At 33.0% G+C, this 143393-nt stretch overlaps 17 protein-coding genes, 2 long non-coding RNA genes and 1 pseudogene across 25 annotated transcripts in view; 11 read left to right on the top strand and 9 right to left on the bottom strand.

The window, feature by feature from the left end:
* Positions 1–3628: 3628 nt before the first annotated feature.
* On the top strand, positions 3629–4654 carry LOC122604942. Its single transcript, XM_043777799.1, has 2 exons — positions 3629–3691; positions 3983–4654. The coding sequence occupies exons 1-2, from the start codon at positions 3629–3631 to the stop codon at positions 4652–4654; spliced, it is 735 nt and encodes a 244-aa protein (XP_043633734.1).
* Positions 4655–8677: 4023 nt separating this feature from the next.
* LOC122605715 (WRKY DNA-binding transcription factor 70-like) lies at positions 8678–10619 on the top strand. The gene is made up of 3 exons (XM_043778674.1): positions 8678–9064; positions 9286–9387; positions 9650–10619. Exons 1-3 carry the CDS (start codon positions 8757–8759, stop codon positions 10131–10133), a joined length of 894 nt encoding a protein of 297 aa, XP_043634609.1. The 5' UTR covers positions 8678–8756; the 3' UTR covers positions 10134–10619.
* Positions 10620–27557: 16938 nt separating this feature from the next.
* LOC122606186 (WRKY transcription factor 55) lies at positions 27558–30194 on the bottom strand. Its single transcript, XM_043779148.1, has 3 exons — positions 29676–30194; positions 28733–28864; positions 27558–28109 (listed from the first exon to the last, which is right to left on the bottom strand). Exons 1-3 carry the CDS (start codon positions 30053–30055, stop codon positions 27617–27619), a joined length of 1005 nt encoding a protein of 334 aa, XP_043635083.1. The 5' UTR covers positions 30056–30194; the 3' UTR covers positions 27558–27616.
* A 5081-nt stretch (positions 30195–35275) lies between these two features.
* Positions 35276–44957, top strand: LOC122602875 (probable inactive serine/threonine-protein kinase scy1). The gene is made up of 21 exons (XM_043775483.1): positions 35276–35559; positions 35886–35984; positions 36969–37120; positions 38737–38809; positions 39861–39983; positions 40334–40442; positions 40898–40977; positions 41164–41245; positions 41397–41536; positions 41620–41730; positions 41833–41949; positions 42059–42148; positions 42296–42349; positions 42527–42601; positions 42770–42845; positions 42948–43047; positions 43294–43363; positions 43550–43623; positions 43912–44021; positions 44135–44395; positions 44488–44957. Exons 1-21 carry the CDS (start codon positions 35434–35436, stop codon positions 44769–44771), a joined length of 2406 nt encoding a protein of 801 aa, XP_043631418.1. The 5' UTR covers positions 35276–35433; the 3' UTR covers positions 44772–44957.
* Positions 44958–45450: 493 nt separating this feature from the next.
* Positions 45451–47616, top strand: LOC122602878. The gene is made up of 2 exons (XR_006324414.1): positions 45451–45786; positions 47174–47616. It is a non-coding gene; the product is annotated as an uncharacterized LOC122602878 (long non-coding RNA).
* Positions 47617–48718: 1102 nt separating this feature from the next.
* On the bottom strand, positions 48719–50263 carry LOC122602877 (two-component response regulator ARR17). Of its 2 annotated transcripts, XM_043775484.1 has the most exons (5): positions 50136–50263; positions 49967–50016; positions 49801–49878; positions 49279–49349; positions 48719–49013 (listed from the first exon to the last, which is right to left on the bottom strand). In XM_043775484.1, exons 1-5 carry the CDS (start codon positions 50242–50244, stop codon positions 48926–48928), a joined length of 396 nt encoding a protein of 131 aa, XP_043631419.1. In that variant the 5' UTR covers positions 50245–50263; the 3' UTR covers positions 48719–48925. The 2 variants fall into 2 exon arrangements, with proteins under 2 accessions (XP_043631419.1, XP_043631420.1); XM_043775485.1 differs by lacking the exon at positions 49279–49349.
* A 4117-nt stretch (positions 50264–54380) lies between these two features.
* Positions 54381–60307, bottom strand: LOC122603514 (probable methionine--tRNA ligase). 2 transcript variants are annotated; one of them, XM_043776239.1, is made up of 12 exons: positions 60103–60307; positions 59533–59616; positions 59182–59352; positions 58832–58897; positions 57999–58064; positions 57735–57839; positions 57040–57197; positions 56553–56643; positions 56369–56437; positions 55791–55882; positions 55090–55153; positions 54381–54610 (listed from the first exon to the last, which is right to left on the bottom strand). In XM_043776239.1, exons 1-12 carry the CDS (start codon positions 60184–60186, stop codon positions 54506–54508), a joined length of 1155 nt encoding a protein of 384 aa, XP_043632174.1. In that variant the 5' UTR covers positions 60187–60307; the 3' UTR covers positions 54381–54505. The 2 variants fall into 2 exon arrangements, with proteins under 2 accessions (XP_043632174.1, XP_043632173.1); XM_043776238.1 differs by having other exon boundaries at positions 57735–57857; positions 60103–60305.
* A 10997-nt stretch (positions 60308–71304) lies between these two features.
* LOC122603202 (probable LRR receptor-like serine/threonine-protein kinase IRK) lies at positions 71305–74949 on the top strand. The gene is made up of 2 exons (XM_043775845.1): positions 71305–73070; positions 73158–74949. Exons 1-2 carry the CDS (start codon positions 71602–71604, stop codon positions 74611–74613), a joined length of 2925 nt encoding a protein of 974 aa, XP_043631780.1. The 5' UTR covers positions 71305–71601; the 3' UTR covers positions 74614–74949.
* A 3482-nt stretch (positions 74950–78431) lies between these two features.
* Positions 78432–82470, bottom strand: LOC122603905. 4 transcript variants are annotated; one of them, XM_043776757.1, is made up of 4 exons: positions 82341–82470; positions 81408–81467; positions 79777–79928; positions 78432–79020 (listed from the first exon to the last, which is right to left on the bottom strand). In XM_043776757.1, exons 1-4 carry the CDS (start codon positions 82396–82398, stop codon positions 78568–78570), a joined length of 723 nt encoding a protein of 240 aa, XP_043632692.1. In that variant the 5' UTR covers positions 82399–82470; the 3' UTR covers positions 78432–78567. The 4 variants fall into 4 exon arrangements, with proteins under 4 accessions (XP_043632692.1, XP_043632689.1, XP_043632690.1 ...); XM_043776754.1 differs by lacking the exon at positions 82341–82470 and adding an exon at positions 82005–82286 and having other exon boundaries at positions 81408–81522; XM_043776755.1 differs by lacking the exon at positions 82341–82470 and adding an exon at positions 82011–82286 and having other exon boundaries at positions 81408–81522.
* A 1309-nt stretch (positions 82471–83779) lies between these two features.
* On the top strand, positions 83780–88108 carry LOC122606113 (U-box domain-containing protein 62-like). The gene is made up of 8 exons (XM_043779079.1): positions 83780–84257; positions 84346–84616; positions 85750–85831; positions 86344–86401; positions 86916–87001; positions 87102–87197; positions 87296–87366; positions 87686–88108. The coding sequence occupies exons 1-8, from the start codon at positions 83843–83845 to the stop codon at positions 87783–87785; spliced, it is 1179 nt and encodes a 392-aa protein (XP_043635014.1). The 5' UTR covers positions 83780–83842; the 3' UTR covers positions 87786–88108.
* Positions 88109–88174: 66 nt separating this feature from the next.
* On the bottom strand, positions 88175–89308 carry LOC122606112. Its single transcript, XM_043779077.1, has one exon. It carries the CDS (start codon positions 89092–89094, stop codon positions 88429–88431), a length of 666 nt encoding a protein of 221 aa, XP_043635012.1. The 5' UTR covers positions 89095–89308; the 3' UTR covers positions 88175–88428.
* Positions 89309–90036: 728 nt separating this feature from the next.
* On the top strand, positions 90037–92573 carry LOC122603072 (transcription factor RF2b). Its single transcript, XM_043775683.1, has 4 exons — positions 90037–90598; positions 91468–91600; positions 91762–91846; positions 91978–92573. The coding sequence occupies exons 1-4, from the start codon at positions 90120–90122 to the stop codon at positions 92349–92351; spliced, it is 1071 nt and encodes a 356-aa protein (XP_043631618.1). The 5' UTR covers positions 90037–90119; the 3' UTR covers positions 92352–92573.
* Positions 92574–99478: 6905 nt separating this feature from the next.
* LOC122603073 (expansin-A8-like) lies at positions 99479–100810 on the top strand. Its single transcript, XM_043775684.1, has 3 exons — positions 99479–99637; positions 99741–100053; positions 100159–100810. The coding sequence occupies exons 1-3, from the start codon at positions 99514–99516 to the stop codon at positions 100460–100462; spliced, it is 741 nt and encodes a 246-aa protein (XP_043631619.1). The 5' UTR covers positions 99479–99513; the 3' UTR covers positions 100463–100810.
* A 2966-nt stretch (positions 100811–103776) lies between these two features.
* Positions 103777–105024, top strand: LOC122605913. 2 transcript variants are annotated; one of them, XR_006324744.1, is made up of 5 exons: positions 103777–103858; positions 103949–104157; positions 104235–104430; positions 104517–104590; positions 104677–105024. It is a non-coding gene; the product is annotated as an uncharacterized LOC122605913 (long non-coding RNA). The 2 variants fall into 2 exon arrangements; XR_006324743.1 differs by having other exon boundaries at positions 103777–104157.
* Positions 105025–109006: 3982 nt separating this feature from the next.
* On the bottom strand, positions 109007–112498 carry LOC122603933 (reticulon-like protein B16). The gene is made up of 6 exons (XM_043776790.1): positions 112329–112498; positions 112074–112215; positions 111663–111843; positions 111410–111551; positions 110558–110627; positions 109007–109354 (listed from the first exon to the last, which is right to left on the bottom strand). Exons 2-6 carry the CDS (start codon positions 112198–112200, stop codon positions 109188–109190), a joined length of 687 nt encoding a protein of 228 aa, XP_043632725.1. The 5' UTR covers positions 112201–112215; positions 112329–112498; the 3' UTR covers positions 109007–109187.
* An 11363-nt stretch (positions 112499–123861) lies between these two features.
* LOC122605180 (superoxide dismutase [Mn], mitochondrial-like) lies at positions 123862–129146 on the top strand. Its single transcript, XM_043778077.1, has 6 exons — positions 123862–124251; positions 127114–127160; positions 127235–127360; positions 127481–127537; positions 128626–128703; positions 128845–129146. The coding sequence occupies exons 1-6, from the start codon at positions 123972–123974 to the stop codon at positions 128935–128937; spliced, it is 681 nt and encodes a 226-aa protein (XP_043634012.1). The 5' UTR covers positions 123862–123971; the 3' UTR covers positions 128938–129146.
* A 621-nt stretch (positions 129147–129767) lies between these two features.
* LOC122605375 (tRNA (guanine(26)-N(2))-dimethyltransferase) lies at positions 129768–132158 on the bottom strand. Its single transcript, XM_043778311.1, has 6 exons — positions 131515–132158; positions 131201–131401; positions 130988–131084; positions 130657–130857; positions 130509–130571; positions 129768–130242 (listed from the first exon to the last, which is right to left on the bottom strand). Exons 1-6 carry the CDS (start codon positions 132108–132110, stop codon positions 130138–130140), a joined length of 1263 nt encoding a protein of 420 aa, XP_043634246.1. The 5' UTR covers positions 132111–132158; the 3' UTR covers positions 129768–130137.
* Positions 132159–132343: 185 nt separating this feature from the next.
* LOC122605686 (beta-fructofuranosidase, soluble isoenzyme I-like) lies at positions 132344–135938 on the bottom strand. The gene is made up of 7 exons (XM_043778640.1): positions 135449–135938; positions 135321–135329; positions 133574–134430; positions 133332–133490; positions 132979–133214; positions 132807–132894; positions 132344–132668 (listed from the first exon to the last, which is right to left on the bottom strand). Exons 1-7 carry the CDS (start codon positions 135789–135791, stop codon positions 132477–132479), a joined length of 1884 nt encoding a protein of 627 aa, XP_043634575.1. The 5' UTR covers positions 135792–135938; the 3' UTR covers positions 132344–132476.
* A 5043-nt stretch (positions 135939–140981) lies between these two features.
* On the top strand, positions 140982–141773 carry LOC122604941 (annotated as a pseudogene).
* A 474-nt stretch (positions 141774–142247) lies between these two features.
* LOC122605841 (beta-fructofuranosidase, soluble isoenzyme I-like) overlaps positions 142248–143393 on the bottom strand; it is a 3790-nt gene continuing 2644 nt past the window's right edge. The window contains exons 4-6 of the mRNA XM_043778797.1: positions 143141–143305; positions 142820–143055; positions 142248–142726 (exon numbers count right to left, since the gene is read on the bottom strand). Coding sequence (XP_043634732.1) covers positions 142432–142726; positions 142820–143055; positions 143141–143305 — 696 coding nt within the window. The 3' untranslated portion in view covers positions 142248–142431. The remainder of the gene's footprint in view (positions 142727–142819; positions 143056–143140; positions 143306–143393) is intronic.

Below are 143393 nucleotides of genomic sequence, written 5' to 3'. Positions count from 1 at the left end.
CACAGTCTCCCGTTCCAGTGCTGAGGCCGAATACCGTGGCGTTGCAAACGCGGTGGCTAAAACATCTTGGCTACGCAACCTACTTCTCGAGTTAAAAGTTTCCGTTACAAAGGCCACCATTGTCTACTGTGACAACATTTCAGCCATCTACCTATCTGAGAACCCCGTTCAACATCAACGCTCCAAACATGTCGAATTAGACATCCATTTTGTTCGAGAACGGGTTAGATTGGGTCAAGTTCGCGTCCTACATGTGCCTTCGTCATTCCAGTATGCGGATATATTCACAAAGGGACTGCCTCGACAGTTGTTTCAACAATTCCGATCCAGTTTGAACGTCCGTATAAACTCCCGTTCAAACTGAGGGGGTATATTAGAGACCGTATATATAATGTCGTGTCCACATTCAATGAATGACAGCATAGGACTTGGTTTAGATTGGTCCATGATTATAGAATAGTTAGCTCCATGACTATAGGAAAGTTAGCCTATTTGATTCTCTATATAACTGATATATCAGGCACCATAATGCACAACGAAAAACAACAATGAATATCATGGTTATTAGCAAAGATATCCTTGATTAACAATATACTTCGATGCTATAAACATATCCTTGTTTAAAGATATATATACCCATAAAAATAAAAATGCTTTGGAAATAACATTATTATCGATGGACTTTATCATCAACATTGAAAGTTCAAATTTATCTTTTGACGGGTCTGAATGTCTGAAAAGGTGTTATTTACTTATTTTGAGTATATATGTTAGTTGAATGAGATTTAAATAATTAATTTCTTATGTCCTTTCACGTTTGTCCTTGTAAGTTTCAGTTGTGTATATGATCGTGTAAAGTATGAACCGTTGATGTTCGAATAATAGAAGTGACGATATACGTATTGCTACCCATGAAATCAAAATCATTCTTCCACTTTGTATTATAATATTTTTGTTTCTCCTAGCTAGTAACACACCGATCTTAATCTAAACTATACTTACTAGGATAAATGTGTGAGCAATATGTTGTTAGTAAATAAACATGTAGATTTAACCCTTGATTTCTTGTTGGTTTAGAAACAATTTTAGCCGCACATAATCATAGATCTAAACACCCGACCAACGCCCACTATTATTTGTGTCTATCGCGAAAGCGATGTATAGTATAGAATTATATCAGAATCATTACGTACCGCGGTCTTGAAATAGTAAAGGTATAGACATAAAATTGACGTATGATGACTGGTCAAAACGATAAAGAAGATGTATAGTCAGAGATTCATTTCCAACTTCCAAATGTGTAGTCAAAAGAAAATTTAATATGTTCAAAGTGGGAACAAGTAGTAACAAATGTGATGAGAACAGAAAACGACATTTGTCATTACTTGAGATTTCATCATATATAATTAACTTTAGTTATATGGATTATTATATAGTACTCGTATGAAATACGGGCAAGTGTTATGGTGTAGTAGATGTACGTATGTATTAATTACCACTTACAAATTTGTTTTTGAATCCTCGACCATTTGAAGAGGTAATTTCAATCAATTTGCTGCGGACAATTTTTGGTATCCTAGTATCCTACATTAAAATACTATGTCGTAGTGGGATAGCATGACTCTGGTGTTTCAATTTTTGGTATCCTAGTATCCTACATTAAAATACATATGCGCACAGCTGTGAAATACTCCACTAGTGTTTCAATTCTTTAGAAAAAAGATTTATTTTTGCATAAAGTTTGTATCAAGAATTATTGTAGCTCTAATAATTAAAAAAGAAAGACACATATATCTTAGACAGTTTTTACTTTTTACTTCGAACCAGGTGCTCAATCTTATACGAGTAATTGACGTACATATATCATTTTAATTTCTCAGTTGTCTACACATGCCTGTAAGATAACATTAAACTCAATTGTAAAGGCAGTGCAGTTACCACTGAAATATATATATCATGGTGAATGGCTCGAGTATATGTAGAAAGTTTATTTATCATATATATACTCGATCGTATAAAATTCAAAACAACCTTTTACCACGTTTATATATATGGCTTACGGAGTTATGGCTATGGACGCATATATATACATTTTCCGACTCAAGAAAGAATTTTAAAGTCTCCAAGCGTAAGACTATCTCTAATGGGGATGTTTTTGGGCGCCCTTAGGTGCCCTTGGATATCCTTTGCGGTTGAAGCTTGTCCAAAACTAAAGATTTTTGATGCATGTCCTTACCCAAAGGCATGCCCTTAAGTGCCCTTATTTATATTTTTTTTGTTTTTAGTGAAGTTAAAAGATATGTAAGGATGTTTGTATGGTTGGAGATAAAATTATAGGATTTTAAGGATTTATAAGAATATGTAAGGATTTGTAAAGATATGATGTGGCAGTTCAAGGACACCTAAGGACGTCCTTAACATTGGAGATAGCCTAATAAAGAATTTTAAAGATCATGGGAGCTAGCTAGCTAGTTAATTAATTATTTAAATATTCAATGACATGTATACAGAATTTTTTGTATTCGAAATGATGCGGTACGTACGTAGAATTTAAGGATCTAGAACACACACAAAAATTGTTCTAGAAACATGAAATAACTTCAAAAACTCCACTCCATATTGTCATTATTATCTTTGATTGATTGTGATCATGAATTCATGATAAGGTTACAGACTTTTAAGTGAAAAAACATACATTACCAAATTATATATTCAGTAGTCAAAGATAGGTTTTAGAAATAGTTAGTGGTATTAGGAAATCTATGGTCTATGGAGACAAGGAGATATATATTTGTAGTTGACTGATCGAGGATGGTTCAGATTGTTCAAACAAATCACGCTATATATATATATGAGTGTTTTATTATGGTGACAGTTAGACTTACACTTTTGACCCAGTAGTGTTGTTGTTTTGTGTGAATGAAATAATATATTGATCTGAAAACCAAATGATATATCATTATTTCATACGCGAATCCTTATTTGCATCTAATAAACTAGTTAATTAAAGTTGTTTAAAACGTATTAATTTGTCACATATATTTTCTTCAGTAAGCAGCAGACAATCTTTATCACCAATAATCTGAGTACTGTACATATGTTTTGGTCGTATCATATAATTAACGATCATTTGATTTTACTTTAGTTATAGGTAGTATATACTTTCAATGTATTCCTTTATTTATTTTTCAACGGCAGAGATATATACTATATGAAAAACCTGCTAACAAAACACTAGAGGTCAAAATACAAAAGTATAAATCTAGTATACAACAATTACTACCTTAGGCCAGTGCTTATAGGGCTGTCCCCCGGCGTCGGACGCGCGGCGGCCGACGGACGCTATAAGCACCGGCGCGTCCGTCCCTGCGTCCCAGACGTTTCTCCCATTTGTAGACGTGCGGCTTGGTGTTCTTGTGGGTCCCGATTCCTTGGAGCCGTTGCCAAATAAAAAAAAACATTTTTATATTCAAAAATTTGAATGTAATGGCTAGTGTGATGTTTATTTAATTTTATTTTTTTTCAACCTCCTATTTATATCCTATTTACACTACCATTTCAAAACACAACAATCTAAACATACACATTCTTACACACTTTCAAAGCATTTCAATTAATACTACTAAAAATGTCTGGTTCATCATCATCATCATCATCCTCTAGTGACGATTGCGGATCAAGCGATTACGAAGTAATCAATAATGTTGTTACACAAATGAATGTTGTTTTCAATCCCCAAGCCATAGGTGCGTGTCTTAACGTTATCTTTGACGAAGAATAAAACCAAAGCCAAGAAGAAGAAAGTTCTTCAAGACCCAAGTTGACTAGAAGGGTGATCAGGCGAGATCACGTGGCTGCCGCCAAGCTTTTATACGATCATTACTTTGCGCCAGAACCAATCTACCCACCTGACATGTTTCTGCGCATAGTGTGAGACATAAACTCCTTTGATAGCATTGAACTGCTACCGAAACACTTTCAGTTCTTCCACAAAGCCCCGACAAATGCAAGTGGTCGTCCCGGTTTCAACATTTTCCAGAAATGTACTTCTGCCATACGCCAGTTAGCGTATAGCTTTAAGGCTGATGCTTTAGATGAGTACTTGCAAATGGCTCAAGATACGGGCTACCAATGTTTAAACGCTTTCTGCAAGTGTGTTATACAACTCTATCGTGACGAGTATTTGAGAAAGCCAACAGAAGCAGATATCGAGCGGTTGACGGCTAAACATGCTGAGGTTCATGGGTTTCCAGGTATGCTTGGTAGCATAGATTGCATGCATTGGGGTTGGAGGAACTATCCAGTGGCGTGGCAAGAGCAGTACAACCGAAGTGACAAGGGACATCCAACAATCATGCTTGAAGCGGTTGCTTCATATGATTTGTGGATCTGGCATGCCTACTTTCGCCCTGCTGGTTCGAACAACGACATCAACGTCCTCAACAAATCGGATTTTTTCGACGATTTGCTTGAAGACAGGGTTCCTAAAGTAGAGTTTTCGGTTAATGGGGAGCAATTTCAAAAGGGGTACTACCTAGCGGATGGTATTTATCCAGAATGGGCTACTCTTGTTAAGTCATTCAAGTGCCCTCTAGAGGCAAAAACCACCAAGTTCAAAAGATACCAAGAAGCTGCAAGAAAGGATGTCGAGTGAGCATTTGGGGTTCTTCAAGGTCGTTGGCAAATTATTGAACAATATGCGCGGTCATACAGTACGAACAAGATAAAACGGATCATGTTATGTTGTGTGATTCTCCACAACATGATCGTTGAAGATAACGGGAGCGCAATAACAGAGTTTGAAGAGGAGTTGATAGCTAATACTAGACTCCCAACCCGTACGTGGACTGAAAGGTGTTCGACGCAGCTTCGTATGTACAGGGAGCTGCGTGATAGAAGGGCTCACCATAAACTCCGCAATGCTCTGATTGAACATGTTTGGAACCTCCCGGAACACGGCCGTCAACGTTGATGTCTAGTTTTTAATTTCCTAATAATGTCGTATTTCATAATTTATTTACTTTCGTATGTTGTTTTTTAGTTTTAATGTTTATTTTTATATTAAATGTATTGTGTTTGTTTTATTAATAAAATGTGTTTTATTAATTTTGTGAAAAATGAAAAAGGAGTAATAAGTTAATAAATGAATTGTGGAAGAAGTGGAGAAAAAGTAGGTATTATAAGGGGGGTGTTCTTGGAGAAAGAAAACTGATGAATAGTGAAAGAAGTGGGTAAAAAGTAGGAAATAAGTAGTGGCTGTAAAGAGAGGCCTTATAGACTATTGTGAATTACAATCAGACTAACATAACCACAAGCTTAAAAAACAAGTAAATGATTGTTGATCCAAACGTCTCATCCAAACTAGTCTTCTTGCGTCTATAACGGAACCAAAAGTAGGAGAGGCTATGTATGATTTCAACTAGCACGTTGTTCCTTTTCTTAGATGGATTAAATGCAACATCATTCCTAAACTTCCAAAGCTCCCACCAAATGGTAAATATGATTGTAATAACTATATCCTTAATAACATTAGTTTTATTCATGTCGTTGTTCACAAACTGAAGGATCAAAGTAAAACGGAATATCCATATTAAGTCATTTACAAATGGTTTTCCAAACTGTTTTAGCAATATGGCAATCCGATATAATATGAAACAAAGCAACAAGGACAAATCAAAGAATTGTGATGAACACCCCCTAAACCAAAGATTAAATCTAGTAGGAAGTCGGTTTTTAACAACTCTCCAAACATGTATATTAACTTTCCTTGGTACGACTTTGTTCCAACTAGTACCAAATGATGAGACGGGAATGAGGATTGATTAATGATTAATGATCTTCATCCCTTAACGGAAAATTCACTCATACCTTTGAAGTACCATTTTCATTGATCTTGAACAGTTGTAATAGTCACTTGTTTAATATGATTAGTAAGATTATAAAGCTGAGATTCTTTGATACCCCCTCTAATATTACGACGCTGTCACCATTGGGCTAGCTATTTTCCTTTACTGTTCACAAGATTTAGTTTTGTAAAATTATAAAACCTTATTATTTATAATTGCATCAACAACACATCTACGTACAATTCAGATAGGTTTTTTTTTCTTTAATAAAAATGTATCTTTTAATAAATTTTTTACATACTGTTAAGTTGATCATATTGCGTTTTATTCCATTTGATTTTATATCGCATTTTCTTCCATTTGATATCATTTTATTTTATTTTTTTAACAGCAGTGGTGATTGAACTAAGCGGCATTGTCTCTTTATCGTCTGGTAAAGGTCGACCACATCACTAACACAGTCACTCTGAGGACATGACTGGCGGTGGAAGTCTCACTACATTTCTGTAGCTAAAAGCTAGACAAAACCTCAATGCACCACCCCATTGGTAACGACTTCTCAATTTGTCTTTTAAAGGTTTTGACCCGTGACCAACAATTGACTGAAAGACATAAGGGCATTAAATGTCCAATTGGGTTAAATTTCAAGGACTGACTTAACTTTAGTTATAGGCGGCATATATAAAATCATTATGTATTAATTTTATTATTACTCGATCTATTGATGTTTTATTCAAAATTGCAAAATCACCGAGCGACCCATTTAATTAATCGAATATATACCTACGATGGTTTTAGGTAAAATAAAACAAGTATTAAAGTAAAATAAATAAAACAATAGGTTTTCCTTCATCGAAGATCACCGTGCATCATGAAAATCATCGTGCAGTGAATCTTCGTGCATCAATTTAACCATGATCTAAGGATCAAGATCTTGTCTTATTTATTTTACTTTAATACTTGTTTTACAATACCCAACCCATACTTACCATTATTATATCGTCAACTCGCCGACGACCACAACTATACAATAGAGTTCATTTTAATTTTATAGATTTATTATAAAGCCTCCTTTTTTCATTCCATTGACAACACAAATTAACCACTGTTGTTGCTTTAAAATAATAATTACTCATTTTTTTTAGTAGATGTTTATACTTAGTAATGTATGCAAATAAAAGAAATATTCTCAAAGTATGCAACGCGCATGTTATTCAACAAACTATAAAGCAACATGAATTTCCTTTCAACTACCTTGGTCCAGAAGTCGGGGCAAATATGAATTTAGTTAAACGCTGGAAGCTGATCATTGATACCTTCTCTCGTCTATCTTGTTGGAGGATCACAAGTTTATTCTATGAAGGCAGCTAGTCATTTATTTTCATTATCACCAGATTGTTTATAAACAATAAAGTTGTTACAAAAATCCTTTCGCTTATTGACCATAACGTACATAATGCTTATAAAACAGACTATATAAAGTAACAATACATATACACATATTGTTGTATGTGAATAAAAAGTGTTACTCTAGTAATTATATCATCTCCGACTTTCAAATTTCAATGATACCTTGAAAGTAGTAATAAGGTACCAAATCTAGCTCGAGTACTTCCCCGTTTAAATTGAAAAATATAAAAAAATTTAGCTTAAGTTTATAAACAATCTTTGTTACTTCATTAACTTCAAATTTAAGGAATTCGATTAGTCGATTATGTCCCTAGCTACCTACGTAAGCCGTGATGCAAAACAGACAAAATTGAAAAAACAAAGTGAAGAAATAATAATGAAAAGAAAAACATTAATGTAATGAAAAAACCTTACATTTTGATAAAGCATGAATAAAGTAAAACTGTAAAAGGATTAATACATACAAAATTTTTACCATTTAGTGTATAATATGATTATAGACGCTTACAAGTAATAATTTGTGTGTTTATAAAAGAATATTTGTGTTTCATTGGTTTTAAATATTGATGTTTTAATTAAGAGTTTAAGACTATTCTTGCATTTTGGTGACCCATCGATATGATCTTAAACCTTGGTGAATCTGATCACATTCTTACATTTGTATGAGTGATATTTGATTATATTATAAGGAATTAACTTGATAATGTAGGATCCAAAAGTGTAGCCATCACCATTTTTGTGGGGTGGTAGAGACCTTGTCTCTTGTATAAAAGATCAAGATTCAATCTTTGGTAATGGGGTTAGTTTAGGATTATTTGGGTTTTAGTTGTAATTTTTGTTATTAAAAATAAAAAATGTGATAAGTGTAAATTTAGGAACCGTAGCAACATCCCCTGCCTACGTAAGCCGTGATGCAAAGAAAGACAAAATTGGAAAAGAAACTAGTGAAAAGAAAAATAAACGTAAATGCAAATTAAGTGATCGAATCCCATTCATTATCCATCTATCTAGGCAAATCTAATATATAATCTAAATGACGAAAAAGCCTTACATGTTGGTCATAGTTTCCACAAAATTTACAAAGAGAACCTTTTTCTAGTTTTCTTCCGTTCAAATCTAGAACACGGGCCGGACCGTAAGGAAAAAATCCGTACAACCCATACCACTTTACTTGGGCTTAACATTATTGGTGACACATAAGCAAAACATGACGCTGGGCTACCCTAAGATTATGTCGTCATAAACGTTTTTTGAATTATATATATTTCTTTCACATGGCAACTTCCGGGAAGTTATTTACAGGTTTCCTAACACCTCAACTATATTTTTATTTAAATTTTATTTTAAATCTAAGTTGCCCACACTTCCTATTCATTATCATATCTATCTAAATCCACCTATATATATATACTATCACTTCAAGTTCACTTTACCTATATTCATAAAAATAGATATAGATATACCATATATCTAACAACACATATCATTGGTATAATAATAATGTTATCTGAAATGGAAAAAAACAAGAAAATATTGACTGAAACCCTAATGAAAGGAAGAGATTCTGCTAAGAAACTCCAAAGTTTACGTCGTCGGAGACTGAACTTTGACGGGTCGGTTTCTGTTGAAGATCTTTTGGTGGAAATATTGGCATCTTTTACTTGTGGTCTTTCTATGTTGAATTCTTGTGATTCCGATGATACTTTTGGGGTTCCGGCAGATTCTTCCGTTGACCAGATGCCGGAAGTTTACTCCGGGAAGAAACCGGCACAGGCTACTAAGGAACGAAGAGGATGTTACAAAAGAAGGTATATATGTGTACGTACATGTTTTAATTATTAAGTAATGTGTGCATAATATATTTAATCTGATACAATGGCTTGATCAATTTAACCACTTGGAAAATATATATTACTATGTATATGTATATTTGAGGTTTGATATGTATAATAATTTAAGTACACTTGTTGTAATATATGGTATAATATATGTTAACATATATTTGTTATTGTTTGATTATAATTTGCAGAAGGACAATTGATTCAAGGACTGAAATTAGTAGTACATTTCATGATGATTATGCATGGAGGAAATATGGTCAAAAGGAGATCCTCAACTCTAAATTCCCAAGGTCCTACTCGATTACTAATATTTTTTTTTCACTTTTGTTTCAATGTTATTTAATCATTAATTAGAAATAAATCATAAGAAAACAAAACTAAAAGAATCTGGTTAAACTAAAGCAAAGATCTAAATGCAATTAATAATACAATAATCTAGCTAAAAACTTAGCAAGATTCTAGATAAGGAATTGTTTTAATATACGATTTAGATTTTAAACCATTCATGATTCATCTACTAATATTGTTGTCATTCTTCTTTGGTTCTTGCAGATGCTACTACAGGTGCACCCACAAACATGTTCACGGGTGTAAAGCACTCAAACAGGTGCAACAACTAGAAGATGAATCAAACAAATTTCACATCACATATTTTGGCAATCACACTTGTCCTAGTCCAAATAACTTTTCACACCATGGACTTGTCCTTAATTTTGATAAAGATTCTAAAAACCATCCTTATTTCTCAAACAGTCCCTCCACTATTACGAATATCCAAACTCACCCCTTCGTAAAACAAGAAGTTGACTCCAAGACCCAAAGTACTGATGCGTCTGACAATATTTCATCAGCCAATAACGACGACCATACATCCCCAGCTTTGGTGTGGAATGATGGATTTATGGGTTCATCTCTCATGGGGTTTGAGTATAACCATGAAGATTCTTGTAGCTCTCATAGCTATCTAAACTTGGACTTTCTTGATGGTGATCAACTACTAGATGATGTTCACTTTAATGAAGCGTTTCCCCAATGACATCGATCTTGTATGACTGTATTTTACAATGTACAATGGTCCTCCGCTTGACTATTATGGTTTAGGGAACAAATTGGTCATTATGAATACACCAACTTCCTTATTTGTGATATCGTCACACGGCTAGACAGAGGCATACAAAGACCTTCTATTCTGCCACGCACATTGATGTTTTGATGCCCATGCTTGCGTAATTTTAGCTTATTATCAGTGTTTTTGCTCATGTCTTTTGAGTCATAAATACTATACCCTTTAGAAGTCGTTGTAGTGAAAAATAGTTCTTGTAATTAGATACATATTGTAATCTTATAATTAGGAGTTATTACTACCGTTATGTTTTATATTGTCAAGTGCGTTTTAGGTAAAGTAACCTCAAGAATAAGTCTCACTACTCGGTAGAGGTGTGTATATAGCGTGAGATGCACAAAGTATAATGTAATCTACTATGGTTTTGATTTTGATACGAAAAGTTTCCATTTTAATGTAGTTTAGGGTGTATAATTAGAATGTTAGCAATGTGCAATTAATTATACGTTTGCCTATTTTTATATGTCTCATGACACCATTTCACATCATGTTCCGTATAAAGTATAAGAATAAATATAAATTATCGGAATGTGAATTCATAAAGTAAGATTGGGACCATTTAACATCATGCCAATAGACAAATGTGTAAGTGGAAAAAGCATAGAAAGTATGAGTTTGACTCATTAATTTGCAAACAATTGAGACCTCTTGATGTATATATGGATAAAATAAAAGGTTATCACATGATCCACTATGGTGAATCAATTTAATCACCTTAGCCAGGTCTTTAAATAAACGGGATCATGATTCTCAAAAAAAAAAAAAAAATTCAAAAAAAAAAATCGTGGAAGATAAAGGTGTTAGTAGTGAAATATAATGATGTCATATGTTTTTATAGATCTGGAAGATGAATTGAAGGTTTAAATGTGGTTTTAATATTTTGTGTTTGTGTGTCATACGCAAAAATAGTACAATGTTAAAATGGCTTTGGTATAATGATTTGTAGGATATTAGGATGGATATATCTATACTTACTTAGAAAATTAAATAGTTTTTTTTTTTTGTTTTTAGAAATGTAACACCATGCAACATTACGTAAATACCCTTTTTTATTCTTTTAAATTACTCTATTCTTCATTCATTAATTTAATTATCTCTATTAATATATTTAAAATATCCTTAATTAAATAACTACAATAATCATTATATCAATTATATATACTTCAATATCCTGCATTACCCGCCTTCATCACCGCCTGTCGCCGCCGTCACCACTACATTATTACCGTCGCTTGCGGCGGGTAACATGCTAATATAGGATAAATAATATGGTTTTGGTGATTTCTACAATAAATAAATATAAAATAATATTATATATATCAGATTTATTTTATTTTGTTTAACGATAATATAACTCTTTATTACCCATCTACGTACAATTGTATAAAAAAATCATTAAAAAAATCTTTATCTCTTCTCTACTACTTATAAAAATTATAACACTCTATCTCGTAACACTTTTCAATACTTTCTCTCATAAAAATGTCCCTATGCGAAATGACTATACTACACTTAATGAATTAATTTTTCTATTTTATTCATTTATTTAAATATCTCCACTTAAAATATCTATAATACACTTATTAAAATAATTTGCAAAATAAACTCATCAACTCCTTAAATAACTACACTCCTCCTTTTACATTAATTAAATTTACAATAATAACCACACCGCTATCACCCGTCACACCGCCACCACTACCAACCGCCGCCGCCAACACCACATCACCGTTGCTATCACCATCACCGCTTTGCACTCGTAAAATGCTAGTCTTCATTTTAAAAATGTATTGTTCACACTGAAATCACAAGAACAGAGGGTCTCAAGTTACTTAAATTCAATTTAATAGCAGGTGGATGTATAATACTACAACATTTATTATACTTGGATATGAAAATTATTGAGAAGTTGAGAATAGTCAAGGGTCGATTAAAAAGGATTTCATGAAATACTGTTTTTTTTTTTTTTCTAGTTTATTCTACTTATTATATTATGGTTGCTCCACTTCAAGCAATTATATATGCAATAGATTTATAAGAGTTACCCAGTAACGTTGACTTTAAAATAGAATCATGTATAATTATAGAGTGATATTTGTATCAAAACTTTTGATTAATTTATCATAAACATGTTTTATTGACTTGTACAGTGTGCTTTAATATATCAAATTTTATGGTACGAATATCAATTCTCTATAATTATTGTATGGAACTTTATTTTATGTTATAATATACAAAACATCATTTTTCAAAAATTGTATCCATTGTTTTTTCGTAACACACCAGTACGACTGTAGGATTCATGAATTATTTTCTAAATATTATCCAAATATTACAAAAATTAAAGCTCATATATATGATAAATTATGTATTTAGATTTCCTTTTAACTTTAGATTAAATCCAATGGTCAAGATTTAAATATCATATTTTAATCTTGACCATTGGATTTAATCCAATGGCCAAAATTGATCGAAGGTAAAGTTGGATCAAGTTTAGGAAATCCTAATCCATAAATTATATAGTATAAAGTTTTGTGTCGTTAGGGGCAAGGGTGTAGTGCCGAAAGATTGGCAAATTGACTAAATTGGCAAACTATCGACGAATCACAAGCCGCTACGTGTCGTTGCCAAAAACTAGCCAAAAGTGGTGGTGTAGTGCCAAAAGACTTGCCAATTTAACCAATTTTATAACATGACAAAGGTAACCAGAATAATAATCAAACTTGGCGGAAAACTAAAAAAGTGACCTTTTTTTTAAATAAAACTTGGGCTCAGAATTTGGGGGTCGGGAATTTCAGAAGTCGAAGACGCCATGGCTGTTAACCCGAAGGTTTACCCCACCAAGATATTCCCCTGATCATCCGAGTCCCATTTTTACGAACATTTGTATCATCATCGCCCATTTAACCGGCAACCTAAAAAACTGTTCAACGATATCAACATCGGCTAAAAACTATTTTTTTCGGCTACCTATTGCTTCAATGGAACAAAATCCGGCAACGCTACCAAGGAAAAATCCGGCAACGCTACGGCTAACACTACCAAGCTAATCACAAACAAGCAATTAACGACAATGTAAAAAGATAAATATACAACAGCAGTAACCGGAAAACCTAAGAAAAGGGTTGCTGGAAAACAAACCGCCGTAAAAAGGAGTAGCAGCAGCAGCAACAGTAAACGAAAAACCCAAAGAAAGGGCTCGACGGAAAACCACCAGCCACCGTAGCAGAAGGCAGCAGCAACTGCAGTCTCACCGGAAAACCCAAGAAAGGGCTCGCCGGAAAACCACCAGCCACATGCAGCAGCAGCAATTCAACTGAAAACCCAACAAAGGGCTTCGTCGGAAAACCGAATCAACCAACAAGCAATAGTGCATCGATTAAACCGGAAACCCCAGAAAAAGGGTCGCCAAAAAACCAAACCAACCAAGTAGTCTGTAGCCAACTACACCTTTGCACAAGCCAAAATAAGTTTTGGCCGGAATTAAAGTGAACGTTTTTGGCCGGAAACGACCGAAAACCCTAAAAAGGGGTTTCGGATCTCACCGGAAAGGGTGATATATCACGTTAGGAGCATCGGCAAGTTTTATCGGCACGTATTCTGGCAATAGAAACCAAAAAAAACGTAAATCAAGTCTCACAATCGAAAACCCCCAAATTGATTTTTTATGTTTCCGGTGAGTGGCACAAGAAAAAAAAAACGGTCACAAAGTACACGCTCTCAACGTTCACTACCATCGGCCAAAACATACCGATATATATAGCCAAAACTTGTCGATTGTGCTTGCCGAAGCTAGCCGATACACGTGCTATAGAGTAGCCGATTAGTCGATTTTTGCCGATGGATTTTACCAATAAACAAGCCGATCGACTACACCTTTGCCCCTTATATAGCTATCAAGAGCTTTGCAAAATATGAATGAATATTAATTACGTTAAGTTTGGTAAATATACTCATCCAAAAAAGACCATGCATTCATTGCGAATTGAAGTGCTGGCCAGCCCCACAACTTTTTGGACAACATTCTTGTTTCTTTCTTGGGGAGGACAAGAAACTTTTGAAAGGCGTACGAATCTATTTATTTACATCATTGGTATAGTTATTCATTATATATAGATTTTTCTTACCAAAACGTGTAATTATTTCATTTAACATCAGGATATATACCCATATATATTTTACCCCTAATATTATTTATATATTTATATATATATATACGAAGAAAATATGAGGTTGTTAGACACCGAAGTTGAGTAAAATCCCTTCACTTCATGGGGCCACATAAGTTGGATACACAACAGCTCAATACTCACTTTTCTCATATATATCATATGTATGTACAATTAAGGCCTTTCTTAATCGAACCAGACCATAAACTAGTGCAGTGACCGGAGAACCGTCCAGATAGTTTGATCGACAATACGCACATATTATTTCCAAGTTTGAACTTTATTCGAAGTATAAGGAATAATTAATCCGGCCTCCGGCCTCCCCGAGCAATTTTTCGATTCTATACTTAAAAAATCATTAAAGTTATGCACACGTTGTTGAAAGTGTATGGAGTATGGACACGTCGTAAAAACGGATAAGTTTTTGGTAGAATATTAAACTGGTTAGTCCCGTCAGGTTCTAAAAACATATGTCAGATAGACAGAAGTTGTAGCCTATGAAGTTGTAGGTTCATATCGTGTATACCAGGTAATTAAGAATAAAACCAAAAGAAGAATAATGACATTCTTTCTTTTCAAGTTTCATTCAACCAATTAATGTTCTTTTTTCTGAAATGAATATGAATTAACTAGCCTTGTACTCGCGCGATGCAGCGGGACATTGGAAAAAACGTTGGTTAAGTAGCGGTACCGTGTTATTACGTGAATGTATGATTCAACTAAAGTGTTTCTTAGTCCGGCTGAAAGTGCAAACCGTCGTCGTTGTTTTAGAGCGAACGTTTTTTTTATGTTAATTGATTATTAAATTCAGTAACGTATGTGTGTTATTTTGGTATACTATGTGAGCACTTCAGGGAAGGAAAGGACACGCGTAAGATTTTTTTTTAAGTGTAGTTTTGGAATTTTAGGGATGAAGTGTTTGATGGTAGTATAAATTAAAAGGGTAAATTAGAGATTTTAAAGGTAGAGTGTTAAATTTTTAGGGGGTAGTTTGTTTATATAAATAGTATAGATATACTCGTATAACTTAATGTTCTTACATGAATTACACATTTACACCTCGTATAATCGTTTGTCATTTTCGTTAAACAACGAGAAAATATAATTTTAATTATATCGTTGCAAAAAACACGTCTCCGTTTTTATTGATAACTATTTATATAATTTGGTTATAAGTTGGCCGGATCGACACAAAGCCGGATTCGAGGGTGTCCAATATGTGCAAACGAGTAGGGCGTAGTTTTAATTTTAAGGGCCTAAAAATTCAACTATATTAATTGCTCATATTGAATATACGTATTATAGTTTTATGGGATGATACGTATCAATATGAAAATGTATTTTGATTTTCTAGAAAACGAGTGAATAAGTAAGTTATATCGATAACTTTTTAAACTTGATTTTGCAATGTTATCAAACTTCCGTTATTATGTTTGCCATATGTTATTATTACGAGCTTAATAGATAAATGAAACAAAAAATTCCAAAATACCTTTCACATAGTATAAAATTTTTTTGATTAAAGATCCTTATATTCAATATAATACAGCGTAAGACATCTAAAATCCATGAGACCGCTCTGAGATCGAGAATGTAACAATAGGCTGGGATATTAGTGCTTGGATTTACATATGTAATAATTTTGAAAGAGGCGGGTTTTCGTGAACTAAATTTCATATTTGGTTCATCTATATTGTTGTTGGGTTCAGGGTTGTTATTCACCGCCTAACATGAAGGTACGTAAGATAAATTTTTAGCTGGTAGACTCTCATTCTCTTTTTTTTCTAAGGCGGAATCGCATAAGTATTGAAGGAAAAGAAAAACTAATAAGTGATAAGTTACGAGTCAAAATTTATGAAATATACTAACATCATAAAATGGAGGCACGGTAAATAATGTTGCATTTGTTTACACTTTTAGTTGGCGTGAATAAATTAAAAATTTTGTCACACTCTTATGTGTGTAAAAATATGTAGAACTAAAGGTGTGTAGAAATTTATTCATACTAAAAAGTGTGTAGAATTAAAAGTTCACATTTTTTTTCATAATTATTTTGTAACACCCTATTTTTTCACACTAGAAAGTTAGTGTGAACTTTTAATTCTTCTACACACTTTTTAGTGTGAATAAATTTCTACACACTTTTAGTTTTACATATTTTTACACACATAAAAACGTGACAAAATTTTTAATTTATTTGCACCAACTAAAAGCATCGACAAATACAACATTATTTGTAGTGAAACTTATGTACATTTACAACTAGATCTATACCCGGTCGTTGACCGGGTTCGAAACAATAAAATATATTGATAAGCATACAAAACACGATCAACTTTATCTCATAAAAAAACTTAAACAAATAATCTAAAATTAAAATCGTCATTGGTATAGGATGACATTGTAAAATCTACAAATAGATTTAAATTTAATTGTCCTAACAGATCCTCCTTAGTGAGTTACTCGAATTTAATGATTTTGATATATATTAAAATTGTCAATACTCGATCTTACCCGAATTTTGACTTGAAACCAACTCGCAAAATTGGGTTAGGATTGTGAAATCTCGATCTGGTAACCCGCCAACTTGATTTTTTTAGGTTGGGGCAAGGTTGACTTTTGGGGTTAATAATTCAACTTGCCAACCCAAAAATATTTAAATTTAAATAATGTTTTTTTAAAGGTCGACCTACTAACTCATTTTATCCCACAACCCATTTGACTTGGAATCAACCTGTCAACCTACCAACACACATGACCCGGGATCAAACTGCCAACCCATTTAACCTGCCTACCTACCTTTATTAACCCATGTGACATGAAATCAACCTACCAACCCACCTGAAATCAACATATTAATCGGATCGCTTAGGTAGATCCTTACTCAGGTCCGAGTTGAAGTTACTGTCTTAAAACTTTTATTAGCTTAAGTTGGGGTCATAAAGCTTCAATCCGTCAACCGTATGCAAATCAACCCAATTAATAGGCCTACTACAAAGTATATGATTTGTCTTAGTTTTAAACCGCTAAGTATAGCCATTATACCATAGTAAGTCTCTACCTTATAGCTTTAATATTTATATTATGTATATATATATATATATAATTATTCAACTTAACCATTTATCTTTTAAACATTCTACCAGTAAATAACAATCAAAATTCAAAATGGATGATTGACAAAGTTGATCACCATTACCTCGTTACCGCATATAGTACCGAACTAATATGTTTGTTTTGGTATAAACATGACATAAAATGGAAAGAAAAAGAAAAAAAGAAAAAAAAACTTGTATAGAAAGTTTTAAAATGTAAACTCAAATAATTGTTATTTCTTATGACTTTGAACTTAGATTCAAGAAAGTAACACTTTTATCATATTTACTTGACATATGAACTCCTAATTAAACGGTAGGACGCATGAGTGATAAACGTTCAACCCGCATAGTAGCCGGACTCAGCAGACAGGTATTTATTCTTTTCAGATTTTCGGCAGACAGGTATGATTTTCTAAACATTTCTCATTTTCTCGTCTTGCACTCCTTTGTGGCCGGAGGTCCCTATGAAAGCAGTCTCTATACCTTTGTGTAGAGGTAAGACTGTCTATAGCTTACCTCCCCCATACCCCGCGCAGGGATTAGGTCCTGTTGTTGTTGTTGTTGTATGAACTCCTAGTTAAACTTCTATATTATAATTTATCATAATGGGATTCAAACAATTTTATTTACTTGACATGTGATCTCCTAATTAAATGATATTGTTTTTTGTTAAAAATTCTGTAAGCCGAACTTCTTATATATTTGTTTAATTCATCTTTTAAATATTGTTTAGTTTATAAATGTGTTACTTCATAATACGTGAGCTGACAATTAATATTAGAAGCATTCTCAAATTGATATCCATTACAATATTTAAAATACATAAAAGTTACCATGATTAAAGAATGTATAGTAAATACATAAAAGAGTTACTATATTTAAAATATTTATGTTTGACTTTTAATTTAAAAGGTTGAGATTAATTTGAATTTTAATTTGAGTGGTCAAGATCACATGTTAAACTTATTTTTTTCTCTTAGCTATGGTAGCCATATATATATATATATAATTTATCATAAATATTACCTTTCCCATAAACCGGCCCCCAATGTAAAATGCATACCGTACGTAATGTATATGACCTCAATTGTGATAATAATCAGCTAAAAATTCAAATTCAGATTTACCTAACTACTTAATTAGTACTGTAAATAACAACACGGCTATATGTGGCGATCAAAGATGGTTATAATAACTTCACAATTTAAACTCTATATTTTTAATACTATTTTTAAGTAATTGAATTTTAATTTGTAGTTTAATTTTATACTTATTAATATTACGAAAACTGTTCAGCGACCCTAAAATAGAAATCTTGCCTCCGCCATTAAACAACATCATTTACATATTACATACTTATAAAAAGAAAATGATGAATCCTCCTAACTAAATAGCCTAAAAATCTTCCTAATATTTTAAGAAATTGACATGTGATATCCACTAATTCTCTTTCCTAGCTCTTTGATTTTTTCATATGTCATTATCCAATAGTTAAGAAAATTTTTAGCCTATTTAGTGAGAATGATTAATCACAAAAACATAACTAGACAATATTCGACTCGATCGACAATTTATAAGTAATACAAAATCATCTAACCCCCACAAGTTGAGGGCAACTGACAAACCTATGCAATGGACCAAGTTGCATTATGTAAATGGAAGTAATTGACAGTAATGTGCTGCAAGTAATCAACTTGGTTCACAAGTGGGGCCAGCAGTTTTTTATTTGTTGATAGCGTTCACACTATTATTGCATGTACAGGGGATGAACTTTCATTAATTCAGTTTAAACGTATTACAATGATAAAATTTGAAATTTTGTTTTTATAAAAAGTGTGTAAATATGTGTCAGAGCTTTTTCAAAAGAAAAGTTTACTCTCTAATGATAAAAATGTTTTTGAAAACTTAAAGTAAAAATAAAATACATAGTTATAATAAAAAAATAGGTTTAAGATCAAACCTATAGCTTGATATATATAAAGTTTTTTATCATCTCTATCCTCTTAAAAAACTATATTATATTAAACTTCAAGTTTTTAAAAGTTTTTTTATCATTGGAGAGGAAAACTTTTTTATAAAAAGCTCTTACACATTTTACATATTATTTTGATAAAAAAGCTTTTCAAATTGAACCATTATGGATTCCCTTACAGGATGAGGTCGAACTTGAGCATATAATATATGATAAAAAAAGATTATTTTTTAAACTATTTTTATAAACAATTATGATGTGTCATGTCTATAAATTTTTTCAAAATGTTTCTATTCTATTTATGATGTCATATTTAGTTAATAATATTTTTAAAGATAAATAGCTCATTAAATATCTTCAAAATGTTTTATTTTATTATGATGTCTACAAATTTATTCTTTTATTAGAAACAAAGTAAATTCTTTTTAATATAATATCATGAAAAGTCTTTTTATGTTTTGTTAATGCAATAGGCACTACAAACAATACTGCATTTGTTCACACTTTTAATAAGTGTGAACAAATTAAAAATTCTGACTTTTTTTGTGTGTAAAAATATATAGAAATAAAAGTGTGTATAAATTTTTTCTTACAAAAAAGTGTGTAGAACTAAAAGTTCACACTTTTTAGTATGAATTTTGATAATTATTTTGTAACACATCATTTGTTCATGCTTTTGTAGTGAGGTACTAATCTTTATAAATTATTGTGTTAATCAATTTAATATTTCTATGCCGAGTTATAATATATCAATAACAAAAATTATATGCACTTTTTAAGATTTTTTTTCTTTTAAATTTTAGTTAAAATGCTCGGGTTGAACCCGGGTTAATTAGCTAGTGTGAGTAAAAATTTAAATGAAAATTAAGACTATTTTAGGATTTTATAAAAAGAAAGTTTAAAAAAGAAAGATATATAGTTTGTTTTAAAAATAAAGTAATAAATATATATATGTAAATACGTGAATGTATGTAAAATCTCATTTTGACCATAATGCCAAGTCAATTTCGGGCCACCAAACCCTGCAACTGATGAAAAGGCCCTACTATAACAACTCAAAACAATCACACTCTTGCAACACTATAATCATATATCAAGATGTAATTAAAAGTTTGGGAAGTTATAACAAATTTATCTTCCAGTTCAAAAATCCTTAAATTTGATGATTGCATAAACCCTAATTTTGAAATTAGTACAAACTAGGTTCAGGGAACCCTTAACTTGAAGAATAACAATTAAGATAGAAAAGTTACAAATTTCTTCTCCTCCTTCCTTGAATGGCTAACACTTACAATTTCTCTAAAAAAATAATCCTTCAAATTAGTGTTATTATTATTATTATTGCTTAAGGAATTCTTGGATTTGAATAGTTATGGAGATGTACTTGGAAGGAATTTGAATTGGAAATAAGTTAGAGAAAAGAAGATTTCAATGAAGAAAAGAGGGTGAGCCATAAACAAGAAAATGGCTAACACTTCCTCTAAGTGCCGTATCCTTTTTCACTTTTGGATGAGTATTATATCCGTTATCTGTTAAAGTTTCAATTAAATTAGCCTCATAATTAAAAATTCAATACTAGAAAATCGTTTTAATGTCAAAACTATAAAAAAAGGTTAATTTATTTATCTTAAAAATCTTAGAGTGTTACAATTTAGATAGTTATGAGTTAAGAATTTGGTTTGCAGAATGATTTGGGTAAGATTAATTTGTTGGGTAGTACTTCCTCCACCTTATATGCTAAACAAGATAGGTCCAATTCGTCCAAACTCCAAACTCTAAGAAACAGAACCACCCACGTGCTAGAAAACGAAATAAAGGTCATCATGCATGATACTTTTAGATCAATATACAATCACACACTCTTCACTAATTCAATTCCTATGCACATTACAGCGAACCTTCTACTGAATCTAGATGACTAGACCAACTAAAATTGCCTACTAAGCGAGTAATTAAAAAGTTAATAAAAATAGGATGATTAAAACTATGCATAATATATATTATGATTTGATCAACCAACTTTCATGTTGAAGTATCAGTTTTGATTGTTATGAATTTTATTAACTATATATCTAAAAAAAAAAATAGGGTAATTGGATGAAAACTTCATGATTTCATGTATCATTGGTATCTAATAATCCCCCAGTCAGGCTAGTGTCCATGTGATTTTCAACCACTTAATAATCCCCTGATTATTTCAAGTTTGCCTTTAACAAGACTTGAACCCAAAACCTCCCATGCGAAGTGGCGGTTGGTGGCCACTAAGCTATTACCCAATTGTTTATTAACTATATATCTATATCTATATATACGAGCATGGTACCCGCGCAATGCGGCGGCGGTGGTGGAAAAGATGGTCTAGTGGTATCGGTGATGGTACTATTGGTGGTAGTGGTAGTGTCAAGTGGTGTAGGTGGAAATTTTTAGAAGATAAGGGCTTAAAGTATTAAGTATTAAAATAAGGGTTTATGGTGTAAATTAATTCATTAAGGGCAAAATTGGTAATTTATAAAACTCTTTCCATAGTGGGTTTTTATTAAAGGGTAATTTAGTAATTTCGTATGTGACATATGAGTAACTATTTCTATTTTGAGGGGGGTGCATAATCTTTATATAGGAGTACGAGCATGGTACCCGCGCAATGCGGCGACGGTGGTGTAGAAGACGGTCTAGTGGTGGCGGTGATGGTACTGTTAGTTGTGGGGGCGGTGTCAAGTGGTGTAGGTTGATGTAATTGTGATAGTGAAAAGTTTTAGAAGATAAGGGTTTAAAGTGTTAAGTATTAAAATAAGGGTTTATGGTGTAAATTAATTAATTAAGGGCAAAGTTGGTAATTTATAAAGCACTTTCTATAGTGGGTTTTTATTAAGGGGCAATTTGGTAAATTCCCCTGTGACATTTGAGTAACTATTTCTAAAAATGGAAGGGGTGATAATCTTTATATTGGAGTATAGATAGATATTTACTTCCCCAAAATGTCTCTCATATCTATTCTATATTTATTTAAAATAACTATAATACCCTTTTTTTCTTTTCAAATCTCAATCATTCATTTCTTTTCTTTTTCCTGCATAAATCATTTTATTTCTCCAATTCATTCAAAAATTTTTATCTCAAAAACCGTACATCGATAAATTATAAAAGTTATATATGGGTGTTCTTAAAATTTCATGCTCTTTTTTTAGAGAGGTCATTCGATATACTTTTGATGAATTTTTAAATCTGATGGCGGAACCCGTCATGTACGTAGATTACCCAATTACCGCCACCGCCACCGCCATTACATCACCACCCGCCATCACCTCCATCACCGTCGCAACGCGCGAATATCTTTCTCTCGTATCAATAAATGGATTGACATTTGGATAAATTGAGACTTAAAAATTTCAGGTTCAAATCATAGTGTTAATTTGTTAATTGTGTGTAATGATAATTTGATGAGTATAAAATTCTACTTAAAAAAAATTGATTATATGGTATCTGTGTGTAATGATGGAGAATAATGCTTTTCGTTGAAATCTGGGAGTACTATGTTTCCGACACTCTACCATGGTGATTGATAAATATCATAACATGTTACTCGGTATATTTTTAGCAGGCTGGAAAGACAATTTATTAGATGTCGTTTATTTATAATATATTTTTCTTTTATATAATACCAGTGTATACGAAAGAATTTGTAACTTTGTAAGTATAGTAGCTAGGACAGATCATAGTACGAGTAGTTTGAAATGTTTTCCACAAGAATTTGTAAACATGCATGATATAATTAGGTAAATTAAAGGTTTTTTAGCAACCGTATATCTAGGTTTGGAAGAAGATTACTCTTATAAATCTTCATTGCGGCTCGGCTATCGGTTGACAGCAGGCCGATAGATATAAGCCGATGGATCCATCCTTTGGCTAAACGTCATCAACCACCATTAATTGATGTGTTCTATATACGTAGTAATTAAACACACATAAGTGTACATATTCTTTTTGTTCATCTCCTTTTGATTGATCGAATCTGTCTAAATTTTTGAGTAAGACAAAAAAGAAATCGCCAATAGGCCACCCAAGGAGGATGACAACACGAGGTGACGAAGTCACGATGTATGTGACATATGTAGTTATCGATTATTGTTTTTTCTTTCTTTCTTTGTTTATATAAGTTAGATGTAGATTAAAAAGTATTTTTCAACAGAAGTGTTCTAAAGAGAGGTAGTCGAATTTTGATAATAATGAAAATTTTCTCCTTTCCGACGACTTCCTTTTGGTTGAACTTATTTGCTTTATTACATGGTAATTACATATAGTAACATTACTGGCTATCTATCGATCTATCAATAAACTAAAACTGGATTGAATACCATCTTAAAACGACAAGTGTTTCATATAATAATTTTGATTTTTATTCAGGATTTTTGATTTTTAATTTTCCTTTAACTTTTAATTATGTGATAATTTTATATCTAATTTAATTATGATATTATATTATTTAAAAATATGTTTATATTTATCTACCAATATACTAAAATAGAATTTAAAAGTTCTTAAAACGACACATGACATAATTTATCATCGACACATGTCTTTTTCATCTATTAATTAATTAATTTTTTTATTTTCAAATATGTGATAATAAACTTCACCTAATATAATCATAATATAATAATATTTATGTTTAGATAAAAAGACCTAATCATAATATGTTTATAATTATTATTAGCTATATTATTTAATATTATTTATATTTAAATGGAATTAAAAATTCTAAACAAATATTCAATTTAGATTCTTTGCTAATATAATTGTTTATCTCTATATAATAATGAAATGAAATGATAGTATAGTTCACTTTCTTTATACAAAAAAACCTTTTTAAGGTAGATATTGCACATACATATCGTAAATCCGTGCATCGTACGAGTATTAGTTCTAATAATATAATATAATTAAAAGAGGGGTTGGGGGTACACTTGGCATCCCTAATCCCTCTCCTTGAGTCTAATTCTTCATTCTTATTAATCATTTATTTATCTATATTTTTTAAAAAAAATTTAGGCCAACCTATATTCTATTAAAAAATAAAAAAACAAATCTTTTTATTCTTAAAACTTTCCAAAAGATTATTATATATATACAAACTAATAAATAAAGCCTCACGAATTCTCAACAATAACAAAAAAAAAAAGCTTGACTACTTCACGAATCTCAATAAAAAAAATCAACTCACTCAACAAACATAAAGGGTTCTTTTATATATATTTGGTTTATGTTTAATCATTATTATTTAACATTAAATTATTATGTTATTATTATTATTTATCTCTTTTAATTTAGTATATAACCTAAGAAAAAGGGGTAAGAATTTGTATTTGGTTATAACTTCAGGATATCGAAAGATCCAACTGTTTTTCTTCACCTCTTCATCATCTGACATCTTTCTTTTTTTTTTTTCTTTTTTCAAACTGCAAATTTTTTATTTAATTAATTATTACAAATTAATAAACAAAAATAACGAATTTTCCAATAAAATAGAAGTTGAAAAAAAAGGGTTACCTGAAATCGATATTGATATGAAGTTAATATTCATATGTTTCGTTCTTCAATTTGTACTTTATCTATTTGATTTTTATTTAGTTTTTATTTAACATATTTCAAAAAATTTTAAAAACCCTGATTTATATATTTTGAAACTAGCCGTCCATTGGACAGACATGAATACTAGTTACAGATATACATATACTATACTATAAAGCAAAAAGTTCTTGTCTAAATTTAAGTTTCAACGTTTACTTCCCCAAAATGTCTCCCTTTATAATATATATTTACCTAAAATATCTATATTACCTTTTCTCTATCCTCAAATCTCAACCAATCATTTTTTTCTCTCTCCTTCATAAATCAAATATCCTCCAATTCATTCAAAATCTTTTATCTCAAAAACCGTACATCGATAAATCATAAATCTTATATGGGTGTTCTTAAAATTTCATGCTTTTTCGTTAGATATGTCATTCGATGTACTTTCGACGAATTTTTAAATCTAAGGGCGGAGCCCGTACGGCTAAGGCTGGCTATCACACTCTATGACCTATCACCCCACCATCGCACTGCCGCAACGCGCGGATACTTACTCTCGTATGGATATAATAGGCAACAAAAGTATGTTCAACAGTTGATAAATCAGCCAAATTAACAACTTCAGATTAAATTACATAGAACAATAATTCCAACAGCACGACCAATTAATTAAGGGAGCTGCTATAGGTACCCATGGTATTAGCTAAACCCCCTCATTTTTATTTCTCTCTCATCATTTTAACATTTTTATTTATTTTTTCAAGAATATTACTTACCAAAAATATCTAATTAAATCAATAAAGTTTTATATTTATCCTTTGAAAAATTTTAATTATCTATAATATATATTCCTTAATATAAATATTATTTTTAATTTGTCTTCTTTTGTTTATTTACACAATACGAACTCTTTCTAATTCATATTAACTCTTTCTAATCAAAACAATAATGATTTATATTTATCCTTTTAAAAAATTTAATTATCTATAATATATTCTTCAATACAAAATTATTTTTAAATTATTTTTACCGTCACTCAAAGTCTCAAACCTTTGTTCTTTCTTAATTCATACTAGCTGTCACAAAAAAAGTTAAACATTGAATTCCAGTTTCTCTTTCTGTTGAGAGTTAAACCAACAAAAAAGGTCAAAATTATTAAACAAATAACACTTTGACAATTATACCAACAAGAAAAAAAGATCATGAAATCGTAAGAGAAAAAAAGTGTTTAAATAAAAAATGAAAGATTTGGTTGAAATGATGTTGTCAAATGTAAATCCAATGGCTAATAAATAAAAGAGTTTGGACGACACCTTATGAATTTGGTTAATGATATCGTTGTTTTATCCGTTGCCAGCTACAAGAGGTTGTAAGATGTAGTGGTGGTGTGTAGATCATGGATGAAAAAATTAAGTGGAGAGCTATATATGAAAAAAACGAAGAGAGAGCGTAAGATAGAAAAATAAATATTATATTATTAGTGGGATAAATAACTAATTAATGACATGAGTATTAACTAAATATAGCAGGGGGTGTATTAAGCAATTTTTTGAGGTATCTATAGACAGACCCTTAATTAACCTGATCGATCGAGCTTCTAACTAACCTACCTTGCTCAAACTTGAGGCTACCGCCTTTACAAACTTAATTTGTGCCAATAATAATGTTAACATATAAAAAGAATCGATTTTCATATATGGATCTCTCCTTTAATTTCTAGTTTGAAGTTATTATACGCATCGACATCAGTCAAATGCATCTTGGACCTCCAAACAAAAATAGAGTCCTGCTTCATACGTTATGTTCACATGCATATGACCTCTTGCTACCTAGTTACCAACTTGACTCACAACTAGGAGAAATTGTCAAGCTCATTCAGTGCACCCTCAATTAATGAATCATGAAATGATTATGATGAATTTAAGATGACGCGACAAAACGGCATCAATTTATTTCATTTGGTCATGTAATTAATAAGATTGATAATTGTCAAGTTGTTAGCTCATTTTAATGTAAATATTATCACTCGCATAGTCACATGAGAGATGAGATTTGGGCTGTTCCCATTTCGAATTAACATGACAAGTTACGGGCCCTTTGGAGTCAAAAGGCAGTGGCCCAACACTTTGAGTTTTGGACTTTTGGGGGGAAAAATCCTGATACGATATAAAATGAAAACCCAATTTTCCTTTTAAACAAAAGTCCGTGATTGCAATTTATACACTTCCATGTTTAATTAGTTCATTATCACCCATGCATCAACCCAGCAACCTATGGTTTCATATTTTTTTTTTATTTATTTAAATTAATGTCACAATTACAATTAAAAAGAAAAAAAAAAGTAGCGTACAAACAACCTAGTCGTACAACAAATATGAATTAATTGCAAAAAGGGTACAATGCAAAACCAAAAAATTATTTATGTTACATATTTCAAAATCATCAAAGAAATTAAAACCTATATTTTGAGCCATTAATTACAACCTCACCAGAGATTGATAATTAAGCTATTGAATTGTTAGATGTAGCCAACCTATGATTACGAAAAAGAATTGCTTTCTTATTATTGAATATATATATGTATATATATTAATTTGTTTTTTCCTTTTTTTCTTCATTAGGAGAAAAAATTAGTTCCATGCTATTGTTGCTGCTACTACCTGAATTAAACATGGTATCAACCAAATCCGTCATTCCTGGATAATCAACGTATCTAGCAGGAGACGATGGGCCTTCGCCACTTCCAATATCAGTTTGGTTCTTATAAGTTTGCACGGTATGGTGCGTAGTGATGCTATAAAGGTCCCCGACTGATGATTGCTTTAGATCAATCGATAACCATTGAGGGAGTGAATGTGAATCCGTTGAGGGCAATTGAGAAGGTGGAGTTTGGGTGGTCATAGCCTCTGGTGGTGGTGGTGGCGGCGGCGGCGGCGGCATTGAGGGTGCAGTGGAGGACATTATACATGTATGGTCACCGCGATACGTTACTTCAAAAGTGAATGGGTCATTGTCTACCCTTTGAACTTGTTTTTTCGCTGGACAATTATATAACTTTTGATGGGTGCATCTGTAATACCCCCTGAAATACAAAGGACCAAAATTGTAAAGATTAAATGAATAAGCGATAATATATAAATGTTACATCTAGATTAATGCCAAGTCTACGCTCACTGCATGAAATATTTGAAATCTTGAATATTCAAAGTGATAATAAACATATGTCGTGGCAAGAAGACTATCTTATATATATATGTACAGAAACTTTGAATTCAAACGATTAAAAATGTCACTTTTAATCAGTTGCAATCATAGGGCCATTAGACTTTCAATACGAGTATATACCAAGAAACTTTCAATTATGCCATGTAAATTATATACAATCCCAATTTGGAAAGTATTACAATGTAATATATTAAGCTTAATATAATAAGGGTTTAACGTACATAAATTAGTTAGTTGTATAATTAACATAAAATTCGGATAGTGAACCTTACAAACTTTTTCTACAAATTAAAATCCTAATAATAATAATTACTCGTATATATTCAAACAAAAACTTGATGGATATATATAGACCTATAGCAATTAATTAGTTACTATAGCCACGTAATTATATATATATATATATATATATATATATATATATATATATATATATATATATATATATTATATATTATTATATTATTATATATTATATACCTTGGAAATCTTGAACCGAGAATTTCTTTTTGACCGTATTTTCTCCAAGTATACCCATCTTCTGGTGGAACTTCGGTGTTGCCCATTCTGGGAGCAGGTATTCTAAACGTTCGTCTATCGACTTCATTTTTCCTGAACATAAAAATGGACTTGATTAGACCTTCCGGTTGCATGTTTCTTGATATGCGATCGACTTCTATCACTTAGAGTATTTTTAATTAGACCTAGCTCGTGCATGCATTTTACGTAAATAATAATAAATTTCGAACTTCATTTATTACACAAGATAAATTTCGAACCTTGTTACACAAGGCATACATAGCTATATATAGTCATTTAAGGTTTTTTCTTATATATCACAACACACTCGATATCATGAACATTAATTGCCGGTCTAATAGTCCGAAATAAAAGGTATGTGTGCGTCCCGGGTTTAAATTCATGCATTGTGTCTACTCACTAATTAACATTTGCTAAATACACAAAATTATGAACATTAATCCCCAAGAATCGAACCAAATTTTGTAGGAAACGGATACGCTAACAAAACAAATTAATGTTGCCAAAATTTTTTTTTTGAACGGCCGGCATTCTATTCTACTCCTAAATTACACATATTTTGGAAACCAGGACTCTCGAAATCCCCGTATTAATCCACCTTATAAATGTGAGAAGTGGAACTCGAACCCAAGTGGAGTTGCCCAATTTTAGTTTATGTTATATGTGAACCAAAAGATTTAAAAATGAACGTATATTCTTGCATGGAACTTAGCACACCATATATATGAAAATAACATAATGTAAAGTGTGAAGCAGTTAATTTGAAAATTCAGTAAAATCACAAACAAGTGCACATGAAAATCAGCATGTTATTGAATTTAACTTATTCGGCAAAACTATAGCAAAGTATATATAAGGGAATGCTCACGTAAAAAATGCATACCTTCTTCGTGTTCGTTGCAATGTAGAAGGAACAACATCCGTCGACGCCACAGCCTCCACATTTCCACCACCCATTTCTTGGCTCTCCAACCCGCCATGTTGTTGATGGTGAGATATCACCATGTCCATCGCTTGCGAACTCCTCATCCACTCGGGCACTAATCCACCTGCAGCTGCTACCTCCATTGTTGGTTGTGGCTCGTGATGGCCATACTCGTGGACCGCCATACTCAACTGCTCCCTTACATTACCGAAAACTCTACTAATCTCGTCACATGAATTAATAAGAACATGGGGTTGGTTCGCAATGTTGGGTAGGGTTTGTTCAAGGTCTTTCACTATTTTGCATCCATGAAATATCAAAGAAACAATCTCCTCCATTGATCGATATGATATGTTGTTTCTCGGGATCTTTTTATTCGGACGTACGTGATCAGAAACTTGATGGCCGGTGGCTCGGGTAATAACTACTAAAGTTTGGAGGGTGAATAACAAATATGGTGTTGGAACGATCGATGAAGGTTTGTATTCATATATGAATAGGAAAATAACCCCTTAATTAATTAATATAAATAATACTATATGGATTAGAAATGGGTAAAAGGGGTTAAGAAAAGAAAGAAAAAGTTCAAAGTATATGTAATGTGTCTGGAATACGGTGGAATTATAAGAAGTTTTGTGTTGACCTGGTCATGGTCTCATAAAATTGCATCTTTTTGGATTCGATCGGGTCTACAAGACGACTTGGTGTATGCGAATGAGAGGTCTTTAGACCGGGATATGGGTGCAAGAATTTTCTAACCTTTGAAACACATGACTTGAAAAAACTGTTGTTGTTTCACAATACAAATTATTTTTTTAATTAATGAAGAAAATCAAAATCAAAATCATTACTACTGTGCATCATTATTAATTAATGGTGCCTTTCCTAGAAATAGCTAGACGTACGGGTTTAATAACTTGAATTACTACTTAACTACTAATTTACCTTTTTCTTTTATTTGTTGAGTTATATATAAGATGATGAGATTATATATATAAATGTACGTACTATTTTATAACATGATGCATATTTATACGATATACACATGCATGATTAATTAACAACGATGGTTAAAAAAAATAAAAGAATAGTAACTTTTTGTGTACAATATAAAATGTTGACTCAATTCAACTAGAGAATAAATCTTTTCGATTATATTATATCAGAATTTATTACTAGCTATATATTTCAAGTTTATCTGTAAAACTGATGACATTATTTAATTTATTTCAACAAATTAGGGGTTGATCAATACAATGAAAAGAAAATTTCAGGTAAAAGCTAGCAATACTTTAAAGTTTTTAAAATTGGTCAACACATAATTTAATAAAATGTTAAAACAGATTCGTTGTATATATTGCTACCAATATGTTATTTTAATGTATTGATTTGTAATATAAACTTATATCAAACAATTCAAATTATTTATACATTAACCATCGTTGTTAATGAATTGAATAATCATAAAATATTGTAGATCATTTATTCATATTTTTCCGCATGCATGCATCGTACAAAATTACCAAAATCTAGTTAAAGTCATAGTTAAGGCGTCTCGAATTGTTAATTGTTTCTTGCACATTTATTCGTGCTTGATATTTTTTCTTCCAAGTAAAATTGATTATTAATATTGATAATAATAAACTAATTAAACTATACTAAATACGAGTAATTTAAAACTCAAGATCGGAATATACAAAGCAAGTAGTAGTAGCATGCATGGAACATTCTATTTCATCTGACAAGGGTCAAGGGTGGGATTCTCTTGATGATTCAATATGTCAAATATTGGAAATTTTGGTTCTGTTGAAAACCCCATTATCCATTGGATAATTATCATTTGAATAATCGATGTCTAGTTTCAATAAACTGCATGTATTTCCAAGAAACTCTAATGTAACCTTTATTAATGATGAGGAAAACCAGTTTTAGCAAACAATCGGGTTATAATACTTTTCTGTTGATGTTAAAACTATTTTAATGTGTTTCTGCATAAATTTACAACTAAATGATTATGTACTTAAGTTTTATCAGAGACTAGTATATATGTACTTAAGATTATGTACATATTAACAATATGTAACATGACAGTATATAAAAAAAATAAGTATACTTACTTAAAAGTAAGTATACTTACTTACTTTTTTTTTATATATTGTTACATATTGTTAAAGTTGTTAATATGTAACAGTATATATGTATATCAATTTATCATAGATCAATTTATTATAAAACTATTACATGTTTAATTTAGAGTTTAAACATGACCTTTAATGATATTTCAGTTTATCAATTGGGATGTCAACAATGATCTAATTCGAGCCAAATATTAGGAATTTTAAGCTGATCTCGTTCAATGATTATTCGGCTCGAGCTCGAATCGATATTTAGTCTTTTTCAAGCTTGAGTTACATACTCTTTTATGTTTTCAATTAGCGTTTTTACTTTGTTTCGTTTAAAATTTTTAATTCAATAAACTCGTCCGATTATTTGAGGACTCGAATAATTTACATTTATTTATAATCATTAATAAACTAATCTTATAGTTACAAAATACGTTAATGTTAGATTGTTAGAGTATACGAGTATAAATATAAAGCATAGTCAAACTACTCGTCATGCTTTGTGTATTGGCTGTCGTTTTTATTTGTTACTTTAAATTATTAGCCTACATTAATTAAAAACAACATATTAATTATGAGTATATTTTAAAAAGAGTAATTTTTGTCGTGTCTACTATAGAACTTAACTAGTGTTCAGGCTCGTCCAATTGATGGATAGTCTCAAAATATATTAATCAAAACTAAAAAATTAGAATTCAATTAAGTATAATAAATCCCTATGACCAATATCACAATTTAATCAATACGAAAACTAAAGAAAGAAACATATGAAAGTTAATTCCATATAAATATTGATTTCAGTTTACTTTTTTTTTTAAAAACTTTAGTTAAATAAAAAACTTGATGTTTGTTATATATAAACTTATTACAAACACAAACAACATTTTTAGACCAAACAATTTAGAGTTAAGCTCAACAAAAAGAGAAACAAAAATTGTACAATATATAATTTGAAAAATACATACCAATTCATCAACAAAGACCATCTTGAACATTTTGATTTTCTTTAGGTTGTTCTACTCCGAAACAGTCCATACATGCACAACACGAAGTCGTACATGATGATTAACATGTGTTAGCTTAATATCTTCAAGACGAACTAATGTGGGCTAAAACAATAATGAGTCTATTATGTACAACAAACTAAACTAAAAGAAATATAATAATAATAATAATAGTTTAACTTTATAATATATTGGATTTCATAAAAGTGATAATCTTTAAAAATTAAAAACATATTACCTAATATAGGATGAGGTTGTAATAAAGCATAAACAATTAAACATAATATATATATATATATATATATATATATATATATATATATTATAAATATAAGTTTTTTTTCTCAGTAATCATAATCATCAAGCAAGAATACAATTTTGCGTACATAACGTATACATCAATATCTATCTTAAAAGTATTATTTGATATTTTATCAAAATATATATGCCCTATAAAGGTGGGCCTTTAGATTTAACAATTAAAAAATATTTAAACAATAGATTTTAATGAGGAGAGAATTTTAGGTTAAAAAACGAGGATTAGGGATGTCAAGTGTGTCCACAATCCCCTCTTTTAATTTTATTATAGATATCATAAATGACGTGTGGATTAGTCAAGGGTATCTACTAAATCCATTATGTGGGCTCCGGATGTGAGTTTTTCCCAAGGTTTTAGGTTTGAGTCTTGAGTTTCTCATCTCAAGGTATTTTCATGAGGAGGGGTTAGAGGTCCAGCGATTTACTGATTAAAATTATCTCCAACACGTCTGAATCAAAACTAACTTTAAAAAAAAAACGTGGGAGCAAAATAAAACTTTTATACATGAGATGCCGCCGAATCCTAAAATTCATTTTTAATCTAATATTTATTGGATGTTGATATCAATATTAACAATATTAATATTAATATTAACAATATTTCTTTTTTTTCCCCCTATTTTGAACAGCAAAATTAATATTAACAATATTAATATTAACCATTAATGACACTTGCACATTATCACATAACACGTTTTTCATACAACAAAGTTTAACATGCAAAATATATATTTATGTTAAACCTTCCATTTCAAAATATATAGACAAAAGAAAACGTATAACAATAACAAGAATAACGTAGAAAAATAATAAAAAATCTTGATTACTCCGAATATTTTCAAAATTTGGGGAATTTTTATGGGTGTCTCTTTATTACAATCTTGTAAAATGTTTAATGTGTTTAAAAGATAAACATAAAAATGTATCTATTAAAAATGATTAACACACGGGAACAATATCAATGATAAAGATTGAGGAAAAAATATGTGTTAACATTTATTAGTTCTATTTTTATGCACATTTTTTAGGCTTATCGAGTTTAAGATTACGAGACTTTTACTTAGACTTTTGTTTTGTTTGACGGCTTGACCTTTGTAGTTGGTTTGCCAATAAGAAGAAATAGATTAAACCGGGAGGAGAGGTTACTATAGTGTTTGTCTTTTATCCCAAAAGTACTTCACATATCGGATGATATGACCAATGAGAAGATACTTAGTTGACTAGGATTAGTTTAAAGAAATATGGTAGATAAGTGAGAGTTACTTGAAGAGAAATGTTAGATTTACAAACTATTTACAAACATAAAGTTACAAACTGACATGGCATATGAATTGGACCAATGATATTTAATTGTGCTTTACATCCCCTCAATCTCTTCATGAATTTAATTGGTGGATCATGAGTTTGTAAGAATTTCTTTGTATTTTGTTTGTCACTCTAACATCTTTCTTACTTGAAAGGTTTTAGATTGCTAGCTAGATGGACCAAACTATTTTGTTTTTTAGGTTGATTAGCATACATTATTATATTTGGGCCCATCGGGCCTTGAGAGTTCTTAATTAATTTCTACTTTTTTTTTATTTGCGTATATGACTTTGTTGTAACGGGGATAAAAGGAATTTGCACATAACACTTGTAATTGTTTTTCTCATCTCACATGCTTGGTTCTATGCTCACGGTTATGTTTATAATGTTTTTATGTGATGTTTAATATGTTCAAATGAGTTCCTATTTACTATGTATTGTTGGATTTACACTAAAGAGTGCTATGTTATATGTTTGCTATTCCTTTATATTTTTGATGTAGTAAGATGATACACCTTACATGTGTGGTTATTAAATCCTTTACACTCTTATTTTATTTTTTTGTTTTAGTCCGAAATTTTTAATGTGGGTAGTCTTTTAACTCTGGATAAAATAAAAATGTTTATATGTCACTTTCTTGTTGTAGTTTTCTTTTAAAAGTAAATTATGTTTTATTAAAATTCTGATTCTTATGGGCAAATTACACAACATATACACGTCACTAAACAGCTTTGGCCCAAATTACTTAAATTAATTAACCTAGATCATCCAATTTAATTTGATAAAAATGTATTAATCGTTTTAATTAGAGCAGAACAAAAATTTCCATTCCATTTCTTGTCCACTTCCTTGGTTCGTGTTTGCGCAACAATAGTACAGTCGAGCAACTTCAGATCGACGATCCATCGCCATCGCCATATATAATATACAGAAGAAGAAGAAGAAGAAGAAGAAGAAGAAGAAAAGATGTTTAAGTTCTTAAAAGATGTAGTATCCGGATCTGGTGCAGGTGTTAAGGATTTCCCTTATAACATCGGCGAACCTTATTCTTCCGCTTGGGGATCTTGGACTCACTCTCGCGGCACTTCTAAAGTAACTTCTACTTCTATATCTATAATTATTTGCTGATGCATAATTTAAAATTATATGTATAGTACGATAAGGATCAGTGGACTTTGATTTGTTAGGGTTAGTAATTTAGAACTCAGTGATATTTTATGATCAGTTATAAATTACATGGAATTTTGTAGTCATAATGTTACATATGTCTCAAAAGTGACCCTGTATCTAATGCAAATGCCATCAGTGGCAACATGTGCTTAATTCCGATGTTTGAATATGTTGCATGACTTCTTTTGTTGTGTCCAGTTTTTAATAATCGAAATGGATTGGTGTGTGAATACTGCTTTTTTCTTCAGGACGATGGATCCCCGGTATCAATATTTTCACTGACGGGAAGCAATGCAAATGATGGACATTTAGCTGCTGGTCGCAATGGTGTCAAGCGGCTTCGAACAGTAAGTCACCGTCCTAAGTTGAATTGCACGAAATTTATAGTACTTCATGATGTAGAAATTGTTCTTGACATAAAACCCTCAAGTGTGAAACTTTTTTGGAATGACTAATGTCTAGCCTATAGTATAGAGTTTCAATGTATGCGATTTGAACTTTGAGCATTTCATTGAAAATGATGTTAATCGCCCCAGTTTTTCTGATAAACTTTGATATTCTTGGTAATCTGGCAAGTGGTAACCATGATGCAATAAGCGAGTTTAACTTCAGTTAGTTTGAAAATTAGGTAGTAGGTTCGCTCAGCTTTCCCATGACTTGTTTCTAAAAGTTGCTCCAACGTTGGAGTCTAATATCAAGATTTTATCTTCATACTCATTGTTTATATATGGAGCATTCATATGCCCCAATCAATTCAACTGCATCAATGTTTACGGAGCTACTAATCTGGCACATTTGATTTGATGCATGGGTCAAATCATCAGAATTTTGCTACTTATAGTGAAGGTTTGGTTTTCATCTAGAGGAAATTTAGTTCAATCTGTCGTTATCAATGGTAATATGTGTAATTGGAGAGAGGAGCAGCTATGATATCGAAAATCTTAATAAATGTAGCTAAATGCTCTTTGAAGTCTCATTGTAGTTATCTTGTTTAACATCTAGATCAGTGCCTGCTGTTATATCAACCATGCCCTGATGACTCCCGATTCCCGAGAATGAGGTACCTTGTCAAGGTTATCTTCTAGTTATGGTTGGAGAATCTGGATAAAATTTAACTTTGTATAATTCTGCTTTATTCTTACACATCCTTGTTTTGGCGACGACTTAAATGAGCATTGTTTAATTATTTGTCATTCATCTGAATTCATCAATACCACTTGTAAGTTTTGTGGATGCATTCGTTAAATAAGTTTATGGGTGAATGATACATGTGAACATCTTCTTATTGAATCTTTGGCGAGTCAAAGTAAATCTGTAATTTGTAATTTCAGGTCAGACATCCAAATATATTGTCATTTCTCCACAGTACCGAGGCCGAGATATTTGATGGGTCTTCCACAAAGGTTGTTATTTATATTGTCACTGAACCTGTTATGCCGCTTGCGGAAAAGATTAAGGAATTAGGGTTACAAGGTACACAAAGGTACACAGGCTCATTTTTCAACTAAACATTCTGTCCTGTTATTATTGCCTGTTTTAAGTCCATGGGTTGGTTAATACCATTTTAACCTTCCCAAACTAGTGTGGATGTATTGTTGTTTTTTTTTGCAAAAATCTTATTCGTACAAGGTGCATTGTGGGTCATGATATATATGTAATAGTTCTTTGCTATTTTACTCTAAATGGAGAATGGTAATATCTATACTCCCTTATAAAAGAAACTGACCCCCCTCCTTAAAACTTTTAAGAACCTGATATGTTTAATTTACCCTCCATCTTAATACATCCCTATTTCCATTTTGTACAATGTGACTAAAATACCCTTACAAAAGTTTCAAACTTTATTAAAATTCTCTTTGTTCGTCAAATATTTATTTTGTTGGTTGTTGTCAAAAACTACAGTCTACAAATAAAAGTTCCAGATTAAGTATTTGATTTGAAATTAACATTGTCACAACACCTCGAACGTTGTCTATTTTTGCTGCTGCAACGCGTGGGCAATTTTAATGCAAAACACATTTTGTGTGCTTAAAATTTATGTTACGGTTTTTAGTAACCAACTTGCTCCCATATGGAGTAAATGAGATCGTTTTTAGGGAGTCAGGGGATAAACTAAGTGATGTATTCAAACTGCATTGTAAAGCACTTGGAATGCAAAATTCAGCTTAAAATAAGGCTAAGAATATGATGCAATTGCAACTTCACCTCCACTGCAGTTTCTGACTTTCTGTTTAGAAATACTTTCTGTGTGTGCACAAGTTCGACTTCTAAGCAAGTACCGTGAAGGTAAAGCTATCCCATTATAAGTCCACAATGAATGCACCTTTTTGACACTACTCACTAATGAAATTGGAAGCCAAACATTGCTCTAGGTTTTGTCAGTTCATTTGCCTGATTCCTCGATCCCCTTGTTTTATCTGTTATGCCGCCAATCCACCATTGTCCATCAACAAGTGCTTTCTGGTAAAAGATTTAGTGCGGTGGCATGATTGCATGATAGCATGGCATTCTCTCTTACCTTGCCCATGTTTGAGGTCTGCTATTAACAAAATGATCCAGGGATTAACGCAAGGGCGCCATGCTGTCTTTTCTCGTCGTTATTCATCTCTATTGTGTCATCATTAAAAATGCTTTTTCTCAAACAGCACTTGTAATCTTGATCTCTATTAGCAGCACATGGTATATATCAATATATTTCGATGGACCAGTCGTAATTCTAACTGATACTGGCTGTCTGGAGGTTCAAGTATTTTTGGTTAATGAAGTGGGGTTTGGAGGATAAGTACATCCCAGAGCACTTTTGTTTGTTTTTTTTTATATTATCATTACCATGAATGAATGAGGTGGTCACCATGCCACACGATTATTTATTATTAAAGATCCTTTATGCAACTTCACTCAATTCCTAATTAAACATGTCCAGTCATGAAATTGATAACATGGAACCTATACTAATCAACTGCGTCACATATCATATTAAATTTTTTCCTCTTAAGCTAGATCCTCCTACGTGTTTACTGATTATTCCAGCTCATTTCTGCGAGGTGTGCTATTATTGTACATTCAGCTGTCATTAGTTTCACTGTTTTTTGTCGACAGGAACGAATATTATGCTTGGGGACTGTATCGCATAGCAAAAGCCGTGAGCTTCCTTAATAATGATTGCAAACTTGTAAGTACAGTCATTTTGTTGTAATAACGTACCTCGTCGTGTGACATTTCTGTAACCAACATACCAACTATATAGTGTTTTTGTGTAATAAACGTATTGTCTAGAAATCGTAAAATTCTGAAGGTTTCATATATCTTATGTTTCAGTGAGTTGGCAACTGTCCATTTTCCAAAGGTTGCTATCTTCAGTATTGTCTTAAGAATATTGGTAATTCAGGTTGTTAGTGTTGTTGGATAGTTATGGTTCCTCTGATCATTACTTTATTGCAATGGATTACTTGACCTGGATCAATTTAGATTTAAGACTAGTTGATTACTTGATACGACTATGCTGCCCTGCTTCTCTCAAAAGACTGCACTAATCCCTCCTTTTACGGCCTTATTTACTAAGGAAAGAAAGCCAAGAGTTAGAAAAAATTGCCATCTGGGATATGATTTTAAAAAAAATTTAATTAGAAAATCATAATTTTGCTATCTTCTAGGCTCAATTTATCTACTAGTTTGTTACCAAGTGAAGTCAAGTTATTGCTTAATTGGCTATTAATATCTCCATCGAATCTGTCGAGTTTATTATATATACCTGTATTTGACATATGTAAGTACATCTCAGTGCAGATGCTTACTAATATATTCGTCCCTAAGCTATATAAGATGCTTAGGGCCGTTTGGTTGTAGAAAATGTTTTCTAGTATTTCATTTTTAATTTTCTAGAAAAGGAAAGGGGTTTTTGTTTTCTAAAAAACAAATAAAAATTTTGAAAACGCGTTCTAAGTAAAAAACTAGAAAACATGTGAGAGGTGTGAGGGGGAGGGGGCAGAATGAAATGGAAAATAGAAAACAAAAAAAAGATGTTTTCAAGTTTTCCATTGAAAAAGTGGAAAACATTGTTTTTTGTTTTCTTGTAAAACATTTTTAGAAAACTATGATTAGAACGCGTTTTCTGTTTTTCATGTATTCTTAGAATACAAAAATAGAAAACAAGGGGTGTTTTCTACAACCAAACGCCCCCTTAGGAACTCTCATCTGTCTTCTCATTTTTCTATTCCATACAGGTGCATGGAAATGTTTGTTTAGAAAGTGTGGTGGTCACTCCAACTTTGGACTGGAAGTTGCATGCTTTTGATGCTCTTTCTGAGTTTGATGGGAATAATGAAGTCTCCACAGGACCGATGCTGGTAAGCCATGGCTTAAATATATTTATCTTCCACACATTAGGTGTATTGCTTTTTCTGACTGAATTTGCATCGACTTAAAACAAGATGTCATGCCTAAATTACTTTTAGAAACATCATTCTGTACGACTGTACGTGGCAGCAATTTTCATTCCTATAGAAAAAGTTTTCATTGATTGTTTTCTGGTAATTTAACATGCGTCTTGGACCATTTGTGTTTGCAGTCCATCATAATTGAATCATATAAGCTTTCCAGATGTTTATTGTCATTTCCAGCTTTAATGTGAATGCTTACTAGAACGATTAGCTAAGTTACTCAGACAGATTTGTCTTATTTTCATCTGTGAATCCAGCAATATGAATGGCTTGTTGGTTTACAATACAAACCAATGGAGTTGGCAAAATCAGACTGGACAACAATTAGGAAATCCCCTCCATGGGCAATCGATTCTTGGGGTTTAGGTAAGCCGCTTTAGTAGCTTGAGACTTTACTGTTTTTCTTAACTTATTGCCTCAGTAGATAGGACAGCTTATTAGTTCTTTTTTACGGTTGGTACTATATTCAATTTTTAGCCCCTTTATATGTGGGATGTTAATTCTTGTATTATGAAAAGGGATGAAGCTGTAGTCACTTGCTATATTGAGTATCATTCGCAAGCCTGTTAGTAGAACTAGCTTGACGTAATGAAAATAGGCTTATGTGCTTATTGCCTTATTCAAATGTTGATCGTAACAGCAGTAACCATTTAGGATACTGTGCATTGTATGATTTATGTGTAAGATTGTGTTTGTATATAGATTCAAAGTCCGTTTCCATAATATGATTGGTTATATAGGAAAAATAAAGGTGCTGGTTGATGTTATGTCAGCTTGATGTTATTGGAACACTATACCATGATGTGGGCTGTTGTTACCAGGTTGTCTCATCTATGAGATTTTTGCGGGTATGAAACTGAGCAAGACTGAGGAGCTGCGGAATACAGCTTCTATACCAAAGGTCAGCATGCCATTATGGGACATGATACATGATTGTCATTCTTTGAAATATTGTTTGTATTTCTATTTATATCGTGTGTGTGTGTGTGTTTTCTCATTATAGAGTCCTTGGCAGTTTTCTAATTGCGGCTACTCGACTACTCGAGTATTCATTTTCTTATGTGTCTGTCTATTTCCTTTGTCACAGTCTCTCCTTCCAGATTATCAGCGACTCTTGAGTTCTATGCCTTCTCGCAGGTTGAATTCATCAAAGCTTTCTGAGAACTGTGGTTTGTCCTAATACCCCCCTTGAACTATAAATTACTTTATTTGTAATTAAACTTTTGTTCAAACCTCATGGCTTTGTTTATCACTTTATTGTAGTTCAATATGTTTTACATGAAGCCTATGGATAAATACTAAGTACAAACTTTATGACAGAGTATTTTCAGAACAAGCTGGTGGATACTATTCACTTTATGGAAATACTTAATTTGAAGGACAGTGTTGAGAAGGATACATTTTTCCGTAAACTTCCAACTCTAGCTGAGCAGCTTCCGCGTGAAATTGTTTTGAAGAAGGTATATCTTTCATTTTAAGTTGTAAGGTGTTACTATAATGTTGCAGCACAATCTCTCAACATATTTCTCTTTCGGATATGCAGTTACTTCCTTTGTTAGCTTCTTCCTTAGAATTTGGTTCAGCTGCTGCACCTGCTTTGACTGCATTTTTGAAAATCGGTGCTTGGCTTCCATCAGAGGAATTCAACAAGAAGGTTATTTTCTGCTCCACTCTTTGCTCTTTGTGGTGCTCCTAGTGACTGCATGATTTGTTTCTTACTATGGTACCCTTGGATTTTGGTTATTTATTCGTGTAGGTCTTACCAACCATTGTGAAACTTTTTGCTTCCAATGACCGTGCTATTCGAGTTGGTCTCCTTCAGCATATTGATCAATATGGGGAGTCATTTTCGGCCCAAGTTGTTGACGAGCAGGTATAAATAAGATTATCTTAGTTGTACAATCACTACCAAACAGGCTGATTCTTCTCACTGTGGTTAACTTCTTTTTTTTAAGAAAATTTCTGCTAATAATTGTGATTAGGTCTACGCACACGTTGCTACTGGGTTTTCTGACACATCTGCTTTCCTTCGTGAGCTGACTCTGAAGTCCATGCTTATTCTTGCTCCAAAGGTATCATCTTTTGTTTCTCTCTCTATGTTTGAATCCTAGCTATGTACTTGAATTACTATCTTTTACCGCAGTGGAATATCTAAGTTCTATTATTTTTATTTGTTATTTTCTTCTAATCTTATGTGGTTGGTTACTACTGACTTGCAGTTGTCCCAACGCACTCTATCGGGGTCATTATTAAAATATCTTTCAAAGCTTCAGGTAAAATACTCTTCTATGGTGTTACTGTTCCAAGTTTCCAACTCTAGTAATATTAGCATTCGTGTTAGAAGTTATGTCCATCTATTCAACATGTACGCATTCTTCTATTGTTAATATTTCATTTCATGGCTGTATTTTAAATTATCTGACACACCCCTGTTTTCATGATTGGTGTAGGTGGATGAGGAGGCAGCAATCAGAACAAATACCACAATTCTACTTGGGAATATTGCTAGTCACCTTAATGAAGGGGTTAGCAAACTAGTTGCATTCTTTTTCATTATAAGCACATTTGATAGTTCCATTTTACTTTTGTCTTCTGATACATATAGGCTTCAGAGTGGTTTTATGTAGACATGTAGCAACTCTTTCTATAAAATGACTATAATTGGAAACATTTGCCTTCGTTGTTCATTGCAGACACGCAAGAGAGTTCTGATTAATGCTTTCACTGTTCGTGCTTTGCGTGATACTTTTCCTCCTGCCCGGGGAGCAGGTAAAATTTTATAATAATTCCTACTTTACCTGATTAAGTATTTAACTATCTTTGCGTTGTTAGAGATTATCCTCTTTTTAAATAATAGTTCTGTTGTGGCAGGTATAATGGCTCTATGTGCGACCAGTTCTTATTATGATGTCCAAGAAATAGCAGCCCGTGTACTGCCTAATGTTGTTGTACTTACTATTGATCCTGACAGGTTATTCTCATAGTCCTATTATTGTTATTTAGCATATATGTATGCCTTAACATATTATAATAAGTTATTAAACGCTGCAACAGATAAGATGTATTCCCATCTATTCTTGCCTTCTGTTCTTTAGGCACTTTTATTTTCACAGTACACAGTTATCTTCTAATCATGGTTATCATTATGCTTATGTAGAAATATTTATCGCAGTGTAAATTGTTTGAAGTAATCATTTTAGTTTAACGTGTGCTGCAGTGATGTACGATCGAAGGCCTTTCAAGCAGTTGAACAATTTTTGCAGATAGTGAAGCAGTACCATGAAAAGGTTCGTGTGTCTACTTGTGTGTTTTACATGATCAAACTTGTTAATTACCTCTTTTAGGAGGTTGAAAGCCATGAAACAGTACTGAAAAACATATTATGGCATGCTTTGCAAACTTGATTGATGGTAATTAGCTTGTTTAATCACGGTTCTTCTATATAAAGTATGATGATTGATATGGTTTTGTAGGCATATGGCGGGGATGACACCGAGTCTATGGGTTCAGGAAATGCGTCACTTCCTGGAAATGCAAGCATACTTGGGTAAGCTTATTTAATTGTTATGACTCTAATGTCATATAACTTGTATCTTATTTGCAATCCATTGCTTTTAAATAGTAGAAAGAGTAAGACCATTCCCTGCAGTGAAAAACAATGAAAAAGGTTCTTTCATACAGGAAATTGAGTTTGCACTCTGCATAGTTTAGAAATCCTTCTTTTATGTTGGTTCATGACCTTCTTATTGTACAAACCCTTTAAAGAAAATTATTGTACAAAATTAATTTAATCGTAGTCTATCCACTAACATCACCCACACATACTATGATGCAGATGGGCCATGAGCTCGTTGACAATGAAAGGCAAACCGTCTGAACAAGCTGCACAAGCACCTCCAAAATCAACCTCACCTCTAGTTTCTGCTGTCTCCAATGCCAGCTCAGGTAGAATCCCATGAAGTTACTAATAATGTGATATTTTCAAAAGTTACTTATGATGTGATATTTGCCATAAATGAAATACTAACTTTTTGCCAAATTTATGTTGGTGGCATCAGATAGTCAAAATACAACACTACTTCGAACTGCAAGTTCAAGTGCTGGCATTATTGATCAGGACATGGCTGATCAACCTGCACCCGAGTCACCTACCTCAACGGATGGGTGGGGTGAACTTGAGAATGGTATTCTTGAAGATCAAGAGAATGACAAAGGTGGGTGGGATGATATGTTACCACTAGAAGACGATAAGCCGCCACCTGCCCTTGTCAACATTCAAGCAGCTCAAAAACGGCCTGTAATACAGACAAAACCGCAAGGTATTGCCAGATTAAATTGAGGATTTCCTTTTTTTAGTTGAGCATTATATTATGCTTTTACTAAGTTGTGCAAGATTATGTGCTTACTATAGTTTCAATTCCACGGCCAAAATCTACCTCAAATGTGGGCAAAGATACGGACGAAGACTTGTGGGGCTCAATTGCTGCCCCGCCTCCAAAAGTGGGTGTGAAGCCTTTAAATGCAAGCACGAGTGCTTCTGTTGATAGTGATGACCCATGGGCCGCCATTGCAGCACCTCCACCAACAACCAGAGCGAAGCCTTTATCAGCTGGGCGGGGTCGAGGAGCCAAACCTGCTGCCCCAAAATTGGGTGCTCAGAGGATAAACCGGGCATCTTCAACTCAGAAGTTTTGAAAACACAATGAAAATTTTGATCTAGTTTGTTTATACTTGAAATTTATTTGACCAAAATTGGTTGAATAGTTGTATATTTGTTGAAAATAATCTATAATTCTTGCTCATTTTTTTCATGTAACTTTGAAATTGAAAATCGAAAGTATTTAACGTATAGTAATGGTACATTTCTACAAGATTTAACCACTTTATCTTAGTCCCTTGTTTTTCAAGATTTGAAATGTCTAAAACATCTTTATCATTTAATTTCAAGTTAGTTCAATCAACTATCTAATTTATTAACAAGCAGTTGTCAAAGAATTAACCTTATATCTTAATAATTTACAACTTTTTAAAAACATTTCGTCAAACTTTTAGAATTTTATATAATTATATTATTTAATTATCTACTTAATCCTTGTCAATTTATGACTTATGATTGAGTTATGAAAAACATATAAGAACATGATTTTTAAAATCAGTTTGTTTCAACAATTATATTGCATGTAATGACAAATAATATTTTTCATTATAAGTTATTATTGATTATTTGATACTGTGCCATTTAAAAATAAACATCAATACACATATAAAAGCTGTTACATGATCCTCTACAAGATGCAATTCAACCAAATCTTAGTTTAAATCACGGTCTATACATATACATTTATTCATTCATTATTAGTGTGTGATCGTTCATTTTATTTATTTATTCAATAAACAAAATAGAAAAAAAGAAAAAGGGGGTAGGTAGAAAGAGATTTTCAACGATAGATAGTACGAGCAGTAGATAGTATATAAATGAAGGAACACGTGTATGTCGTGAGTAATGTCCCTCAACGGCTGTTATTGTGACACGTACGAAATCTAGATCTCAATTCGAGACGGTCGATATATCGTATTATATATCCAACCCTCTTCTTGGAACGTTTTTACTTCCTGATTAAGTTTTTTTTTCTTTTTTTTAACAATAAGTCAATACCTTACACTCTTATCTTGGATAATATTTCAAACTCCGGCCCTCAGCTCCCTCCAGGTAATTTATTCATTCCTCCCTCTACTTTAGTAATATAACATGATTATATTATGTTGTATTCATGCAGATATATATATACAGTATATAGGTGTTGATAAGATCTTGTTTATTGCTAATTAACTTCAGGAAATATTGATACAAAATTATAGCAGATACGTACTTTACTGAAATGTCACTTAACATCCTAGCTATAAGCTGGAACTTAATGCATATAACATGCGCATGCATATGCAAAAATAGAAATTAGCTAACTGCTGCCTATAGATGTGTCTTTATTCGAAAGGATTCAAGAATCAAAGCAAGAAGCAAAATATGTTTGGAAATTTGTAGAAATAGAAAGGGGCTTTTTTAATTAAAGAGCAATGAGTTGGCAAAATCTGATTGTAGTTTATTGTTCTTAAGTCTAAAATAATATGCTAGGAAAACCTCTTTTTTTTTCTTTTTCTTTTTTTTTTTTTTAATTTTATAAAATATGTTTAAAAGAAACTACTAAATGCCAACCATAAGTAAGTTGAAACGATTTCGTGTAATTATAAAGTTATGTAAATTGTATTTATATGTTTGGTCTCCTTCGACAATTGTAGGGAGGATGTGAAAAGTAGTTTTAACTTCTTTATATATAATAGTTGGACACCCGGACTTTTGTCCAAGAGGTCACATGTTCGATACTCTCGGTCTGCGATTGCTTGCGAGGATTTTGTCCGGGCTTTCATGGAGCTTTTACCGGGTGGGGCGGGCGGGGGAGGGGATCGGGTAGGTCCACGGTATCCAGTCCGGATACCAGTGATCCGGCCCTTGCTGTTCTAAAATATATATATATATATAATCTATAAATTCTTATAACTCATTTATGATCTTTTCAAAATATTACATATGATACCATGATGATATTTCTTTAAAAGTTATAAGTTGGATCTGAGACTTTCTATAAGCTATTTATAAATTTTAGGTTTTTTTAGTGTCAAAAATTGAATCTTAGGTTACCTTTTTCTAACAATTTTCCCATTTCATCTCTCATAAAAATCGGAAAATAACCAATTAAAATGGTACCAAACTAAATAAGAAATCAAAGAAAACCAATGTGTCAAAAATAAACCGTAACAGATAGTAACTCGTCTGATACAACATTATGCTAGTCAACCATAAATTTCGTGGCCAGTTCACATATCCGTGGCAAATGTACGTTATAAATGAATAAGAAGACACATATTATATAACCTAGCTTGGCTCCTTTTAAATATAGCATGGTTGGTAGGGTAATAGAGGATCAAGTAATATATGGCATTATTATGTACTATCCATGCGATTGGATGTTCCAATTCTGTTTACCAAGTGGTTGGTAGGGTAACATAAATAATGTCTGCTTTTTTTGCTTGGTTATATTCAGTCTTGACATAAGAGGATCAGGAACAAGATTTGAAGATGAATTACGGACGTCCTCCACCTCCGCATCATCACGAGAATCCATTGATGACACTGTGCTGTTGCCCTTGTATGATGCTCTCCTCAATAGTCTCTTGCCTTTGTTACCCTATTCTTAACTGTTTTGGTATGGGTCAGCATCGTCCTCATCCACATGGATATCCCCCTCCCCCTCCTCCCCACCATCATCATCGCTACTAACTAATGCGCCATTCTACCCGTACGCTGCATTTGATGTTTGTGGTTTAATTAGTACAAGTAGTTGTGGTTCCTTTTCGGCTTATTTGGATGATGTTGTGTTTAGTATTGTGGTATGGATGATGGTTTATGGGTTGTTTTTGGGCCACCATGTAATAGAATCTTCAAATTAGATGGTTGTGTACTTATGTTATCAAGCGTTCAAATTGATGTTTTCCGTTAAATGGTGAATGTATTCCCCAGTTAGTTGGGTATTTCTCACAGAAATATGGTTTACGTGTGTATCGACTTAACTCGTATCTTTTTAATCTTGGAAGTCGATTCGGACAATATAGGAGAAATGTGAGAAAAGATTACGGGGTGTTTGCTATTTGTGATTACAAAACAGATTTTGTGTTGTCAAAATTAATCATGTGTTTTTGAAATTGCGTTTTGGAAAACATGTACATGTTTCTCTGAAATTGTTTTTTCATAGTATTATAATCACTTTTTCAAACAAATATCTTTTAGATTATTTGTGTTTTACAAAGCAATAATTAGATAATTAGTTCGAGATGTAATCCAAGCCAACCTATTTAAGCTATGGCGGTTTGATTTTGATGGTGGTTTTAACTAGTTTCATGTTGTTCCAAATTCTAATAGTACATGTTCTCTTTAGAAGTGGGCCTGTGGCCGAACTAAGGATCACATGTAATCCAAATACCATTTTGATCTAAAAGGTTATATGGGCCTGCTATTCGGTGGCATAGTGTCGGGTCCAATGCAGATATCGCAAAAAACAAAATCTATTATAAAAACCTAAAAAGTCAGTCGGTATTATAATTACCAATTAGTACCTACCGCACATATACACTCTTGTACTCCCTAGATGATTACCATTTTTTTTTCTAAAGCATTGAACTTGACAAGGAGTATCGAACAAGTGTGAACATTAAATGATTGTAACTTTTGTCTTTTGACATAGTTATTATTGAAAGTTTGCAAAAGAGATGTTTTGTGACCAAAATATGCATTTTCGACTACACATATATTTTCTAAAGCTTAAATTTGATTCCTAGCTACTAAAGAAACTCGAATTGGCTTAGGGTTGTATGATTTGTGATTTAGTTATTTGTAGAATATTAGTACCAAATAAGTTTAACATCATGATTTAGGTTTATATATTACGGCCATTAATTAGTTTGATCGAACAAAATGTCTTTTAAACTCCATACATGGTGTTGTAGGTTGTAACCAACTTAATTTGACTTTGTAAGAATGTTCTTATTTATCAAGTTAAAATAACAAATTCAAACTTTTTATACATACCAGGAACTCGATCTTTTAACCAAAAGAAAACTTTGACGTACATATTCGTCTTACTACAAACGTTTGCATTGAACACTATAATCATAGAAAAGGCAAAACTTCTAAGGCTGCACGGTTCAATAATAAGAGAGACAAAAAATACAAACATGGACCAGCGGTAATCGATCAACTGAAATAGCTTAACATTAGTTACTATATGTGAACCTAGTAATCATTTTGCTAATTGACGTCTCAGGTTCTTCACATCCGATAACTTCAGCGGCTTCAGCATGAACGTTTGTGCTCCCATTTCTAAACATCTGGTTTATTCATATTTTAAACACATGAGATTAGCTACATCTCAACTTTAAAAACATTTTCGAAATTATAAAGTAAAATACTGAGGGTAATCTTGAAATGTATTCGACTATGAATGTATAATTTTTTTTTTTTATTTTTTGTCATTTAGTGTATCCAATTAACTTTTAAATTACTAACGTCCAAATATACGATCGAGTATATAATAAAGTAAGGTTTGGTTTTATCCCTATATAAGAGAAAAGATGAGAAAATTAAGAAACTTACTCATTGATTCGTGTTGGGATATTCTCTGATGACATTATGACCACCGGAACCTCCTTTAAGATTGATGATTCCTGCTTGCATTATGTAGAGTAAATTTTTTTTTGCCAATTACTCCGTTAAAAATATGTACAGTAAATTTTATTTTATTTTTAATAAAAAGAACAATATGTAATAGAGTAATTATTTTTTAAAAAATACTGCCGAAAAGTACTAGTATATATCACGAGTAATTCTAAGTTTACATGCCATATATGTTTGTAAAATGACCTAACATTGCCATGTATATTTTGAGTGATGCCATACGAATAACTTACAGAAGTTTTAATTAATTTGAAGAAAATTACATACAATGAGTATGATATATGCGAAATATTTTTGTAAAGATTTATAGCTATTAATCATTTATCATGATATCAATTTTATTTAAACAAACGACGATATATAATATATGATGTGCGATTAGCTGTAAGACTTTCAAATCAAATCAAGCATTGAAATAATCTTTTTGATGATTTTTAATACCTTGATTTTCTGAAGTAGCTCATACCCCGTCATTCCTGGCATGCAGTAATCCGTGATTATCATATTTACTTTTGGACCCTGCAGCCATACATTACATACACATATCATCCTACATTTTTTTTATTTTTACAATTATATATACATTTCATAATATATGTATACTTACGTTGTTGCCAAGATACTCCAATGCTCTCATTCCGTTTTCTGCTGTAGTCACTGCCGATCGGTCAATTAAACAATTTTGTACATTGTAATTAGTAAATTAATAAAGCAAAAGACGACTAATTAATTAATTAATTGAAGCAAGCACTCATGTAAGTCGTATACGTGCGTACCTTTGCAAGAAGAATTCTTGAGCAATTTCTCAACGAGTTTACGATCGATGAGATTATCATCAACGGCCAAAACATGAGGTACATTCTCTTCTTCGCAACAATAATCCATATCTAGCTATAATAAATATATTGACACCACAATCACCACTATATATATATATGTATGAAATTAAATACAAATACTTATCGACAAGTATATATATATAGACTATTACGATCCTCTCAAATTCAAATTCACAAGAGAATGATAATAATGATATAAAATATGTTATACTAATTAATAATGTGACTAGCTAGGAGGATAGGATTGTATATATAAGCTTATATATAGGTACATTTATGTATGTAGTGTTGTTGATGTTAAATATAAGAAGAGAGATATGTAGAGAGAATCAAATGGAGAGTGAGTGAGTCGTCACAGATATTTCGTGATCTTCTTTAGGTGTCTCTCGATTCGATGCATTTAAGTGATTTAGATAGTAAATACACATATTGTCCCCCCATACACATTGTATCCCAAGATTCCCAACATTACATTTTATTCTTTTCTCTTTTCTTTTTTTTTTCTTTTCTTTCTCTCCCCAAAATCTCCTACTATCAGAATAAAAACATTTAAAAAGTAAAGGATAAGATTAAAAATTTCATGAATAATTAATATATTTAAAAGGAAACAAAAAGATACATTTTATAAATAAAAAAAAAAAAAACTTATAGAAATTCATAATAAATTTTCAATTTCAACGGAGGCATTGGCCCGTCTTGCCCCCTTTGGTACCACCTGACTACAACTATGTAGCAGGAGTATATTGTTAGGATAAATCTCATCGACATATCTTTGTATCTGGTATAGGATTGGGATAGTTCACAGAATCGGCTTAATATTTGCTTAATGTGTGTTTTTTATTTTGATAAACTCCCTTATTGTAATATTGATGTTGTTAGTTCCTTGTTAGTATTGTTTTGTTATTATTAATATTGCACTTTTGTGATTTAAAGGATAAATAGTACTCGTAATTCTTTTTTCTCACTAAAATAGTAAGAAACAAATTAATGATTATCAGAATCAATATCAATGGTATATATATTCATAATCATATATACTTATCATCATCAGTATATATCAACTACTGAAATATGATCATGCTTAGCTAACATGCCAAAAGATTTTATTCATATCTCTTTCTTTTCCAATGACATATCATTATATTTTGATTATATTACTCTAATTCCTTTCAAATTTCATATCTTTTATTATAGTAAATCCGTTTCCAACAAGTCTAGTTTCAGAGAAAATCATATTTAATTAATTAATTTCCTTTATTTATTATGTATATAATTTTTTAAATGCATATGCCTATTTAATTATAGCTTAACATCGTTTCAAATCCCCTACTTGTACGTTGTCATCATTAGCTACTCCATTGTCAGAAATTACAAAATCTTTTTTCAAATCAACTTTGTTCTTTGTGTTTATATTTAACTTGTATTTTAGTTTTAAATAAATTTGCTAAAGTTAAATTAAAATAAATATTGACGATTGTGTGTCCAGAACAATTTGTGTTTATTTTTGTTCTTGTCCTTGTTTGATCATTGCGTGTGTAAGTTGTTTTAGGTCAATCGTAAGTATGTACCTTTTGATTAGAATCAGTTGGGTCCGAATTTTCATGTTGGTATCGTTGTGATGTTTATGTTTTTGTGTACATATATTAAACTTAAACATATAGTCATATAGATATGGCTTTATAACAAAGACATACTGTACGTCTAACGTGTGTTATAATAAATTAACCTGTGAAATTCACATATACATAGTACAAATAAATCTTTCTTATATAAAACATATTAAAATATATGTTACTTTTTTGTCAGCGAATTATTACTAGCCAGTTCACATTTTTAGCATTTATACATGGTGTAAATGAATAAATTAAAGTGCAGGCTTTCCCTCCAAAATGATGTTTTTGGTAGTTATTAATGGTCTATGGACACAGCTTAACATGCTCAACTTGTTGTGGCGACAGGGTTCTCTTTAGTTCCTATTTAATTCGGTATTATCTTGCTACGAATTTTGATTTGAAAGCAATTTGAATTTCAAATATGAAATTTTGTTTTGAAACAAGCTACCACTTTAAATCTATTAAGAAGCTATCACAATTTCTCTGATAGTTTTTTTCTAAAGAAACAAAAAAAAAAAAAAAAAAAAAAACAATACTAGACCATACCCAAAACACACAATCCGATCCAAAACACAATATAAGAATTCTAACAAGTCTAACAAAGAGAAAAACACGAAAAATAAATATATACTAAAATTCGATTAGTTTTTACCATATTGTGATTTTATACAAATTTACATAGATAAATATAATAATAATATAGTATATTTTGGTTGTACATCCTAACATCTACTTTGTAATAATAAAGAGAAACCATAAAACAAAAAACAGTAGTTTTTTTTTTCTTTCCATTTCTTCATAACACATATTATTGCTATTGGAAACGATTAAATGAATGTGAGGGCACGTACATAAGTTAGCTGCGCATTTAGCTTTTAATGTACATAAGGTGTTAGTAGCAATTTGCAATTTATCTATCAGTTTAATTATATTTTTGGCATCATTCATATATCATTGAAACATAGATAAGAAAAATTATAAACATGAAAAAATGTGTGTACATTGTGCAAAATAGAACTTGGAAAAGAAATCTATAGCAAACATAATTGCTTTTGATGTTTCTGATGGATATCTAAGAAATAAAGTTATCAAAACCATATTTTGTTAAGAGGTTCCACAACGAACGTGTAAAAAAAATACATATAGTCTGATATAATATATAAATGAGTATTTAGTTGTTTATTTAATAGTCCTATATGTTTCCATGTGATTTTACTACCTATTACTGCTCTGATCAGCAATAACGAAGGATTTTTCGAGATAAATTCACATTAACTTTGATGCATCATATAAAATCTTTGATTCCAACTTCATCAAGGTATGACAGCACAACTCATAACGAGATATAGATCCAAAGTTCATTAAACTATGAAACTTTAGTACTTTGTCCATATATTCCAACGATGGTCCAAGAATAATGAAATATGTATTTTATGTTTTCTATGTAGTTGATATATAGTTACAGCCATTTTTAGATATTATCACCAAATTAATAGTAATTTTTTTATAATACCGGAGATTTTATACCTACCTTTACGTATTACGAGTAGCAAAAAAGGTATGACCACCAATACCGTGCACTGTTATACAAACTACCTATCTGAAATCTATGTCAACAAATTAAAGAAAAGAAAAACTTATTGAGAATGTGTGCAGATAAGGGAACAAAATCTTTTAGATAGAAATGGAAAATCTGCGGTGGGTTTTGATGCAACATAGGGATGGTGTGTCTCTTTTTTCTTTAGATCTTTCCATTGGAGCTTGGGATCCACATTATCCACTTCCCACATGACATGACATATGGGCACCCAGGTGTGGAGTGGTACCACGTACAAACCCCATGATGCACAAACATACCATCTACAAAGACCTTGATCAGTTGATTGGATTCTAAACCTATGTGACTGTTAGTATAGTTAGAAGTTCTAGCATGCACATTGTTGTCAAATTGGCGTCTTACTCTTAAAGCTTATTGTAGTGCAGTGACTAAGATTCAAATCGATAGAAGGTTGAACCCATTGAAACAGAGTTGAACCCATGACAAGTGGTCTTAGATAACTACTTTCTACAATGTGGTGACTTACGGACATGAGTTTTATGTAGTGCGCCCTCTAAGTACCAAGACGATACATGAGGCCGGAGGGTTCCTAGCAAATTTGATTATCCAAGGTGTGCATGGGTTAGTACAAGACCAAACCCAACCATGTATCTAAATAAAAAAAAAAACAGAAAACAAAACAGAGCAGTCAACAAGCCTCTAACACGACACTTTCAAACCATATAAAAAACGGTTTGATTCAAAACTTTATACCAGCGCAAACTAGAAACCTTTTTTTTTAAAGAATGGTCCAATGTAGTCAACTACGATCAGCTTGCTCGAGCCCCTGTTCAGTTCTCAGGTTTTTCTAACTCCCTACCTAGTTTTCCATGCTCTCGAATCGAACTCACGGTACTTGAGTCTTGTTGAGTGATATATTATGTGTTGCCAAGAATCCCCCAACCATATTTATTTGCTTTAGCCTAAGTCAAAATTTGCTTGTATTTATACTAAAAACACATTTAACACAGGTTAAAAAACAAAAGTCTGCTTGATATGAAAAAAAAGTACCAATTACAAACACGTCTAAGACCATGATCATCATAATCCTCGTTTGATATTGAGCATACGACAATGTAAACACCACCATCATCCCCTCATTTGACACTGCCATTAGGTATGGTAGATGTGCATGGCCCAGCAGAAGTCATAAATGGGATTCCCTTGAATGTGGCCACACCTTTGTCATCAGTGAAAAGATTCTGCACCCATGAAGGATTCATGTTAGTACATGCATCAATTTATCACAAAAGATGGAGCCGCTTTAAATTAGGCATATAAGCAGGCATACAAACATTGATACATATACTCGACTAAAACTAATATAGAACAAGAAAACATGAATAAGAGGTGGTGGTATGACACTGTGACCTCTTCACTCTTCACGACTAACAGATGCAAGTTTAAATGGTTTAAGTTTGAACCAAGATGTTGCTACCATACAAGGGCAGGATGTAGAACTTGACTTTTAGGGTCAAACTAGATATATCAATATCAATACTTTTTTTTCTTCATATCTTGACTCTGTCGCTTCATATTTGAAGTACATATAGAGCATTCATCAAAATTTAGTCAAGAATGACAATTACTCATTAAACTTGATGTCAATTGTCAAAGTAGAATTCAACCTCAAAGCTATTGGACATGTGTTGTTAGCAAATGAGTAAAAAGGATGGTTTACCGGTGTTATCTTGTCAAGTTGTTTCTTCTTGGGATTCAAAACGGCTTCTGGTTTCCCTTCATGCCTGTATAGACATTGGCATTAGTATGTGATTTAGTCTATCAACTAGATTATAACACTTGATAAAACCATGAAACAAAAAGCACAACACTAAAAACCACAATATATCACATTGGTTTTCTTAATATATTTTGGTCAGTATCCGCTTCTAATAGGGTTACACATAATTATGACAGGTAGACTATTCCAGAAGGGGCCATTAAATAAAAAATCGTGGGGTGGGGAATAACGAATCAGAGATGTCAGGTTGTCCGTTGTAATGGCTAGCTTAGGTTGAGTTGTGTTATGATGACTCGTTAACATTCCCTTATCTATTCTTACTTACTGATATATAGGATGTGATCCCAGAATTATGACTCATTTTAGCAAATATTACTGATTTAAGATGTTGTAAGCAAGTGGAACGCATCTTCAGCGACATTACTTTCATGCTTTGCCCATTTTAGTCGTTGGGAGATAAAACATTAAGTCAGATCAAGCAAAGTCAACGTGGCCAACTCTATCACTATGGTTTTGGCCCACAAAAGAAACGGCAATAATAAAATTAGTGCTGTACTTAACAATATCAAAAGCTCTTTATGCTGTTTATAATATAAGACCAAGACCATAAAGATTTCTTCATATCTAAGCTTGATGCTTACCCAGAAAATGTAACACATTCACCAATTTTGGCCCCTTGCGGAACGATCAAAGGCTGTACAGCTGTATGATCCGCATTTGAAGCACATAGGACCTGGAATATAACAAAAAACAGACACCTCTAAAATTGTGCACATGAGATTGAAAATAAGTAGAATAAAGTTTCCAGCAAACATAATTGCTTTCAGAAGATGTCTATGATTAAATTGATGAGAAGAACAGTGGAGAAATCGAAAGTAGTGCAACAGAAAAAAAATTTACAACAACAAAAATAGGGCTCACTGAAGCAAAACAACTTATCAGTTGATATGCACTCAAAACTATTCAGTATGAATGCCCTACTTGGATAACCATAAACCAGCAATATACTATGTAACCTTAAGATTATTAGATTAAAGAAAGTAATTAAACGCCCACTTGAAAGTTTCATGGATGAAATGTATACTAGAAATGCTGTAATGACTAAAAGTGAAAAACAAAAACTTAATCATAAGAGTATGAAAGGTGGCAAGTTTTTCAAATCCATAACATAGAAACTGGGAAAGATTGGTGTGTGCATGTGTGGAGGGAGAGTCGTTACCAGTCCTTCTGAAACAACATCTCTTAGCTTTCCAGGCTTCACATTTGTAATTAATGCCACAAGGCGGTTCTGCAAGGTTGAAACAAAACTTACAGAACACTGGTTTCTAGAAGTACTAAAAGGATCATGGATGGAAAAGATACATAAAATAAATGCTATTCGTAGAATCATGGTAAGTTCATACCGTTAACTCATCTGGACTGCAAAACTTTGCCAAACCACTGACTACCTGCCGACATTTACCCTCCCCAACATCGATCTCCTCAACCAGCAAACTGAACCAGGAACATGACATTACCAAGAAAAGTCAATGACACTGATAAAGAGTAGAGGTAACAGCTTCGACTCATTTAAGGATCAAATTGGCTGTGTATTTTTAGTCTCGAAGGGTCAAACAGACTGAAACTCGACCAAACTCTTCTTAATGCATAAAAGCCTCCTAAAACTTATGGACTCAAATACTTAGATTCATATTAATAATATTGTTATTGTATTCATACTTCATAGCTAATGCATTAACTACGGTCAACCCAACCAGCACGATGCGCTCCAACATGTACTTGCAAAAAAAAAAAGTTTAAACCCAAACCTATAGTCGCCTATCCAGCCCAAACATATTCTACAATGACATACTTTATGATAAATACAAGTTATCATAAACGTTCTCTTACCTGTCGGCTGATGGATGTTTCGATGCTTTACGAATGAGTCCCACCTGTATTTTTAATAAAGTGACACTTAATTCGTTGTCTTTATCATCAGCTACCTTTTCAGGCACTTGCTTCTTCTCTGTGGCAGCTTCTGTTATCCCAGCAGCTTTTTTCTTGGACTGTAGAAACAACTTCAGTAAATTTACTATACCAGCACAAGAGATTGTTCATACACTAGAATACCAAATATTTTGATGAATGCACCAAAACTATGCATCCAGAGTGTTGTACCATGTGCTTTAACATGATAGCTTTTTGGTATGCACGTAAAAGGTTTAGTCAATAAATCACCACCCTAATAATAAAATTCAAATAAAACATTCTAGTAAATATCAAATTTTGTTACAAACCAACATTGTTCAAATTGTAATACTTGCCACAAATTTCTGACAAAGAGATTGCAAATGTAGCACAGCTGTGTTTACCTTTCAGAATTATCTTTTGATTATAAAGAAAAAAAAAAAAACTTTCAAAACACTTTATCAAAATATTCTGACATGTACATATTTTTTTCTCTTTGTTATTCTCATACAAGAACCCAACCAGTAATCAAAACCGAACAAGGCCCATGAGGGTGACTCAGATGTCAGGATAAACATAATATCATAGTACGTATGAAGGAATTAACCATGCATCAGAACCTAAAGAAATCATACCACGTCAGATTTTTTCTCCGTGTCAGCTTCTGGAGATGCCTTCCCGTTTGGAGCAGACTTTTTCGCATCTGTCTCTAACTTTTTCGTACTTGGGTTTGTTTCCACCTTTAATGTCAGCAAAGGCTTTGCCAACCAAACAAATATTAAATAACTCCAGAAGATATATTCGAAGTAAAAGAAACAATGAATTACCTACTACTTCAAAGTATCAGGCACAAATATAATAACATATAAGTAATAAAGCGTATATCGGTGTCTACTCACAGGAAGCTCAAAGGGGGACTTCTCTAATACAATCCGTTCAAATAGCCCTCCTAAGTCATGGATACTCTGCAACATGAATCAAGATAAATCAGGTAAAAAAAAGAGGAAGAAACATATGGTCTCCCATTGCATGGAGAAGGAAGAAGTATACAAACTAACAAGAGTATAAAGCATTACAAGCCATGGCAAAATATGTAACTAAAAAGGTTTCTCCAATTGCTCAATTTAGCAATTATAAATCGATGATAATATAAAACCATACAACTAACAAACAGTAACTACCACTTAGAGAGATTGAGTACTTAAGTTAATAGCATTATAACATCTACTGAAATAGTAAGTACTCAGTATTGCTTGAAATAGTAAGCCAGTTATAAAAAAGTAAGCCAGCTAAGAAAAGAGAAAACTTAGGGTTTAAAACTAAACCCTAAACCCTAAAAAAAAAAAAACGGGAGAGCAGATGAGATTATCATGCTCAGGCACAAAACTATGATGGTGCATGCATTATCTCAAACCATATGATAAGCTGAAAATTAATGTATCATTTACCACAAGGTTGTTACATGTATATGCAATAGCGTAACATATTATTTGAAATTGCAAGAGGGAATACATTGTGTAAGCAAGATTGCACACCCTGACACCCATACAGTATATAGCTACGAAATAGCTTAAAATATCAGATAACCTATATATATGACTTGATTGCACATACACAATACAACATTACGAAGTTCAAAATGAGTTTCCTAGACTCATAATGCAGTAAAATGTTATGTCTAGAACAAGACTTAGAACATAAATGATATCTCAAAGAAAAGGAATCTCATTACCTGGATGTAATCCATCCATCTAAATAGATGTGGCAAATTATCCTTGTCTGACTTCAAAAGACGGATCTGCCATCAGCAGACAGCTATATTAATTATGTAAAAAGTAACAGCAGAATAGCAGTACAAATTCACGGATAAGAAAAATTGAAAAATACGAGCTGGTATTTACGGATGAAAATAACGATTATAAAAGATGTTCACACAAGAAGATCAACTAAGAAATATGTGTTCAAGCATATCCACACATTAAGATCAATCCATTAAAATGCATTGCATATACAATTGTATAGACATACAATGACAATAGCAAAAAAAAACCTGAAATATAACAAAGGATGAATATCACGTACCACATATGGATGAACAGTTGAAAAAACGATTAGATCAGCATCAGTAGGCGTGTATCCACCACCCACTAGAACAGCTACCTCACACAAGTATTCATTTAACTGGCTTAGACCCTTGGAACATCCCTCGGAATCTGATGGGAAATTCTCTGCAAACTTCACCCATTTATTGAACTGCCAAACAGAACATAAAAGTCTTTAAGAATTAAGACTGACATAGATGCTCCACTATTTCACCATGTTGAAGGCATTAAAGGTAGACATCTAGGCTAAACAAATGAAACAACATTGTTTTCGTATAGAGTCTTTCGTTTGGGTTATGGAGACAATATCACATTCTCAAAATCAACTTACCTCCTCATTGTTCTCATAAGCAGCCTTGATGATGTTAACACTCAAGCTTTTGAGATCATTCTCGGCATCATCCAAAAACTTTTTCTGCATTAATTAAGTTATAAAAGGGGTAAAGATACAATAGATATAATTGTTCTAAAGATAACTAGAATGTGCGGATGCAACTAATCAGCACGGAAAACTAAACGCCGGTATTTAAAACCTATAACTACTACAGTTAACATCTGATTAGAAAACCACACTTATGAGTGCGGTTAGCGAACATAGGGGATCAAGCTCGAGCAGCAAAATTTGAAATTAGGTCTAATTTTGGCAGAACTAAAATTCATACTGTATATAAAAGGTGTATGTACAAATTAACAGGGACCAGATATTAAAAGCAACATATAACTATTTAACTGCTGTGCGAGGTAACTGATATATCGTTTTAACTGAATATACGTTATATATATATATATACTAACAGCAATAAGTATCACAATGGATATTGGAGGTGAAGCAGTATGGAAAGTGAAATCAGATATAAATCGACTGAGATGAAAAGAGTGAAAGGTTGAAGTGTAAAATTACAGCATCAAGAGATTTGGATTTACAGAGAGCGGATACGATTGTCCGTTTTCTCTCCAAAGCCACGCTTTCGTTGCCAGACGCCATTGTTTGCTTGCTGTGATTCACCTGCGTTTCTTTAGCTAGTCAGCTTCTTCTTTGGGGAAGCTTAGGGCTCGGTTTAATTTACGGGCCTGGGCTTGTTCTGACTTTCACTTGCATGGGCACTGGGCTGCCCTCTGGGAATTTGTATGGTGTTTTTTTCTTTCGATTCTTGACTTCTTGTTACAAACTTACAATCAATGATTACCGGACCGAAAAGCAAACCGGTTTAGGGGCGATTCAATCGGTTAGACCAGACACGAAAAAACAATCTTTATTTTCTGATTTTATAACAAAATGGTTAGATGTAATGTAAAGAATTTTTAAAAATAATTACCAAAACCCCTATTCGTTCAGCTAGGGAGCGAGCATTGCATAGTTTCCACATGCTTACGTCCGTTTTATTTCTACAACATTATTTTTGTTACGTTTATTTCTCATTAATAGTTAAGTATATTATATATGCATAACAAAATACCAACCCGTTTGTGAAACAATTGGTTAAAAGCATTTGTTTGATGCCAAGCGCCAGGCGGCCTAGGTTTGAAGCTTGTCATCACATTTCAAATTTAGATTGTTTCCATCTAATTAAACCATACCTGCTTATAAAAAATGACCTCATATCCGGGTCATAGTCAAGGCGACTCAACCAGGCGCTCTGGTTTTCAAAATGATGGTTACGATTACTTTAATTGTGTTAATGGTTTAGATTGTAATTCGTTTTTTAAGTTTCACATTGGGTGGAAGGTGCGGGGAGTAAGTAGGGGTGGTGTGGGGTAGCCGCATGGCTACATCGTCGCCACCCCTTACGGCTTGACGAAGCTTGATACATATTGGTTTAACTAGTCGTGGTCTTACCCGTATTAAAAACACACATCAATACATACATAAGTTTTTATAATAAAAAAATACATCAACACATACATGATACATCTCTTTTAAGTTATACAAATAAAATAGAAATAAACTTGTTTCTCAAATGTTTTTAAAAAGAATTTCATATGTGGCAAGTCCACATTATTTCCGACCATTGTTTCTATCGATGACATCATATTCAAAAATTAAAACGTGTAAATTTAGAATTTTAGCATAATTTTACTATATTTAACTATAGAAAAGAATAATTTAAAATTACCATTGACACTCTCTTATTATACTAGGTTATATCCGGGCGTTGCCCCGAGCTATATTATATCTCATTGATTTCTCATAGATGGTGGAGTTACACGGAGGCCAAAGGTGGTCGTAACAACTCTATAATGTGTATAAAGTTCTATAATTTCATTATTATTGTTTAGTATTAGTGTAATTTAAAGCTAACTGACTTCCCACCAAAACATACATCTAGAATCTCATACGTTCATTCTAACTCAATTTTAGATTATTGGTATATTTTATGCACTAATTGACCTAAAATCATGTCTTTGCCGCGAACTTGAGTAAATGGAAACATAATTATTTATATATACCTAACATGAGTATATACACATGTGTTGTGTGAACTAATCATTTATAAATAGTTGATGATAGAAAGTCGATATATCCATACTATTTCTATACTATATTATAAAATAAATAACACTTTATCATTGTGAAATTGATCTAAAATAAGATGGTTTTTAATATGAACACGAAAAATATACCAACTGAAACACATATTAATATCATTAGGTTCCATTTATATGTTATAAATAGATAGAAAACCGACATATGTACTAATTTATATACTCGTACTAAAAAAGAAATAGAATAAATTACTAAAATTTATGAAATTAAATTTTGAAAAAAAACATATAATTTAAAAAAGGATTAAATTTACATGATACAATACAAATATTGTATTGCTAATAATAATTTAAAATCTTGAATTGGCAAGCTTAATGGATCAATATATTTGTAAAATATTCAAAACACTTCAAAAACTTTTGATAAGTTGTTTTATAATAGTAAAAGTTAATATTTCAATTTATTTATTTTTTAGAGTTTGTTTACCTATTAAGTCATTATAAATTGTAGTTTGTTTACCTACTAGCTAATCAACCTGGGTTTGTTTTGTTCTTGTATGGAAATGAACGATAGTAAATCAAATAATAGAATAATAAGTAAACACGACACGACTCTATAAAGCTATATGATCCATCTTTAGTATCGATTTCGTCCTCCTCGGAGTCCTTGCCTTCTCGTTAGTCTGTTAATATCTGTCTATGCAGTTCTTTTGAAGCCTTTGCATCTCTTCTTCTTGTTGTTCAACTCTATATAGCCATCATCTTTGTTACCTTATTAGTTGGAACTTGTAAAACTAACATGAACATCTTCCATCCAATGGCAACCCCGTACTTGAGAGCAACATGGTTTTCTTAAATCCTTCCCCTTTTTTAACAAAACCAATGACTTGCCAACTACTTCTTGAGCTAATTCCCCATAATTCTAGAACTATAAATATATCATGATAAAAGTTTTGGAGAATACATATAGGTTAAAAGCTATCAAACTGGAAATGTACATTGCAGCCCACAATATCAAGCAAGGATCTATCAGTCATGGGGTATTTAAAAAGTTTAGCAGCAAATTTACCTCTTAGTATGTCTTCGACGACATTACTGATTTTCAGGATTATAATACACACTAATTGATGATAGAGCTTTTCCAAAGATACTTGGTAAATAGAATGTTTCAATTTTTAACAACATTGTCTCAACATTTAAATTAAGCGCGCAACTTATAGTTTATGCATATATCGTAAATAAACATATTTGATTTTCATTATTGAGCATTTTAACATGTGTTGTTTTTAAATTAAACAAAATACACAAATCTGTATTAGAGACATGTGCATGATCATGTACTTAAAATTAAAGTCATACTAATACATATAAGTATATTAATATATAGAACACTACATCATATCATGATATACTGTAACTGAATATGAATCCGAAGAGTTCAAGTCCATATGTCTTGACATAAGATCAAAGTATCGGACTAATTGAAACGAAAAACAAAAATGAATAAAAATTTAAATTTGTTCTTATTTTGCGAAGGAATTGGAGGGAATGTAGTAATGTTTTAACGTAACAAAAAAAAGTCAATGTTAGAATTTATAGGGAATTGGCTGATTGAGATAAGGCTTATGACATCAGTGTTTTTAGAAGGAGGCCGCAAGAAAGGTTTTAGGCTATGTCACCTCGGAATTTTTCTAAAATTAACTTATAAAAAACAAGTTTGTTTTATTTATACAAGGGAAGGGATTAAGTCATCGAAATCTGTTTTTTATAGAAAATTTAAGCTTAAAATAAAATATAGGAATGACAATTGATGTTAAATCCTTCAAAAGACATTGACTTTATATATGAAAGAGAAACATTGCTTAGAACTATTCTAATTTTTTAAGACTAAATATAGATGATGGATATTTTTATAATGATCTTATATTGTACAATAAATAGTACCAAAAGAATACTAAATTTCTATAACTACAAATATTAATCAACTTTAATTTTTTTTAAGAACTAAATAAGGCAATGGATATTTTTTAATGACCATATATTGTAAAAAAAATAATGTTAAAAGAATATTAAAATTTTTATAACTAAAAATAGATGTACAGATTTTTGATATAATTAAAAAATCTAAAACAACCTTTAAAAGCAAAAGTTGCAAAGAATATTAAATGTAAGTGGGAAGATGAAATAACAAATAAGAATGTAGCTGATTGGCAAAGAGCGTTACCCTTGTTCTTGACTTCATGGGTTCGAAACCCATGTGTTACATATTTAAATTTTAAGTTTCCATTATTAATCAATAAGTCAAGGTTGATGTGGAAGTTGATGTATGCATGATATCGCGTTTGGTTCACGGAATTTGATGAAATTGGAATTGAATTTCATTCCTTAGTGTTTGGTTGGTTAAAGATGGAGGAATTACATTCCGTTTGAATGTTAACATTCGGAATTTCCATTCCTTGGGGATGGGGGAAAGAATTTCATTCTGTCATTCACTCGAATCTTTAAAAAATCAAAAATATTCCTTCAGATTCCAATTCATTTGAAAGATTCTAATCCTTTCAAAAATATTTTTTTAACTAAACACGCCCTTATTTTATGTTTGATGAAAGTTTGTATAGTTTCAAATTAATGACATCTTTTATAAGTATTTCCGGGTAAAACTAAAATATTTTGAAGTTAAGTACATAACTACATAATATTTCTATATAGATTATTTTCCCTTGATTCATTGGAAGAAATGGAAAATATTATGGAAACCCCACTGTTCCATGAGAAGAAGTCGATCGACTTTAGATAACGAAATTCCATTTTCATTCTCTGTAGTGTGCATACACATGGGAATTCGCAAAACTCCTTTTGGCAGATGAATTGACCTAACGGCACCCTCGCTCTTTTGTTCTCATGTGTTTGCCATTTCCTACTTTTTCCCGTTTGACCCCCTCAAACATGGCGTTTTCCTTTTAGGAGTTTGCATCACTAGAATTTCTAATTAGTAAACTTACGTAGCAACTATATTATAAAATAAAATACAACAACAACAGGACCCAATCCCTGCACGGGATATAGGGAAGGTAAGCAGTAGACAGTCTTACCTCTACACAAAAGCAGAAAGACTGCTTCCATAGGGACCTCCGGCCACAAAGGAGTGCAATACGGAAAATGAGAAATGTTTAGAAAATCATACTTGTCTGCCGAATAACCTGAAAAGAATAAATACTTGTCTGTTGGGTCCTGCTACTATGCGGGTCGAACGAGTATCAATCATGCGCCCTACCGATATCTTAGGAAATGAGTAATGTTATATATTTTTCTAACATGTTTTCCTTTAAAAGTCACGGACGTGTTATAAGAGTATTCACAGTGGGAGACACTCATTCTCCAAGGACAAGTCCCTGTCAGCACCACATCAGCCCAAGTACTAATCCCCCAAAACACCCACAATGCCATGACTAGTCTAGGACCCACCCCATTTATTTATTTTTAAACAACTAAAAATACAATATACATATAAATATATATATAAACTTAAAAAAACATTAAATTAATTAAAAAAACACACTTCATTCATAAAATTTAAAAAAAATATACAAAAAAACTTAGAAAAAAAAATTACAGCACACATTAAACTAGAAAATTAAAACGAAATTGTTCGGTAGATAATAATATTAAAACCACATATTAAACCAACTAAACACCGCGGGGACCTCGGACTAATGGGTATGAGCCAACACTCAGTCAGAATTACAACACACATTAAAATATCACCCTTTCGATCAGTCCCAAAATCTGGATCCTCAGACACATCGAGCCAACACTCGGTCAGAATCTTCATCTCCAACTCGGTCCAAGCTTTCTTCGACTCTTTTGGGTCGACTGCAGCTCCCTTTTTGCGACCGGCCATGCGTTTTACTCTCCTTTTTTGGTTGGATGACTCTGGTATATCGACTGGTGGTGGCTGTGGTGGTGGTTGAACCGCGACTTGCGGTGGCAGTTGGGTTGAGGGTGGTGGTTGTTGGGATAGCCATTGTTGATAGTGTAGCCATTGTTGGTATTGATAATCGTTTGGCGATGGTATGTAGGGTGGATATTGTGGTGTGGATGGTGAGGTGTGAGATACTTGAGATGGAGCGGAGGAGTTGATGGGCGAGTAGTTAAGCGCCGCGTTAAATAAGTCGTCACCCCGTTGGTTGCTAAAGTTTATAGACATTTTGTATGGTAGAAATGGTTGTTGTTTTGGAGAAATTTAGTATAGTTAATATATATGGCCGGAATGTATATACTATATGTATATATATAGCATTTTGGAGAAGATGACTTTTGCATGGGTGGTAAGTCGACCGTTGTAGCCTCCAACGTTCAAAAAATTTGAATTTAGCTTCGAAATAAAAAAAAATAAAAAAATATGCAAAAATGTTCGTCTTTGTGGGAACAAACTCGCAAGAACGAAGCAAGGGACGAGCCACATCTAACTGTGTGCGCTCGTCCCTAAACAAAGAACGAGTGGGGAACGAGCTAAAACGGGACGACTGTGAATGCTCTAAGTTTTACATTTATAGGGTTGAATCCAATTGTAATTTACTGCTATGCTTATGACTAGATAAGATATCATCATATATGCAACATTTATTTGAGATAGTAATTAATAATCCAGTCAAACCAATAAATTATTATGATGTATGATTATTTGTATTTTTCCCCAACAGTTTAATTTATCATGTTGATTACGAGATCATGTCATTTGTATTCATGATATTTGGATTTAATTTACTTCAACAAACCAATTATCTGTGCATATATGACGATATAGATTTGTTGTTATTTACAATGATAGAAGCAACTAGCAACACGATTATCCATTTTTTGTTGAACATTATAAGATACATGTTTTTTTTTTAACATACTTGCATTAATATTAACTGTCAACATTTACGGATAATTAATCTATAAATGCTTATAAACCAGGAGTTTGTATTCGGTTGATGGCTAACACTAACAGGTTTGTTTCAAAAGAGCATGTTCATAAATTGATCGAATCATACAAGTACTTGAAGCAAAAAGCAATTTTTGATAAAAGGGAAGAGAAACAATTGACATAGTAATCTTTCTTATTTCGAACTTTTTTTTAATGTTCTGTCGCAATCGCGGACTTACCGTTAACAACGGCCTACTATAATAAATTATTTAATTAATTATTTCATCGTTAGGTCTCTATAAATTTTGTACGAGTAATTAAAAATGATAACGTGTCCCCAAAAGTTAAGTTTATCACTTTGATAAGGACACAGAAACTCGTATATTGGGTTTTTTCTTTTTTTTTTGTTTTTGTTTTTGTGTTGACATGAAAACGGGCAATACATTTTGGAATGGATTTGCTCACCTCAAGTTTGAATGTTGATACGATTTGAAACTTCGCACATTTAAGAGAGTCTTTTATAAGGAAAAACCATAGACAAAAACCCCAATGGCCTCATGTATAATGGTTGATTTTACTATTTAGTTGGGAGCTTTTATGAATCGTGTTTTTCAATTAACTTGTGATATGCATTCGTTGAATTACATATATACATCTAACTACATTTGCATTCGTTGAGCTTTGCATTCATTTGTTTTCTCTAAAAATCCTGCTAAATAAAGTTATATAATTTTTACAACTAACAACTATATAGTTTTAAAATCAACTAATATCATAGAGGGATGGTGTTAGACTTCATTAACAACTGATAATTAATGGCGGTGTAAAGGAGATATTTAGATTTTTTTTTAAAAATGTGTGAATTAATCATTGCAACGAATGCTCTAGCATGAGCTAGTTTTACATACCTTCTCACCCTCCAATACCTGGTAGGAGGAAAAACCCTCTAACTAGCCGCCCGAAGGCATGACACTAATTAGGGATAAAATACTTGCTCCCTCCGGTTCGAACGTTCCTTAAATTTGATTATTTAACAAAAAATTGTATTTTTATTTCTCGTAAGTGTATGTTAAAAAAAATTAACAAAAATTTTTTTTTTATGAAACTCGTATGATTTTTATTAAATGCTTCAGCAAGACGCCTAAGCAATAAAAAATTTAACAAAAATTGTATTTTTATTTCTCATAATTGTCTATTCAAAAAAAGTTGTATTTTTATTTCTCATAACTATTTTCTTAGAACATTCAGGTAATATACAATATCAATAAAATATCACTGTATAATATGGTGAGACTTTACACGTACCTTAATCAATACAATTTTGATTATGAGCCGTTATAAGAGTCCGGATTAAAAAAAAATTTGTCATCACTGTTCACTGATGATCAAGCTTAGAAACATGTGATATTTGTAGGTAAATAAAGGAACATATTTATAATAGTTAAATCAAATTAAAAGAGTCTGTATGTTAAGTATACGGATAGATATCAACATCAACGGGATTTTGGTGATTTTTTATTTTATATATGTACATATGTTTACTTGAAAAGTGTTAAAACATATCCGTAGTTAATGTAAAGCCATTAAAAGGATTATCACGAAATCAATTTTGGATATAGATTTGATGATGGAATGCATTTAATGTTGAAATAAAATAGAATAAGCAGTTAAGCACAATAAAAGGTTTTGCCGTAGGGACAGGGGTGAGAGTCTGGGGACCACTGACTGCAAAAACTGAAAGAGGAAGGAGTCAAAAGCAAAATCCCGAAAGCCTGTCTATCTCCGTAAAGCGTTCATATGTATTTTCCATTAATTACATTACCTACCCCTCCATCTTCCCACCCTACCATATTTATTGACCTTCTTTCACCAGCCAAAAAATAAAATAAAATCTTACCTAAAAAGAGTAATAATAACTCACGGACACGAGTTTTTTTTTTTTTTTTTACGAGCATGACTATCTTAATAGGCAAAGTGTATTTGGAGGGGAAAAAAAAAGTTACTCGTAGAGTTGTAAGTAAAAAATATTCTTTTTTCTTTTTTGAAAAGTAGGTGAAAAACATGTAGTATCTGAATTGAGTCAATTGACAGAAAGTTTTTGCGTTTTGTATTTGTTAATCTAAATCGAACTCATCAAGTAAATATGTCAAAAATTTGAACTCGATCTTGTTTATACATATTATGTATGTATTCATGTTCTTGTCATATTCGGTTGCCAGGACCCAAAATATGAGTTCTAAAAAAAATATATAAACTTACGGATTAAGATCTTTCGAAGTGGAAAACAACTTTATTCGTAAAATTAAATCAAACTTCAAAATTCAATAATCATCTTTAAATCCTGATCTTTGATTTTAATCAAAATGTTAATATCCTTTCAACTCTACTAGTTAAGTTGGTTTCAAATTTAGAAAATCCTCATCCATAACTCGACATGGCTGGAATATGTCTGAGGATAACTATAACGATTTATTTTTTTATTCTCCAATATAAACCTTTTAATAACTTTACAATAATATATTAATTTGCATGACGAGTCAATCTTTAATCTTGTTAGGCCCTTCCCAATAGAGGCTCATCCTCATTCCCTACATCTTGCTCAATTATTTTTCACTGCTGCATTAGTTTTTCTCTCTTAAAACACATCTTCTACACCCACTACCAATCGGAGGCGGAGCCAGGAATTTGCATTAGGGGGGCTAGGTTCGACTATCACGACTTCAACTCTGACTTTCTGTTTACTATCTTCTAAAACATCATCGAAAAATCATTGCCATTCAAGCCATCTTTTCTTCTTCTTTGTTGTTAAAAGTAATACCAATGTTTATCAGTGTCGTCACGCTATTTGTTTAACCCTTTTCAAAACTAAGATAGCCGAAAAATCTATTTCATTAATGGATTCTCTATTTTGTTTTCTTGCTACTTTCATAAAATTTCGTATAAGAGTTTGTGATTTTGAGTTCAAAATAAAATTCTTTTTATAAAACATTTGGTTTTAATATATTAGCTTTCAAAATATCATGTATTCTAAGAAAAAAGAATTTTATATATCTTTATGCATGAATTACGAAAAGTTTATGTTATTATAAACTAAATATATGTGTCATGAAGTTTAAGGATAAAACTTACCACTTAAAACTTTCAAAGGGGTAATAAAATAATGATAATAAATGAACGGGTCCTAAATGAAAATTTGTCTCATCTTATCCGTTAAGACAAAAACCAGCGCCGCCATTAAAATTGAAATGCAAACTTTTGTTACCTAAATAAATACAATATCGATAAATTATTCAAAACAAATCTCTTTCATATTAAATCATAACTTCAGAGTACTAAATTGAAAGTCAAAAATCTGAAACCGATGAGAAAACTCGATACCTGATTGGGGTAAGGATTGGGACATGGCTACTCCATCCGACCGACCCAAAATATATTAAATTATATCATATTTATCATATAACTTTTAAAAACTTAAAAAGAAGTTGTTAGCTACTTCTGCCCATTAATTTTTTGTCGACTGTCATATGTGCATTTTATCACCACACTTATGTATTATCCCTATGTTCCTTGGACAAGGAATCACTGATTTTATGGTAAGTGCTTTTTACTTAAATTGTTGTAAGTATGTAACACATATGAGCGTGTTAGTGACGAATAATTTCAGGTAAGGTTTTGGTTTTAATGACGAGTATTGGTCTCATGTCGATTTTGGGTGAATCATTTGGCTGATGTGGTGTCCTAATAAAATCCTTGATGGATATCGGGTCAGGTTCAGGTACCATATTTCTTTTCAGGTTTGGAACTACCTGCCCCAAATCCACCCCATTGCCATTCTTAATTGAAATAGTGACATCAAAGAACCGGATATCATTGTACCCCACACCGTTGATATCATGCCAATTACGAATACTTTAAACAACTTAAATTATGTTGTCAGGATCAATTAAAACAACTCAAATCATTATGTACGAAATTAAATTAATTAGTTATTTATTTTCTAGAAATGTATGAACTAATTTAAATGTTGAGCGGTCTAATATACAGTGTCTTATTCGAGTTCGTTAGAAAGTACTTTGACTAGCTCATCCTCAATTAAACTCTCGAGAAAGAAACCCTATCTTGTTAAAGTTTGAACCTAAGATATTATACCATAAGATTACATTTTAATTTTTTTTTAATAAATCACTGATCTATCCAACCAAATATAAGTGACATAAATTGAGATCTTTACATCAATATACAGAATATACATTTTGACATAATGTGCAATGAAGTTATATGGGTCAGATCTAGATTGGAACTGTATGCGTCGCATATGGACGTACGCGACATTGCAAGTTTGCAACATTGTTTTCGTTTTTTGTAAAAAAGAGAAAAAGTAAATCTACCGGTGTAAAAGGTCGACAAGAATAACTTGACTACTTGACCGAAAAGAGTTGGTTTTCATTGCCACCTTCAACTTACATTCACTTTACAACTATGCCCCTTATACTTCCTTACTTCCCATAAACACCACTCACGCTGCACCATCAGTCCTATATTAAACCCCACTAACTGTCCATGCCTACGTGTATGACAGCTCACATATCCCCACTAAAGCTTCAACACGTGTCCATCTTTAGAAATATGGGACCCAACACTCTGCTCATTAATCTCCCTGCTTAAATAAAGTCTATTGTATTAATTGTATTCTCTCTGTCTGAACAAAGAAGAAAAAACACCAGTCTTCCAGAGTGAGAAAGGGAAGAAAAATAAAATCCTAGAGAGAGAAAACACACCACCGTCCACGGCGGCCGGAATCCTCACCCCCTCATTTTCCGGCGATAAAAAACACTTCAAGTTCTCACCTTACATTCTCTTTGGCGGTTTTCCTCTACTCACCGTTAGCAGTTACTTTTCATTTTGTTGAAAAAAAAAGTAATTTAATTTAACTTTATTATTTATGTTCCGTAAAATGCGGTCAGTTTGTTAGAAATTGTGGTTACATGTTTTAAATCTTGTGAAATGAGAAAAGTGTGTTTGTTTTTATTTTTACTGGTGGTTAATTTAGTTGGTAATACTGTAAATTCTTTAAATCCAACATTGGATGATGACGTATTAGGGCTAATAGTATTCAAAGCAGACTTACAAGATCCAGATGGTAAATTGTTAAGTACTTGGAATGAAGATGATGATAGTCCATGTAAATGGACAGGTGTTAAATGTAACCCTAGATCCAATAGGGTGTCTGAGCTTATTCTTGATGGGTTTGGGCTTTCGGGTAAAATGGGCCGAGGCCTTATGCAGTTAAAATTTTTAACTAAGTTATCTTTGGCTAGAAACAATCTTACTGGAAATATTGGTCTTAATCTTGCTCAACTTACTAATCTTAGAGTGATTGACTTGAGTGAAAATAGTTTCTCTGGAACGATTTCGGATAAGTTTTTCGACCAATGTGGGTCTTTGAGGTCAATATCTTTAGCTAAGAATAAGTTTTCGGGTAAGATTCCGGATAGTTTGGTTTCTTGTTCTGGCCTTGCTGTGTTTAATGTTTCGGGTAATCAGTTTACTGGGATGCTGCCTTCGGGTGTTTGGTCGTTGAATGGACTTAGGTCGCTTGATGTTTCGGATAATCTTTTAGAAGGTGAGATTCCTAAGGATATTGGTGGGTTGTTTAACTTGAGGGAAATTAAGTTGAGGAAGAATCAGTTTACTGGTTCTGTTCCTGACGAAATTGGAGCTTGTGCTTTGTTGAGGTCGATTGATTTTAGTGAGAATTCATTTTCAGGGAGTTTGCCAAGCACATTGCAGAAACTTTCTTTGTGTAGTGAGATTAATTTTGGTAGTAATTTGTTTACTGGTGAGGTTAGTGAATGGATACAGGAAATGAAAAGTCTTCAGACTGTTGATCTTTCTAACAACGTGTTTTCTGGTGCTGTGCCGGATGCTATTGGTGAGATTCAGTCGTTGAAAGTACTGAATATTTCTAACAATGGCTTCTCTGGTAGCTTGCCAGCATCGTTGGTCAACTGTAAAAACATTCAAATCTTGGATGTGAGTCGGAATTCGTTGACAGGGTTTCTTCCTACCTGGGTGTTCCAATTAGGGGTGCAAAGCATTTTGTTATCGGGTAATAGGCTGACTGGGAGCATCTTTGGTGCTGTTTCTTCATCTGGTGCAGTTTCACACCAGAATCTTCAAGTTCTTGATATCTCTCATAATGAATTGTCTGGTGAAATCCCATCTGATATTGGTAAATTTAGTGGCTTGGTATTGCTAAATGTCTCTAAGAATTCACTGATAGGTGAAATTCCAGAAACTATTGGCAAGTTAAAGGCTTTGAATATTCTTGATTTAAGTGAAAACCAGTTAAATGGAAGCATTCCTATGGAAATAGGAGGAGCGGCTTCTTTGAAGGGTCTGATACTATCACGAAACTCCCTTGATGGCAGCATTCCAAGTTCAATTGGAACCTGTTCTTCTCTAACTTCACTGTAAGATTCTTATTGTATCACATCTTTCAGAATTTCATTAATTAGTTAATTCTTCTCTTCTGTAATCTATGTTTTTTTTTTCTTCAGAATATTGTCGCGAAACTACCTCACCGGGCAAATTCCTGCTGCAATGGCAAAACTTGCTGCTCTTGAGTATGTAGATTTGTCATTTAACAAGCTCACTGGAACCTTACCTAAGCCATTAGGAAATCTTGTGCATCTTGTGTCATTCAATATTTCACACAATCAACTACAAGGTGAATTACCAGCAGGTGCTTTCTTCAACACCATATCTCCGACAGCTGTAACAGGCAACCCGACTCTTTGTGGTGCCGCGGTTAACAAAAGCTGCCCTGCTGTGCTTCCCAAACCAATTGTACTGAATCCCAACTCAACCGGGTCAGACCCCGAGTCAATCCCTACAACTCTTGGACACAAGAAAATACTTCTTAGCATTTCAGCTCTCATTGCTATTGGTGCAGCTGCAGTGATTGTCATTGGTATAATATTTATCACAGTACTCAATCTTCGTGTCCGTTCTACCATGTCCCGGTCAGCAGCTGCTGTTCCTTTATCGGGCGGTGACTTTAGCAGTTCCCCCACCACAGACTCAAATTCAGGCAAGCTGGTTATGTTTTCTGGTGAACCTGACTTCAGCACAGGGGCACATGCTTTATTAAACAAGGATTGTGAGCTTGGGCGTGGTGGGTTTGGAGCAGTATACCGAACTGTTCTTGGAGATGGTCGATCAGTGGCCATTAAGAAGCTTACAGTCTCGAGTCTCGTCAAGTCTCAAGATGATTTTGAAAGGGAGGTTAAGAAATTGGGAAAGATTCATCACCCGAATCTTGTCGCTCTTGAAGGGTATTATTGGACTCCATCACTGCAGCTTTTAATATATGAGTATGTATCTGGTGGGAATCTGTACAAGCATCTTCATGAAGGAGAAGATGCAGATGGAAACAGAAGTTCCCTCACATGGAACGAAAGATTCAATATCATTCTTGGGATCGCTAAAAGCTTAGCTCACTTGCATCAGCTTAACGTCATACATTACAATCTGAAATCTAGCAATGTCCTGATTGATGGTTTGGGTGAGCCCAAAGTAGCAGACTTTGGTCTGGCGAGACTATTACCAATGCTAGATCGTTATGTTTTAAGTAGCAAAATTCAAAGTGCCCTCGGCTACATGGCACCAGAATTTGCTTGCAAAACAGTGAAGATCACTGAGAAATGTGATATTTATGGGTTTGGGGTTTTGGTTCTTGAAATTGTAACTGGGAGGAGGCCGGTGGAGTACATGGAGGATGATGTAGTGATACTTTGTGACATGGTTCGTGGGGCGCTGGAAGAAGGAAGGGTGGATGAATGCATTGATGAAAGGCTTCAAGGGAAGTTCCCTGCTGAGGAAGCAATCCCGGTGATGAAACTAGGGCTGATTTGCACGTCACAAGTGCCTTCAAACCGGCCTGACATGGCGGAGGTGATTAACATATTGGGGCTTATCAAATGCCCATCAGAAAGTCAGGAGGAATCAGGATAAATAGCGCCATTATGCAACCTTTAGTTATGGAAAATGATGATCAGTGATTGGTTATCCGGCGAAGATGAATCCGGTTAGTATTACATTTTTACGCAGAGAGAAGATTCTTTTGCTCATGTTTAGCTTTGTTGTTTTTTTCCCCGATTAGTGCTCTCTGTTAGCGTTACATTACCGGATTTGTATTCTCCGGGTCCAGTTATAGACCATTTGGGACGGATCGGAGGTGACTTATTTGCTGAATTCATATCTTTATCCCATTTGTTGTTATTGTTATAGCCCTCTTTAACAGTCTTTTAACCTGAAATGTATGTATTCCTTCCCTTGGAAGTTTAAGTACATAATGCCCCAACAGTCTTTCATTGCTGATGCACAATAGCACTAGTAAAGTTAATAAGATATATTTAAATGCCTAGCTTAATTTGTGCAAGGTAATTGAGAAAGGTATCTCGTTCTTAGCAGGATTGAGGATAGTAGTAGTTTTTAATTGAGAAAAAAGGTACTCGTATTTTGGTGACCCATTTATGTTTTTAAGCTATAGTATTTTGTGTATATCATGGAAATAAACTTGTTTAAAGGACAGGTAGATTGAATTATTATAAGATAGGAAGTCAAAAGTGAAATTGATTGATGAAGGGGGCCTAAGATTCTCGGCACCCACTTTGAAGCAAATCATATAATCCAAAGTGATGAATAAAGTAATGGAAAGTGCAACCAAAGTGATGAATATAGTAATGGAAAGTGCAACCAAAGTGGGAAATATAAAAATGTTAGTATTTCTTAAATCATATATGACTTGAATGTCAAATTCAAGATGCTAAATTTTCAATGTAGAAAACAATATACATCATGCATTAAAAATTACACCATCCTTGTCATGAAACAAGTCTTATTTGTTTTATAGACTAAGGAAACATCTTAAGCTTCCAGTTCTTGGCTTGATTTACAATCATGCTGATCTTAATGCTTATTGTTTTCAAATGTTTACTCTTTCTTTAAGATGAATAATGGGCGGAAATGGTTACGGTGAAGATTCAAAAGCATCTTAAAAGCATGTGCAAGAGCTCTTAAAATGAGTTGTACAGCTTCCTTCCAAATGCATTTAGGCCATGAATATTTAAAAGGACAAGAGGGACCATATTGTCATTTTCATCAACAACTACCCCATGTGTTACTCATAAATTTGATTATCTTTCTGGTCTCCAGAAATGAGCCAACCTAGACTTGCATTATCATTAGTAATACCCACCTTCTTTGCATCAAAGCCACGGAGCCACCTAAAGTCATTATAAGTTAAATTAGTTGATCTTTCTTTGATTTTAATATAACAGATTCATCTTTAATTGATACTTTTATCTTTACTAATGTTATAAATTAAGCATATGTATTTACGTACATTTAGTCATTTACACATACTTATCCAAGAAATGATAGATATGTCTAACGTTTGTACCTAAAGATGGGACCAACAAAGTAATACCGAGAGCAAGGGATGTGTCAAAAAATGATGTAAACGAGGAGCAAGAAAATGTATATGCTATTTGTCAACTGTTAAATAAATAAGAAAAATTTTAGACATATGTATCATATTATTATTTTCGCCTTTACGATTCGTCCAAATTACAAGTTTATAACCTATCTTTACTCATGTTATTTGTCTATCAGAAGACAATCTTTTAGTTGATATAAAATGGAAAAAGATTTTGTTCATTCAATTCTATGTGGACAAAATCAAACCTTTGACTTTGATATATGCTGCCTAACACCCTAACCCGCATTTCTGTTACCCTTTCTCATCCTTGTGGTTATTCAGTCTAACATAACATTAATAATCTTCAAATTTTTATAACCTTGATTGAACAAATTGTATGTTTTCCTCCTTAATGTCCATGAGCATGGAGTCAGCACTCAATAGTCAAAACCTCAAAAGGCTCCAATGCACGAACATGAGTGTCTTTTTTGAAGTTTGTGGCACTTTTTGCCCATGCAAATATGTCTCTGACTCTCAGTGGATGAATGACTAGATAATGGCTATACAGCACACATCATCCTATTTAAACCTAACATAATCTGATATTAGCTATGTATATCACATCACCCTATCTAAAGGTTAACATAATCTGATATTCTCATTTGGTTTAGTACCATGAAAGAAGTAAAGAACCACTATATATGATATGACTGAAAAGATGACATGTCTCACCCTTCTACATATTTTGCTCTAGTTGTTTAGAAACAAACCAACTAGCAAAACTCCCAGTTCTCCCATAAGTATTATGTTTTTGTTTAGGCATTCGTTACGTTTTTGCTAATTAAACTTTTATCAATCAAATTAGTATATCTTCGGTGGACTCAACTATTTAACTAGTTCAATCTCGTTATTTGATTGTGTTAATTTGGCCATTAATCTTGAAGATCCAACATTAGTATATGTATCAGATGACTGATATTTTCATTATAAACAAACAATTATGCATGACACAAAAAAGAACACTTTAAATTGTTAAAATGCCAGTGCAAAAACATACGATTTTATACACAATATTTAATAATCCGAAATATCTTATATTCATGAAGCATATATAGCATTCTAAATTATACTTTTACAATGTCGAAGTTTTAATATTAACATAAATCAAAATCTATTGAAAAAGATGCAAAGGCTGCAAAAGGATTGTGTGGAATATACAAAAGCAATATGGGAAAAATAGTAAAGCATGATATATGTGATGTAATGAAGATAAAGGGTGCTTGAAACATGATCTCTTCATGCTTTCTTGCTTTTACTTTTATCCAAAGACAATTATGGACACCATGTTCTCTTTTTCACTTTTTTTTTTTTTTTCTGCTTTGTTCTTGGAAGGACAATTTTTATTTTTTCATTTCATTGATAACACACACACTTCATGATTTTATGCACATGAATCTTGCAACCATACAAGCCTCAAACTGATTAAAAAAGTATCCAAGGCTAGGCTATTATGATATTTTACATGTCCATCCTTTCTCCAACCATACATCATTTCTTTCTAACAGATGCCATACTTTCTGTGAAATGTGATTATGTAAAGGTTGAATTAGCACCACACAATTGTAATTTGTAATAATATAATAGTTGAAGAGGGTCACTTAAAATTCATATAGCCCAGGTGACAAAATTCCAACTCGACTTGGTTTTAGATTTACATACCATGCTTACAAACATGAATAGTTGAGCTCAGAAGGATAAACTTGGAATTAAAAGCTTTCGATACCAGAAACTCAAATAGTTGAAGTTAGGATATGATCCTAATTTTGAATTGAATCAACCCAAGAAAATGATAGTACTTATTCGAATTTTCCTTGGTAATTTGAGATCTCTTACATTTGTTGTTCAAACTTCAAAGCATATATAAACTATGTGTACGGATTAAAGTATATGGTCTCACTTACAAAATATCTCGACTTACTACCTTACATATCTTCGGTTTTGCATAAGAAAATGATTACCTCTTGACATACAACATGATTCTCAGCACATTATATTGTTGGTCTATAGATTTAGTTATTCATAAATGTTATACATCTTTTTTTCAGTTTATTTTACGAGAAGGGAGGTATTTATAGCAAAAATCTATTTGATGGTAGCAAATTTAACGACTAAGTTCAAAGTGAGAGTAAAAGGGGTCTCCAAAAGTTCTTAACTCATCAATTTATACAAGAACAGACCACCAACTACTCAACTACATGCTACTAGTACTCGTAGAGTCGTAGGATAGTTTAATTTTTGGTGACTCAAAGAAGAAACAACATCCTAAGTGTATCAAAATTGCAAACAAACGTGACAAACCAGATCCTTTGTCATCTGCTATAAAACTTTCTTACACTTTGTAAAAAATTTTACATGTTGACCAAGCTAGTAATGTTTCTAAAATATGCAAAAAGCTGTCCTTAACTTTATGTAAATCTGTTGAACTACTAATCATTCCATTCCTTTCTCTTTCCGTTAGGTTTTGGTGATCTTGTAGCCAAACCATTTACTTGTTCAACTACAATAAGATTATCACCATCAGCTTTGGTGGGTTTTTCGTCACCCCATTCATCGTCCCAATCTTGATCCCAATTTTCTTTTTGATTTGTTTCCACATTCATGGCCGTGGAATCGCCCATTTCAAGTTCATGGTATGCAATTCCATCAAGGTGCCTACCTCGAATCCTCTTTTTGTAACAAGTCAAACCTCCTCCTATCAGAATTAGTACGATTCCTAGGTATGCACCATTGATTGGGGTTATGTAGGTGCCACTAAAAGAATTTTTCTGGTAGTGGTTATCTGGTGCTGGAGCTGCAGCAGCAGCATCTATTACACAATCACCATTGCTAGATTCCAATGCTATTGCTGAACTTACGTCGACTTCTGAAGAAATACTGATCTGAAATAGTAAAACAAGTTAAAATCTTTACTGGGTGATTTCTATCTTTGTGGGTCAGATGCATAATGCATTTAGCTCAAAGATTTAACTGAAAAAAAAGGCTCAAACGAATCAAACACGTCAGTGGGTCAAAAGTCATTCAGATAAAATACAAATGCATAGAACCCCCTAATCACTAGGAAAAAAATGGAATAAAATAGTAATACTTGCATTCTTTAGTCAAATATAACATCCTAATAAGTAATTATGTAAAAAACTCTGAAAAACAAATAAGAAGTCTTTATGGACTGCCACAACACACCCAGTCTATTTTGTCACACAATAAAACTTTACAACTTTCAACCCAACCCGTTTTAACTCGTACCTATTCTGACAACTCCTCCCGTTCTGAGTGCAGTTAAAACGTTATAATGTATTGAAGTGTAATAGTTGGTTTTGAGAGTTTTTGCCAACCAGTTAAGACTACTGCAGTATAATCAATAAGATTTGAATAATAAGGTAAGGAGTCATTTTAGAAGACCGATTATTGGATAACAAGTACAATTATGCTAACCACCTATAGGTTTAAGAAAATGATTCCCTGATTCTGGAAGTCACCATACCCGTTTAAAAATGAACGTAGAAAAACCCCTTAAGGGAGCTTAAATGTAGTTCACAGATTAAGTTTAGCTTCCATTTGATAGTTCGGATTGGGGCAAAAGTGTGCTATCGAGTATCAAGCATGAGATTATAAGTATGTGAATACATAAAACATACTTTCTGCATTTGGTGGCTTGGTAAATCCAACTCTTCAATTGTGTCTTTAGCAGGAAGGATGGTAACTTTTACATGCAGAGGATTTTCACCGTTGTTCTGGACATAGAGGCCCATTTCTTCATGAGGGCCTACACGGGAAGAATAATGTTCACCTATTTTGTAAATGAAACAAGTTGGATGGGAGATAAGAGTCCATTGTTAAATGTTGTTAACTTTATTTATTTCCATAACTTAAACCTTTAAGAGGATTTTTCGAGGTTGAATGGATCAAATGCCAAATCACTGATATATGCCAAACTAAGAACAAGAGTTGCTAGGATTGAGATATTACAAAATCATTTGAAGAATTTAAAAACCAACGGAAAAGATTATTATTCCATTCGCCTAGGTTTTTTGGCCAATCAAAAGGTGCTATCACAGGTCATGGGTCAGTAGTTTAAGATAGGCCATACGTTTTTCGTCTTTGTTCTTAGTTTTACTTTAGAACTAATGTACTAAAAACGACCACAATTTACAAGAACTAATGAACTACAACATTTAAGTAAAAAATCTGACCATTATTTTTGAATAAATTGAATAAGTAGTTTGTAAGTATGTAAATACACTTTGGGAACTTTCGACAAATTAACCCATTTGATAAGTGTCATCTGTAGCTATGTTTTTAAAGTTAATCTATTTCAGCGGAGGAAATAATATTGCAACCAATATAACACACAAAACACGTCAGAAAAGTAAGAGAAACTAAATGGTCATTTTAAATCGTCCACTGGATTATAGCTATATCATGCTGCCTGAAGGAAAATAAAGATGGGTTGAAAAATAGGAGGAAGAGCATGTACTGTTTCCAATGCAAATGTAACAACTAACATTCACGGCCAAATCTAAGAACAGACACAACATTATCACCCAGAATGATAGAAATAGCATCCAAATCCATGAGATAAAGTGTAAAACTGTAGCATCTAAACTCTGATACGTTGGTATTAACTCTGCATATTTGTACCTGCCCATCAGTTCATATTTTACTGTTCTGTTTTGGCCCATTTCAAAGTGAAGCATTTTACAAGCAATAAGTCCTGATAGGAGACTCTAATGTATGTAATGAATCATGATAAGCTTTGTTAAAAATATACAAGCAGCTTGGAAGCTAGAGCGGAAGAACACGACTTGAACAACACACGAATCAATCCTCAGACGTTTCCACTATCTACCAAAGTTTTAAAAATTTGAGTTTACAAAAAAGAATAGTCTATAAAACTAAATCCTAATCCCTATTTATAGACAAAGTAATTGTTGGCTATATATAATATCCCTAACCCAAGTCCTAATTAGTCTAGATGATCCCCTTCTAACCGACCGAGCCATGTACTTGGCCTAATCCTAGTTTCTATATGTTGACTAAATATATACATAATACATATCCTAGTAGAATTGGTCTTTGTAATCCTGTTTCATCATGACCGACATCTAGAACAACTCGAGCGGGTTGTAAACAAGGATACACTAACCATCTTAAAATGTTATCATCATTTAGTAGAACCTCACAGAAATAAAGGCAAATAGACCAATAAAGATTAAAATGCATATCAGCCAGTAATGATCAAGCTAGAAGATAAATTAAGATATCTTACCACTTTGAGAATAGGTTGACAAGCAGGCAGTCAAGTTGTTCACCTGGCAAGTTCTTGATGCTGTATTACAATGAAAATTTAACCCACTGTGAGAAGGTTTAGGAGAAGGAGAGGCCTGATCAACACCAATAAAAAAATAAACTCGTTATTACTCCGTATTAAACTCCAAAACAAGCGCATTTGTGCATTAAAATGTGTTAAATTACTCATCACTTTTTGTGTAAACTCTCATAGCTTCTACACATGTTGTACATAACAAATTTTCAACTTTTTGCTATCGTATGTATGTATGTATGTATGTATGTATGTATGTATGTATGTATCATCTTAATTTGAACTTATAAACCTCTGACATGACACACTTTTTAATGGCGTGACAATTATATATAGTTGGACACTGGATACATACAATAGATAAGAATTGAAAGCTTGTTATATATACCAAAAGGTTTTAAGAGTCAGATAGATATGGTAGCATCAAAGGACATATTTAACTGATTCATGCATTTATTCCTAGCACTTTTTAACTAACAAATATATAATCATGATGATTCACAAACCACACATATTAATTAAATTGAAAGAAATAGAAAGTACGTGTACGTTGGTTTGTAGACGCCGATAAAAAAGATGTCTAAAATGATAAGAGGGCGGTAACGCATATGATGATACGTCTAGAGGCAATGAAACAACAATCATGAGTAGTGTTACATTGATGATACTATAAACATTAACACTACTCATCTCGAGCCTGTAAGTATCCCCGCTTTCGGACTAATTTGGAGATTAATAGAAGTGTAGATCAACAATGATAGAGATCGTAATTTGTGGCACGTCTAACGAATGATAAAATGATGTATGTGTAGGAAAAAAAAATAAATATAATATACAGAGAGTTATAGAGATAAAGATGGGTGGAATATATGTACGTACGTAGTTGACGGACGACGGAGTAATAGAGAAAACGCGTAGGCGGGCGAATCAACAACATCTTCTTCTACTTAATTTCTTGGACGAGGACGCACTGGTAGAAAAGTCGTTCGTGAATTTAGTGATTTGGATTTTTCGTCCACCCCAAGTTTACTTCGGGTATAGCCGTTTACTTTTTGTTGACCTCAAACATTTTTTTTTTTTTGCATTTTATTATTTTATGGAATGAAAATGCAAACTAGTTATCAAGTAAAACTTGATGGAAATAATGTTTAACACGGGTCACAAATTTGAGTAAACTTTCTAACATAAATTAAGTAATTTTTCATGTAATAATGGAAAAAATCTTATATCGAAGGAAAACAATATCTAATCAAATTTTGACAATAAGAAAAGATAAATACCTAGAAAAACTATGTAGCTAAAATACCGTAATCTTCATTTTACTATAACTCGAAAATACAACTCACATGTTCATTTTGTGGCACGAATTAAGCTGAATTAACAATCATGATCTTGAATTTTAAACCCACTGCTCAGTGCTAACAATAATATACGAGCATAGTACCCACGCGTTGCGACGGAATTTTATAATTAATTTTGTGGATGAACACATTGGTTACATAATGTGTCAAAAATATAGATTATGAGATTCTGTCGATTGTTTTAAAACCATATAAAAAGATCAATGTTAATTAAATTAGAATCAAAGATCAGTTTATTATTTTTGTGGATTTAATTTATTTGTAAAGATAATTTCGGTAGTTAGGAATATGATGGGTAAAATATAAAATAAATAATTTAGTGTGAAGGGTAGAATGAGAATGAAAAAAAATGCTTAATCTTAATTTCAATACCCTTTATAAGGGTTATAGATATAGATATAGATGACCTGTTTTATTTTTTCTACAAAAACATCAAACCAAACATGATTTTAAGAGATGTCTAAAGAACGTTTCAAATGTGTAATTGAGAAACTCTATACTTAAAAGCAAATAGGATTAGATTTTTTTTTTCATTTTTCTAATTTTGAAAACAAAAGTCAAATGTCCAAAAGGATTTGACCTTTACCAAAATGACAACCCTTTTCTTGTCCAAATCAAACAAACCCCAGAAAACAATGGCCCAAGTCCAACCCGGTGGCCAAAATCTATGAACAAATTTTCTTAAGACAGTCAAATAATTCTTCTCTTCCAACTAAATTTATCATGACACTAGTGAGTAGTGAGTACTTATATCTCCTAATCGTTAATAATAATAATAAGAATAATGATATATATGCCTAAAAACATGTCTAATACATTCTATAATTGATACATGGATACCACTTATTCACTTTCTTATGCTATACCTTTAATCATGACACATGTCAACCTTATCATTTTTGGCCCATTTTTAGGTATCAATCATTTTCCTAATAATAATAATCATAATCATAATTAACAATCGAATAATAACAAATTAGAGCTAGGGTTTAATAGTTTTATCTCTAGCTCAGTGGTGTCATGGCTTCCGAAGAGATCGCTCTACATCGTCCCCAAAACCATCACCAGCAGCAGACCCTATTCTTCCAAAACGACAACCATCATCTCAACGGAAACACTATCAACAACAAAACAACACGTGAACTCACTCGATTTATTGAACATCAAAACCCTCACTTTCAACCCAATCCCAATTCCCAATTTCGCCGCAGCATTTTCGAACCTAGCGACGACGACGACGACGACGATAATGGATCAGATACTCCTAATAATGACGACGACGAAGACGACGAAGGTGGTCACGTGCTTGGATTTGTAAATACTAATACTGATAATAATAATAGTAATAATAATTTGAATAGTAATAATGTTACTAATAATAGAAGTAGTGAAAAAAATGGTATTAATGGCAAAAGAAATCATCTTTCTACTACTGGTTAGTTTTTCACTTTTAAATTTGTTTAATTTCCTTGATTTCCGAGTTTTTGCTGTATAAACCTTTTTTACATGTAATGGTGTGGCAGGAAATGATGTAACGTCGAGTTCGAATGACGGTGATCGGATTCAAGGGGAACTGTGTCTGTATCAGAATGCTGTTACTACGGTTGCACACCCGAATGGTGAAATGTACTATCCTCACTGTCTTAATGGGATGGTGATGGTGGTGGAGGGTTCGAGTGCCGGTTCAGGGATTAAAGATGTGTTGGTTGATGATGGCTCTTGTGGGTTTAGTGGAAGAAAGGATGTTTCGAATTCAGGGGAGTCGTTAAGGGCCATACTCTCCGACCCTTTGACGTAAGACTTTTGCAAGTTTGTTTATTTTTTTGAGAGGGAATTTTTATTTGTTAGGGAAATATAGAAGCTTGTGACACTTTTGCCTTTTCAATCTATGTTGATCCAAATCAATGGGGCACGGCTGCTAACAACTCGGCGAAGGCAAAAGTTATGAATAGAATTGTTGCTAAGGTCATTGCATGGGACAAGGGTAAATCTCCACTGCTAGATAAGGGTAAAGGGTTGGCGATAGATGAGGAAAAGTTACCCGTGCGTGAAAAGCCCATGTTGGGGACCCGGAAGCTTGCTAATCTTGTGGAGGAGGCTGGGTCAAGTGCAATTACTCTTTCTGATTACTGCCGTGATACCTTGTTTAATAACTATAAGACCCCGTTGGAGAAAGGGTAGTCTGTTTGGAAGAAAGATTATGCAGCAAGTGTTGACAGTGGATACCCTAGTCTATTGGCTGTTTACAGGGACCCTAAAAGTACCAGTTGTGCTGCTGTGCTGCAGAACACCTATGAATCCAACTCTGGGATACTCAAAATTAGTTGAGTTCTCATTGGTTGGTGATTGGTTAGAGTTAGTTAATAGCTTACAATTGGTTAGAGTATCCCTGAGTTGGATTCATAGGTCTTCTGTAGCACAACAGCATATGATTTCTTATTTCCGGATCCAGCAACCCCAAAACAATTGGTACTTTTAGGTTCCCTATTAACAGCTAATAGAGAAGGGTATCCACTGTCAACACTTGCTGCAGAATCTTTCTTCCAAACAGAAAACCCTTTTGCCAATGGGGTCTTATAGTTATTAAACAAGGTATCACGGCAGTAATCAGAGAGAGTAATTGCACTTGGCCCAGCCTTTTCCACAATATTAGCAAGCTTCCAGGTCCCAAACATGGGCTTTTCACACACTAGCAACTTTTCCTCATCTATCACCAACCCTTTACCCTTATCTAGCAGTGGAGATTTACCCTTGTCCCGTGCAATGACCTTAGCAACAACTCTATTCATAACTTTTGCCTACGCCGAGTTGTTAGTAGCCGTACCCCATTGCTTTGGTTCATACTCGCTAAGCCATAGTTGCAAGTTTATGCGAGTATTTTTAGTTTGTTATATTAACACATCTTTTATTGTTTTATGTTTGTACAGAGGAGCTCTCATGGATGACGCGATGATACTATCTTGTGGCCATTCATTTGGTAGTAGTGGAATGCAGCATGTTATGAGGATTGTGAGTAGTTTGAAGTCTTGTTATTATGCTACTTTTGGGAAGTCTATTATGATAATTGTTTGGTTTTTAGCGAACACTCACTAGTAGCTATAGATGGGAGAATGGACTAATGGTACATTGGTACTATTTATGAGGTTATTCATAGAAACAATAGTAGCTATAGATTTTTGGAATAAATATTTTATGTTATGTGCGTTATTAGTTATCCGCTTAAGTGCATGAATTCATGGTGTAACTGTGTAAGATAGTTTGAAATCGATACATTGTTGTGATGCATAATCTGGAAGCAACAATAGCAAATCAATAATGTATTTGATGTTTGTCTATTCTGCCTATTTCACTTTTCTTTTCTTTGAACTTGGTGTGCAAGTGCAGGATGCAAAAAGTACTCATGAAATGTCTATGTTTGTTTTTTAATATTAATGATGCTTACTTTCAATGAACTCAGAATTAAAATGCTTATACTGTTTCCAGAATATGTGTTGACTTCCTTTATGTACAATGTTTTCCAGAAAGCATGCTACACTTGTTCACACCCAGTGTCAGAAGGCTCAGTTTCTCCAAATTTATGTAAGAGTTGTTTATTACTTGCAGAATTCTTTTTGTTAAAATATGATTTCCTTATATGTGGGTCAGTTTTTCTCTTATGGGTCTTATTATATTATTTCAAAATGCATAAGCAGTTGTAATAAGCAACACCCAACAACCCCTTGATCTCATTCTATATGGAACTTTCACTGCCGTTAACTTTTCCACTTGTTGGGATTCATCTGATGCATAATATATTGTTCATTACAATGTCATTAAAAGTAAATGACTTTATCTATCAAATTAATATCTGTAACAATAATATCTACTTTTCCCTGTTGCTACGGCTGTTTTTGTTCTTGCATCATTGTTAGACTTTTGTAGTATCTGGTTCGTGCCACTGCCATTTATGTACCTCAAGATATGTTGATTGATAAACATGGAATTTTTATTGACTTATGCCGCAGTTTTTTAGATCTTAAATTGGTGGTTGTTTTTATCCATCCTTGAATACTTTTCACAATTGTAATTTTCTAATTTCAGTCTAACTGTGTAGCCCTGCGATCTGCTGTTCATGCATTTCTTAGGGAAGAAGGGGGGCAAACTCACCGTGTATCCAAAAGAAGAAATAGATTAGATCAGGTTTGTTTTTGTTCCTTCATGGATCTGTCAGGAGTAGACAATAAATACAAAGGGTTTTGAACTTTCTTTAATGTAATTTAAGGCTTCTTGGCTCATGCAGGATGGAGTCATCTATGGCGATTCAGCACTCGCAGACCAATCGAGAAGCCAAGGTGTACAATTTCCTTTTCGTGTGACTGAGCGTGTCATTATTAAGGTTATAATTTACTTTTACATTTCAATTCATTTATAGCATTTAATGCCTCATTATGTGATTCTTGTGCCTTCTTTTTAACTTATGAAGTTCTGTTTCAGGGTAATAAGAGGACGCCTCCCCGTTTTGTTGGCCGTGAAGCTATTGTAACAACTCAGTGCTTAAATGGATGGTTAGTCCTCTCTCTGGTAACTCTAAACTTCGATGGGTAATCTTTATTAGACTAAGAAAGATGAATAATGAGTTATGCATGGGTTGAGAGTCACCCAGACAGAGTGTGTTCAAATTGCATAAAACCTTACAAGTCATCTTTAAAAGTTACATGTTTTGACCGTTACCCAACTTGCCACCACTGGATTTCTATTCATTAAGCATTTAAAAACCCCTAAAAATCAGGAACTTGAAATCTTGTGGGCCCAAGACCATGCCATTAGTCTATTTGTGATGAATGGTAATGATAAATGGAAATATCTCTTATTCATTGCACACAGGTATGTTGTGAAAACTCTTGATAACGCGGAGAGTGTTAAATTGCAATATCGGTCTCTAGCCAAGGTTCAAGATTCTCAAAAGCCCTCAACCCTTGCTTGAAGTATGATCATAACACCCAATTGGCTCTGACCCTGAATCAAACCTGACCTGACCCTGCGTGGGTCTATCATATATAGGTGATACCAGTCCCCATATTTGTGGCCTCTGTATATATGTAGATGTGTTGGATACTATAAATTAGTATGCAATGTGGGGGAGAATTGTATAGAGGTTCTGAAAGTGGTAGATAATTTATTTAGCAAAAGTTGATAGCTGATACTGGTCTGGTGGCATTTTACACCGAGTTTTCTGTGTATGTATCTGGTTTTTACTTCAAAAGATATATACTGGAATCGTAGACCAACAATGTTTCACTGTGTTCAGTATAGGTTTTTTTGCAGTGATGAAAATTACGGCACAAATGCACAACTACCTTAAAGGCTTAAACCTGATATGAATGAATCTGTTAAGATCGAATATAATTGCATACAAGGATCAACCTGTTATGAATAAAATACAATAACTACATAGTCAAGCTACACAATAGAATTAAAACCATATATAATTAGATTATGGCTTTAGCAATTATATTTTGGAAATTTCACAATTAACCAAGTTTCGGTCATTATGAAAACCCCAATCATTTTGAACAATGTATCATTTACATCGAGTCTTGAACTGTATCTCAAACTGCCATTCCAATTCAATCAACCAGCCAACAACTTTTCAACTGAGAAGATGCAGATTCATTAAAGCTCTTCACTTTCATCAAACAAAAATGACTACAAGTAAACCCCGCCCCATAATCAAAGTTACACGTTGTTTCCAATAAGTAACATGCCGACTTACATCCATCGTATCTTCCTGTAGTTTTACCTTGAATAAGAACTCCGAAAGCTTTAGTGCCCCCTTCTTCGTTTAATTCAAAACTGTATTCTTGGTTCTTGCTCTCCTTGATCTCTTCCACAAGTATAATACCCTCGGGTGGTGAAGACGATCTCTCTGTAATCACATTTGGCCAGCTTTTTGATTTTACAGCTTTCTCCGTTTTCACCTCCCCATTAGCGTAAATCTGAACAAGTAAAGGCACTTGTCTTATGTTTTTCACTATTTCTGTAACTGAACCTTGGACCCATTCATCCAGCTTGTCTTTACGATCATAATACTCTTTATCATCATTTACGATTTTGTTACAGCCATGATGACCATCTAAACCAACAACCGCTTCAGCACAGATTCTTGGAAACCGATTCTTAACAACAAGGTTAGGTATCGAGAAGGAATGAACGTGGTTTAATCCGGAAATAGATTTTGATGGTTTGTCGAGGAATGACGTGGTAGCAACGTAATGGTTATACAAAGATGCCATCGATCGATGGAGTCTAATAAATCCCCGCGGATGGATGATATGATCAAGACATGCACTCTTAATTTATTTTTGGAGATAATTAATTGCTTGTGCGTAGAGGTCACCAATAGGAAAGGCACATTTTAACGACTCTTTAATTTGATTGAAAGCATCAAATTAATGGATCTTTTTCTTTATTTCTTTCCCAATTGGATGTGTTACAATTATTGAAAAATTACAAATGGAGTACATGATGATATTCTTTTGCGTATGTCACAAATTGTTTCCATAAATAAATGTATGGATAACCTCACGATTGATAATGATGTCTACATACAGAAATGGTTAGTTTCTTGCCTCTCTCATTCGAAAGATTTGTTATTTTATACAGTACTCATTTTATATATTTATCATCCTCTTTTTTTTGTTTTTGTGAATTAAACGGCATATGGTTAGGAATAATTGAATAAATATGCTTGTAACAAGAATTCGTATAATAGAGATTAGAGAAATCACAGAAAACAATTTCGAGGGAAAACGATTTGTAAAAAAAAGAAGGGAAAATTGAAGTTGACGTATGAAAAACCAGACATGTGCATGGAAAGCGTGTGTTCACTAATGCTCTACGTTAGCCATGCTTACATGGCATGTGCCTTCGTGGCACTATTTATCCTCTTTTATACATCTGGCATATCCTACGTGGATATTCCTTTATAACAATTAACAACAATAAGCCAATATCATGTTCCAAAATAAAAAACCCAGTAATATTGGGCGATAATTTGACTTACATAATTAACCCAATAAGAATTGCCCGATTGTAAATAACAAGAACTAAAATTTTGTATTAAGCCCAATAAAAAATGGCCCAATAGTAATTTTAAGCCTGACCCAATTGAGCAGGTAAATAACGCGTCAACCCGAATTACATAACCAGATCCAGATTCCAGACACACTATTTTTTCTTCTTCTACATCATCATAAAAACATAGAAACTGAAAGACTAAACAGCGACTACTAACTGAAAATAATTAAAATAATTTAAAATGCAAGATCCATCAAACCAAAACGTGAAGTCAAACAATGCGGCGTCATTTCCATTCCGTCCATCACATCACCGGCGAGCACATTCAGAGATGAACTTCCGGTTGCCAGACGATCTAGATCTGGCGTCTGATCCGTACGACGGACCTTCTGGAAGCTTCGAAGAGTTAGGATCTGAAGAAGATCTGTTCTGTACTTATATGGATATTGAAAAGCTATCTGACGGTGCCGCTGGTGGTGGATCTAGTAGCTTTAATAATTTTAACAATAATAATAATAACGACGTCGTTTTCAATGGCGGCGGTGGTGGAGATGGATTTGAAGAGAATGTGGGAGGAGGTAGTAGTAGTAGACCTAGACATAGGCATAGTAATTCAGTTGACAGTTCGAGTTTTTTGAATGAAAGTATTGAAGCTAAAAAAGCTATGGCCCCTGAAAAACTTGCTGAATTGTGGACTCTTGATCCTAAGCGTGCTAAGAGGTACTATTATTATTATTATTATTATTATTATTATTATTATTATTACTTATATAGATATAGATATAGGTATGTGTATGACTGTATGTATATATATGTTATGGAACTTATGCTATTGCTAAGTGTAAGTTAATTTGCTGTTTCGTGATATGGATCTATGTGAATCTGATATGTTTTTAGCTGTACATAATCTCTTTTGAATATTGATGCAAATTATTACTGTTAGGATAGATTTGAATTGCATTTGTATTAAGGTTTTGTATAAGACTATTAGTTGAGTACTAGCCACTAGGCGTAGTTGATTTAATAGAGAATCGCTACGATGATAATCGTAATTATCGATCTTATATGGAAGTGTGTCGTTATCCGTTTAAGATCATAATGAAGTTAGTTCTTTTGATGTTTGAAAAAGGGTAGATTACAAATAAGTAACATAGATGGATTAAAATTTTTGAAGTATTTCCATGAATGTTACAAATATAGATTTCTAATGTCAGTTATCCATCATTAGTGTTTCCTGCTTTGTTATTGGAAGCTCTTGCGAAAAAGCTTTCATTTCATTTCTACAACTGGGAACCCTAGTTTAGCTATGAAAGTATAAGTTGCTAGAGAGAAAGGCCATTCTTGTGTTACAGTTTGGTGCTTTTATACTTTTCTATGTGGCTGCCTTCTAAATAGGGACACATAGTCATGGTTAAAGCAAAATGGACCGAGCTATAGTAAGATTTTTGAGGGGATGTCAGAGAATTATCACCAATGAAAAGTTTTATATTAGGATTAGGGGATTCAAAGCACACCACTTTAGTTAGTATATTCTATAAAAGTTTCACTCTTTGAGAGCATCAGGTCATCTTATGCTTACTAGTATACAGAATTTTGGCTAATCGACAATCTGCTGCTCGTTCTAAAGAGAGGAAGGCACGTTATATGTCTGAGCTTGAGAGAAAAGTTCAGACCTTGCAAACAGAAGCAACCACCCTTTCAGCTCAATTGACTCTATTTCAGGTGATTATTTAATTCTTTTGTGACTTGTTTAACCAGATTATTTCGTCTTTATTGTTTCCAAGTCTATATCTGTATCATAATTCCAGATTTCCAGTATAGGTTCTACAGCCTTTGTAAACTGTATGAATGTTTATTTTTAAACCGGCGTTTTCTTTATACAGAGGGATACAACTGGCTTGTCTTCTGAAAATACGGAACTAAAGCTTCGATTACAAGCTATGGAACAACAGGCTCAGTTACGTGACGGTAAGTTCTTCTAAAATACTCTATTATTTCTCTCATTTGTGTAAGATATTTCATGCCCAAATTGTTGACATAATTGTCAATGATCTGAAAAACAATCCAACAAAGTTTACTGACTTTGTGAATAAATACAGCTTTAAATGAGGCGCTGAAGCAAGAAGTTGAAAGGCTCAGAATGGCTACGGGAGAAATAGCAAGCTGTTCTGATGGTTATAATTTGGGGATGCACCATGCTCCATACAACCAATCAAACTTTTTCACAAACCATCAACAGCTGGGGCCGCCACAATACCACCAGTCGCACCAGTCCAACATGTCAAACCACCACCACAACTCTCACTCTCTACTTGCAGCCGCCCACGCTCAGGCTCAGGCTCTTTCTGAGACACTACAACAGGATCCACTTGGTCGCTTCCAGGGACTCGATATCAGCACCAGAGGTAATCCTCATCTTGTCAAGTCTGAAGGCCCCTCAATCTCTGCCAGCGAAAGCAGCAGTACATTTTGATTCTCATCGTTTTTCCACATTTGTGTTACCACCAAATTCTTTGAACTGTTCATAGACTAACTAACGCCTTGTTAGTGCTCAAAAGCACCATTTTCTTCACATTTATTTATTTTTAACCATCCCGTTTGTGGGATACAACATTGTTCTTTATTGCCGTGATGTTAACGGCTACCACTTTTTCATGCTATTGTAACTTATTTAGTGTTGGAATTTTTTGTCTCAGTTTTCTCTTGCCTTTTTAACTAGTCTGGAAAGTAGTTGCTAAGCAGGTAACACAGCTTGGGGTATGTTTGATTTTTATGATTTAGTGATATATAATAAGGGCTCTATTTGAATATGTTGTGAATAGTGAATACAAAATGACCGATTTGTATGTTTTGATATGTGATGAAAACGAAATGCTTATTTGTTCTGAATGCTAAAATAGATATAACCTGAAACTATGCAATCCAATCCACTCCCTGAATATCACTAAGTTACCGTTTCGGAATTTTTATATCAATATGTATACAATGTTAGTACTAGACACGTTCAGCATACATTTTGAGATTTGGGTACTAAAGTCTTTTGTAGAAAAAGAAAAAGTCCCAAGCAAATCTATGAGAGGTACCCGAATTAACTATGTTACCCCTGAGTCACAAGACATGGTCCATGGGGGTTGAACCGAACCGAACATACGCTTTAAATGCACATGGCACAGTAACCCACCACCTCCAACACTGATGTTCATGGAAAGGGTGAGTGGGGGCTCACCGTGTCTGTGGTTTAGTGGCTAGTAAACAACACCATGTCAATAACTACCCCTTGATGGCTATTGCTTCTTGTTTCGCTCACAATATATGTCAGCAATTTGAATTTTCAAGTCAGTTGGACCATTTTTGATCTTCACTTTGATATAATCCATTCAATATAGTATATATTAATATCCTATAAGCTAAGATGAACATGGAGAACTTTATTCTCAATTGTGCTTTTTCCTTAAAGTCCAACTTTTTTTTTATCAAAAATTTAAGTTTTTGGATGATATTGTGATTTGGACATCTTTCGTTTCCCTAATTCGCAGATTCATATTTTCATACTTAAGTTGATATTTGATATTAAGTTGTGAAAGTAACTTTTCATATTTCACCAAAGAACAATTGGTTGTTGATGTGAAAGTTTCTTCTTCTACTTTCACAAACAAAAACTTGTTTGTTAGATAAAAAGTTCAGTATACTTTAAAAAGAGAAATGTTACACGTACAAAAAGATACTAAACAAGTTTTGAAAGAAAAAAAACATGTTACAAATCATTTTCTTCTCTCATTTTCTTATCTTCCTTCATTTGTTGTTTGAACTCAAATTAATATGTACTCACTTCTTTTTGTTTATCATATGGGCACTGATATAATCGAGCATTTTATATCGCCTACAATACATACAAAAACGTAACATATATTTTATAGAAGTGTTTGTATTTGTGAAGTAACTAAATACCCCCACTAACGATGAAATACACACCTTATCAATGAGTGCAGTATATATGTTTACCAGTTATTTATTGGCGAAACAAAGACTAACTTTATATGTAATCTTACAATTAGAGAAGTATATATCAACCATATTTTGAGATTAAGCAAAAGTTAGTTTTAAACTATGTGCTCCATATTAGCGATAGAGAACTCATATTCGTACCACCATTTTTGATAAATGTAACACTATGTATATACTGTATAACATACCGTACAAGTCAGTAATACACAATTGTGGTACATACATCAAAGTAAATGCTACGAATGTCACTTCCCTTAGCAATGTCTATCATATGTCGTAAAAGGGAATATTGTAGCATGTATCATGTTAGTATTTACAACTTATAACATGTTCGCAAATATCAGTTCATCGTAAGATATATCACATTAATTAGGAAGAATATCATATTTCGTTGCTCCATTCTCTCGTTCAATGTAGTAATTTGTATACATTGTCACCAAAAACTTTTATGTGTCCGACTTAAATTTTTTAGGTGCGATGTGTTAAAAGGGATAAAAAGTAGGAAAATGACTTAATGAGAGATATGATGTCTCATGTTTTTCCTCAGAGAAAATGGATGTAAAATTCCAAAAGCAGACAGCAGCTTGTGAGCAGGGCTTTCATTGGACCCCAATACAACATGCACAATTCGGATACCCTTTTTTCCCCCCTTGTGGCTGCAATTTCTCTCACACTTAGCCCCAAATAAATCCATTCTTTGTCACAAGATTTCTTCAAAGATACGGATTTGTTATCCATCTACTTAAAATGTTTACGATGATTTTAAGGTCACGTAAATTTGAGTCAGACTCCGATCATGACTAGATTAAGTATCGTTGTTGATAAATTTCAAGAAAGAACCCGTGGAATGTACATGTACCGATGCACTATATATGTAAAATTGTTACTCCGTATGTGATACATTACACTATTTTTCTGATTACATATACAATGACAAATTTGATGTAAACTATTCACTAGTATTGTATAAATTAGATATATATATATATATAAAAAAAAAAACCACTACCATATCTCATAACTTGTGTTTTCTTGTTGGAATCATCTTTTTAATAGGTTCCATTCAAAGTATAACACATACCAAATGTATTTGAATTAAAAGGTAAAGTTAAAACCTTGTCTGTTGTTTCAAAATAGAACATATATGTAAATCAATACAGTATTTCACTTTATAATGCTTTGCATTGGTAAAATACAATTACAATACAATACAAAATTAGAAAAAGGAAAGGTTACATGAAGCAGCAGTATCTATCTTAGATAAAGCAGAGGGTTATGTAAAATTCAGGGGGCTATGTATGTTTATCAAATTCAAATGTTTAATTTGTAACTTTTTTTAAAGTGACAGTACCTAACTTAGGTAAAGTCTGCAGTACGAATCATTTTTCAATTACAAATGCAATATATTTGAAGATATAGAATCAACATCTCATTTAATTTTACAAGATGGGTACTCACGCAATGCAACGACATTAGAGACAGTGACAATAGCGTTATGCTTATTAATGTAAAGATAATTAATATAAAGAAAGTAAATATACTTATAAATAATTTATGGAGATATTTAAAATAGTATATAAGGAAAAGGGGTAGTTTAGATATATAAAAGTTGAAAAATATTTTAAAGATATATTGGATAAATCTAGTGTGTAGATTGAGAAATAATTAAAAGTAAAAAGGTAATTTAAGTATTTTAAAGATTAAAAATGTTAAAAAGTAATAATAATGATAAATTGTAATTTTGTAATATTGTAAAAATATATTATTATTATTATTATTATTATTATTAACCAAAATATATATATATATATATATATGCAAGTATCAACCTAAAACGAGTTTATAAATGATAGTCAAAGAATTATTAAATTTGGTTTAAGAAATACGGGCACAATATCAGGAATTTGCATGTGCTAGTAACATGGTAGGCCCTTTTATTTTTGACAATTACTCCTCTAAACCTCACCACAAATTCTTAATCTAACCTTCCTAATCATTGAATTTAGCATAAACGGTAACCAAATCAGATCAATAATATAGTCGGCACACGTATCCTCAGTATCAGCATCATCCTTTATATGTTTTTCTTATTACAAGATGTCATTTAGATTTTAGAACACTGACATGTTTTGCTAAACGACAATATCTTTATTATATTATATTGTGAAACATAGACGAACAAAAGTTTCGTGTTTTGAGAACAAATCACATGTGTATGACACTTGAGTAGGTTTTTTAATTTATGACTTACAATTAAACACGACTCTTTAGAAATTAATCAGACATGATTAACAGCTATATTATAAATTGTAATGTAATTTAAGAACCGACAAATGGAAAAAGAATCGTTATCTCCTAACTAGTCTATTTGTGCACCAACCATCTTCATTTTAATGAATTGCCAAAACCATGTTCTGATTTCCGAAAACAAAACTTTATTTTGTATTGAAAAAGAATTTAATATCGATAACCCTGTGGATTTTGCATTGTCGTTTTCACGAAAGTAACAATAAAAATAGGCACCTATATAAAATTAAAGACTGCATAGTTGTATTCTTGTATTAGAAAGAATTTTGCATATTCTAAAATGATTATTTATACCCGCCACTAGTTAAAAATAAGTAGTTTTTTTACTATCAGGTAAAAGTATACTTGTCTACATCTCGTATTTTATTACACGTACCTAGGTACGTTGATTTACCGTCATTCATAAAGGCATATATAGTTAATGCCACTTCATCGTTGGATTTTCAGAAGCAAAATGCTTATGCACATCAAAATGAGTGATATAATAATTAAGACTCCATAAGGTGGTGGTCATGCGACATTTTATTTTTTTAGTTTAAAAAGCTATATATGATATATATTTGTTAAAATTTAAAATTAGACTTAGAGTGATGTTGCACTTTAATTTTTATATTATTGTTGGAGTGCTAAATGAAAAGCCACACACATGTTTATACTTGTGTCGAACATAATGATCGATCTTTAATTATATTTATTTATTTTTTTACCCTCGTTAATTTTTTTCTTTATTAACTCCTCAATAAATATACATATATATATATATATATATATATAAATGTAGAAATTGAAATTCGAATAATAGTAGGTTATCCTATGTCAAAAGACCTTATCAATGGTCTATCAATCTCATTCACACACTAATTATATATAGCTATGAAGATCGAATTGTTTTGTTGATATAAAATTCTGGCTCTCAGAGTCGGGCCTAAGCGTACGTGTTTGCGCACGGCTAATTAATCTATACTAGAAGGAGCCATACGTCCGCCTTACATAGCACTTGCTATATATATCAAGTGTAATTGTGTAAACACAGAAGTTAGTTAATGATTCATAAAATATTCTGATAATAAGGAGGTGGTGCTCTGGAGGATCGAGCTGATCAACTCGGCCGGGGAGACAGAGAAACATGCATGTTACAAATGATCGATGCTACTATATATACACTGTTACACAGTTAATGTTAATTACATGAGACATATTTATTGACACAATGACACCGGCCTATTTATAATTATCCCCCTTTCTCACGTACGCCCCTGCAAGGCAATTGAGCTGGTCCTTATTTGACTTAGGCTTTACTTTTAAAAAAAAATAACAATGATCAAACGCTCAATTTCACCACATATTTATTTTTGTCATGCAATCTTCAACTAACGCACTAAAATATTGAAAAACCAGATGGACATATATTGCACGTTTTTCTCGATCAATATAATGAACTTGATTTACAAGTATGGAGTATGTCAGTAACAAACTTTAAGTAACACATTACATATATTATTATCTTACATTTTGAACACAATTGACAAAAATCAAATAATTATTAGTTTCACGGATTATATATATAGGTTTTAGATAAAATAAATAAATGAAATAAAACAATAGGTTTTCTTTCAGTGAAGATCACCATGCATCATGAAAATCATTGTGTATCAATTGCTTCGTGAATCTTCGTGCATCAATTTAACCATGATCTAAGGCTATTTATAATGCTAAAGACGTCCTTAGGCGTTCTTTGAGTTGCCACATCATATCCTTTCAAATCCTTTTACATCATTACAAATCCTTATACATCCTTACAAATCCTTCAAATCTTATAATTTTATCTCCAACCATACAAACATCCTTACATATCCTTTTACCTCCACTAAAAATAAAAATATACTAGGTAAGGACAAGTAAGGACATGCCCTTAGGTAAGGACATCCTTCAAAAAATCCTTAGTTTTGGACAAGCGCAAAGGATATCCAAGGGCAGCCCATTGGAGATAGCCTAAGGGTCAAAATCTTATCCTATTTGTTTTATTTTAATACTTGTTTTACAATACTCAACCCCTATATATATATATACACGAGAGTAAGTACCCGCGCGTTGCGGCGATAAAATGATAAGGGTGATAGGTCATAAAGTGTGATAGGTCATAGGAGGTTATATGTCATAGAGTGTCATAGTCAAATGCCTTAGTTGTACGGGCTCCACACTCGGATTTAAAAATTCGTCGAAAGTATATCGAATGGCATCTCTAATGAAAGAGCATGAAATTTTAAGAACACCCATATAATTTTTATAATTTATCGATGTATGGTTTTTGAGATAAAAGATTTTGAAAGAATTAGAGGAATAAAATGATTTATGAAGGAGAGAGAAAATTGTATGCATTGATGTATGATATATTATGCATTAATATGTGTATATTGTTGAATTGAATGTTGAAAGTTGAAAAGTGAATTTTATTTTATAATATAGTAGAGATATAGATATGTGTGTGTCAAACTAATGTTAAAACGATTTTTAGTTTATATAAGTAACGTACTGGATATATTCTATAAACTTTTTTTATAAGAAGTTCGGTACTGGCTAGGATCCGAATGTAGCATTGAATCATAAAATACGATATAACCAACTTTAAAACAGATAATAAATTAGAAAGGATCAAATTAATTAAAAGAAAAGAAGAATTGAAAGAAACAGTTAAAAGAGGATTGCCGTTGCATGTGCTGGTAGGGACATCAATTTGGTAGTTCATTCGGAACAACCACCGCATGTGTTCTACTTGGATTGTCTTCGTCTTCATTCATATATATATCTACTTACAAAAGTCATAAAATATTAATTAAATACACTCTCACCAATCAAAACTAATTAATCCATGTTAGTGTAATAACGTTAAAAGTTATATATCTGCCCGCTATTAAATCTTTTAGTATTCACTTTAAATGTTCTTAATGTAATTCATTGATGGTATGCATGATATGAAAGAAATTAGATATTTATAGTTTTTTATACGAGCAAATATTTGTAGATAGAGTCCATATGTCAAAATTAATTAAATATAATTAATATTGTTTATATTAAACTATTGGTTTATTTTACGTTTATAAATTTAGTGTTGAAATTAATAAAGACGTACTAATCGTTTTTTTTTTTTTCTTTTGACGGGGATCTTGTGGATATGGTTGCTTGAACATATGCTAAAATTGTCACTTTCTAAAACAAATGGTCCCCAGCCTTTTGGCTCCTTCCAACTTCCCTATATAAGTTAGAGTTAAGCTCATTCCCTCCACAATATACCAAACATCTTTACCTAGCTATACATTCTTACAATGGCTCTTTCAACACTACTCACCATTGTTTCTCTACTTATATGCTCCTTCAATGTTGTCTATGGAGGTTGGGAAAATGCCCATGCCACCTTTTATGGCGGCGGAGACGCCTCCGGTACAATGGGTATGTTACAAAAAAAATTAATACTATTAATTTGTTTTGTAACGTAACGATATATGTAAATTTGTTTTTCTTATAAAATTGTATATATTTTTCATTCATGTAGGCGGTGCTTGTGGCTATGGAAACTTGTATAGCCAAGGATATGGTACGAACACCGCTGCATTGAGCACCGCACTTTTTAACAATGGCTTAAGTTGTGGTTCGTGTTATGAAATGAGATGCAATGACGACCCAAAGTGGTGCTTGCCCGGTTCCATAATTGTGACTGCCACGAATTTTTGTCCCCCTAACCCCAGTCAGTCTAATGACAATGGTGGATGGTGCAACCCTCCTCTACAACATTTTGATTTGGCGGAGCCAGCTTTTTTGCAAATTGCACAATATCGGGCTGGAATTGTGCCCGTTTCATACCAAAGGTATTGATACTTAATTTTCAATGTACAAAAATATTTAACTTTTATACATTTTAATATACGAATTTATTTTAACTTTTATACAATTAATAATCTGTTATTGTGCAGGGTGCCTTGTATGAAGAAAGGAGGAGTGAGGTTTACAATAAATGGTCATTCTTACTTCAACTTGGTTTTGGTCACGAATGTTGGAGGTGCAGGGGACGTCCATTCGGTCTCAATCAAAGGGTCGAGAACCGGGTGGCAACCCATGTCAAGGAACTGGGGCCAAAACTGGCAAAGCAACTCTTACCTTAATGGCCAAAGCCTTTCTTTCCAAGTTACGACTAGCGACGGAAGAACCATCACTAGCTACAACGTGGCGCCATCTAATTGGCAGTTTGGACAGACATTTCAAGGTGGACAATTTTAAATGTTCATCTTGGAACAAAACGAAAAAGTTAGAATTTGAAATTTTCATATTTATAAAAAAAAATTACCGAATTTTTAAAGGAATTTGTATATGGTTTATATATTGATATTGAATGAGGTTAAGTTTGGGGTGGGGGGTGAAAGCATTGTGGCTCTATTATTGCTGAGGTAGCTAGTTAGCACCCGCTTAGAAATGTATTTTGAAATAGTGTCATTTACCATTTTATCCTTGTAAAAGACAAATACATGCCTTATTTGGATTTAAAAGGCATCTCACTATATTGTACTTGTCATAAACTTTGTAATCTCTACTTAAAGTTATATATGTTAAAGCGCAAATTGTTTGCTACTTGCTCTATATTCTCTTTTATAAGTATCTCATATATGTAGTAGTGATTGTACATGTATGTATATATATATATATATATATATAATATAGGTAATGAAAGTATACACTTTCTAATGCTTATAACATAAATATGGATGAACTAGTCAGTCTATTAAACAATAATAGCGAATGTACACTTTGATATAAAAAAAAAGTTTAAATAGTAGCTAGTGAGTAATTGGGAAATTTATTTCAACTAGATAGGTAGTTGGTACCTTGCGGGTTAGTTAGTGATGGTTAGCATAGTTGGTAAGTATATAAAAGAAGTCGTCGTCGCACCATATACGCGCACAATTTATATTTATTTATTTTCTCTAAAGCTACTAATATATATATGACATAAATCAACCCGTTTTCAATTTATTTATCTTTTGTTCAAATGAGTTGTTAACATTTATTTTTAACAAACCACTAGTACAGAATTTTAGCATAGAAACCGGTTATTTGGATCATAAAGATCGGTGAAACAACTGGTCTCTATGACTACTGGTCTTTGTCATGGATATCTTCTAAATCCACTATGTGACTTTCGGAAGTGAGTTTTTTCTAAAGTTTCGGGTTTGAGTCTTAGATTTCTCATCTCAAGGTATTTTCCATAAGAATAGGTTGGAGGTCCAACAAATCGCTACTTAAAATTGCCTTCAGCACGTCTTAATCGAAACTAACTTTAAAAAAAAAGTTGTTTGATATTTCTTTTCTATAAGAAAAGTATATGTTGACAAAAGAAGCATGACACCTCCCAGAAAAATAAAAAAACTAGCAACAATTCGACATAATTATCACCAATTTGTTTTATAAAACGTAATTAGGCTCGGTATTAATACTTGTATACTTAGTTCGTGTGGGCTTGGGTTTCACACGAAGTGAATCAAGCCTATCCACCAAAACCCATATGAGTTTGTGCGAACGTTAGCACGAGGACAACTGAATGTGCTGATGACGTCAGCATGAGGAGCATCCCTTTGGTCCTTATTTTGATTTGTACATAACTTCCAATCATCGTTTAAGTGTTTTACAACCATTCTAACCTTGGCTCCACATTCTTGTACCTGCAAAAGAATAAATATAACACAAAAACATAACAATCAACATAAACACATCTCATAATGAAGTTCAACCGTAATCATTAAACACAAACATATGTCCTAACAACTTATTATTTAATGATTACATATAAATTCCTAAGACCAAGATAGTTAACCAAATCTACGTTGCTACTGTCACACAAATTTGCATCTACAAAACTCCCGTACACAACCGCAGTGTAGGACTGCGGCGCAGTCTCCCTTCAGATCGTCGACTTTGTGACCGGCGTGAACTGACTAGGCTGCGGCGCAGTCTTCCTCACTACGTCGCAGCTTAACTCTCAAATCATTCGATGCAGCGCAGTCATGTGACTGCAGTGCAGTGCTCCAGAACTAATGCTAATGTGGCGCATCTCTTCAACTGCGGCACATCATAACTCTGTACAACTTCAAAGTCTGATTTCGTGCCTTGTGAACCTCCTGTAAGCACACATTTCACCTCAAAATGTCGTTTTCTTCATAATTGTGTCTACCTATTAATTTTTGAAACATTAACAAATACCATAAACGCACTAGATGTATATGAAAACGACTCTAAAAACACTTAAAAACAACTAAATATGACGTGGGTAATGGGTATAAAATAAGGCATATCGGTGTAAAGTTCAAGGGCTAATTTGCAACTTATGAAAGTTAACGGATTAACACTGTATTCTCGAGTTTTATTTAAAAGAAAAGAAAGGAGATGATTGGATAAGGAAATAAAAGAACAAAAAGTATATATCAAAAAGGCATTCTCGAGTTACATGGAAAACTAAACAAAAGAAAAGAAAATACAAAGTTAATAGTGTTCTTGAGGTAGAAAGAAAAGAAAAGAAAAGGAAAAAGATTATAACTTTACAATTATGTCATTTTCTGTATAGGGTTGACATTAGTTAATAAAGGTAAATTGGTAATTATACACATGAGTTAAAAAGTTTCCATCCAAATCGGCCTAAAAATGGCTGGAAAGTTTATACATATAAAAGCCTTTAGTTTTCTTTTATTTCCTTTTCTTTTACACTGTATTCTCGAGTATTAATTAAAAGAAAAGAAAGGAGAAAATTGAATTAGGAAAGAAAAAAAATCATATATCAAAAAGGCATGCATTCTCGAATTACATGGAAAACTAAAGAAAAGAAAAGAAAATACAAAGTTAATAGTGTTCTTGAGTTAGAAAAAAGGAAAGAAAGGGGAAATGATTATAAATGTCATTTTTTCTATAAGGTTGTCATTGGTTAATGAGGGTAAATTTATAATTATACACATGAGTTAAAAAGTTTCCATTCAAATCAGCCTAAAAATGGCTAAAAGGTTTTTACATATAAAAGCCCTTAGTTTTATTTTCTTTCCTTTCTTTTCTTAAAAAAAAAAGAAACTCAAGAATGAAAAATAAGATAATTTTGTAATCATTTCCTTTCCTCCTTTAAAAGAAAAAAACTTAAGAATGGAGTGTAAGTATATAACAGAGTGAAATGGTAACTAAAGTTTAATTATTAAGACAAAAAAGAATATTAAGTGTGTAATAGACTTCTACTTGATATTTAGGGTAACATTTACTTAAATATACCGTCATTAACTTACCTTACTTTATTAGTCAAAAGGTTGTTACGAGTAAAAATTAATGACGACGACTCCTAATACATATGCTATATACGATTCCAAATAGGCCTATAGTATAAGAAAAAACTCAAGAATAAAAAGTAGGATAATTTTCTAATCCTTTCTTTTTCTATCCTTTCAAAAAAAAAAAAAACTTGAGAATAGAGTGTAAAGGTTAAGACGGTGCAAAGATGTATTATAAAATATATATATATATATATATATATAACTTTACAATTATTTTGACACCCGTGAAGAATAGCATTCCCAAGACGATTCATATTTTAAGTCCAGAAATTAACTGGAAGACTATCAAATGTCTTCCTATTCCATTCCTAATCAGGTGAGACATTTTTACTCTAAATATTTTTATGAAAAAGTTATGTACCATAATCAAATAGTCTATTTGTTCTATGGTTTTGTTTAATGGCAGTTGGGAACTTTTCTAAATACCATCAAAAGAATCCTTGATGTTCTACATTGTAGAGTAGAAGACAAACTCAAGTCATGGGCATCGTATCTTCCAGCCAGCGGTGATAAAAAGTCAAAACTTATAGGGAGCAAATGAATGCGGTTACTGTCTTGTTAAGGGTAAAAAACAAAAACTATATGCAGGTTGTTATGATCAAACTCATTAGTAATGTAAGTAGCATAGAACCATACGATAAAAAGTGTTTAGTTTCACTTCTTAAAATTTAATGAGTCACGAATCGTTACAGGTGCAAGCAAGTCACAGCACATGAAGTCAAAGAATTCTTGAAGAAATGAAGATGACGGAGAGAGGGTCCCTGAAAGGATGCAAATTTTGTGCTCACCGCTAGTGGAATATGTATCTAACTTGCATAAAGTTTTTACAGATCAAATATTCATTGCTAGTTGTCGTGGTTTATGGGATAGAATCATAGAATGGGACAGGTGATTAATCTTAATCAGATGCCATTTTTAGATATTTATATGAGTTTTTGAAAGAATGTATTGTGATACATTTGAATGCATGATAGAGATTGTATTGAAGTTTCTGAAAGCTAGAAAGGAAAATCATGTATGGTACAACGGATCTTATTATGCTCTTGGAGTAAGTTGTCTAAATAATTATCTCTGTTATGCAAATGGAATCTTGTTTTTTTAGCAATTTAACCTGATCCTTTGTTCGATTTGTAGATTTTGGATGATACTTTTGCTTCCCAGATGCGAAGATTGCAAGGAAATGCGTTACAAGGGAAAGATATTAAACCACCGCGCTCAATGATTGAAGCTCAGCTCGTTCCTTTCTTGGCAGAGATTCGGATGCAGCAAATACTTCCACCTACTTCTATTAAAGTAATATAAACTTAGTGTGCAATACTTTCATGTGTTCAGTTTATATGTATATGATAGTCAACTAGGGGAATCGATCCACCTTTGTACGTTTTGTTATAGTTATCTATTACGAGTATATTTTAGGTTAATACAACAATTCCACAATCTACTCTATATAGATACGTTTGTTTGTTATTGTCGTTGTGTTTATATATGCGTTAGCTAAAATTTTTGGCACGTTAAATATATAAGACAATGTTACAACCATATTTAAAAGTTTGTAGTGTTGTGGAAAAAAAAACTAATAATAAAAGTATACCAAATTTTTTGCAAAAAACAAATAATAAAACTCAAGAAAAACAAAAAAGAGAAATGATATGACAAAATCTCAACGGTTATATGAGGCATGACATAAAAAATAAAATATAAAAAAACATAAATAAACAATATATTAACCCTACTTACATTTATCATATTAAATACATATGATTTTTTTTTTTAAGAAACAAAACACACAATTTGTATGAGTCAAATAGAAAATAATGATAGACAAAATTCAAAACAACCCTAAAAAACGGTTTAAAAGTTTGTTATATTAAACACATATGTTTTTTAATTAAAAAGAAAAATAAACAAACTCGAAGACAATTGTACAACTATCTATCAGCGTGCTTTAATTAAAAAGAAAAATGGTAGTTGTATAGGTATCTATTCATAAGAACGGCCAATGTCATTGTAATGTTCATATGCACATGGGTATTGGAGGGTGTTCGTTAGATTAAAAATCAATCAATTCGAAATTAGTACGTTTGTATTAATTTTATATTTTTCTCCCTTCGCCTGATCGAAAAAAAAAACAACGTTGCGTAAAACATTTTAGTTACGTGAAACATGTTGGATTGTTTTAGAAATGAAATTAATCAATCTTACAGAAAGTTTCAATTAATACTGAAATGAAATACTGTATTTTGTTTATATCAAAGAATATAAATCGATGAATTTATAACAGTAACTAGTACCAACATATTATGTTATTCTAAATAAATTTCCCTTCTATTTATAATTACTTTCTTTTTTTTACAGATGCGGATTGAATATCATAACAGGTCTAGACTATGTTGTATTAATCAGGTTCATGTTAGAGAGCCCTTACCAAATATCTAATAGGAGAAAAATCCTCTATTAATTCGCCTAAAGTCATGACAATTGATGGAAGTATATATACTTTGTCATCTATATATATAACTAAGAGAGGATGATTTTTTGATTAGTTGACAATTATGAGAGAATGTCATGTAGGATTTTTCGTTATGTGTCATACTTACATTAATTTCTTAATTTTAAGCCTTTTTAAAAATTATTATTTATCCTAATCATCATTAATTAATAATAAAAAACTTTAAAATTTAAACTTCTAAATTTACTCAAACTTTTAGTGCATTGATTGTATATTTTGATTGATAATTTATAATATTTTGATGACTTATAGTTATCTTTTTGTTAATTACTATTAGTTCAACAATTTTACTCAAATATCTGATGATATCGTCTTCATGTAGGTACAATTTTTTCTCAGACTTTATTTGTAATTATATATATTTCTAATTATTGTATATATACCTTTCAAAAACATTACATTTGTACAAAGGTATTTATATACGTTATATTATGTTTGTTTATTTATTATAAATATATATCAATATTTTTTTATAATTTATAAATATTTACCTTTCATTAGTTATGTTTTAATATATTTGGCGTATATCATTTATTCATAAACTATAATTTTATTCCTTACATCAGTCATACGTAATCTGACAGTTTTTATATTATCACAAATTATTAGTAATAATGTAACTATTAGTTTATTATATTTTTTAATTTATGTTTTCAGTCAGTCCCGTTGAGTTTAATCTAGTTAAGCTATAAACCCAATGACATTTATAATTACTTGATACGGATAAAATGAATAAATCATGACTTTCTTGTATTACAACAGTTTCACCATTTGGTCAAATTCAAAAAAATATCCCTCAAATCCAGCCATACTCTGCTCTCCAATCACGTATCGGGTTCTCAAATCTTTATACAATAAACTCATTGAATACCTAGAGTTGCCCACAGCTAACAAATGTGGATCCAGATGCACTACTTTAGAATTCTTTTATACATGTATAATACAATCACGAGATATGTGACAAAAGTCCTGAAATTCCTCTAATAATGTCTCTCATGAGTGTCATTTTATTAACTTTCATGTAATTGATCCTACAATTTTATATGCATCAGCTGCTTTGGATACTCCCTATTAAAAGATTACATACATCAAAATATTGAGGTCGATCGTAGAACATATGACTTACTTCTCACTTTTCTCTTAATTGCTGTAAAACTAAAAAAAAAAAAAAAAGGGTACTGTTACTCGAATCGACGATAACTCAAATACTCAATAATGTCACACCAATTTATAGTTCAACAATATAAAGAAAGGCCTCAATATCTTAATACAAATCATGGCTTAACGATAATGGATTCAAGATAGGTGAGGGCGTTAAGTTGTGCCTCTCGATCGGTAGTAGGTTATTATCCAAGTCAGTTTTGTAAGTTGTATGTGATTCAATTGTTTGATTGATAATATCAGTTATGCATAATGTTTCCAATTTGTTAAGATTCTTGCTGTTTTGGGAAAAATCCCTAGGACATACCTCATGCTTTCTTAGAGAATAAAATTACTGATAAGTTCAGTAGTTTTTATTTGAAACAATTTATCCTTGCCCTGGATGGAGAACATATAATGAATTACTCACAGAGCAAGGCTTTTAAAACCACGCGACATCCTTTTCATTGCATTCATTAAAAACTGAACTGGTTGCAACAAACTTACATTGGTCCAGTTCCCAGGTTGAACCTAAGGTTTTACGAACCATATCAATAGAGCACTACCGACAGAACCTGCATCAACAATTACTACGAGTATAATTAAACGAAGCCGAAGTTTAATTAAGCAAAATGGGGCAACCACCCCTACCAATTCTACATTTACCAATCCTTGTTCTAAGTAATTTATATTCAGTTAATATATATTTAATCACAATTTCATATAGCTAACAAATCAAAGAGTGATAAAAGACATTCTATAAACATGATTAAAAAGAGGTGTTAGTGCGTGTTTGCTTCACCCCACTCCACGTGAGGAGTAGCATGGATGGATCCAAAAGTAGTAATGATCAAAAAGATGTGGTGAAATGTCACCTACACGCACGTGAGATGTTCAAACCAAAGCCTTAAATGTATTTTATGCTCTGAATATAACGACTCAACCTTTTCCTTTATGGATTGCCATAAAGTTGCTAACCAATTGAATATTGCTTTACATGAAACTCATTATAATGTACCAGTTGTCCAATGATACATGATCATCATAGTTATAGATAAATGTTTAATTTTATGGATAAAGATGATCAGATAGTTACCTTTTAATCAAAACAATCAAAATATGGTACAGTAATTAATTACAACAAATCATAAGTAATCATATTAGCTATGGTTGATCTAGTGTATGATTTACAAACATATATGCACCTTACAGTACCATGTACATTAAACCCTGTGGGTCATATTCTACCATAACACATGAGCGCATTCAAGATCATTAAGTTAGACAGTAGTATGTAAAAGACGCAAGAAATCCACAAAAAGGTCATCAGCTCACTGTGTGTAGTTGTGGAAAGTTTTAACGATTAAAAAAAAATGTGGGAAAAAAAAAAAGAGAAAAAAATAAATAAAACACAGGGAGTGAAGCTATCCCCTGCCTCGGCCAGTACTAGCCAGAGCTCATTTGGACCCGTTACACATCTTTGCCGACATTTTCTAACTATTATTATCCTACATTCCTACCTCAAACCAGTCAACTCATTTATATAACCAATTGGGTTAAATTTTAAAGAAATTATGCAACAAAAAGTATTACTCGTATATCTAAATTTCAAACTAATATTTATAAATATAATAACGCATGAAAAGATACCATCAAACGAGATACAGTCAAGACGGATCATGACCTACCAAGACACCCTTTCACAGAAGGCATAAGTTACAACTGCCTCGTCGAGATCAGCAAGTTAAGCCTCAAAGGAAGACTGAGTTGCCAAACAATCGACTAACTTTACTTTTGTTTAGGGAAGAGCAGTTATACCCTGATGAAATGAACTGAATTAAAAAGGTTCAACTTTTTCCTTCTTTTTCTCTGCAGTCGATCAACATTACTTAAAGATGAGGGTCGATGTTTAACCCATCAAGGAACAGGCAAGGATCTGCAAATAAATGCATGGTTTACTACATAACATATTTTGGAAGGATCTATGGAAGTACAGTTACATATTTTTGTCCTTGGGTACATTGCGTGGGAGTCTGTTCATAACATTCTCATCCACTATTTTGTAATGTCTTGAAAAACTTCGGTGGATTGTACCAGCACAATGATCAACTTGTTTTTCATATCTATTGTACAACGCAGGTAGAGTCACTGAGAGAATCGTCCCTGTCAAATTTGACATCCAAAACATGTTAGCAGTTGGACTAAATTTCCATTTTCATTAGTGTACATGAATACTATATTAACTTCTTTTGTGATAACTAAATTCTGGTACAGCAAATTCAAAGCAATTGTCCGTACGTCAACTCCAAACAACATGCCAGTAAACAAAGATCTTAAGTATATATGAAACATATATATCTTCCACAAAATCCCCGCATTGCTAAAGAGGGGGTGCTGAATTTTTATAAACTGTACTGACCACAGATTTCAGAATTTCACAGAAGTCACAAGACTTTGGAGGGGTTACTACTTACTAGTGAGGCTATATCACTTAATGTCATGAAACACAAGTATTTCATAAGTAAGGTAAAAAGAGATGGCGGCATCAAGATGGACGCAGAATCTAAATGTACCGGGGAAAGTGGAATGATAGTAAATGGTTTTGATAAAATAATTATAGCCACAAATATTCTTGTGGATGAAGCTCCAAATGTGGCATATTAATCCTTATCCAGATAAGAGATTGTACATTATTGTCTGCTCTTCAACGCGTAATTCGCATGCTAAAGTTTCACAAGTTATATTCTCATAATTATGGCCCCTTCTCCTTTATGTAAGACCATTATTTCAACTCGGAATTCCCATCACAGTGTCAATGACGAGAAGAGCTTATTATCCAGCTGAAGAAGATATCACCCTCTACATGTGTGGATGGGAGTGACAGAAGAATAATCTTAAAATAAACTGATGATGTTCTAACGTAAAGGGAAGTGGCATGGTTTGCACTTTGCAGCATTGTAGCTCCATGCCAAATGCACAGAGCGCGGTGTTTCTGAATTACCACTTCCTTAAAACACGGATACACTAAAACCGTTGACTCGCCCCTCTGAAGTCTAAATTTAATATGCCTGACTAAAAATCTTAGTACGTAATCCCTTCTCTCAAGCTTAAAAGTCTACATTTAGCTTTTCATATACAAAAAGTAATGGCATGTAGATAATTGAGCACACTACAAGATTAGTTTTTGAGCACTCTACAAGATTAGTGGATTCAACAGCCAAAAACAATGTACTTATCGAAGTTCCAGCACTTGTGAGAGGTTAATGCTATAAAAAACGAGCACACGCATAGGACATATAAAAATAAGGAATTTATGTAGACGAATCATCCACAGAGGGTTTATGTCATGAAGATTAATGTCCATACCTATATATGCAAGTGTGAAGAACGAGATTAAGCTCCCAAGTACAGATAATATCCACAGAAAACCCACTACCTGAATTTTTGATTAACAAAAAAGAGAGAGAGAGTAGTTAAATCCTCTTTCATGCCAATGAAGCGAAAATCAAAATCACAATAGCTTTTCAGATGGTGCTTGAATTTGCATTTTAGAACAGATTATCTAACTATCACATCTTCAATTCACAATAATAAGTCTTAATATTTGCACAAACATATTTTGCTATTGATTGTCTAACAAATACACTTTCAAGAGGTCGTTTAGTCAGTTTCAAACAAGCTCCACGGGTCCAACAAAAATTACCTATACGCCCATTATATTGACCAAACTTGGGAGGCTTCAGTCCCCATTTGACAAAATGTATGACTTTTTTCCACAGATATGTGCATTCATTTTATTTTATTCATTACTTCAACACTAATATGTTTACATTTCCTTTTTAGCCACACTTTTAGGTCTAAATGTTGGGGACATGTATTGTTACTCTTGCCAAAAGTCAAGACTGATTATTTAACTTATAGAACAGCAAAGAGCCAGGAGGCCATCCAAACACACTACAATCCATATTTAATACATCCGCTATCCGACTACCGTTATCTGACATCACTTTTAAAATACACAATCAAACACACCCTCAGTAGGTTTCACTTGCAGGTACAGTAAGATCTCAAAAGTATCACATCGAACTGTTGCTAAACTTAGTAAAATGAAAGCGAAGCTACACATTACAAAGAATATGTTTTGCAAACTGGCCAGTATATGAAATACTAAGTCAAAACCTAACAAGTATTATATGTTACGGAGTAATGATGACAAACCATGAAAAAGAGCCTGAAGTCCTTGCCGAGAGTAATATCATGTGCCATAAGTAGCAAATAGTTTACTTTGATACGAAAAGAAGCAGCAGCATAATTGACCATCTCCTCCGACAATATCAATTCAGGCAATGTCTGTATCGGTCTGTCCAAATATAAAACAACTCTATAAGCCAACTACCATACTAATTATCAGAATTTAGTAGTCAACCTATCATCAAAATTTACAAAAAACAATTAAAAAAATGATGCATACTTATTCCTTATAGAAGCATAATTGGCATGTAGAAACCGCAATACGATCAAGAACAACAAAACATTTGAACAAATAGTCAAAAACGACAACCCCGATCTTTCAAGTATTAGCCACGCAACGGTTGCCACTATAATGATCCCCAACGAAACACGTTGCCTCTTCCACAATAAAACATCAGCCGCTAAAATTAACAAGTGAAAACATTATAAAATCCTGAATTAAAGCCATAGTTTCACTACACGGACATAAATTATTATTACTAAAATAATAATAATAAAAGTCAACTATAAGTTAACCCCCAGAAATTAAAAGTAAAATGAATAACCGACTCGTTATTGGTCACGAAGCACATATACAATAGAAATATAATATAGTAAAATAAAAAGGGGAATTAATTCAAAGTGTGTGTACCTTTACCGCCGCCCATTAACTGATGAATAGAAGACTGACGATCAAATAAACGGTAACCGGATGTTGAACACGTGTTGTTATTATCTCTATCAACGGTCGGATTACTAACATCTTGTGAATCTTCCATTCAGAAATAATGTCACTGCGAAAAAAAAGAAATTCAAAATCACTTGTGAACAAAAAAAAACGAAAAGCTGTATGTATATATAAATAGATATAGTGGGAATTAAAACAAATATAGGAATTTTGAAAAACCTGATTCAGGGAGTTTTGTTGTGTTTGCGTTGAATTTTTGATGCGTTCGGCGGGTGCTACTGCTGGTTTGGTTATTTGTTTGTTCATCAAATCAGCCAGGGAGGGGGTGATGAACTGGCAGGCGTGGTTTTTTTCTTTTCTTTATTGCAACACATGTCCTCCAGATTCAATTTCTTGTATTTATTTGTTTTTCAATATAAGTCCCCATGAATGACAGCCAGTAACGATTAAATGGGTCAAAAAACACAAAGATTAATCTAAATTATATGTCTAAATACAAATTTAAATCTTTAAAAATTTGACTTTTTTTTTTGGAACGAACAAATTTTATTAGAAGATTTTTAAATGTTTGACATGCTGATAATATTAAGTATTTTAAATCTTATTTTTTAATTTTTTCAAAATTCAAAATCTTACGGTTAAATTGATTTTTAAACGATGAGTTCGGTTGGTTTATCATTGTCATATAAAACTAATATAGTTTTTCCTAATTAAAAAAATTAACAAATTTTTTTAGTTAGACTTAATAGATTAAATAGATTTTGACAAGTTTGTTAAGTAAAAAAACAAACAGGACCTTGATTTAGTTATATGTAGAATAGAGTGTATTGATAATCGTTAACCAAAAAAAATGTTATGAGTTAATTTATATGTCAAAACTAATGGGTTAATTTATATGATCCTTAACGTATAATAGATTACGAAACGATTTGTAAATCATTATTAATATGTACATGATAGTAACATATAATAGATAACGAAATAACATGAATGAAATATTTAAAGTATTATTATTTTGTACTACAGACATATTTATACTATCTATATAAACAAACTAACCCCTAAAAATTTAACACTCTACCTTTAAAATCTCTAATTTACCCTTTTAATTTATACGATCATCAAACACTTTATCCTTGAAATTCCAAAACAACCCTTTAAAAAAAACCCAACCACGTGTCCCTTCCCTGAAGTTGCTCACATGGTATACCAAAATAACACAAATACGTTACTAAATTTAATAATCAATCAACATAAAAAACGCTCAATCAAAAACGACAACGGTGGTTTGCACTTTGAGCCGGACTAAGAAACACTTAGAAATAAATCATACATTCATGTAATAACACGGTACCGCTACTTAACCAGCGTTTTTTTCCAAGGTCCCGTGACATCGTGCGGGTACAAGACTAGTTCAAGTAATGCGATAATGGGGGTGTTGAAATTGGCAATGTGGTGACGGCAACGGTGACTGGTGGTGGTGTCTCGATGAGTAGTGAAAGTAAATAATATGAAAGTACTTAATATTAAAAAAACTAGTATAAGTGGATATATTATAAAAAATGCAAAGTAAAATTGATACAACTTTTCAAGATCAAAAATGTCATAAAAAACTATAAGCAAGTTAGTTAGCTTTCGGATTGTATGTCTTTTGTATTACCCGGTTAAGATAACATAAGCTATATCTGTTGTTGCGAGCAAATGATCAACATTATGAAATATTGTCTTAAAAGATGCCCCATGAAAATATATACAGTACTATAAAAAGAGTAAAGGTAAGTTACTAGAAGTTTAGAACCCGTTTATGGAGATAGGTTCAAGAATTGAGACTAATGTGGCCATGAAGGAAAATGGAGCGGAGGGAATTGAACAAACCTCATAGTTTAAGTACTTTTATGTAAATTGGATACAAAACTTTCTAATTAAAACACCGCTTAGTCCAGTGGCGTTTAACTTTTCAGAAAACTACTCCCACGCTACTTGAAGCGTGACTTACCAAATTCAAGGGCTTGGTTTAGTAATAGAAAAGTCAAATGGAACTCGAAAGCTTGAGAAAGATCTATATATATTCTACTTTTTCTATAATGAGTTTTAATTTTTCAACCGTAAATATGTTTTACCTTTAAACTATGCTAAGTTATATGAAACTATGAGCATGTTACTTGCATAATACGGCGGCAAGCCGGCGATAACGGTGGTATGATGGCGGTGACGGACGGTGACGATGGTGGCGGCATCAATTGGTGTAGGTAAAAATATTTTATTTAAAGGGGGTTAGTAGAGATATTTTATAATATAATGAACTAATGTTGTAATTTAATATTAAGGGTTGATGGTGATTTAATTCATTAAGGGTAAATTGATAATTTTGCATGTCCCAAAATGTAAGCTTTTCAACATGGGGTATATAATTTTTTATATAGTAACATAAAAGTATAGATGGACTAATGTTGTAATTTAATATTAAGGGTTGATGGTGATTTAATTCATTAAGAGTAAATTGGTAATTTCGCATGTCCCAAAATGTAAACTTTTCAACATGGGCCATGGGGTATATAATTTTTATAAAGTAATATAGATATAGAGATAACAAAAAAAAAGAGAAACCATTGATTTTTATCTCAATTGACAAGTTTTTATCAAATGAGCTGACTTCATATAAAACAACTCCAATAGTATTTTATGAGAAGTTTCTCTTAGGTATAATATATGTAAGAGATCTATACTCTCTATTAAAAATTATATGGAGGTGTTGAAAAGTTTACATGTTTGGGACATGTAATTTTACCCTTTTACCCTTTCCCTTAAGATATGTGTGGGAGAAGTATTTGTGCTTTACGTTGTGAGACCAACATGTGACGTGAGAATATGTGCTAATATGAATACGTGTGACAAGTTTATGCGTGATATGCCAAGATATGATATGAAGTTACGTTTAAGTGGTAAGTCTATGTTGATATGATATAAGATACTCATTAAGATGCGGGTATATGATAATATGATGTATATGTTGATATGAAATGAAATGTGATGCAATGTGGGAAAAGGAAAGTATGGGTTGATCTATGATAATTGTGAATGAAGTGTAATGTGATCATGTTTTGATAAGTAGGATATGACGAAGTTTTATGAAAGTAAAATGAAGAACGTTTTATCAAAATGTGTGTATCTTTCTTAGCTAATTTTATTAGCTAACACTTGCTTTTATGAAAATGTTGTGTCCTTCAGGATAAGCAGGTTTGAGCTAGGAAAGGATTAGCTCGGTGAGATGGGTAGATGCAATAAAGAAGACTAACATAGTTTGTTGAATGCTTAGACTTCCCCTTTTAGCCTTATGTCTTGGCTACTTTCGTTCATGATTTATGAACATGTATTAATGATGGCATTTATGTTGGTGTCATAACTTGGATTTCATTTATATTGTTTGGATGATGCACGTTAGTAACACCATTTTATAAAGGTACCATCCGGTTACGGATGGAGCAGTTTTAAAGTGATCATTTTCCGCTACGTTTTAAACGCCGTTTGGCAAAAGTTTTTTTTTGAAATCCAGGTTTTAAAACGACGGGTGTTACAAGTTGGTATCAGAGAAATGGTTTAAGTGAACCAAAGACTGACCAAAAGCCATAGGTTTTGGACTTAAACCGATAAGGACTTGATAGGCTTAAGTAGTGAACGCTTTAGCCTTATGATGAAATGTCTTTAGGACGGGTTGGGATAAGTGTGAGAGTAGGATTAAGGCTTAATATGATTTTGTTGTTGATATGTATGATTATGACGGTTGCCTTATTCCTTCACTTTTCTCGCTTCCTCCGTCGATAAATGTACTTGTTGATACGATGGACGATCTCCTAAGGTAATGTGCAAATTCCAGGTCAGATTTTGATAAACTTCTTTAATGATTTGCGTCGATGTGTTGTGAATATAATGCGATATATGCTAAGGATGGTGATTGAAAGTAGGGTATTAGGTGAGATAGAATGCATCGTATAAAGTGTCACCCACTTGGTTGGAAATAAGGACTGTAAAGGAAAAGAGGTATGAGATATCATGTATGTGATGGAAGTTATAGTGGTTCAAGCTGAGAAGTATTTGTTGAAGTAAAATTATGTTGATAGCCTTTAGTCCCTTATTTTTTTATTTTTTTTTTTCTCGCTTTGTCTGTTGCAAGATTTTGATGATAACATGAGATCAATTAAGATTTGTTTATGACGGATGTTATGTACGTAAGGAAAGGCACATTGGTGGAACGGGTGGTCATCTATGAAAAGGGTGCAAGACATTGTGATACACGAATGTGGTATGCGGCGTAAGTAGTACGTAGTGTTTCATTTTGTGTTATATGTGTATATGTGTTGTGTGTATAATGTGTGTTTATTGTGTGTTTTGTAGTTAATATAATTATGCCATGATGAATTGTAAATGAAATGTTGGACATTATGATGTGTGAGTATAGTTAAAGGTACACGTGTGAAGAATGATATAGTTAGAATTATGGTCCGGAACATAATTGTAAATATATCATGATGAGGACGTGTTTGTTTGACGGTATTCACATGGACTAATGAAAGACATGAAATGAAGGTGATAAAGAAGAGATGGTAGATGGTTGGAAAGTTGGATGAATTTTAAGTAGTAAATGTGGAAAAATGTTGACTTATATGTGTGTGGAAAGTAGAGAGAAGAAATATGGAGGTGTTGATATCGTGTGATGATTCTGAGGACAGAATCCTATTAAGGAGGGGAGAATTGTAACATCCCAAACTTTTCAAGTTTGACTATTTGACTATTCCGTTAGTTGACGTCAATTCATTTAGTTTATGTGCCCTAAATTGGGATTATGTGATTAAATGCTTATATGTTTCATATGTGATGATTAAAGTAAATCGAATGAAAGTAATTAAAAGTAATATGAAAGTCAAGTGCTTGTTAGGTTGATTAGTGTCCCGGTTAGTAAGTTAACCTTAAAATGCGATGTTTGAGAAGTTGGGGGACTTAAGGTGACGAAAGGAAAGTGATGGCCAGGGGTTTAAGGGTTAATTAGGCTTCCCTAATTCTTATTATTCAGATCTACGTGTGTGTGAAACCCTCCAGCCGCTCCCTCTCTCTTCCAAAGCAAATTCCCTCCAAAACCCTACGTTTCTTGGTGTTTGATTGAAGTTTGATCAAGATCTTTCATCCTTGTGATTATATAAAGGTAATATAGATGATTTTTCTTTGATTGTTGATGGTATGAGTCAAGCAAATAGACTAGAATCTGGTCTTAGGGTTTTAGGTTGGTTTAATTACAGTCCATTAATTGATTTCGCGTCATTCGGGTGATTAATCGATTGTATAACGATGGTAAATGATTCAAGGATTAATTGGTGTTTTCAATGAGTAATTTTGGTCTTATTTTAAATGTATTTGATGTTCATAAGACATGGAGATGTGTTAAAGTCGTTTGGGACGTGTTTGGTTAAGTTTTGGGGTTGTTTTTCACGACTGGTCGTTGTAACTCCCGTTACAGTTGTGTAACTCCCGTTAGCTGGATAATTGCGATAACACCTCCACTGTAACTCCCGTTACAAATATTCGTAACTCCCGTTATGGACTGATTTTGTTAACATTTCTAAACGACCATAACTTTTGAACCGTAACTCCGTTTTTGACGAATAAGCTATGCACGGAATCGTGAGAGAGTCTATTTTCTAATGATAATGCTTTTAAAAGATGATGATGATGTCAAGTTTTCAGAAAGGTTAATTTAGTGAGTGAATGTCGAGTTTCGTCGAGTTATGTAAGGTCTAAAACATTAATCGAACCTCCGATGCATCAAGCTTTGTCATGGGTCATGTTTATAGGTATCTAGACCTGAGTTATGACCATAAGTAATTGGATATTTAATTAGCTCATTATGTCGTTTAATGATTATAGGTAAGCCGGGAATAATTGCAAAGCTCGATAACTTACGTTATCATTTATTGTGCTCTTCAACGAGGTAAGATACATAACTTTTCTCACGCTAGAGGCACAACAAAATGTGGTTTTCTATAAATAACCTCTTAATCGGATTATCTTATGTGTGTTGGGTTTTTTGGGTTATGTGGGAGGTTATGTGGTAATATATGCATGTTGAAATGATTTATGTTGATATGATGACGTTTAAAGTAGAAGTATATATGTGCATATGAAGTATGAAACTTATAATAACGTTGCTATGATATGTTTAAGATATGTGTTGTTGATAATGTCGTTGATATGCCTTAATGTTGATATGTGATGGCTTGTATGTGGGACTTAAGTATGACATGTCTAGTTCACTAGATACACGTGGGAATTGCTATGAGTTGTGCACGTTAGTGGGATTAAACGTTAAAGTAGATGTGGGATTACTTAGGTAATGAATATACCTAATGTTAAAGTAAAGTGTGAAATGTGGGAAATCGTTTTAGCCTTAGTGTTAGTGCGTAAAAGTAAGAAAGATAGATACGTGGGAAATGCTATAGCTAAATACGTGAGATTGACGTGGGAAGTGTTAAGCTTAACCCGTACTAGTTGTAATGCTAGTGCGTAAGACGTGGGAAATCGTGCTAGATGTAATGCTAGTGCGTAAGACGTGGGAAATCGTGCTAGATGTAATGCTAGTGCGTAAGACGTGGGAAATCGTGCTAGTTGTAATGCTAGTGCGTAAGACGTGGGAAATCGTGCTAGTTGTAAAGCTAATGCGTAATATGTAAAGATGTAAGACGTGAGAATAAGTCGATTAAGATAGATATATAAATATGTGAGAAAGATATACATGTAATTTAAGACGTGGGATTACAAGGTGACGTGAGATTTAATAAGAACGATGCATAGGCACAATTAGGAGTATATGTCCTACATGTGCTATGCATATATGTGTGATATGTTTATGTGTGATATGTAAGACGTAAGATGAAGTCGATTAAGCTGATTAAGATGATAATAAGATATGTGTGGGAGAAGTATATGTGCTTTACGTTGTGAGACCACCATGTGACGTGAGAATATGTGCTAATATGAATACGTGTGACAAGTTTATGCGTGATATGCCAAGATATGATATGAAGTTACGTTTAAGTGGTAAGTCTATGTTGATATAATATAAGATACTCATTAAGATGTGGGTATATGATAATATGATGTATATGTTGATATGAAATGAAATGTGATGCAATGTGGGAAAAAGGGAAGTATGGGTTGATCTATGATAATTGTGAATGAAGTGTAATGTGATCATGTTTTGATAAGTAAGATATGACGAAGTTTTATGAAAGTAAAATGAAGAGCGTTTTATCAAAATGTGTGTATCTTACTTAGCTAATTTTATTAGCTAACACTTGCTTTTATGAAAATGTTGTGTCCTTTAGGATAAGCAGGTTTGAGCTAGAAAAGGATTAGCTCGGTGAGATGGGTAGATGCAATAAAGAAGACTAACATAGTTTGTTGAATGCTTAGACTTCCCCTTTTAGCCTTATGTCTTGGCTACTTTCGTTCATGATTTATGAACATGTATTAATGATGGCATTTATGTTGGTGCCATAAATTGGATTTCATTTATATTGTTTGGATGATGCACGTTAGTAACACCATTTTATAAAGGTACCATCCGGTTACGGATGGAGCAGTTTTAAAGTGATCATTTTCCGCTACGTTTTAAACGCCGTTTGGCAAAAGTTTTTTTTTGAAATCTAGATTTTAAAACGACGGGTGTTACAGAAATATTGTCTTAAAAGATGCCCCATGAAAATATATACAGTACTATAAAAAGACTATAGGTAAGTTAGCTAGTTTTCGGATTGTACGTCTTTTGTATTAGCTAGTTTAGCGCAGACCCGGTTAAGACAACATAAGCTAGATCTGTTGTTGCGAGCAAATGATTCACACTTTAAAAAAAAAAAGTTAGCTAGTTTAGTATCTTCTTTATGTTATCGTTTATGAAATATTGTCTTAAAAGATGCCCCAAAAAAATATATACAGTACTATAAAAAGAGTAAAGGTAAGTTACTAGAAGTTTAGAACCCGTTTATGGAGATAGGTTCGAGAATTGAGACTAATGTGGCCATGAAGGAAAATGGAGCGGAGGGAATTGAACAAACCTCATAGTTTAAGAACTTTTATGCAAATTGGATACAAAACTTTCTAATTAAAACACGGCTTAGTCCGGTGGCGCTTAACTTTTCAGAAAACTACTCCCACGCTACTTGAAGCGTGACTTACCAAATTCAAGGGCTTGGTTTAGTAATAGAAAAGTCAAATGGAACTCGAAAGCTTGAGAAAGATCTATATATATTCTACTTTTTCTATAATGAGTTTTAATTTTTCAACCGTAAATATGTTTTACCTTTAAACTATGCTAAGTTATATGAAACTACGAGCATGTTACATGCGTAATGCGGCGGCAAGCCGACGATAACGGTGGTGTGATGGCGGTGACGGACGGTGACGATGGTGGCGGCATCAATTGGTGTAGGTAAAAATATTTTATTTAAAGGGGGTTAGTAGAGATATTTTATAATATAATGAACTAATGTTGTAATTTAATATTAAGGGTTGATGGTGATTTAATTCATTAAGGGTAAATTGGTAATTTTGCATGTCCCAAAATGTAAGCTTTTCAACATGGGGTATATAATTTTTTATATAGTAACATAGAAGTATAGATGGACTAATGTTGTAATTTAATATTAAGGGTTGATGGTGATTTAATTCATTAAGAGTAAATTGGTAATTTCGTATGTCCCAAAATGTAAACTTTTCAACATGGGCCATGGGGTATATAATTTTTATATAGTAGTATAGATATAGAGATAAAAAAAAAAAGAAAAGAGAAACCATTGATTTTTATCTCAATTGACAAATTTTTATCAAATGAGGTGACCTCATATAAAACAACTCTAATAGTATTTTATGAGAAGTTTCTCTTAGGTATAATATATGTAAGAGATCTACACTCCCTATTAAAAATTATATGGGGGTGTTGAAAAGTTTACATGTTTGGGACATGCAATTTTACCCTTTTACCCTTTCCCTTAAAACAAAAGTAAATACCCCGTACAGGGATTGGATCTTGTTGTTGTTGTTGTTGTTGTTGTTGTCTCTTTCTCTTTTCAAAATCATTCTTTCTATATACCAAAACAATATACAACCCCTTTATTTTCGTGAATAACCACCGCCGTCGTTCATCATCAGCCACCGTCGTCCATAATATCCGTCGCAACGCGCGGGTACCATGCTCATTTTACTTTAAAAAAAGTTTGCACTTTGATGGCAAAAGACTATAAAATATATTAGTTTAATATACAATATAGGTTTCAACTGTTTAAGACATAATGGTGAATATAACTGCAAATTAGGAAAACCTTTATATTTTTAAAAAAATATATTTTGAAAACATGTCATTAGTTATTAGAGGTTTTTTGATAAACATGAAAAAGATAGATATGCTATGAGGAGTTTTTCCCTTACATACAAATCCGTCACGTGACAGATTATATAGGAAAATAAATAATGACAATACTACATATCCAGTTATCAGCTAGCAGTAAGGGGCAACAATGTAGTGTCACAAAATTGGCAAATTGACAAATTTTCAACCAATCACATGAAGCCACGTGATTTTGCCAAAGTTTTGTCAATCCTTGCCAAATGCTTGCCAAAATAGGTGGTGTAGTGCAAAAAGTTAGCCAAACTTGCCAAAAAAAAAAAAAGATAAAGAAGAAAAAAACAAAAAATGGAGTATATTTGTACTAACCAAAATTTGTCAATCCTTGGTTACCATCGGCCAAAACATGCCGATGTCACTTGCCAAACTTGCCAATTAAACTTGCCAAATCATATGCTATAGGCTTGCCAATTTGACAAACCTTGCCAAAAAAACCTGTCGATGACTACACCCTTGCCCCTAAACAACACAATCATCATCCCACACAAAACATTAAGGGTGGTTTTTTAGATAGAGTTGTATAGAAATGAGATATCATACCGGAAGGGAAGTGATAGATGTACAACACATTTTAACCATTTACAACAAAACGTATATATTATACTACATAATATATAACAGTATAAAATTTATATTGTTGTAAATGGTTAAATATTATTGTAAGTTTATCACTCTCCATAACGGAATAAGAGAGTGTTTGGCCTCACTTATTTTAAAAGTTTATAACTTATTTTTTGTGTGGCTTATTTCTGATAAGCTTGTTTTTTATGTATTTCATGATTAATTTTTTGTCGGTTCTGAGGCCAAATTAAGATACTCGTATTTCATTAGATACACGATGTCACGATATATTACTACATAGGTTGAATAAAACTAATAACATTGAATAGAACTAAATAGGTTGAATAACATTAATTTACTTTTTACCTAATAAAACATTTGGCTCTCTTATTTTCTCAAAAGAAAAAATTGATTAACCCAAACTACTTATCTTTTTTATTTACTTATTTTAATATATCCACTTAATATATCTATAATAACCTTAATAAAGTTATTTATAACATACATACTTAAACCTTAAAATAACTACAATATATCATTTTATATCAATTACCTTTATATTAATAATCACACCACTATCAACACCGCTGCCGCCACACCACCCGGTGCTGCCGCCACACTACCCGTCGACGCCACCACCATTACCGCACCAGCGCATCGCGCGGTCATATGATTAGTCTATTATTATATAGCTTTACTACATTATAAAACATTTGTCATTTACAAATTTTTTTAACTAAGTAGTTAATAACCCCAAAACATCTCTTTATTTCTTTACTACTACTTTTATCAACTAATTTTTTCATCTAAGTAGGCTATATGTTGTTAATAACGGTGGTATAACGGTTATCGGTCCTTCCCCAAAATAGCGGTTCCGTTATTAACGGTGGTATTTACCGTTATTTTGCCGATATTTAGCTTTTAAAATTTCATTTATAACGGTGTTATTACAGGGTTTTTTTTCCCATTTTTTGGGCCCAAAACTAATAAATACCTTTTTATTAATAGTCCATACTAATTAAATAAAAGCTTAGCGATCCATCTAATATTTTAAGAACAAGTCCAACCCTAATGTTTCAATCAATCGACCTACACATAACAACTCCCATTAGCATCTCCCAATCAAATGGATAACTTGGTTGATGACTTGATATGGATTCGAAGGAAGATTTTGAAAAGTAATGATTTGATTTTCATCTATCATGTTTCAAATAATTTTAAGCTTGACTTTTAAGTTTAAAATTAGTATAAAGTATTAATTGTTTTGGAATTTTTACACACACACATATATAGCATAATATCATGATAACTTTTATACCACTGCTATAACCAATATACTAAATATCGATGGTCGACTGTTATTACCTTTATTCGACCATTAACAACATAGAGTAGGCTATATATTTTAATCTTTAAAATATCTATATTATTCTCTTTTTTTTTTTACATTAATGGCTTTTACATTAATAACCACACTGTTATCACCACCTGTTGCCGTCGTCTCCGCACTGTCGAATCGTACGGACATTTGTCTAGTTAAAAAAGGTAATAGATGAATTATTTTTAAATAATCTTTTAAAATTTTTTCCTTTTAGCAACATCATTAAATCAAGAAATTGAATGGTAAAAGAGAATTATTATCGATTTGAAAAAAAAGGAGCTAACATGATAAAGTAATAAAAATAGAGTAGGTGTTTTGTAAATCCAGCAGTTCAGCACACGGCAGAGTTAACTGTATCGAATCACGAAAGTCATTGGCGCTCACAGATTCGATTTGTCTATTATCTTTAAAAACCCGTTTGATTCACCTCACTCGCTCATTCGCATAAAAACATAAATAATTAATCACAAAAATGGCGCTCCGAACCCTAGCAGCCAGTGGCAAAACCCTAAGTCGGTTTCAGCAACACATCCGTGGCATACAAACATTCACACTTCCCGATCTCGCTTACGATTATGGAGCACTTGAACCGGCTATTAGCGGTGAGATTATGCAGATACATCATCAGAAGCATCACCAGGCTTACATTACTAATTACAACAAGGCACTTGAACAGCTTGATGACGCAATCGCGAAGGGTGATGCTTCCACCGCTGTTAAATTGCAGAGTGCTATAAAGTTCAATGGCGGAGGTTCGGTTTTGTGTCTATTTGATTGATTACTATGTTGTTTTCGGTATGATATTGTTATCCTTTTTATTAAGAACACGATAGAACTAAGAAGGACTTAGTTAGGAAATTATAGTTGATTGCTCCACATTATTATATATAATATGTATATCTATACGCAATTACGCACACTAGCCTTGTGCCCGCACTAAGTGGTGGTGTCCTGCTGTCTATGGTGGTTACTGGTGATTTTTAGGGGTTATTGGTGATTCTTGGTGGTGGTGGTGATGGAAGTAGGGTGAGGTGCCGTGAGACCAAGGTTGGGGAGCCAGTGACTCGGGATCTTCTCGACAAGATCCGATCTTTATACCTATTTTGAGGCCAATCTGAACAGTTTTGGTCCTTTTTGAGCCGTTGACCGCCATTGGTCGAGTCCGATTGATTTGACCCGTTTACTCACAAATCACTTAGTTGATCCACCGAGTTTGGGGAGACATTTTTTTTTTTGGGTGGGAGAAGAGAGGGAATTGTGATTTCTAGTGCTTCATCTTAACATTGGGGGAGGGGTGGGGGTTGCTTTATATAGTAAGGATTAGAATAGAGCTTGAACGATGTCGAATCCGACTGGCTTGACCCGTTTACCCATAAATCTACGAGTTGATCCTGGTTACTTGGCTGACCCGGATTGAGTTAGGGTGAGACACTTTTTTTTGGCGGGGGAAGAGAGGGATTCTGATTTCTAGTGCTTGATATTAACATTGGGGGAGGGGGAGGAGGAGGGTTGCTTTATATAGTAAGGATTAGAATAGAGCTTGCACGATGTCGTGGTAATAGGTTATAAAAATGCATAAACTTGACGGTGGTGGTGGTGGTGGTGTGACCACAAACGGAAATTGCGTATGTAGTTGGTCGTCAATGGTGATTGTGTAAGAGAGAGGTGGAGTATCACTTTTTTTTCATTGCCGTAGACCGTAGTTACTTCAAATAAACCCAGACAAACACTCTTCGTTCTCATTTATATTATGGCAGGATACAGAGAAATACGTTTTGTAGATTCAAGTTGCAATAGCTACTTGAATAATACTTCTATTTTAACACTTATTATGGCAAGATATAGAGATAATTTTTGTGGCTATTTGTCTATTTTCATGGAGAATAACATGGTAGATTTTGGTAAGCTCATCCATGAAAGGCATTCAATGGTGATGGATGCAATTAGCAATATGCTTTAACCTGCAACTGAAGTGAAACATCTTTATATGAGAATCGAGTTAACTAGACATTTTGAAACTCTTTTTCTTTCCCAAAAATCGATTTGGAAAAATTGAGGAAGCAGTAAAATCAATTTCTGGGAATGGAAGAAGAGTTTCTAACTCCCCGGTGAACTCGATTTTCATATAAAGATCTTTCTCTTCGGTTGCAAGTTAAAACATTGCTAATTGCATCCCAACCATTGAATGCCTCTCATGGATAATGATTCAAGTGCGATGCGCATTCAGGAGATATGTACAATTATCTCAATATCTAGTTTTCTGAAGAAACTTCTCACCTGCGTTTCCAAACTTGGTTATTTTGTCTAAACAATTCGTTAATGAAAATTGAAAAATCACCTTTAACAAAACAATCCATAGTAAATATCAGGACTTCTGTTTAAACATATCCAAACTCCAACTACTCACAAAATTGACAAAGACAAATTAACACCTGACCTCAAGATTGTGATAAAATTCTTAATATTCACCGTTCGCAATGGAAAGATTCTTTAGGCAACTTGTGTCACGAACTCTCATCCACTTACACCTTTGAATCTCAAGACACTCTGATCTTTGGGGCTCTAAATGTAAGCAAGCAACTCTTTAGGTCATAAAAATTCAACTATCAAAAAATGGGGATGATTTAGAGGAAAGACATATGGTCTTGTGTGTAGTAACCAGTCGCTCCAATCCTCCACCCTTTCCCCCTTTTTTTGGGGAAGGGTGACTTTTTTTTAGCTATTGAGAAAAGTGGTAGTGTGGCATTTTTCTATTGGTGCTATATTAACTTATTTTGATGTGCTTATGAAATTTTTCGGAAAAAAGCTTATTGAGTTTCATCAGCGCATTTATAAAACTCATCATTTTTGGCTTATATTAAAGAGCTTATTAAGAGGTTGTTTATGGCAGCCGTAGCTTATTTCGAGAAAATTATTCTTAATTACTTAGCTCTATACATGTACCCGTGCAACAAAAAACCTAATTGATATCACTTGTTGCATCTATATTATTAAAGTCAAATCTTTTAAATACTCTTCAGAGTTAGGGTACAAAGTACTTGATGATATCATTCTTGGAAGCATTTGTATCAACATTGACAGTCAACAACCTATTATTTATGCTTATATAGTCAGTCATCATATATCATTTTAGTTGTTGAATATCGGTGTGTACGAGTACCGTGATGCCATCTTTAAAATCAATAAGAGCAGTCAGATCCGCATTAATCCATACTTTAGCTTCAAACAACAATATGTTCACTGCTATGTTCTCTTTCTTGGTACTTTAAGTCTTTAGCTTGTTTGGCATTGAGCAGTGTAATTCACTTCCATGTACCAGTTTGTCAGTTAACTAATATGTGTTGTGCTATATTCCTTCCCATTTCCCTTGCCAATATGTGTCTGGTTTTTTGGCATTGAGTGCCATTGCTTCAAGTTAGCAAGTGCTTAGTTTGTTAAGTCATATACAGCCTGTCTTTATGTGAATTAACTATGTAAACAATCAATAAGTTTTTCTAAATATGATTGCATCATATAGTAATTGTTTTTGAGGTCATCTTCTTGTAGCATCTCATAGTTCATCTATATAAGACTATTGTAGTGATGGTGCATTGCTTTTATCGCCTTCTGACCAGGTCACGTGAATCACTCAATTTTCTGGAAGAATCTTGCCCCTATTCGAGTAAGTCTGTTTCTTGATAATTTTGTGATAATTCTACGTATACTAGTTGACTGAGAGATGAAGCATTTTTACAGGAAGGAGGTGGTGAGCCACCACATGGTTCTTTGGGTTGGGCTATCGACCAACATTTTGGTTCTATGGAAAAGTTGATTGCCAAGATGAATGCCGAAGGAGCTGCTGTGCAGGGTTCTGGATGGGTGGTAGGTTCTATTTTTTTTAATTTTGTATTGTATTTATTTTCATCATTCAATATCTAATGTAATCATTGATTTTTTTCTTCTTCAACTCCTATTTAATTTAAAGCTGTGATGCATTGGCAGTGGCTTGCAGTAGACAAGGAGCTGAAAAGGCTTGTGGTTGAAACAACAGCAAACCAGGTATAAATTGATATTTTGGCTGTTAAGTAATAAGTATCAAGTACCATCACCTGTATCTAGACTTGAACTTCAAAGTTAGAGGGGGCAAGATGGCCGAGTTGGGTAATAGGCCCCGTTGGGTATTCTGGTAAGCACTAATTCATAAATTGTTAATATGCTTAAGCTATACTTTTAAAGTAAATCCAATCTTAATATTTTAATAAGATGGTTTATGTGGTTTGTGTGCTCATCAAAACATGCTTTGGCTACTTTCGATCTGTTTATTATCTGACACAGTTGACCTATACCCTTTCTAGTTGATTTATTGACTTGACCCATTTTTATCCATTTGAGGTTTATCATAATTCATAACCCTAATTTACCCATTTCTAAGGAAATTGGTCAAAACCATCACATGTAACTTAAGGGATTGTTTACATCTTTTAAATTAAATGCTCATTATATTAGAAGGCATGGGTTCGGTATTGTTGTTGCTGATCACTATATTATAGTAAACAAAATTTCTGTATCTTTGCCACAATTTCTATTCTTATCTTTCTTGGTTTGTCGGTGATTTAGAACTATTATGTGAGGATTTGAATTTCAAACCCTAGATAAAACGCACACAAAACAATAGCAAAAGACATACTTGAGCAAAACAAAAAGAACACACATAGTTATGTGGTTGGGCAGGGCAGTACAATATGCTTAATACATGGCAAGCTAAGAGAGATTATATTGATTTCGACTTGGGTACAAGTTTAACGTCACATAAGGGTTCTACGTATAGCGTCTCGTTACTTGCTTAAGCAAATTATTTCCAGCTTGTTCACGAAGGAGTATTCACTGCGTAAATGTTGCACCTAGTTGTTGTCCCAGGGCCTGTCAAACTCTGCAAGAGGCGGTGACAGGCTCTTCCTCACAAACATCAGACTCCATTACTGAACATTGTTTTTCTTGGGTCATGCTATTCGTTTTTTGGCTTATGCTGTTTTAACTGATCTTCTTGAGCGTTGTATTGGATATACTCTTAAGTGCCTTTTTTTTTTTGTTTATTTGGTATTTACAAGACATTCGAATACGTTAACAGAAATCTACTTGTGCTGCAGGACCCACTGGTTACAAAAGGTGTAAGTTTGGTCCCTCTGCTTGGCATAGATGTTTGGGAGCATGCATACTACTTACAGGTATCTATATAAATTTTCAGTCTATTTGGAATATATACAGAAAGTTTTAAAACTCCTACCTCCGCTGTAAATAACTCACAGCTAATAGCCTTCTTTAGTGACCATGTAATTATGATTTAAAGTTTTCTGTTTATGATACAGTATAAAAATGTTAGACCCGATTATTTGAAGAACATTTGGAAAGTCATCAATTGGAAGTATGCAAATGAGGTGTATGAAAAAGAATGCCCTTAAAAGGAAGAATCTTGACACTAGCCTACAGGTGGGCTCTTGAAGAGTTTGGACATGTAATAAGCCAATAAGGAAGTCGAAGTCCCATTTTGCCCTGGTACTAAATCTTTTTTGTATGTGCAAAACTTGAATAAACCATGTCTTCTTGCTTCACGGCTTTTTGCTGCTTGTAATCTTAACTTACGTTTTCTTTACCCAACTATTATTGTTAACCATAATCGTGTAACCACTATTGTCGGGCGGAAATGATTTATCATAAAATTTAGATCAAGGCTTAAATCAAATTCAAAAATGATATCAAGTCATTTTCATATAGAAAAGGTTGAATAGGGAGGTAAACAAGGTTAATAAGTCATTCTCATAGTTCTTAAAAATTCAAAATTTAAGGCCACCTTCAAATCTTGTAAAAATTTTAGTTAATATCTGATGTAATTCACGTGCACAATAGTTAATCCTGGTGTGTGATTTTGATATATGATTTTGTATTTCTCATTGTGATATTAATTTTTTTATTACGCTCTTGATTTTCCCTTGTGATTTTACACATTGAGACTTGGACTTCTCATCGCAATAGTGATCTATTCATCGCAATTTGGAGTGTTTCATTGTGATTTTAGACCACCTCTATTGATATTTTCTTTTTTTTGTATTGCAATTTTGTGCTTCCTCATTGTAACTTTGAATTTCTAATTGTGATTTTAATTTCTTAAAAGTAATTTTCAATCTCATTGCAACTTTTTTTTTTGTGTGTGTGGTGCGTGAATTTTACTTAAGTGAGATTTTGTTGGATATATTGTGAGAATCCAAAAAACTAAGTTAAAATGATATACATTAAAAAAAAAAAAGTTCAGGGTACTCCTATTACTTATTTGAAAATAAATATGAATACAACCAAGTTACAAGCAACTCCAACCCTAAACGTAACCATATCCAAACCCAAACCTATGTTTCATCATACATAATTACATAAATACATAGTAATGACAGGTGCAAGTTAGAGCTTTTATATTACTCCGTTTAGAATCATGGCTCCAAAATGTTTTTCAATCAAGCATAAACTACATTTTCCAAGTTCGTTACTGGAGCACTGAAATTCAGGCCTTGCAATCCAACAAACACCCATTAAAGACTCTGCAACTAAATTATTGTCAAAATTGTGCAATTCTCAGGAATAACAAGGATGGTTGTCTATCTTTAAACAACTCAGCAACGTTGGATTTCCTTCGCTATCCTGATACACTCAGGCATGGGACAATTTGTCTTGATTGCATTGTTGGAAATGTGTGATCTACTAATAGCATATCCCTCCTACAAAAGAACCATAAACAATGTGAATATATCAGGACGAACTATGAAGTAAAGATAAAATCACTTGCAGAAAGCTGATCTGTTTGTTTCATAACAGATCGCCAGGGTACAATTGCCTTGAACAAAATATCTGTATAAAAGTGGTTATGCATGACCTGATTTATTTGTATAAGGGTGGTTAAAATATTGTGGCAAAGGCGAAATGGCCTAATGCCTAGTTCTTTAAAGGTACAAAAGTGAATGTATCTAGATCACTCGAGAAGTACCTGCTGGATGGCATTCATTATTGTCAAGATTGGAGGAGAATTGACCTTAGCACGACTCGCTATCTGTTACATATGTAAGAAACACAATATTCAGCAAAGTAAAAAAAATAGGACATCATTAATGAGTGAACATACATGTAACAGCAACCTCATCAAGTTGGATGTAACCAAATAATAAACTTGGGTCACTTTCATCAATCATCCGCCTTAATAACTTATCAAGATCATTTTTTGTACCATCACCCAACCATCCCCATTCTCCAGCAAGAGTAAGCATTTCTGTAAGATAGGATGCACAATGAAGAGGCCCTGTCCATAGAGGCCCAGAGACAACAAGTGAATCAGGTACCTGAAAGATGAGATAGATTTAGACAATCTTCCAGTCATAGCAGATACTAACAACATAAGATGATTCATAGTAATAGACACACACACAAACACGATAGCAATATATGTTGTTAAAAGCGGGGGAACCGTACATCTGATCCACAGGGGCAGGTTATTTGACCAAGTTTCTCCCATGAAATAGCTTGAGAGTGACCACAAGATTCACAGTAACAAATAAACCTATATTGCCTGTCACAGAATATATCAAAAGCTATATAAGCAGATATCTTAAAACTCTTAATTGGGTTTCTAAAAGTGTGTATGGAGTAGAATATGACAAGACAAATTGTAGTAACAACTAGTACATGCCATGGGGTGGCTTTCCTCGGTTAAGGCGTAGCAATACTCTGAAGACAGGCCCGTGGTATGAATAGTATGAGAAAAGTGGTGAAACATGATAACCTAATACTGAAGCCTCCCGCATAGCACCACCTATAACCATCCGTAAACCAATTTCATTTGAGTATGGCAGGGGGCGAATATACGCTCCATATGCAGCTAAAGAACTAAAACATACAAGACGAAAGTCATACATCAGTTAGGAAGGAAATGGACTAATATGAACTTAGTGGAAAACTGTTACATTTAAGAAGAGGTTAACAACTTAAGAGCAACTCACTGGTTAGGGCGATGGCCACCGGACGAAAAGCCATCGGTAGATGTAATATAAAGCAATCCACCTAACTTAACAGTATCAAAAGCAAACCTAAAAAAACTAGAATCACTTCCAAAAGAATCAACATCAATAAAATCATAAAAATCCCTCTCAATATATTTCTCAGCCAACACTCGATTCGCAACCGAATGGCTAACCTTCCACCTCCCTTCACTCTCACTCGAAACACTCGATAAATTCGAAACAATAACACCATTACATTCCTCGTTTGCATCATTAGCCAATACAAAATCAGCTTTGGACTCAGCCAAGTAACGCAAAGACCGGATTCCACAACCGCACATTGCGTCGAGGACTCGGAGTTGACCGTTTGACCTTTTGTGAAGAGCCGCGGCAAGGACACCGAGGTCTCGGCCCGTGGCGCTTTCGTGGCGGAAGAAAGTGTCGCCTGTTTGGAAATCGAAGCCTCGTTCGGTTTCGTGGTTGGAATTTGACGAGACGGCGGCGAGAGGGCGGAGACTGAGTGGTTGGAAATTAGGTTTTATGAGAATTTTGGGGGAAAAAATGGATAGGGTTGGTGGTGGATAGAGGGATGTCATGGCGGGAAGAAAGACGTTTGTTGACTTTATGTTTGACGGGTTTTGTTATTGTGTTTATAAAACTGGATTCATATCTTTTATGGTATGGATCCGTATTATGAACCCAATTTAAAATCATCTTTTATGTATGGATCCGGATTTTGAACCCAATTTTTATGTTTGATTATTGTTTAAGCTTGTTACATGTGCAAATAACTTTAATCGAAGAAGTGAATCATATCAAAATATTCCCATACATCAAAACTTCTGTTATTACTCAAAAGCTGAATACTAGAATACAATATCACTAGTAACGAAATACTCGTAGAATACATTACAAGTAATCATAGTAAAAATAGTAGGCAGATAAGATTTAATAAGGATTAATTAAAATGGGTAAGGCTGAACTTGGACACTAGCCATTTGCCAAATCTTGAGAGAAGCCTTTACGCTGGTTCCTGTTGCGTTGTTGAACAAGAAGAGCTTGGCGCCTTCGTAGATTGCCTTTGTGGGATAGACCCTCGATGTTATTACCGTCCTTCCTCCTTGTGCAAACCCCTCTACTACCGAATGATCAACCTATTCATTCAATGGTATACAAATGATACAACTTATATCAGTATTTTGACGGGTATGCTAAAAAATTCGATCTGGTTGCGTTGTAAGAAGTAAGTTGGTTCAGGTATTAGTGATAAATAAAAAGTGTTGCAAGCTTACCAATATCCTCATCGTCGGTTTTTCATCATCAAGCACGGGGACAGTGCTCCCGTACACCACTCTCTCGCCATCATAATCCAGTGTTGACCTATTATTATTTTAAGTTCAGTATGTATTCCACTGTAAGTATACTTATGTAAAAGTTTCTCTTAGCAATACTTGTTTTTGTTACCTTAGCTTATCGGTACAAAAATGTGTTGTTACACCTCCATTGCTATTTTTAGCTACGTAGAAATACACGGGAGTTAACTCTGAAAGGGTTTCATCTGCAAGAACCGCAACCCCAAATGGTCCCAATCTTCCCCTTTCAGCTGCACCCGAGCTTGTGGTGCAGCTGTATCCATCATTGGTTTCACTTGTAGCTTTTAACGCATCTTCATCCACCTCAAATGTCGCAATTATGTCTAACTGCAGTTTGTCCATATGTTATAATCTTTTGTGAGCTAAACTATGTTGTGCACATATTTTTCAAAAACTGAGAAACAAAATGAGAGAGTAAAAGCAATCTCTGTGAATTTCTTATACCTGAGTGGCTGAGCCTATTTCGAGTGGAATGATTGAACCTGGCTTAAGTTCAATCTCGAATTCACGAACATTGGATCTCAAAGTCTCAATTTCCTCTACTGGCCAATGAAGTAGATGGGTTCCGGTCTTTCTATCTAGAACCACTGTTCTTCCAACATTCTATAAGTAAAAAATTTAACATGAGACGTGTATTGTACCTTATACTATCATTTTGAATAATATGAATGACGAAAAAGACGTACATAAATGGTAGCCCATCCTCTAGAGAGGTCCTGGTCCGCGCTATCTGATTCTCCAACGTAACCCCAAGTGACCCTTCTTTTCTTCAACGGGTCATAAAGACTCTTTGATGCAAAGAACCTTCCATAATCACATCTATACCCAATACCCACGTCTAATTCGGGGTTATCAGGGGTCCATTTATCAGTTTTTGCATCATAGGTCCCAATTGAATACCAATCCATTCCATGTCCCTCCCAACTTTCTTTTATCACATGTTTGATACCCGACCCATAGGCCGCCATATCAAGTGCACTATCATTTGTTAATGAAACAGGGTAAAAGTCGACACATTCCCACATATCCGTATTTGGGACTGAGTGCAAGGGCTCGTCCGATAATTCATAGTTAGTGAAATCTGTGGTATAGTAAACTAGTACCATTCCGGTACTGCCTCGTTTAGTTCCCATGATCATCCTATGCCTTCCGTCGGGACCTGTCCAAACTGTTGATGGGTCCCTGTAGTCTTTTAACCCAATCCCTGGTGGAGTATATAGGATTGGGTTATCTTCGTGTTTGACCCATTCAACAAGAAGTGGGTCAGATGTGTTGACAGGGACAGCCTTGCATTGTAATTGGGAGAAATCTTCAGCATTGCCCGTGTACAATGCAAAGATCTGCCCGTTGGGAAGGACTGTGGTGGATCCGGATAAAACCCCTTCAATGTCATACCATTTAGTTGGGACCAGAGCAACTGGAAGCTCAAACCAATTGATCATGTCTTTGGACACGGCGTGACCCCATGACATATTGCCCCAAACAGGCCCGTAAGGATTGTATTGATAGAAAAGATGGTACCAACCCATGTGAAATAATGGACCTAAAATGGAAAATCCAAAACACCACAAATTTGTTAAATTCGCAGCATTAGACTTAGGATGTTTGATTGATACAAAAAAAGAAGTGTAATATAAATCTGATAATTATGTGGACGTTGATGTAGCTTTAGTTCGGAAGACTCAAGTTGGTTATTAACTGGATTTTGCTAATCATAAGGTCATAACTTAGGGCTTAATGGCTTATTTTAACACTCATGAAATGGTTGTACATGACAATTGATCATTATTTTCAGAGAAAATTATTGTTCTTTACAAATTACAACACTTTTCTGCATGTTAATCTTATGGGTTTAGCTACATTTTTTTTCTTTCATATACATAGTAGTATGCCACTGCAGGTTTTGATGTTTTCTGGGGGCACTAAATCTTTAGTCCGGTTCTGCCTGGCTATTGGTTTTTGATTCGGTCCATCCGATAGTGTTTTCTACTTACTGTCTTGTGATTGTTGTCGGCTACTAAATGGGTAGCTCGAACTATGCTAGACGGTTCATTTGTAATGTTAATTTTTGTCATCTTATCACCTTTCAAAAAAAAAATATTTGCTGAGTAATTTCATTTTATTACATCTATGCACCTACAATCTAATGTGTAGTAACTCTACCCGCGATAGATACAATATATCTTGATAAACAATTAGCGTGCCTAAATATGTGCCTTACTGCCTAACAAGAAGTGTGATTAGAAACAAAAAAAAGTAATTTTTTGTATGTACGTTAACGCAACCTTATTGTTGTAGTTAACATTTTCCAAAGTAAAAATAAATATCTAAACCAAATGTAAGATGTGATATGTATCATAATTCATACGGCCGATTACATCATTTTTTTAACAGATATAGAAACTAAGCAAAAAGATGACGAAAAATACCTACCATTAGGATCTGAAGCAGAGAACCCGGCCAACGACATCATTGATAACCATGAAACGATCAAAATAAACAAATTAAAACCAGAAATTTCCAAAATCAGTAAAATTATTTGTGAAACTGTAAATGCTTACCGTAGATGAAATTTTTGGCAGGCTGAAAATGGAAAGCAGTTCTTTCCCATTTTAACCGATCAGATTGCGAATGCTGCAGAGAAGGTTTATCCACCTCCTCCGGTGCTGAATTGCTGACTGTGGCACTGGAATCCGGTTGGCTGATGGCAATGAGTACAAAAGCAGAAACAAAAAACAGAGAAACCAATGTGATAACAGACAGAACCCTGATGAACAACTGCTTTCTTATGGCATCAGCTAGTGGTGGTTTGGTCTGGTTTAGTAATGGAGTGACATGAGTGTGGTTGGGTGCATGCTCAAGGTCACTAAAGTTGGGTTCGGAGTACTGTTGGGTTGTTTTCATGGTTTGAGAGAACTGGCCTGGGTGAGTGAGTGAGTGATCTCAGTTACTCTGTTTATTTCCTCACTAAAGTTGGCTACGTGTATAATGATTATTGTTGGGGGTTTTTTAAATGGTTAAAATTTAACCTTTAGCGATAAATCAAACTAGATATTTGTAAGAGTAATTATGTTGGCTGTTGATTTATTGTAAAGTTATTTGTAAAGATAAAAAGTATGAATATGAAATGCAATAAAAGACATATGACAAGAATAATAACGTTAACAATATGTCGACGGTCCATATTAAGCCGTGGGTATTAAACAAATTGACGGTCCATATTAATTCTTGCATGGAGAAAGTAAGGGGGAGTTTGGTACAATGAAATGGAAATGGTGGAAATGGAATGAGAAACACTTCTCAATTTTCATGTTTTGTTGTAATGGAGAATTGGAAAGAGAATCGAGAATAGGGAATCGATTTCATTCTCTCAATTTTCTATGAAATGTACAGAATTGATGAGAATGAAAATTTTTAATTTTTTTTTTGTTTTAGTGATGTTATATGTATTAAATTTAATTATTATTTAAAATTTAGTATTTTTTATATATTCATTCTCTACTTGTACCAAACGACATAATCGATTATCTTTCCAAATATTCATTCTCTTTCCCACTATATTCATTCTCTATTACATTTCCATTCTCTTTGATTCACTCATACCAAACACCCCCTAAGGGGCAGTTTGGTTCGCATAATGTTTTTAAATGAATTGGAATTTGTTAAAGGAATTGAAATTCATTGGAATTGGAATTTGAAAGTTTAAAAATTTGTATTGTGTTTGATTGACAGAATTTAAAGGAATTTAGTTAAAATGGTTCAAATATAAATTATGTCAAATGACCAAACTAACCTTTTATTATACTTTTATAAAATTATTCCATTTTAATTTTCATAAGAATATAACTATACATTTTTATCTAATATAATAATAATAATAACAAGAATATTAATAATATACACATTGGATATAGATATGCAGCTTCCTAAAAAACCCACCAACAGTCCATCACAATCTAAATTTAAAGCACCTCACCATTACACCATTACAATCTACCACACAACCCATAGCCGACAACTTTTTCCATTCTTCTCCGATGGCCTCCGGTTTCATCTTTCTCCGATCAGATTTCAAATCAATGGCGGTGACTGTTACTCCGGCGGTGGTGACGGTTACTCCGGCGGTGGTGACTGTTACTCCAGGGGACATCAAATCTACTTTTAAAAGGTAGAAGATGGGAGGAAGAAGATGCAGATGGAGAAGATGACTGTGTAGGTTTTCTTATAGATAAGAGTGTTTTTGTCTATATAAATGAATTCTATTGGAATTTATAACATTCCATCAATATATCAAAGGAATCTCAAATTCTCTATTTCAAGGAATTTGGTGGAAAGTTTAAATTCCAATTCCATATATTTTCTCAACCAAACATGATTATGAATGGAATTTACATTTCAATTCCAAAGAATTCCAATGAATTCCGTGAACCAAACACCACCTAAGAGTCCAAGTGGAAGAAAACTCATGTAAAGTTAACTCGACTTACCCCGGTTAGTGTTCACAAAATGTCTTATTGGCATTATGGTTTTGCACTTCAAAGTTCAAATCATAACTTGGAGTAGATTTGCATCAAATCATTTGTCAGCATATCTATAAAGGCAATATGCTTGACAAAACTATTGACATGAAGCTAATAATTGGTACTAAAGCTTGTAACCGTGTAAGGTGATGACGTATTATGCGATTATAAGTTTGTTTTATGGATATTACATGATATTTTCTAAAACCGTATATCGTACGGGTCCTAAGTTAATTAGTCCATGATAATAAGGTTAGCAAAAAGAAAGACTTGCCGGATTCAAGAAACATCATTGAAGAGTAGAAAACAATATCAGCCGTTGGTTGCTGCTTCACGTGTCATTTTATGCCTCCTCGTACGCTAATTATTTGTGCAAATTTATTTATTGTTATAATAATAATTGCAACAATTGTAAGTTTTCACTACTATAAATCATAAAAATTCTCTTTGAAAATAGTTAAAAAGAAAAATCGATTATCAAAAGTAGGAGATCCATGACGGCATGACGCATATACCTATTCAGAAAAGATAGCGGGCCTACACAACTACTGAATCCAAACAAGCAAGTAATTTTGTCCGTTGATTTATTGGTTTTTATAAAATATTGTATTATTATATGTTACTGTTTTGCTTTATACTCGTATATGTTTAATCGAAACAAGCATGTGTGATAAAACAGTAGGCTCTACCAACTGATGTTTAATCATAGTTTTATTCAACAAAAGGAAATTTAAAGAAAATTTTGACGGTAGAGAAACGCTCTATATATTACCACATTTTTAATTTTTAATGGTCAATGCTTCCACATTGCTCTTCTATGTCAAATGTGCGAAAATGAGGTAGATACGGCGTATCATGTTTTTTTCTGTTAATATAAATAATGTGGGGCGTTAAAATTTATCATTTTTACTAAAGCATATATAGTATTGTGTGTGTACCACCATAAACGTAAAAGTAAATTAATATCTTATTGTTAGTGACTCTAATACTGTCATTACTCGTGCTTACAACTCAACCACTCTTACCCTCCCCATTGTGCGTGTATGTGATGCTCACCTGCATGCCTCCCTGCTAGCTAAGGTGGCTCCTTTGGTCACTGCCAAACACCACCATCGTTGACCATTAAAATCTTTATGAAACCGCCAAAAAAGACAAGAGATCGATTGCGAAAACTATTTATCTAATCACTTGGGGACTTTGATATTTTTTGGCTATGTCCTTGGAAGTATAGTAGGATGATAATAATGTTTTTAATAAACAATTCTAGACAATATATCCCCGTAATGGTTAACGGCATATACAATGAGACAATAATGGTTGTGAATGGAAATGTCATCTAGTGGCCGTTCCAAAAATAGTTTCTATGTACTCGTATTTTTTATAAAAAAGATTTTGACATGTTCATAAAGCTAGTAATTCCACGTGATCGTCCACTTTTTCTTTTTAAAATGCAAAACTTGGCTAACAATTTTTTTTCTATATAACCCCAAATCACACCTTCAAATTCAAGCAGTTTGAGGTATTTCATATGATAATGGTTTTACTTTTGTTGCAATAGAATCGTCTTTAGATCAATCATTTCCTGTGTTTATTTCAAGTAAATAACTTAATCACGAGTCTTACTCGTTGGATTTGGATGGAAAATATTTAAAGAAAGGAACCAAGGACAAACGCTCAAGGGTGTCATTTGAGTAATTAATGAATCATCTAAAAAGTTTTGAATCGAGATGGAAGATATATGATGGCTTGTTGACACATACTGATGTAGAACCACACAACCTCATTTTAACCGGCATTAAGTCTCTTCGACTTCAGCCATTTTGTAACATAACAGATTAAACATGAAAAAGGTATTGAAATTTAAGGGGTTACTTTTGTTATCTCTTATAGTAGAGGCAAAAATCATGTATTGAGAACTAGTTGATGGATTGGCTTTGTAGTTTTAACTTAATGAATTATTGTTGAGGTTAGGTAAAGTATATGGTATATTATTGTATGACTAAATTGCTTTCACTTCAACAATAAAAAAAAAATGGTATAAGTTCAATAAGGAATTAAATACTACGAGTAATAAGCAGGCCCACGCAAACATGGCAAACTACAATTGGATACCTCTACTTATCGTAAGTTACACTTTAGAAATACATGCACTAATTTTGTTCTGGGATAGGATTTTCACAATTAATTTCCCAATTAAATCAAGTTCGGAAATTTTAACCGTTGAATGAAAATTAAGGACCAAAATTCAAAGATAATAAAAATCAAGAGCCAATATTCAAAGATAACATCTGAATCTTGACCCTTGACTTTTATTTAATGATCAAAATTAACCTGTTATCATCAACTTGAATGAATCCCTCCTTTCTTTCTCCATGTACCATATTTTTATTCCATAAGTTACTCTAGATCGAGTCTAGAGTAGTTTTATGGTTTACATACAAATTCCATACGTAAACTTACAAAATATTCACAAATTCCTTACAAACATGCATATAGTAATTTCTTCCAAAAAACAACTAAATAAATATACTCAAATTCTGTTACATAAATTCACAAAATATTTATCTTAAAATCTTGTAACCGAAAACCCGTTAATACGTCTTACACATACTATATAAAGTAAGTCACTTTTATTGTAAGTATAACCTTTCGATCAACTTGATCATTTTAATATATTCATTAATTAAGAATTGATTAGCATAATAATAAGTTTAAAAGAGATCCAGCTTTAATGAACCCTCAAAACGTATTAATCTTATCAGAGAAAGTACTCGCGCGTTGTAACGGTGAGATGGTGGGGCTGATAGGTCATAGAGTGTGATAAGTCATAGGATGTGATAAGTCATAGAGTATGATAACCAAATGTCTTAGCCGTACGGGCTCCGCCCTCGGATTTAAAAATTCGTCGAAAGTATATCGAATGAACTCTTTAATGCAAAAACATGAAATTTTAAGAACACCCATATAATTTCTATAATTTATCAATGTACGGTTTTTAAGATAAAAGACTTTGAATAAATTAGAGGAATAAAATGATTTATGAAGGACATAGAAAAAAATGAGTGATTGGGATTTGAAAAAAGAGATGAAAGTGAGTGGTTGAAAAGTTGAAAGTTGAAAAAAATTGACGGAAATAAATGCTTTATAATGTAGTAGAGATAGAGATATTAATATATAATCTTTCTAACTTGATCATGTTAAATCACTAAGAATCGATTAGCATTACAGTGGTCCAGTTTTAGTGACAATCAACTCGTATTAATATATATATTATCTAATCATGAAAGATCTTTATTACGAAAATGTGTCGATATCATGACTAAAAAAAAGTAGTATTGTTGGTTACATTGTGCCTCTACCAAAGAAGCAGTCGCCGGCCACGATATAGTTACAAAGATAGAGGGGTTAAGTTTCAACTCATCGTAATTAAGGGAAATGTTTTGCATATCAAACATAGATCAGGATGTAAGACTATTAAAAAAATGCAGAGTAAAATAATGAATGGAAATTAAGCTGCGGCTGGTTGGTAACGAGAAAGCCTATACTAATTACCTAGTTGGACTCTTCATCATCATGAAAAAGGACCGAGTCAAAAAGATGTGAAAGGGGGAAATGGTGAGGGCACCGTGTATTGATAAAAATGGAATGAAAAAAGGGGCTTGGCCGGAGTGAAAGACGAAGATAATAAATTACGTGATTATATTCAACGTTTTTAAGGCCATTGGAATTGGCGTGAACTTCCTACATATGCAGGTAACTATTTTACTACTGACGGGGTTGGGTATCTTAATCTGTTTTCCTATTACTACTCTTACTTATTGATTTCATTTCTATCTATTATATTGGGTTCATTATATTTGTGTCTGTAAAAGTTTGTTAATTAATAATTACTTTTGTAAATTAAAAAGGTTTAGCAAGCTAGGTGTGGCAAAAGTTAAGTTGTAGATTAAGATGGATGAATTACCTTAGACCAAGTGTAAAACGAGGAAATTTTACCAAGAAGAGGATATTAGCATCAAAGTGAACATAAAAGTGGTAAACAAAGAACAAAAAGCTAGGATTGAACGTACGTACTATAAACTTTTCTGTTTTACCTCCAAGTTTTGTATCAACATCAAGTGAAAACAGAACTTCCAATGAATCTACAGTATTTTACTTCCTATCCAAATCCCATGAGTCGACAACGTCTCAGAGAAATTTTGATGAATCAACGTCACGTTCTTGTGTACAACACCAGTTGTAATTAATTGATTTGAATCAAGAGTATGCAGAGTCACGGCAGGAGGATTCCGACTTAAAGAAGGACTTAATAGAGTGTACTACATTTCTAGGAAGATGCACAAATTATAGAAGTTTTCTATTGTGAAATAGGTCAAATCTTTCTTTTGGTTCCAACTTAAAACGATTGATTACTATCCAAAATGTTTGTTTTATTGATGAACATCAGTTTTCTCAAATTTTAATATAAAGTTGTTAGTTCTTTATCATTTAGAACAGACATGTATGATGAATCCTATTAATACGAGTATTTGTGAGGTATTGTTCTATGTTTGTCTATCCTATGGGGTGGTTCAATGTGTGTTAGAACAATAGAACTGATCAAATTGAATTGAAGTATGTAACAAAGGCCACTTAGTTAAAATTGAACTGACAGATTGGAACATTATGTAATGAAATTGATTCATTGAGACAATTGTGAATAGTACCCACATATCTTCAAATATACACGCTTATTATTAAGCTGTTATATATGATGTATTGATGTACAATATGATTATGACTTTATAAGTTTACAAATGCATTACTTTTTTGAAAACGACACATACCAAGCAAAACGACGATATATGAAGCGCGAGAACAATAATTGAATTAATAACCTCATAAAAAAGTACCAAATATTAAATTACAAGAACACCCCCTACTAGCCCAGAATCATGCTATCATACCTCACAATTACAGCATACAAGTATCCAGAGGGAAAGGATCAAGTGGTGCCAAATATTATATTCTATGTTTCAAAATAATTAAGAAGTCCAACCATCAAGAGGGTAAGGATCAAGTTGTGCCTCCCCCATTTTCCAGATCTTGAGAGACGCCTTGACACTAATGCCGGTGGCATTGTTGAACAAAAACATTTTAGCCGCACCATAGATGGCCTTTGTCGGATAAACTCTTGATGTTACCACTGTTCTTCCACCTTGTGCAAATCCCTCCACTATCGAATGATCCACAAGTAGCCTCATGTTGTAACTTTCACCTTCGAGAACAGGAACACTGCTTCCGTACACCCATGTCCCTACATTTTTATCCTTTGATGATCTGCGCGCATAGGTTTATATTTGATAATTGGTTAGTTTTCATTATGACTAAAGTTAATCAGATAAATAAATAGAACTTGAACTAAATATAAACCTTGTTTCATCAGAACAGAAGTAAGTTTTTGAGCTTCCATCAGTGTCTTTCGCAATATAGAAATACACAGGAAGTTGCTCAGACCGTTCTGCATCCGCTAGAACCACCACACCAAATGGTCCCAGCACACCCCTCCCAACCGATCCTGCGCTAGTCGTGCAGTTGAACAAAACATCGGCTTCAAGTGTTGATTCCAACATCTTTTGATCAACTTCAAATGTCGCAACTATATCCAACTGCAATAGTTCAAAATAGTTAGTTTTGTATATTTTAAATATAAGAACGCTCTTAGCGGTAGTACTACAAATAATATAATCTCACCTGTGTAGCCGTGCCTATCTCAAGAGGAACAAGTGACCCGGGATGGAGCTCCACGTCTTTAAATTCATCGAATTTTTTTGATCTTAGCTTTTCCGTTTCCTCAATTGGCCATTGAATCAAATTTGATTGTGTTTTTGTATCCAAGACAATGGTCCTTGGAATATTCTGTAAATAAAAAAAAAAAAAAAACAGGTTACAATGAATTGCATACATTTGTGTTTAAAAAATAAGATTGGTTATATTTAGAAATTGC

Source organism: Erigeron canadensis, chromosome 6, assembly GCF_010389155.1.
Source record: "Erigeron canadensis isolate Cc75 chromosome 6, C_canadensis_v1, whole genome shotgun sequence".
In the NCBI taxonomy this organism is placed as follows: Eukaryota; Viridiplantae; Streptophyta; class Magnoliopsida; order Asterales; family Asteraceae; genus Erigeron; species Erigeron canadensis.
This window is presented reverse-complemented; position numbering and strand designations above follow the sequence as displayed.

Bases quoted from the DNA above. Each gene is read 5' to 3' on its own strand.
- LOC122604942 (XM_043777799.1), top strand. From the start codon at position 3,629: ATGTCTGGTTCATCATCATCATCATCATCCTCTAGTGACGATTGCGGA. The intron at 3,692-3,982 runs GTAATCAATAAT...AAACACTTTCAG, and splicing joins GCGGATCAAGCGATTACGAA to TTCTTCCACAAAGCCCCGAC.
- LOC122605715 (XM_043778674.1), top strand. From the start codon at position 8,757: ATGTTATCTGAAATGGAAAAAAACAAGAAAATATTGACTGAAACCCTA. The intron at 9,065-9,285 runs GTATATATGTGT...TATAATTTGCAG, and splicing joins AGAGGATGTTACAAAAGAAG to AAGGACAATTGATTCAAGGA. The intron at 9,388-9,649 runs GTCCTACTCGAT...TGGTTCTTGCAG, and splicing joins CTCAACTCTAAATTCCCAAG to ATGCTACTACAGGTGCACCC.
- LOC122606186 (XM_043779148.1), bottom strand. From the start codon at position 30,055: ATGGAGGAGATTGTTTCTTTGATATTTCATGGATGCAAAATAGTGAAA. The intron at 28,865-29,675 runs GTATGCATTTTT...TTTTATGTTCAG, and splicing joins TTGCAACGAACACGAAGAAG to GAAAAATGAAGTCGATAGAC. The intron at 28,110-28,732 runs GTATATAATATA...TTTGTATTTCAG, and splicing joins CTCGGTTCAAGATTTCCAAG to GGGGTATTACAGATGCACCC.
- LOC122602875 (XM_043775483.1), top strand. From the start codon at position 35,434: ATGTTTAAGTTCTTAAAAGATGTAGTATCCGGATCTGGTGCAGGTGTT. The intron at 38,810-39,860 runs GTAAGTACAGTC...TATTCCATACAG, and splicing joins TTAATAATGATTGCAAACTT to GTGCATGGAAATGTTTGTTT. The intron at 42,602-42,769 runs GTTAGCAAACTA...TGTTCATTGCAG, and splicing joins CTAGTCACCTTAATGAAGGG to ACACGCAAGAGAGTTCTGAT.
- LOC122602877 (XM_043775484.1), bottom strand. From the start codon at position 50,244: ATGGATTATTGTTGCGAAGAAGAGAATGTACCTCATGTTTTGGCCGTT. The intron at 50,017-50,135 runs GTACGCACGTAT...ACCGATCGGCAG, and splicing joins CAAGAATTCTTCTTGCAAAG to TGACTACAGCAGAAAACGGA. The intron at 49,350-49,800 runs GTATTAAAAATC...TAATGCAAGCAG, and splicing joins AGCTACTTCAGAAAATCAAG to GAATCATCAATCTTAAAGGA.
- LOC122603514 (XM_043776238.1), bottom strand. From the start codon at position 60,186: ATGGCGTCTGGCAACGAAAGCGTGGCTTTGGAGAGAAAACGGACAATC. The intron at 55,154-55,790 runs GTAAGCATCAAG...ATGTCTATACAG, and splicing joins GAATGTGTTACATTTTCTGG to GCATGAAGGGAAACCAGAAG. The intron at 54,611-55,089 runs GTAAACCATCCT...TCATGGGTGCAG, and splicing joins AACTTGACAAGATAACACCG to AATCTTTTCACTGATGACAA.
- LOC122603202 (XM_043775845.1), top strand. From the start codon at position 71,602: ATGAGAAAAGTGTGTTTGTTTTTATTTTTACTGGTGGTTAATTTAGTT. The intron at 73,071-73,157 runs GTAAGATTCTTA...TTTTTTCTTCAG, and splicing joins TGTTCTTCTCTAACTTCACT to AATATTGTCGCGAAACTACC.
- LOC122603905 (XM_043776754.1), bottom strand. From the start codon at position 82,151: ATGAGTAGTGTTAATGTTTATAGTATCATCAATGTAACACTACTCATG. The intron at 79,929-81,407 runs GTAAGATATCTT...TTTACAAAATAG, and splicing joins GTCAACCTATTCTCAAAGTG to GTGAACATTATTCTTCCCGT. The intron at 79,021-79,776 runs GTATGTTTTATG...TTACTATTTCAG, and splicing joins CAAGCCACCAAATGCAGAAA to ATCAGTATTTCTTCAGAAGT.
- LOC122606113 (XM_043779079.1), top strand. From the start codon at position 83,843: ATGGCTTCCGAAGAGATCGCTCTACATCGTCCCCAAAACCATCACCAG. The intron at 87,002-87,101 runs GTTTGTTTTTGT...TGGCTCATGCAG, and splicing joins GAAGAAATAGATTAGATCAG to GATGGAGTCATCTATGGCGA. The intron at 87,367-87,685 runs GTTAGTCCTCTC...CATTGCACACAG, and splicing joins ACTCAGTGCTTAAATGGATG to GTATGTTGTGAAAACTCTTG.
- LOC122606112 (XM_043779077.1), bottom strand. From the start codon at position 89,094: ATGGCATCTTTGTATAACCATTACGTTGCTACCACGTCATTCCTCGAC.
- LOC122603072 (XM_043775683.1), top strand. From the start codon at position 90,120: ATGCAAGATCCATCAAACCAAAACGTGAAGTCAAACAATGCGGCGTCA. The intron at 91,601-91,761 runs GTGATTATTTAA...TTCTTTATACAG, and splicing joins CTCAATTGACTCTATTTCAG to AGGGATACAACTGGCTTGTC. The intron at 91,847-91,977 runs GTAAGTTCTTCT...GAATAAATACAG, and splicing joins ACAGGCTCAGTTACGTGACG to CTTTAAATGAGGCGCTGAAG.
- LOC122603073 (XM_043775684.1), top strand. From the start codon at position 99,514: ATGGCTCTTTCAACACTACTCACCATTGTTTCTCTACTTATATGCTCC. The intron at 99,638-99,740 runs GTATGTTACAAA...TCATTCATGTAG, and splicing joins AGACGCCTCCGGTACAATGG to GCGGTGCTTGTGGCTATGGA. The intron at 100,054-100,158 runs GTATTGATACTT...GTTATTGTGCAG, and splicing joins GTGCCCGTTTCATACCAAAG to GGTGCCTTGTATGAAGAAAG.
- LOC122603933 (XM_043776790.1), bottom strand. From the start codon at position 112,200: ATGGAAGATTCACAAGATGTTAGTAATCCGACCGTTGATAGAGATAAT. The intron at 111,844-112,073 runs GTACACACACTT...TGTTAATTTTAG, and splicing joins GTTAATGGGCGGCGGTAAAG to CGGCTGATGTTTTATTGTGG. The intron at 109,355-110,557 runs GTATGGACATTA...CAAATTTGACAG, and splicing joins CTTCACACTTGCATATATAG to GGACGATTCTCTCAGTGACT.
- LOC122605180 (XM_043778077.1), top strand. From the start codon at position 123,972: ATGGCGCTCCGAACCCTAGCAGCCAGTGGCAAAACCCTAAGTCGGTTT. The intron at 127,161-127,234 runs GTAAGTCTGTTT...GCATTTTTACAG, and splicing joins AGAATCTTGCCCCTATTCGA to GAAGGAGGTGGTGAGCCACC. The intron at 127,361-127,480 runs GTAGGTTCTATT...ATGCATTGGCAG, and splicing joins TGCAGGGTTCTGGATGGGTG to TGGCTTGCAGTAGACAAGGA.
- LOC122605375 (XM_043778311.1), bottom strand. From the start codon at position 132,110: ATGACATCCCTCTATCCACCACCAACCCTATCCATTTTTTCCCCCAAA. The intron at 131,085-131,200 runs GTACTAGTTGTT...ATTCTGTGACAG, and splicing joins GGAAAGCCACCCCATGGCAT to GCAATATAGGTTTATTTGTT. The intron at 130,858-130,987 runs GTACGGTTCCCC...CTCATCTTTCAG, and splicing joins CCTGCCCCTGTGGATCAGAT to GTACCTGATTCACTTGTTGT.
- LOC122605686 (XM_043778640.1), bottom strand. From the start codon at position 135,791: ATGAAAACAACCCAACAGTACTCCGAACCCAACTTTAGTGACCTTGAG. The intron at 133,215-133,331 runs GTATAAGAAATT...GACAAACTGCAG, and splicing joins AAATAGGCTCAGCCACTCAG to TTAGACATAATTGCGACATT. The intron at 132,895-132,978 runs GTAACAAAAACA...AAATAATAATAG, and splicing joins TTTTGTACCGATAAGCTAAG to GTCAACACTGGATTATGATG.